Source organism: Staurois parvus, unplaced genomic scaffold (assembly GCF_062004578.1).
Source record: "Staurois parvus isolate SC_StPar_1 unplaced genomic scaffold, SC_StPar_1.0 ptg000147l, whole genome shotgun sequence".
NCBI lineage: Eukaryota > Metazoa > Chordata > Amphibia > Anura > Ranidae > Staurois > Staurois parvus.
The window spans coordinates 22,711,257-22,855,435 of NW_028317943.1; the positions used below are offsets into that span (position 1 = coordinate 22,711,257).

The following is a 144,179-nucleotide window of genomic DNA, read 5'->3' on the forward strand; positions in this document are numbered from 1 at the left end:
TAATGTGCAAGTATGCTGTAAACACTTATTCGATATGATAAACACCCACCCACCAACAAGCAGAGTTAAGATCTGATTTAACTTCAAGCAGTGATGACGTTGTTAAATTTACTGCCACTTCTTGGTTTCTCGGCACTTTAGCTGAGTATTGCCAATCAAAAAGTAAATACATGGATGACTCTTTCAGGTTAATATAGTCTTGTGTCTATGAGCAATCAATTGTTTGAAACTTTGAGCCAGTCAATACATACACTTCATATTAGATGGGAATTTTAATACAAGGAACGAGTCTCAGAGCTTGCTTCTTCCTGCAATATTTTAACCGTCTTTATCTTAAAAGCTTCAATATTTTGTTTTACACAGATCAATATATGTAATAAACATTTCTGACATTTAGGTCTTCGTTCATGCTTTTTGGTGCAGTTAAATTCTCGGGAGTTCTTTTACAGTGTATGGCAGCATTCTCATCAATGCATTTTGTTCCTACTATTCCAACGGCACGGATCTCATCACACATTTGACTCGCCAAAAATGCACAAAATGATTCTGCTTCACACTAAAACCAAACAACTGCTTCTCAGTTTAACACGTGTTTTGCCTATTAATTAAACACATCACATGACATTTTAGTGCTTGGTATGGAAAGAGTACAGCTGTATTATCAAAATTTATTTCAGTGGAGGAAAAAAGAATGAACAAGCATTTACGAATAATAAATAAACCACAATGTGGGTGTAACCCTCAAGTGCCAAGATGTCAACTGTATCTAGCCTTCACTGTGCCTCTGCCCTGCATCTATATGCAGCCTAGTATACAAGCTCAGCCATCCACTGGGAAGTTTAGCAAGGATGATGGTCAGGCACACGTTTCCTATAAGAGAAAAGCATGACAATTATTAGACTGAAAAACAGGCACAATTATGGTAAAAACATTATGGACAAGGAGAAGTATTAAGAGGTCATTCAAGGCTTCACATCTATATTCACAGCTCATCTTTTGAAAAAGTATGACAGGATTATAAATCAGACAAATCCCAGACAAGTCTCTAAACCCATAAGCAGCAGAATTTTTTTGGTTAAAGTGTTTCTAAAGGCTGAAGGTTTTTCATCCTCATGCATTCTATGCATGAAAGTAAAAAAACCTTCAGTGTGCAGCTCCCCCCTCAGCCCCCCAGTATTTACTCAAATCTGATCCTGATCCAGCAATGTGCACAAGAGCAGCAGTTCTCCTGGGTCTCTCCCTCCTCACTGGCTGAGACACAGCAGTGGGAGCCATTGTCTTATAGATACACAGAGATGGTTTGAAAGCAAACAGGCATGAATGGCCCCAGAGCAAGCAGCTTGTTCTGGGGGCACCCAGCAGGAGGGAGTAGCCAGGAGCACCACCAATGCACCCGAGAAGAGGAGGATTGGAGCTGCTCTCTGCAAAACCATTAACATAGGTAAGTTACATAACAGTTACAGTGATATGTTAGGACATTGATACATTTAGTATCAATTTAAACTTGAACAAAAAACAAATAAACCATTATCATATAAAATTATTTTTATCCAGTTATAACCTGTAAGAACTGTATGCAATGTGCCTGTTTGCAGATTCTAGGTGCTTTAAATCTGAACAGTCACCCACCAAGTTCTTTTGGGACTTCCTAGAATCATATTACTAAACGCACATCCACAGATTTTCTTATCCGCAACCTGAGCTCTGCAGTTCCATGTGTAAGGCATATCTACTTAATGTGATAAATGAGTTTGTTCCTGGAACACATGCAAGAATGATGTTTAGACTTCTTCTCTACTCCTGCAATAACATCAGAATAGAAAGAGAAGCAATCACCTAGGCTTAAATTGGTTATGGTTAGCCTTTTCAAATATAAATTAGTCTTTGCTGGAAAGTCAGACTACAAAATTCCAAAAAGATTAAGCCACAGTTGTTAGGCACTATAAAGTAATGGTCACATTACTGCTGAGGGAAGTGTTTTGAGGTATCTGTACATGTTTTATAATGCACGGTTTATTTATATCGACACAATACGTATATAAACTGCCAATGAAATGTCTGCTTAAAGATATACTACTTGTACAAATACCATATTTTGTCATTTGTTTTCTTAATGCTGTATTGAATTTTATGTCAAACAACTTCTTGAAGCCTTTTACCTGGGGATGCTAAAGAGAGCCAAGAAACCACATTTCAAATATATTTTATGAGTATTAGAGATCCAGTGTCCATGTGTGGCCGGTTTCAGCCAACACTCTGTATAATTCCCCATTTGTTACGGTCACACTGTTGCATTGGCTACCAAGATTCTATGATTTAAAAAAACCAAAAAAAAACCCTATTTAAAATGGCTTTTGATGAGTAATAAGTCCTCTTTCACAGTCGGTTATCTGTATTCTGTGGATTCCAGCGGCAATAATGAGAATAGCAGCAGCCGGGACAGCCTATATAAATGTATGACAGGCTGACAGTGAATGCTGCTATTCGCATGTAGTTGCACACCTCGCGTTTACCTGTGGATGTCTGAGCCTGGACAAAGCTAAGTTTATAAAGGCTGCCTGGCCCCTGCTATTCACAGTCCCTGACAAATTCACGAGCAGCAACAAACTCAGCAGATGGTCAATTGCTGCCTTATGTCAATCTCCAAGTGCAGTTTTTAATTTAGTCAGGGTTAAAGCATTTGTTAACATCCTAGCATCCCAGTAACTACAGAAAGGTTGACTCGAATGTCGTGAATATGCCCAAAATGAAGCATTACCGCTTACATCAATTTCCTGAATGATTAAAGGGGACATAAGTGAAAAATCACACTAAAGTAGTCATATATTATATAGCAAGGCCGTAAGTTACATTCCCTATAGTATATCCATTAGGAAAAAATGATGCTTGCTGTAGCATTTTTGGAAAAACCATCAGTAAGGAGGTTTGTTCATAAAAGGAATAGGTAAACCTGTTGCTTTCACATTTGTTTTGTTACCTTGGTGCAGCTTTAATAATATTGTCCACACGCAGGATAACTTCAGCTGCTTCTGCAGCACTCAGCAAAACTTGTCTTTTCACCTGGAAGCTCTCAGTTATTCCCAGCTCCCCCATATCTCCAATGGTGCCATTTTTCATGTCTGAAAAGTAATATAAAAACATATATTTATACCTCTACAGCAATGTTTTAGTTCAGCACCTAAACTTGCAGCCCTGGCATACGAGTCACAGTGGAGCTTTCAGCAAATGTTAACTTGGATTTTTTTGGTTGCATCCACTGGCCGTACAAAAATGAATTTTCACATCTATAAATGTTAAAATGCAGAAAATTAGGAGACTATGATCTTAAATCGAACCTGCAACACCTAAACCTAAATTTAAACCCCTAAAGAGATTCAGTCACAACTGGACTCATGCAAGAATTTTCAGTCTTAGTTATTTCACCTTTATTTAGCTAAAATGTATCTAAAGATTCAAGGTTCTTTTTTACCATCATGGCCCTGGCCAAAAGTTTTGAGAATGACACAAATATTAATTTACCTGCAAGGAAGCACGTGCAGTCATTATTGCTTTGCACAAAAAAGGATTCACAGGCAAGGATATTGCTTCTACTAAGTTGGCACCTAAATCAACCTTTTGTCGGATCATGAAGAACTTCAAGGAGAGTGGTTCAACTGTTGTGAAGAAGGCTTCAGGGCACCCAAGAAAGTCAAGCAAGCGCCAGGACGGTCTCCTAAAATTGATTCAGCTGTGGGATTGGGCACCACCAGTGCAGAGCTTGCTCAGGAATGGCCGCAGGCAGGTGTGAGGGCGACTGCAGGGATTGGACTGCTGAGGACTGAGGGAAAGTAACTTTCCCTGATTGTTTGGGACATCCAGAAAAAACCTTGTCCAGAGAAGAAAAGGCGAGTGTTACCATCAGTCCTGTGTCATGCCAACAGTAAAGCATCCTGAGACCATTCATGTGTGGGGGTGCTTCTCAGACAAGAGAGTGGGCTCACTCACAATTCTGCCTAAGAACACCGCCATGAATAAAGAATGGTACGAAAACATCCTCTGAGCAACTTCTCCCAACTATCCAAGAACAGCTTGACGAATATCTTTTCCAGCATGATGGAGTACATTGCCATAAGGCAAAAGTAATAACTAAATGGCTTGCAGAACAAAACATTAAAATTTTGGATCCATGGCCAAGAAACTGTCAAGACCTTAATCCCATTGAGAACTTGTGGTCAATCCTCAAGAGGCAGGTGAACAAAGAACCCCCACAAATTCTGACAAACTCCAAGCACTGATTATGTAAGAATGGGCTGCCATCAGTCAGGATGTGGCCCAGAAGTTGACAGCATGTCAGGGCAAATTGCAGAGGTCTTGAAAAAGAAGGGTCGACACTGCACATATTGGCTCTTTGCATAAAAACTTAATGTAATTGTCAATAAAAGCCTTTGACACTTATGAAATGCTTGTAATTATACTTCAGTATATCATAGGAACATCTGATAAAAAGATCTAAAAACACTGAAGCAGCAGACTTTGTGAAACTTAAATATTTGTGTCATTCTCAAAACTATTGGCCAGGGGTGTATGGTCAGGCAGTGAGCGAAGAGAGAGTGGGGAAGAGCCACGCTCCGTGTGTGAATAGATGCACAGAGCAGTGGCTCAGGAGCGAGCCTGTTTGGGTGCCCCCCAGCAAGCTGAAAGGAAAAGGATCCGGCCTGGAGCGACAGCAGGGAACCTGAGAAGGGAAGAATCAGGGCTGCTCTGTGCAAAACCACTGCACAAAGCAGGCAAGCATTACATGTCCGTTATTGTTTTTATTTTTTTAAAAGGAACCTTTAATATCACTTTAATGTTGGATTCGAGTGTCTGAGTTTGGGGATGGGATCTATAATATCAATTTGATATCAGCATAAGATGCTTCTGAAATAATTTAGAATTCACTGGCAGGTACATATGCCCTGCAGATATGTTTCAAGTGGTTTGTACAGCTCCACAGACTTGAACAGCAATGCAAAACTCATTTAGAGTGAACAGAAGCCCACTGACACAGGCCCTAACTTTGAGAAGGCCCTCAGGCTTATCCAGATAATAAAGTTCACCTGAAATCTTACAGATTCTACTGTGATAACTGCCTGTCCTAATGTTTAGATTCTTTCACAAGCAACTATTAAAAGTACAGATAAAGTCTGCCAACAGCTTTTTTTAATTGCCCCAGCAGCCTAGAGAGTGACAAAGTTCATGAGTCGCTACAGCTAAAACTAGAGAAGTTGAACTAAGCTATAGTAAGTGTAAGGTGAGCAAAGGAACAATTTTTATGATTTGGCTGGTTAACTATTACAACAGCAAGGGATGATTGAAGGAATTTATTCATTTTCAGGTTACTTTTAAAAACAACCTGAATATAAAAGATTTTAACTTATATTGTTTGAATCCGCACTGCCAGTGCACCAGACATACCGTATGTGAACAGGAACTATAGGAAACAATTTTTAAAGTGGTTGTAAACTTCATACATGAATTATGAACTAAACATATCCCTCTATAATGTGTACTAAATCCAGAACATTATGTGCCATTTCTGTCTGCTGCTTTGTTCCTCTGCTATCAGTATGAGTCACTTCCGACAAGTTTTTCTGACACCAAGAGAAAAAATAAAAAGTTATGGGAGGGAGCTCCAGCACACAGGCTGTGATTGACAGCCTCAGCTCTGTTCCTGTGTGAAGGTGAAAGGTGTTTCTTCCCTCCAATCAACTCTCAGATATCTCCTCACTGAGCTCTGCAGTGTGTAACTTCAGCTCTCTACCCATGTTTTCTAAAAGCTCAGACAAGCTTTATACATTCTGTACTATGAACAGCTGAAGAGAAAAGAATACTGCGTGTCATCTCGGTGTATCACCTGAGACTAGTCACTTCAGTGGTTATATGTAATGGTTTACAACCACTTTAAACCTGAACACTTTCTTTAACCCAAACCCTTAGAGTGACCCCAACTCCTAAATCAATAAAATAGCAATGTTATGAAAATAATCCAAACAAGCCAATAATATCACTCATATTAGAAAAAATCAATTTGTGCCAAAAATAATCTGTAATCCAAATAAATTGGGAATAAGCAATCAAGCACTAATTAACCTAGATTACTAAAAAGAAATGTTATAAAGAATTATTCTCTCTTTCTTTTTAAGCACAGGTCATGTGGCTGGTTATACTTTCCCCTTCAAAGGAAACTTAAACGGCACTTGTGCCTTGAGAAATGCAAAGGCTGCCATTACTGTCCTGAATATGCTAGTATCTGGCCAGTCATGTCTGATCATTTGACTTTAGTCCTTACTAGATCATGCATTCATGCATGGCCTGGATTGTGCATTCAGTCAATGAAGTCTTAACGCCTTATCTGATTAATTGTTCAGATGAATAGAATCAGATGTCTGCAATGAAAGCCCTGTATTTCTCTTGGCACTGATTCTCTTTAAAATAAATCTTTTTTCAGAGGTCTGTGCCTACCGAGTCCATATGTCAACTTTCCTTCACTGTGAGCTGCTCTGAGCTGAGACACCAGGTCAGCACTGTCATAGCCAGCATTATCTGCTATGATAGTTGGAAGCTATAGAAAAATGAAAAAAAAAAAAAAAAACTATAGTGAGATAAACACATTCAATTTTTGTCTTGTACAAAAATAACTACAAGCAATATACTTTACTACACAAATTCTAGAGCTTACCATTCGGAGAGCTTTGGCAAAAGACTCCATAGCCACAGACTCTTTGCCAGGGGTTCTGTTGGCCAATTCTGTTACTGCATGGGCCATCAACATTTCAGAACATCCTAAAAAAAAAAAGAAAAAAAAACAAATCACAAACAGCATGCTTACATAGTAATGAGCATGACTGCATAAGCAATTTGGGAATTAATAAACCTAATTGAAATACCTCCTCCATAAACTGTTCTTGTATCCTTAACAGTCTGGGCCAATACACAGAGAGCATCATGTAAGGATCTCTCTGCTTCATCCAAAATCTGCTGTGTTGCTCCACGAAGAACAATGGTACAAGCTTCCCCTGAAATGTCAAGAGAGCAGAACATTTCCATTAGAAATTCAGATTTAGTAAATTATTGCATATTTAGTACTCTTTCATTAACTTATGGAAAGTGCACCTTCTACTTCACTTTTGCGGAATGAGCCCATTTGCAGATGCAGTATGAGAAGGCATATGAAAACAGGTACTGCAAAAAGTTTTACAGGAAAAAAGTCACATTTAGAAACATATACATACCCATTGCAACCCCTGAGAAATGGATGAGCTTATCCTCGCCAATCATGACTTCTTCAATAAGTTTACAGCTTCCAAGTTTTACAAGCTCAGGATGATCAAAAGTGGAAGCAATCTCTCCACCTGAAACAAAAGATGCAACAGATAGAAAAAGGAAAGCAGACTGTTTACAGTTTAGCATAGACAAAGCACACTGTCCTACTACAGGAAATTTTAAAACTATTAGTTTTCAAACGTCCTGGACAGTTTGACATGTATAAGGCTGGTCATACACAAGTCATTTTCATTTAATCGAACCGCTGGTTGAATGAAAGAAAATGACCTAATGTGGATGGAGGAATACCTCCTGCTGAGTCTTTGTAATTTGATGGTGGGGAGAATTCTCTACCATCAGAATATACTCATCAACTCCAGCTATAGCCTATAGCACTGTCAGACAGACAATTTTCTAACAGGCTGGTTGTACACAAATCGATCGATCCATCCATGCATATGCCCTTATATGGATCAAAATTCAGCTGGTCCCCACTGAACCAGCTGAATTTCAATCCATATATGGCCAGCCCAAGTTAAAAGGATTATTCATAAATAAATAGGGAAACAACAGCTGAAATATCATATGCAGTATATAAAAATGTTTGTATATTCCAACGAAATAGTGCATGCTTTAACTGTGGCCTCATTTCAGCTCTGACTCACTAGTGCTGTTATCTGGTGTAAGTCTAGGCAGAGCTGATGTAGAAGCCACACAGAGTGTGCACTTAGGAAGTAACTCCTTGGGTGCAGAGAAAAGCATTTGAATACAAATATCTGCAAAGTGTATTGTGGTGGTTATGTAGTACTGTTTGATATTGGATTTACAATAACATAACTCATTCTCTTCTCATAATGCACTCACTTCTGAAATCCCAAGTGCAAAGTGGGTCCCTATCTTAAAGTCATTTTACCTGTCACAAGTGCAAGACGCTCCACACCCACAAAATCTGCATGTTCTATAGCCATAACACCAGCTGATGCAAACAACTGTTCAGGGTAGTTGTATATTAGTTGCCTGTGATCAGAAAATAACAAAAAAAATGTTTACATTAAATGCAAAAAGTACAGCAAATGTCTAGTGAACACACATTTTGAGTTGTTATTGCAGTGTTTAACTAAACATTATTTGACTTAACTATATACTCCTTTCACATTTTTATTAGTTTGCTGTACTACATTTTTTTTCTACTGCAGTAAATGTAGAGAATTGTAGTTTAGCCACAGCAAATACTGCCTCTCTTGAAACAAAAGTTGAAATAAGGTAGTAAATACACAGAGGGAATCCAAAATTAAAAAGAAAGAAATGGTCAAATTATAGACTTGCTTTGGGACCCAAGCACATATGCATTTACAAACAATAGAAAAGAAAAAGTTTTTAAAACATGAACACACACAGTTAAACATATTTACTTCAAGCCGATTTACTTTATCAAAAATTCACTGAGAAGGCTGACATGAACCTGTCCAGCAACACTAACTGCCGGTTCACATATAAGTGGATTGGACGCGGTTTAAATCGCATCCAGTCTGCATGACATGTGAAATAATATTGCTTCCTACGGTGCCTGCTCACATATGTCTGGTGCACTGGCAGTGCGGATTGAAAGAGTCCTCTCCGATATCTAAGCAGTGCAGTCCAGTTCAGTTCAGGTGCAGGTTACAGGCTATCGACTTCTATGGGAACCGGTCTTATACCACACATCATCAGTTGTGAACAGGATAAAATCCTGACCCGAACCTGATTTAAACCTGTCCTGAACAGCTGAACTACTGTATCAATTGGCTGTGCAACCTGAGCTTCAATCGCACATGTGTGAATCAGCACTGAAGGTCAGAAAAGAGGGCAAAGTTATGGTCAAACACACCTGTGGGTATTGCCTGTACATCCTCTCCCCTCATCTTTAAGTGGGATATTCACTATCATGTAATCAAGAAGCTTCTAATAATTCTACGGTACTGTAATATAGGATGGTTTTTAGAAGCAAGGTAAAAAAGCTCAGTGGCTAAGCTAGCTGTTCAGTCACTAATAGCAGGACAATTCACACCTCTGTGTGTTAGCGTGGCGGATTAATATAAATCTTGCATGCTACATTTTTGGTGTAGTTTCCAGAAAACAGGCTCTCCCATAGGGATAAACTTAGAGATGTGAAATGGCCATCAACACCTATACCTGCCCAGAAGGTGGCAAGCTCCTTCTGAAAAGGTTAATTACACTACAATCAGTATATAATAGAGTCTCAATTATATTATATAGAACAGACAGGTCCTCATTTTATTATCTAGAACAAAATAAAACAGTAAGGATCTGATGAGGCTATGAATTCGCCACAGTAAAATCGGTTCCATACTTAAATAACACACTAGCTGAAAAAACATCAGACTGAAGTGTTCATACCAACAAATGGAGCTATCATTACCTGTTGATAAAACAGTTGATTCCATGCTTCAGAATTCGATCCACCTTTTCTTTCATCTTCTCTTTCTCTGCTAGCTCAATCTCTGCCACTTTAGCGGTTGAGTCTACACGCACTCTTGAGCCAAACACCTAGTTAAAAGGATTCATTTCATGAGTAATTCATAGGAATCAAAAAAAAGGAACACAATACATTAGTTAAAGCATACAAAAATCACTAACCTTAATCTTGTCAGTATCCATTCCTGTATTAGCAATAAGTATTTTGGCATTCTCAATGTGTTTTGGTTGGTTCACGCCAATCTTTTTGTCCAACAAGAAACCTAAGAGAGAAATCAGCAGTTTGAACTAAGCAAAATAATTAATAGCAAAAATGTCACAAAAAAAAACAAATAATCCATGCATGGCCTGTATATAAATCTACCAATCATCTTTGAAGCTAAGAAATATTTATAGCAGGAGTGTTGAATTAAAATTTATGGGAGGTCCGACCAGTAAGGTACGAACCCCATTTCTTTCAGCCCTTCCCTCCTATATCACAATCCCTTATATCAGTGTTGTTACATAAATTCCCCTCCCCCCAGCACCGCCCCCTCCTCTTACGTTACCCTCCCTCACAGCACTGCCCCCTTTCCTTTACATCATCCTCCCCCACAGCACTGCCCCCTTTCCTTTACATCATCCTCCCCCACAGCACTGCCCCCTTTCCTTTACATCATCCTCCCCCCACAGCACTGCCCCCTTTCCTTTACATCATCCTCCCCCACAGCACTGCCCCCTTTCCTTTACATCACCCTCCCCCACAGCACTGCCCTCTTTCCTTTACATCACCCCCCCCCACAGCAATGCCCCTCCTTTACAGCACTGTCCCCCTTCCTTTACATCACTCCCCCCCGCAGCAATACCCCCCCCCTTTTACATCACACCCCCCCCCCCCAACACTGCCCTTCTCATTTTACCCCCCCCCCTTCCCCCAGAGCACTGCCCCCTTTTACATCATTCCACATAAATGCAGCACACTCAGGAGAAGTGTCCTCTGCCCCCCCTTCACTCTCCTACCTTAGTCAGAGTGGAGAGTTGGAGGCAGAACATACAGTTAGGTTCATATACATTTGGACACAGGCACAATTTTAGTTTTTTCAGGTATTTACCAAACCATGTTCAAGCTAAAGTTATATAATGGATATGGGTTTACAGTGCACACTCTCAGGTTTAATTTGAGGGTATGTACATCCAAATTGGAGGAAGGGTTTAGGAATTATAGCTCTTAACAGTAGCCACCCCCCCTTTTTCAAAGGACCAAAAGCAATTGGACAATTGAATATAATCATAAATAAAATGTTAATTTTAATATTTTGTTGAGAATCCTTTACTGGCAATGACTGCCTGAAGTCTGGAACCCATGGACATTACCAAAGATTGGGTTTCCTCCTTTCTGATGCTTTGCCAGGCTATAACTGCAGCTGTCTTCAGTTCTTCTTTGTTTGTGAGTATTTCTGCCTTTTTAGTTTTGCTTTTAGCAAGTGAAATGCATGCCCAATTGGGTTGAGATCAGGTGATTGACTCTGCCATTGCAGAATATTCCACTTATTTTCCTTCAAAAGCTCCTGGGTTGCTTTTGCAGTGTGTTTTGGATCATTGTCCATCTGTACAGTGAAGCGCTGTCCAATCAACTTTGCTGCATTTGGCTGAATCTGGGCTGACAGTATATCTGTAAACACTGCAGAATTCATCTGGCTGCTTCTGTCACATCATCAACAAACACCAATGACCAAAACCAAAAAAAAACACACACAGTATAGGTCTATGTATTCTGTTTACATATTTAATTCTATTTATATTCATGTATTTTCGCATTTAAATTGACTAAAGGACTATGTTGTTGTGGCAGAGATAACAATAAGCTTGTATGTGCCTTTAGGAATCCGCAGTTTCTCTGTGCCAGGCCCCCTGTCAGGGATAGCCGTTTAAAATTCTAGTCCTCTCCAGTTATCTATTGACTTTGACAAAGCACTACCATGCAAAATGCATCATCATGGCAACCGCTATGTCCCCATCTGGCTCTGTAAACAAAGCCTTGCTCCATTGTGGCTCTGGTTCTGGCTCGTCTGAGGTGCATCTAGACGTCACTTCCGGTGCCCGGTCTTCACCAACACCACTTCAGAAGCAGGCTGCTTTTATGATCTACCTCTGGCATCCGCATCACCTGTCATTTGGAGCAGATCACTACTTTGCAGCAGATCGCTACTTTGCAGCATTTACATAGCAGCATCACAGCTTTACCATGTCCATGCTGTCAGCTTTGGCTTCCCCAATAACCATACAGCGAATCGGTATGTTATTTTACCTCTGCCACCAGCACGGTTCAGAAGTCAAATTGAACAACCCTCTGTGATCTATTAAGCCGTTTAAAGAATTGACTGCTGTTACATTTCTTTTATTATCATGAATGATTAACCTTTTATCTTCATTGGATTACAATTTGTCCTTTTGGCAATATTTTGACTGCACTCAGATAATCTAGTTGGTCTACTATAGCACCATCTTGTGGCCTTTATGCATAGCGCTCTTCTTGCACAGAGCTGCTTGTGACATTGGTCCAAATGTCTTTAGGCCACTTTATTCACAATTAAGGACACCAGTGCCCAGCAGGGAGTCTTTATCTGTACTGCATAGACCAGTTATAGGTTGGGGTGGTTGCCATCTGTTTTTTTTACTGTTGAATACCTAGTTCCCTGCTGCATGTTCAGCAGCGATGTAGGGGTTGGCATAAGGAACCGCAGCATGCGGTGGTGTAACGGGATTTCAACAAACCTAGGGCAGCCAGAGATCTTCAACACATTGACATTTTTGGACACTGCTAGACACCACTAGAAAGATTTTTATTTAGCACAGTTAGATTTTACCTTGATTTTGAAGTAACTGGGTAAATGTAACCACGTAAGCTCTGGAAAATGTTACCCCCTTAATGATTAGGCCATTTTTTGCTATATGGCACTGAGCTATTTTTACTGGTAATTGTGCAGTCATGCAATGCTGTACCCAAACAAAATTTATATCATTTAGAGATTTCTTTTCATGGTATTTGATCACCACTGGAATTTTTAGTTTTTGTGATATAAACGAAAACATTTTTTAATTTCTGCTATAAAACCTATCCAATTTAAAAAAAAAATCTAATTTCTTCATAAATGTTGGCCAAAATGTATTCAGCTACATGTCTTTGATAAAAAAAAAAAATCCCAAGTGTGTATTAATTGGTTTGTGTGAAAGTTATACTCTCTACAAAACTATGGCATATATACAGGATTTTTTTTTTCTAATACTAATAGCGATGATCAGCGACTTAAAAAGGGACTGCGATAGTGTGGCGGGCAATCTGATGATGGGAGGGGAACTAACTGCCATTGACATCACCAGTGACACTAATAGTGATCAGTGATAATATACACTGTCACTGTACTAATGACACTGGCTGGGAAGGTATTAACATTATAATGATCAAGGGGTTAAATGTGTAATGTATGTGTTATGTGCTGCTTTAACTAAGCGCTAATTTAGGTTACTAGTTTGTTGCTATTTCACGAGTATGCAAGTTTAAATCTTTTAGTATCTATTTACTCAACATAATTTTTTCTATTTTACCAAAAAAATGGGTATTGTGCTAAAATTCTAAAATTAATTTAAGGCTATTTTTTTCTTAAAATTTGTGTTTGATAAATGGCTGTGTGAATATCTTGCAACATACAAATTGCAACAACCACCATTTTATTCTCCAGGGTCTTTGCTTTTTAGAGAATATATAATTGAGGGTTCCAAGTAATTTTCTAGCAAACATTGCTGACTTTAATATGTACGTCAAAAATTTCAAAATTGCCCCGAGCATTAAATGGATTTTAACTAAACCCACCCTAATGGTGGCAATACACGCTTCGATAAATAATTATAAATAATTGATTTCTATTTTGAGCTCGCTCTTTTGTCAGGAATAAATCAGTCTATAATTGAAAACCCATTTGATTTATATGCCACACACAGGAAAGTGGATTTCAATCAATAGTTAAAGTATAGCTGAAGGCAAAACTTTGTTTTTGTTTTGGATAGACCAGAGAGAGATTAGATTGCGGTGTGTGCCCCTTATAAAAGAGATTCACCCTCTCTATTCGTACTGTTTACCATTCAAAGTGAAAGTAAAAAAAAAATCTCAAAATATTGGGTTGTCCCCAGAAAAGTAATAAAAAGCGGAAATTTTCCAATGGGAACACTAGCTCTAGTGACCTGGGGGTCCCCAAAGAATTGCCCCTAAATTGCAGGGATTTCCTCACTTTCTGTTTGGCTATGGGACAGGACGTGAAATATCCGTAATGGAAAACAGATGGCGAAAAAAAATCTGACAGGGGTTATAACCATTCCTTGCTCTATCCAAAATGACTAAATGAAGAAGAATTGCCTAAAATCCTACTTTAAGAAATGATCTAAACTTACAACCCCAAGTTATAGATCGCATCTATTTCCACCATGTAATCTCATAATCTGATCAATCAAAACACATTCGGATTCATGAACAAAAGTATCTCAGTGCTGCCAATTAATGCAAAACAATTGATGATATTTCTCTCTGGCTGATCAAGTCAGTTTTATCAAATCTGACTGAAATTGAAAGGGAAGTAATAGCTATGCTATTTGCAGAGTCAATCATTTTGATTACATTGCACATTCATAAATATACCTTCATCCAGGTAAGACTCGGTTAAACTTCCTCCCAGCTTCTTAATGACATGAATTGCTTCCAAATTTCCAGAGCCTTTTAGTCTCAAAACAGCTTCCACAGCCAGTTTTGCAAAGTGGTCCTTGTGGTGAGTGAGCAGCTTAGAAGACAGGGTTGTCCTGGCAATGTTTAAAAGATCGGCCCGAAACTTCTCTTCATCATTACTATGAAAGACAGCCAAACAAGAATGACCTATTAGAAACTAGATATTTGTGGAGAAGGATACTGCAAAAAGTAAAGTATATTGAAAGCCAAAAACTACTAATTAGAAAAAAAAAAGGGAAACATCTCCATTTGCGCCACAAAAGGATTGTCATGAAGCCACCCATCAGCTGCCTTCTCATACAGTGAGTCTGCTGGAATGCAACAAATTCTTCAGTTCAGTTTTTACTAAATGTCACATCAGTGTCATTCTTGGTTAAAAAGAAGAAAGGTACTAATGGCACTGAAAAGTGCAAGGACAGTACCTTGTGTTGGACAGCAGTGATATTTTTTTGCTTTCAAAGACATACAGGCACCTTATCCTATCAACATACAGGCACCTTATCCTATCACTATCCACATACAAATATTGAAATACACAGTACTGTGCAAACATTTTAGGCAGGTGTGAGGAAATGCAGTAAAGTAAGAATGCTTTAAAAAAATATAGATTTTATTTATTTCATTTTACAAAATGCAAAGTGAGCTAAACAGAAGAATCTAAATCAAATTAGTATTTGGTGTAACTACCCTTTGTGCAAGTGTAAGAACAGATGCTGGTTTGAAGCCAAAGTCAGGGATTTTGCAGGATTAGAATCAGCTGTACGATTAACCAATTATACCAAGCAGTTGCTAATGATCATCAATTTCGTATGTAGGTTAAAAGACAGTCATGAACTCAAAACAGAAACAGCTGGGTAGGAAGTTTAAGGCCCCAGTCATACTGGTGCGACTTGTCATGCGATTTGATAGTTTCAAATCGCACCCTATTCTCTGGAAATGAAGCGGTCATGTTGGAGTTGCACCGATTTTGATAGTACATGCACTACTTTATGCAAGTCACACCCAAACTTGCAAAGACATCTGTGCATGAAGTTGCACAGATGTTTTGCAGGTCGCACTGACTTTCAACTTTGAAATCATGCAACTTCAATTTCAAAGTCGGATTCGGTGTGACCGAAGACAAACTGGGTGAGGAACAGTCAAACTTTGCTATTAAGGTGAGGTTGCGGAAGACCGTTTCATATCACAGGTCATCCATCATAGCAAAACTGAGCACAGCAACAAGACACAACGTAGTTATACTGCATCAGCAAGGTCTCGCCCAGGCAAATATATCAAAGCAGACTGGGGTTTCAAGATGTGCTGTTCAAGCTTTTTTGAAGCACAAAAACAGGGAATGTTGAGGTCCATAGATGCAGTGGTTGGCCAAGGAAACTTAATGCAGAAAATCAAAGACACATCATGCTTACTTCCCTTGGATGTTGGAAGATGTTCAACAGTGCCATCAGCATAGAACTCATGGAAACCAGTGGGACCCAAGTATAACCATCTACTGTCCGGAGAAGTCTGGACAGAAGTGGTATTTCCAACATGGAAACAAGGCTAACTGACTCAACTATGCATGGGAACTGGGATGCAGTAAAATGGCAGCAGGTGCTCAGGACTGTTGAGTCAAAATTTGAAATATTTGGCTGTAGCAGGAGGCAGTTTTTGGCTGGAGAGCGGTACAATAATGAGTGTCTGCAGGCAACAGTGAAGCATTGTGGAGGTTCCTTGCAAGTTTGAGGCTGCACTTCTACAAATGGACTTGGAGATTTGGTTAGGATAAATGGTGTCCTCAATGCTGAGAAATACAGACAGATATGTATTCATCATGCCATACTATCAGGGAGGTGTGTGTTTGGCCCAAATTATTCTTCAGCAGGACAGCGACCCAAAACATACAGCCAACATCATTAAAGTGGAGCTTCACCCTAAAGGGGAAGTTCTGCTTTTTGACCCCCCATTCTATTTTTGGCACTGTTTTTTTTTTTGGGGGGGGGTACTCAGTCGAATCGCCAATCCACCAGAAGTTCTACTCCCCCCCCCCCCCCCCCCCCCCCCGAATCCTTCTAAGACAAGTCACAGGTCCCAGAAGGCTGCAGGTCCATTCACAAAGTGCAGCATGGCTCATGCATGCGCATCCATCTGTGAGTTGGCAAGGAACCACAGTCGGCTGTCCAGAGTAAACATGCTGGTGCCTGGAACTCAAAGACCAGCGAAGAATCAGTTCGGGTAAAGATGGAGCTGGACCCCTGGACAGGTGAGTGCCTTTTTTTAATAGTCAGCAGCTACAGTATATGTAACTGCTGAAGTGTTTTTTTTCAAACAGGGCAAAGAAACACTTTAAGAACTATCTTCAGCGTAAAGAAGAACAAGGAATTCTGGAAGTGATGGTTTGCCTCCACAGAGCCCTGATCTCAACATCGTTGAGTCTGTCTGGGATTACATAAAGTGACAGATGGATTTGAGGCAGCCTACATCCACAGATCTGTGGTTAGTTCTCCAAGATGTTCAGAACAACCTACCTGCCGAGTTCCTTCAAAAACTATGTGCAAGTATACCTAGAAAAATTGATGCTGCTTTGAAGGCAAAAAGGTAATCACACCAAATAATGATTTGATTTGGATTTCTCTTCTGTTCATTTACTTTCCACTTATTTTTTTTTCATCAAGTAACAAAACTATTAAACACTTATATTTCTGAAATCATTCTTAATTTACAGCATTTTTTCACACCTGCCTAAAACTTTTGCACAGTAGTGTATATGGTGTTAAGCAAATGCAAACTAACCCATGATCTATTGTTGCTTTCAGAAGGGCTTCTCTGGCAACCTGTGTAGCTTGTCTCCATCCAGATATTATAGTCTGAGGATGAATCTTCTTGGCAATCAACACTTCAGCTTCCTGAAAATAAAAAAAGAATTCTTAGCTGGAAGCCTTATTTTTACCACCTGCAATGTATGAGAAAGCTTGTACAACTAACACAAGAAAGTCTATGACCATTTACAAAATGGTTGCATTCTGCATCAGAAGCTGAAAACTAATGAAGGACAGAAATACAGTCCATAAGTTTCCTAAATATTTTGGACAAGATCTTCCCAGTAAAACATCAGTAGAACTGGTGGGGGGGTGTAAACAGTATATCAACATTTCATGGTTAGCAAAGTTGTCCTGTTATGATTAGCATTAGCTACAATACGACGTACATATTTTTTTTTCTGTCATGTGAAATGAATACATACTGATGGCGCGCCATGACTACAGAAAGCCAGATAGTGAAGCGGTCAGTGCAGTATTTATAGATACACTTTTTTGGAAGTGTAATTTTGTTTTATTTTCAATTTACCTCAAAAAATGTTTTTTTTTATCTCCTACATTTTTATGTGTCATTCCACTTTTTGGGTATCACATAGATTACCAAAACATTCTTTTTTCCACCATTTTTTTTCTGTGCTGCATTAAGCCAAACTTCTTTCTACTCCACCTACAATCGGATTTATTTTATTTATTATAGGTACTTATATAGCGCCGTCAATTTATGCAGTGCTCTTACTTATATATTATACATTTACATCAGCCCCCAACCCTCAAGGGGTGTAAAATCTAAGGTCCCCAACTTACATTCATGCATACATACATACACCAGGGCCAACTTAGACAGGAGCCAAACAACCTGTCAGCATGTCTATGGAATGTGAGAGGAAACCAGAGTACCCGGAGGAAACGCAGACACAGTGAGAACATGCAAACTCAAGGCAGGTGGTGCTGTGGCTGGGATTCGAACCAATGACCCTAGTACTGCCAGGCAGAAGTGCTAACCATTTAACCACTATGATCACCAAAAATAAACTGGAATCTCTTCAAGAATATCTCCTTGCCCTGCATTTCCTAAGACAAGCCATTACTAAGGAAAAAACACAGCAGGAGCTGCAGGGACCTGTCTTGTGTGGGGAGGATCAGGTAAGCATATCTCCCTTCATCTCTCACCTAGACAAAAAAAAGCAATTAATCACTGCTGTGCAGACACAGCCCCACAGAAAAAGAAAACTTTTTTTTACTCAAGAGATCAACTTTAAACAAACATGGAGCTTCACTGTAACCATTAAATTGGTATCATTTAAAAGCATATCCACAAGTGAGTTTGTCACTCACAGTTATTGATTTCATCCCTAGAATTATGGTAGAGCACAAAGGTGTTATAAAACATGCCATATGGGCTAAAAGTATGCAAAACAAACTTAGCATCCACTTACTCTAAGAAGCTCAGCAGCCAATACTGTCACTGATGTTGTTCCATCACCTACTTCATCATCCTGTACTTTAGACATGTCTAAAATAGAAACAGAGTAAAAGTGAGTCAAGGAAGACCATTTCAGTAGGAATTTTCTATAAAACCAATAAATGACATCTTACCAACTAACACCTGGGCTGCAGGATTGTCAATTCCAATAGCCTTCAGAATGGTTGCCCCATCATTGGTTACAGTAACACTGCTGTCTCTACCACTGCTGAGAAGAATCTTATCCTAGAATGACCACAACAATGATCAGCACATGAAAACAATATTGTATCATTTATAGAAATGAGTAATGTTAGACAAAATAATGAAAAAGCATCCAAAAGCAGCATGAAGTATATCAGACATAATTATCCTATCCAAAAAAAAAAAAACAGAAAAACAAACATTTTATACTTACCTGCTGTATGCACTGGTTTTGTACACGGCAGCCCAGATCCTCCTCTTCTCGGGGCCCCTTCCTCCTGTTGGGTGCTCCCACAGCAAGCAGCTTGCTATGGGGGCACCCAAGCATGCACACTCCCCAGCCACTGCTCTGTGTGTCCTTTCACACACGGAGCCACGGCTCAGCTCCACCCCCTCTCTTGTCATTGGCTCACTGGCTGTGACTGATAACAGCGGCAGCAAATGGCTCACGCTGATGTCTCAGCCAGGAGAGGGAGTCCCGGGATAGCCGAGACTCTAGTGCACATCGCTGGATCGAGAGCTTTTTACCACCTTCATGCATAGAAGACAAGAAGGGGGAGGAGGAGAAGCTTTACTATTACTTTAAACAGAAAAGTAGAACCTAAGCTGGTCACCTACCGAAAGATTTCCTTTGCTCGGTCTGCTCTGAACAAAAGAAATCTAACAGATGCCTCCATCCAAGCAATGATTGTCTGACTGCACCTGCATCCACTGTATTTGGATAGCCAGTGCCACCAACTGTCAGAATACCAAAACAGTGACTGCATCTGATTGGATGCAGGGACTGTTTGGTCAACTCCACCTGGCTCCTTTATTTTTTATAATCGAAGGATGTTGGGTCGAGTGGTGCCAACAGGGCCATTGAAATTCACTTAGGGCATGGGCACAATATTTTCCCAGGTTAAAGGAGATAAAGAAATATAAAAATAAGAGCCCGGGCTGGAGGGTTAGTAACTGCACAAAAGATGCAGTTAAACATTATTTAGATTTAGCTTGGTATAACAACATGCTCATACATTTTATTCCTGTTCATAGCGTCTGCTTTCTGCTTAATATTTGGTTCACATGCGTCTAAGAGAACTTGCTTTGTTGCCCCTCACAGTCCAATTCTGCTGCACATTAGCAAAAATGGAAAATGAGTCACTGCTACCTGGCAACGAAAGATTGTTAGGTGCCCTAAAGTGTAAAGCCATATTTCTTAGGGTACTACTAAACCCACAGCTGGGCAACAGTAACAGCAGGTATCCTAGAATGTTTTACCTCTACACTTACCATGCCTTTTGGTCCCAGTGTACTCTTCACCAAGTCTCCAATAGCAATAGCTCCAACAAAAGATGACTAAAAATACAAAACATTCAGTTAACTTCACCATTTAACAACCAAAGAGGAAAAAAAAAATCATACAAATTAAGAAAAATTAACTACTTTTGAATACAGAACATGTAACCATCCAAGTACATGTGTTCTCTCTTTTTTCTTTTTTTTGTAAAGTTTAGGTACATTGATACACGCTGTTCAGTAACAAAATATGTATGGGTTACAGACATGTAACAGTGTATCAGGTAAAAGGACACAATGTTTTTGTTTGCATTAACAAAAAAAAGAGAAAATAGTGTGTGTTATATAACTTAATTTACATGGAAATCCTAATAAAGGAAGTTTACCCTATCCAGTGGTGTTGTGTGTCCTCCTTTAACTTTTCATCCACACATTGAAAAGGGGCAACAAATTATCAAATCCCATTTTTTTTTCTTAAAAGAGAAGTTTAGGAATGAAAAAAAAAAACCATATATGCTCACCTAGCTGAGATGCAGCCCGTTTGGTCTTCAATGAGCAGAGAGCCGGTGACTTTCAGTCACCGCTCTCTGCTCTGCTCCTTTAGCTCTCACTGGAGCACTGGGCAGTGGAGGGGGTGGGAGCAGTCGGCTCCAGCTCTTAGCAGCATGCTGAGAGGCTTTAGCCCACTAATCAGCTGAATACAGGTCACAAGAATGCAGAGCTAAGTGCACTCCTGTGACCTACAAGGCCAACTTCTAGTTTAAGCATTTCCATGCTTAAGGTCTCATTCCCACCAGATATCAATGCAGAGACAAGGCAAAATGTAGTTTCCAATTAGGTCAGTTCACAATACATAATTACAGGAGTCTGCCTGTCACTGGGCATGTACTCCCCTGTATCTTCAGCATGTGTATGTACACCCTCCTTTTCTCCCCAGGAAAGATATAAGAGAGTTATGGGTACATACCTCTATAACCCTCTGCCACCCTGTGCTGTGGTAATTGGTGTGGTACTAATGGTGCAGACTTCATGTCACTTTTACACCAAAAGGGAAGACTTTTCCCCTCAGACTGGCTGTGTGTGGCTGCAAGTATTGTTCTTCAGGTGGGAGCTCTGGCTGCCTCCTTTCTGTAAGGCAGCGCTGACAATCAACACCATACTTGGTGTTGTTCTGACAGTTTGGCCACTCTGGATTGGTGCGTTGAGGGAACATTGCACTTTCAGTCTGCTGCGGCCTCTCTCACCTATCCGTGGCAACACCTTTTGTTGCATTTTTCTGCATTGTACTGAGGAACTCTGTGATTCATGTCCGAGGCGACTAAATAGGGTAGCAGCTCCACATTTAGGGAGCCTCTAGGGACCCACACTTTAAACCAATGGTTCTTCTGTGGTGTGACCCTAGCTAATGCAACCTCAGACACACTGGCAGATGGGTCCTTGGTATGAAATTTGTTTTATATCCCTTTATATTTTAAGAGCTTTTCACTGCCCACACACTAAATACTCCAGCTTTGCCCTGCAGTGAGCTGTGGTAAGGGGGCATGCATCGCACGGATTCCTTTTTTCCTTAACTTTATTTGAAGTGTCATAAAGTGAAGCGTCATTCATGTCTTCCCACCTCTGTGGGGTGACCTGCAATGCCTTCCTGTATGCTACAGTAAAAATGTCTGCATTTTACTGCAGCTCACCACACCTCTAAGCTGCCTTGCAGTGTGAACAAGGCACATAGAAAACAAATGGCTTCTATGTACCCTAGCAGTGACTGGAGTTTATCCAGTGTGGAAAAACGTCAGGGCCTTAAGATGGACTTTGCTAATTTGCATAATTCCCAATTTTTTCAACCAAAGGCAACATGCTATACAATGACATTCCACTTAAAAATACAGCAGTGTCATCTAAAATGAGCCAAAAGGAACACTACACAAGATCATTTTCATTAAAACCCAACAAGGTGTTTGTGTGGTGCATGAAAATACTTACTAAACGGGCTGTTTCTGCCTTTTCTTCATCAGCTCCAGCTTTAAAAATGTTTACAGGTGCTAACGAGAGGGAAGCCTGTATTTACAAAGCATTAAAAGAAATACAATATTTAGCAAAACAAGTCCTCACTTTCAGAAACACATAAAAGAACACATATTTCAATATAAAGTATACCAAAAACTTACACTAATAACATATAGATTTCAAACATTTATGCAAAAAGTGGTCCAAAAACTGAATAAAAAAAAAAAAAAAACTTAACAGTTACTGATTTGACACTTCAATTAAACCTCTGGAGGCCCTAAAAGGAAGATGCTAAGGGGTCAGTTCACCAAGAGATAAATACCGCATGAATATTTGAGTTAAAATAACTCATGTGGTATTTATTTCAAAAGTAGTCAATTCACTAAAAAAAAAAAAACATGCGTTATTTACCGAATGTGTTAAATATTTATATTTTGAGATATTTATCACTTAAATTTTGCGTTATTTTTGGTGGTGTTTTTTCACAATTTTTTTTTTTGCAGGCTAACATTGCACCAGAAAGCACACAGCACTACAGTGACACTATGAAAACATTGTAGTGTGATTTCAATCACAAAATGATCTCCCTCTGATTAAATGTGACAATTTATTTTCATTCCTGAGCTCAGAGGAGAACATTTTTACACTGATACATTGTATACTTTTCACTTTCTGGCCAGTGCAGAGTTCCTCTGAGTGCCCGTTCACATATATGCGGATTGGATGTGATTTGAACCCAATCCAGTCTGCACGACATGTGAAAAAACATTGCTTGGTGCCTGCTCACATATATCTGGTGCACTGGCAGTGTGGATTCAGTGCGGTTTTAAAAAGAGTCATGTCCGATTTCTGAGCAGTGTGGTCCAGTTCAGGTACGGATCACAGGCTATTGACTTCTATGGGAACCATTTCTAAACTGCCTATGTGTGAACAAGGTAAGATCCTGAGCTAATCCTGTCCTGAACCCGATGTAAACCTGACCTGAACCTGTGAACAACTACTGTATCAATTAGCTGTGAAACCTGAGCTTCAATCTGCACCACACGTGTGAATCAGTTCTTATTGTTATTTTGTACATTTTCTAACATACCACCAGCAAACACCTGATGATAAATAACAAATGTGTGTTTTTTTATGAATTGAATGATTTATCTCATGTTTTGTTTGCTGTATTTATCTCACTATTTTAACAAATGTGTGCTATTTACCTCACATTCGATATTTTACTTTGATGAAATTACTTATGTCATATGATATTTCTGAAAAATGAGTTACATGACCTTCATATTGCATGCAGTAACCTTTAGTGAATTGACCCCTAATATAGTGAACACTGTGGCTTCTGTATGTTCATATTTCTATATTCAAAACGGATTAGTGTGTACTGATGGTGCCCCACGTTCCTAAAATTCTAAACGAAATCTGGTAAAGAGGCTCTTTTTCCAAATCACCCCCCTCCTCCCACCACCACATCCTTAGACTTTAACACTCTCAATGACAAACCTAGATGTAGTATGCAGGTCAGTAAAGTAATCTAAGGGTCTAATAATGGCCATTTAAAGGCAAGAGTGGAGCAGTGTATACAGTGAGCTACACTGGGTGACCCCGCCCATTTGTTTCCTTTAGTGGCGAGGAAAATGACAGCTCCTTCTTGGAGCTATAGTGAAGGGAACTTCCGTGCCCTGATTATCAGTGAAGTCCCATCAGTGCCAACTGTCAGTGCCCATCAGTGCACACCAATGCCACATATCAGTGCCCATCAAAGCTGCCTTTCATTGCCAACTATCAGTGCCATATATGAGCTCTGCCTTTTAGTGCTCACGAGTGATGCCTGTCAATGCCCATCAGTGCCACCTTTACAAAATTTTATAACAAAACCTAAGAAAAAAACTTAATTTTCTTTTCAGAATTGAGCCTTTTTTAGTTTGTTTAGCAAAAAAAATAAACTCAGTGGTAATTAAATACCACCAAAAGAAAGCTCTGTGTCAAAAAAATTTTAAATTTTGTTTGCGTACAGTGTTGCATGACCGTGCAATTGTCATTCAAAGTGCAACAGCACTGAAAGCTGGTCTGGGCAGGAAGGGGGTAAAAGTGATCACCAGGCAACTGGTTGAAGTAAAAAATAAATAAAATAATTGAGCCTCCCCACATACGCAGACATTTCAGCATTGTGAATTTTCGGTATCAGTTTTGGCACCAGAATATTCATTTCGGTGCAGCACTAGTGCTTGCAGTTCATTCACAACACCTACAGCTCAGGAACTGTATGACCATACAGAGAACTCTAGGCTGTGTCTGCAGAAGCCCACCATCCACTGGTCATGGGTGCAATGCTCTGCAGGCTCCTAAGAAAAAAATAAATGCACATTTTTTACCCTGCAAAAACACGGATATTTATTATTTTACTTTAAAAGATGAACTTATCCTTTAAGCTGCACAGGCAGAGGACTGGGGCGTTCACGTGCCGCCGTCACAATGCTTTGTGACAATATTTATTCTCTGCATTACCTTCAGCAAGCAGTACCACCAGCAAACACGACCCATTCATGCATACTGGTATTAGTGCGGCATTTAATGGGTTTAAACAGCCAATATTCATAACGCCTCCGAAAAGCAATCAAAATATGGATCACTTTTCAGAGGTGCTATGATTTTGTGAGACATCTAAAGGCCAGAGGTAAAGCATGGCTGCCTCTACACTTGTACTTTGAGATGGCAAGCTCAGCAATGGCACTGATTCCCTCATGACAGGTTTACTTTGTGACAGTGTGGTAAAACGCTGGCCCTGTCCAGCAGTTCGTTTATGGCAGTCTCAGGCCTGGGAAGCTGCATGGCTCAGCAGCCCTGTAATAGAAGGGAAGTGTTGTCTGTCACTATACAGCCTCATGGCCGTCCCTCACACGGTGACCGGGGGAGATCCGAGCCGCTCACACACACAGAGACCACCTCATGACATAAACCAGCCCCACTCACCATGGTGGAACTATGAGACACACAATGGACCAGAACACGCCGCCACTCCACACACCGGCTCGACACGGGAAGTGACGCAGCAAACGGCCAGGAGGAGGTCACAGAAAACGCTAGAGAATGGGCTGTGGCTAGCTTTAGCGTCCATGTTTGATGTGGGAAAACAAATAGACGATAACCGGGCACGCCGGCTGTAAGGCAGAGGGAGTAGAACAAACTAGCTACATTACATTTACAATATATATATAAAAAAGAAAAATATGAGTTTTTTTTAGCTATAAGCGTAAGGAGTGTTCAATTGCCCCATTCAAATATGGCTGACGAAGGCGCTTCAGGCACTACACTGGATGTGCTTATAAGGGAGAGAAATGAGGCTATAAGCAAGGGAGAGGTTATGTTAGAAGTTCATAGAGAGTTGAAAAGAAATAATGATTTAGCTTCGTTTGTTCGCAGGTCAGTTTTGAAAGTTAAAGTTGATTTAACCACTTGCCTTCCGGTGCCCGATTCATTGGTTGTCCTGCCCAGGCCTATTTTCAGCTTTCAGCGCTGTTGCACTTTGAATGACAATTGTTTGGTCATGCAACACTGTACCCATATAAATTTTTTAGAATTTTTTTCATACAATAGAGCTTTCTTTTGCTGGTATTTAATAGCCACTGGGTTTTTTATTTTTTGCGCTATAAAACAAAAAAAGCAGAACATTTGAGAAATTTGCACAGGTGGGTGGCACTGCTGGGCACTGATCATCAGTGCCGATCACTTCTCTGACAATTGCTGGTTATCGCCAGTACTTTCCTCACGCTGTAAAAGGGGCGCGCAGGGGGCATGTTCTGGGAGTATGTCCTCCCAGAACTAGACAACCGCGCTGTAGCTGTCTTTCGGCTATAGCGAGGTAGGGAACTGGTTAAACCCAAACACAAAAATGTAATATATTGGAGCTTACCAATTCTTAGATGTGTTTTTTTCCCCTTTGTTTCCACCTGTTAATCCAGTCAGTAACTCAGATTTCTTTGACAGCCCAAGTTGCCCTGCAGAAGCAGCAGTTAGGGAGTTGAGACAAACCATCTAGGGCCAGTTCACACCATATGCAAACCAGTGCAATTTTTTTTCTGCATCAAAGATGCAGGCACAGTGTTTTTCATGTATTCCAATGGCCCTAGTTCATACCAGTGCAGTCAGTTCTAATGCAAGAAAAAAAGTAGAACATGCTGCACAGGACTGTATCGAAACACTGCAAAACATATCAAAAATGCCCTGGAATGGAGTGTGCAAAATGTATCAAAAAGGCCCTGGAATGGAGTGTGCAAAATGTATCAAAAATGCCCTGGAATGGAGTGTGGTGTGAACTGTGGGCAAAAACGCATCTGGAATGCATTCAGAGTGCATTTTTGTGGTGTGAAACTGACCCTTGAAGCGGAAATAATAGGGATCAATACTTACCTTTCCTCCAATGGTACCTGTCCCTTGCCAGCACAAGGCTCCTCTTCTGTGTGCCGATCTTTGGTTGTCTTCATCGGTTAGCATGGGATGACATCACTCCTGCGTATGTGAAGGAGTCAGTAATCTCGGCACACACAGATTGGGCTGGCACTGTAAGTTGAGATGCAAATGCGCAGCACAGTTTACATGTCAGAGACTGCTGAGAGCAGGCAGGTAAGTGGTTTTTATTGCAGAAGAGACATTGCATGTGTCTTCTGTGATAAAGAACGCGCCTGTTCCTTCTCAGTACCAGCGGGACTTTAGTTCCACTTTAATCCTGGGTTCACATATCCCATGTGATTAGCACAGGAACCACACCGCATTCCTGTACAAATCACATGCGAATTTTGTGCGATGTGATTGGAGCCATACATTTTATATGGCTCAAATCGCACCGCATCCACACCAAAAAAGTGCAGGACCCTTTTTTTGGTCCGGACTAGAATCGGATCACATGGGTATTCACACTTATGTGATCCGATTCTGCATATTGCACTGCGTTTTTGCAGACTGATTTCAGGGTGTTGTTAACTTGACATACACACCCGCAGTGGTTCGCATGAATGGAGTGTGATTCTGATGCTGTGCGGAATTCGCACAGAAACCACTGCGAATTCCGGACTGCATCAGCGCGAACCCAGGCTAAAGGATAAGTTCACCTTTGGGAACATGTTTTTAGGGTGGAACATGTAACATGTTCCCATAGCCACCGCCGCCCCTTCCTCTGACACATAGTAGGGGGGGGAAGTCTCCCCGTACTATCTGTCAAATTTGAAAACCTTGTGGCAGTGTGGGACTCCGTCCACAAAGCCCTGTCATTCATTCATCAATTTCCGTGAATTAATGAACTTCAAGTCCCAGCAGCCTTAGTTGCTGTGGGCTTGTAGTTTTCAATGAACTACCACGGCACTGTGGAGCATTGGCCCTTCTGATCACATGACAGCTGTGTCCAATCACAGCCGTCATGTGGTGTCAACAAAGCTGCCATTCAGCTGAATAGCTCTGCCTCTCCTCACACAGAGCCCGCTAGTGAGGAGAAGCAGAGCAGATCTGTGACTTAAAATCACCATGTCACAGTACCAATGATCCACATCTGTCACAGTACCCGTGATCCACATCTGTGATCCACATCTGTCACAGTGCCAGTGATCCACATCTATCACAGCACCCGTGATCCACATTTGTGATCCACATCTTTCACAGTATCTGTGATTCACATCTGTTACCGTACCCGTGATCCACATCTGTCCACACAGCGTCAAATCCACATCTGTCACAGTTTACCAGTGCTCAGTATCTGTCACACAGTACTAGTGTAAAATCCACATCAGTACCAGTGAATAACATCTGTCACAGTGTACCAAAGTAAAATCCACACCTGTACCAGTGATCAATACCTGTAACAGTGTACCAGTGTCAAATCAACATCTGTACCAGTGAACATCAAAATGTCTAAAAAATTATACACCAGCGAGGAGGCTTTCCAGATACTGATTATGACGGATGAGAGTAGTGGGGAACTCTCTTTGTCAGACTCAGATTCTGAGTATGAGCAAGTTGAAAGCAGTGGGTCAGCAACGGATTCTGAGGAGGAGAGAGTCCAAAGAGATTCAGGAGATAGGAGGAGCAGGCATCCACCAGTAGCACAGTGGCGAGTACAAGCAGTGGCTTTGAAATGACAGAGCTCAATTCTTTAAGGACCTGTGGGTGTATGCCATCTGGTCCAGGTGCTTTATTCACCTTTTCTTCTGTCTAAATATTTTTGGATATCAGTTGTGAGCCAATGTGGATCATCTGGGGCTGTGTCAATACCATACCCATTATGGACAAGAGCTCCCCCATGCTCCTTTGTATACACAGAGTTGAAGAAGGTATTTAATAAATTTGCCTTCTTTGTCTCCAGTCACCCACTCTAGATTATTTTGTAAAGGGCCTACATGCTCAGACCTGACCTTTTTACTATTAAAATATTTGATGAATTTTTGGGGGTTGGTCCTGCTATCTTTTGCAATCTGTCGTTCATTTTCAAAGGATGATAGAATTCCTTCATTTTAATATTTAATAAAAGCTCTTTTCTTATTATCTATAACTTTTTTAACTTTAGCCGTAAGCCACACAGGTTTGATTTTTAGCCTTTTAAACTTGTTGCCCATGGGAATATATTTTGCAGTGTGTTCACAGTCTTTTTGAAGAACTCCCATTTCTGTTAATTTATGCCAATATTCCCTCCCAGTCTAGACCTTGGAGAGCAGCTCTCAGCCTTGGAAAATTATCTCTCTTAAAATTGAGTGTTTTTATTTTTCCCGTATGTGCTCGCTGTTTACAGCCAACAATAAATTAAATCATGTTATGGTCACTAGTACCCAGATGTTCTCTTATATGGGCATTAGTTATAAGCTCTGTATGGTTTGAGATTACCAGGTCCAGCAGAGCATCATTCCTAGTTGGGGCCTCTATGAACTGTACCATAAAAGTGTCCTGTAGTAGGTTTTAAAATTTTTTGCCCTTTAACTGTTCCTGCAGTACCATTACTCCAGTCAATTTCTGAGTAGTTAAAATCCCCCATTATTATCACTGTCCCAGCCCTTGCAGCCCTTTCGATCTGTGCAAGGAGCTGAGTCTCCACCTCCTCATTTACACAACTTACACGTTATATCGCCATACTCAGTAGCAGAATGTATTTTGGGGTGTAATTCTTGGTATGCACATGCTATGTGTTAGAAATATCTTATAATTGGACAACTTTGTGTAAAAAAAAAATACATTTTAATTTTCTTTCCACATTTTCTGAAAACTTGTGGAAAAAAATGACATGTTCAAAAGACTTATTATGCCTCGTACTATATACATTGGGGTGTTTGCATTCCAAAATGGGGTCATTTTGTGGGTAATTCCATAGTCCTGGTGCTCCAGGGCCTTCAAAACTGTGATAGGTAGTCAGGAAATGAGATGTGTAATTTATGCCTCCAGAACACCTGTAGGTCCTACTTGGATGTTGGGCCTCTGTGGAAAAGTCTTACACATGTGGTATCCTCATACTCAGGAGGAGTAGCAGAATGTATTTTGGGATGTAATTCTTGTTATGTACATGCTATGTGTTAGAAATATCTTATAAATAGACAACTTTATGTAAAAAAAAATATATATATATTTTCATTTTCTTTCCACATTTTCTGAAAACTTGTGGAAAAAAATGACATGTTTAAAAGACTCATTATGCCTCATAGAATATACATTGGGGTGTATGCTTTCCAAAATGGGGTCATTTTGTGGGTAATTCCATTGTCCTGGTGCTCCAGGGCCTTCAAAATTGTGATAGGAAGTTAGAAAATGAGATGTGTAATTTATGCATCCACAGATGTTGGGCCTCTGTATGTGGTCAGGCTGTGGAAAAGTCTTACACATGTGGTATCCCCATACTCAGAAGGAGCAGCAGAATGTGTTTTGAGGTGAAGCTGCAAGTATGCCGTGTGAGAGGAATAACCTGTTAATATAACAGTTGTGTGAAAAAAAACATTTTATTTACTTCATTTTCCAAAAAATTGTGGGAAAAAAATTACAGGTTCAAAAAACTCACCATGCATCTTACCAAATACCTTGGAATGTCTACTTTCCAAAAAGGGGTCATTTGGGGGGTATTTGTACTGGCCTGGCTTGTTAGATAGGCCATCAGTACATCAGGTGTGATCAATTTTCAATGATTGGTACCAATGATTGGGATTAATTTTACCAAAGCAATGTAGCAGTATGCATTTTGGCCCAAATTTATAAAGAAAAATTACTTATTTGCAAAATTTTATAACAGAAACATAGAAAAATGCAGGGTTTTTTCTTTATTTTTCATTTTTTTTTTTATTTACAGTGCAAAAAAATAAGACCAGTGATAATTAAATACCACAAACAGAAAGCTCTATTTGTGTGAACAAAAAGGCCAAAAATTTCATTTGGGTACAGTGTTGCATGACTGAGTAATTATCATTCAAAGTGTGAGAGCGCTGAAAGCTGAAAATTTGTCTGGGCAGGAAGGTGGTAAAAGTGCCCGGTATTGAGTTGGTTAAACTCTCTTTTTTTCAGCCAAAGAAGCTACCTTCTTAGCCTCTGTTCGATCTGCAACTGCCATGTGATTAGTTATGACACCAACCATTTGATGGTTTGACAATTTGGTTGATATCACAAGCAAATGTGACAGCATTCCCAGCATGCCAGGAATTTAAAGTGGAACTTTACCTAAAGTAATAAAAATTGGCAGACAGGCAGGAATTTTAATGCAGAAGAGACATGCTTACCTGCCTGTCCGCCATGCATGCGCAATTCACTGTACAAATATGGCAATGCCTATCTGATGGAACTCTCACGCATGCACAGGAGTGATGTCATCCTCACCTGGCCAATGACAGCGGCTGGCAATCGAGACCCAGAAGCCGGCCGCTCAGAGATGTCAGCAGCTGGGTGGGGAGTGGAGGGACGCTGCATTGCTGGAACTGAGGTGATTATAGTTCCGCTTTAACTGTTTTTTGAAAGCATTACATTGATAGGTTTAGTTCAACTTTAACCTGGTACTCAAGTCTAACATAAAGCCAAACTAAGCCCACCAATTTACCAGTTTCCTTCCCAAAACAGGCTGGCCATACACTATACAATTTTCTTGAGATTTTTGGTTTAGATTTACCAAATACCATATAATAGGAGGTCAAACCTAATAACACTTTCAATTGTATCCAGTTAGCAGGCTTTTGCACTACATAGTTAAAGGTAACTCATTCACTCCCTTATCTCCCGACTTGACTACTGTAACTCCCTCTTTGCCGGCTTACCCCAACACAGGCTATCCCCGCTTCAGTCTATCCTGAATTCTGCGGCCAGACTAATCCACCTTACCAACCGCTCCATATCTGCCAATCCCTCCACTGGCTTCCGATTGCCCAACACATAAAATTCAAAATATTAACATTGACTTACAAAGCTGTTCATAACACTGCCCCAAACTACATCACCGACCTGATATCCATCTACCACCCAAAACGCACTCTCCGCTCCTCACAAGACCTCCTATTCTCCAGTTTCTTGGTCTCCTCCTCCCATGCCCATCTCCAGGACTTCTCCAGGGTTTCCCCCATCCTCTGGAACTCACAACCCCAATCCATCAGACTGTTACCTTCCTTCTTCACCTTTAGGCGCACCCTGAAAACCCATGTCTTCAGAGAAGCCTACCCCGCTCTCACCTAACTGCTGATTTCCTCCGCTCTTCCCACCACTCCATCCCCCACAGCTATTTCCTCCTGTACCACTCTCGCTTCCCTCCTAGATTGTAAGCTCCAAGGAGCAGGGCCCTCGAACCCCTCGTGTATTGTATTGTTACTGTATTGTCTTGTGTATGGTCTCCAATTATAATGTACAGCGCTGAGCAAACCGTTGGAGCTATATACTGTATAATAATAATAAAGGAAATTGGGCGGAAAATTGTATAGTGTATGACCAACCTAACATTCAAGGCATGGTGTGATTGATAACTGTTACAATCACAAGTGTGCTTGATGTAGTGCCCTCCTAGTCTAGAGTAGGCTGCTAGGTAAATTTAGAAAGCTCCACAGAGGAGGAATAGGATTGCTTAGTGCTGCTCAGTGTTTCACAGGCTGCTGTTCTGTTACTTCCCTCCTTCTTTTAGAGAATTCTACAACATGGTGGGAGGAAGGACAGAGTCTGCAGCCTAAATATTTATTGAACTCCTGCCAATCCCTGAAGAGGTGTGCCCTGAAGGTGGTGAGAGAGCCCATAAACAGTCTGGAGCAGAAGTCCGAGAGGAAGCCAGCCAGAAGACACCAAGGTCCCAGTTAAGCTTAGCTGGGAAAAGGGGGGAGGGCTATTTGCAAGTCCAGGTCCAAGGATGAAGTTGGGCCAGGAGAAGCTCACAGGAGAGAGACCAAACACATATTAATTACATAGGTTCTGTAGCTTATTAAGGTAATTAACCACTTGCCAACCGCGCTAAAGGGGAACTTAAAGGATAAGTTCACCTTTTGACAAAAAAAAATAATAAATGCACATTTTTCTTTTACAATGGATTTTATTATAAAAAAGACAACAACAGAGAAACAGTCATAAACAAGATCACTGACCAACAAAAATGAGACATACAAGTTTTCTGATGAATAGTATCATGAATGCACTGAAGTATAAACAAGCTGAGTACACAAGCACAGTATATGAGGTAAAATAAAACATGTTAATTTGCACAAATGGCAGGCAATTTGAAACCAATGAATTAGTAAACAAAGAGCCAAGATTATCACAAAGTCCACAAACAGAAGAAAAGAGAAAAAAACCATGAAGCCTCACTGAGTGTACATTAGCACTCCACACCTAGGACTCCCAAGGAAGTCCAACAGGTAGATACAATATTGCTGGTACAGTTTTTAGAGAAAGCAGTCACAATCAGTGCAAATATCATGAAAACTGGCAGAAACGAGAAGAGAAAAGGAGGAACTAAGAAAGACAAGACAAAAGAAAGGGCTCCAGGGGAATCGCGACAGAAAAAAAAAAATCTTATATCAATAAAAGGGACTGGTCAAATCTAGACGGTTGGGCTCTATCAAGCTAGGGGCGCCAGATCTGCAGAAACTTTGTGTGAGTGTCTAACAGCACAGTCGTCTGTTTCTCATTAACCATTATAAAATTCATCTGATTTTTGACTGCGTCGAAGCTGAGGGGGGGGGGGGGGGGGGAGGGGGTCTTCCAAGCCCTCGCGATCGTTAATTTGGTAGCCATGAATAGATGCGATGCCAGCTGCCACTCAGGACGAAGCAGACCCACTAATGCTTTAAATAATAGCACCTCGTATGGGTTGCGCTTAATGTTTGTGTGAAACATAGTATGATGAAGGGCATAGACCCTAATCCATAATCTGCAAATTTTAGGGCAAGTCCACCAAATATGGGCCATGGAGCCTATTTGTTGGCAACCCCAAAAGCAAGTCGGGGTATGCAGGAATAAAACGAGCCAGATGGGCAGGCATGTAATACCATCTATAAAGGACCTTATAGGCATTTTCTAAAATAACATTCCTTGAACATTTAGACAATGCCTGGATCATGATCCGCCAGTCTTGCTGATACAGACTTCCCCCGAGTTCTGACTGCCAATGCTGGTGGTGAGAACGAACCAGGGGGCGTTCTATATGAAATAATAGCGGAGTAAACAAGAGAAATTAAGCCCGGAGCATGGGGTCTATGTCTACAGAGACTTTCAAAAGGGGATCAGCCTATAGGGTCCCGGATGTGCCTGTATCAATGTATTGATAAAGTGTCGGAGTTGTCGGAGCAAATGCAGCAAAGGCAGGTGGGCGGAAATGAGACCAGCGGAGTATTTAATAGAATCCCAAAGTTGAAGCGTGTGCGTCAACATTGGATCAAGAGGAGAAGGGCGATGAATAGGTGGAAGCCACGGCAAAGAAGAGTGGTATCGGGTGGGAATCCATCAGGTCAACAGTAGCCCACAAGGGGATATTGTGAGATGCGTGAAGATGGGCTAAGGGAGCAATATTAGCCGCTAGATATTAAGCCTGAGGATTCGGAACAGCCAGCCTCCCTTGGTCTTGCGGGCAAATAAAATCGGTTTGTTAATTCTGGGTCAAGTGGAGCCCCAGATAAAAGACAGAAGCCTCTGCTGATGGATGCGCAATATATGTGAAGGGACTGGGACCTGTAAAACTCGAAACACATACAGTAATTTGGGGAGATAAGTCATACGAATCACATTGATACTGCTGAACCAAGAAAGCGGAAAGTGAGTCCAGGAGGACAACATCTCTGTCAAATCCTTAAAAACAGCAGAAAAGTTAGCGTGATACAGTTCTTCGTAAGTCAGAGTGAGCTTAATCCACAAATACGGCAAAGAGAAGAACCACTAACCTGCCAACGACGGTTAAAGGGTAACCGACATGGCCTTAGACTTGGCAGGGTTGATACGAAGGCCTGAAAGAGCAGCGAAGGAATCCAGGACCACGAGTAGGTTTGGCAGGGTAACCCTCGGACTCGTAACTGACAATATATTGTCAGCAAACAGGGATAACTTATGCTGAGAACCAGCAACATCCAGGGATTCATACAGATAGCTTCTGCCAGGGGCTCCAAAGTCAAAATAAATATGGGGGAGAGCAGGAAACCCTGTCTAGTACCCCTACCAATTGGGAACATTTGAGACTCAAAACTGGAATATTTGAGTTTTTTTGGGGGCACATATATAGCGCCGAAATCCAACGCAAAAATGAGGGGCCAAAACCAAAATCGTAAAGGACCGACATAAGGTTAGGCCAGGATATAGTGTCAAAAGCCTTGTTGATGTCCAAGGATAAAAGCATCATGTCAATTTTGCGAGTATGAGCCAGATGTTGTAACTGCAGAATTCGTCTGATGACATCCCCCGCTTGTCTATGAGGGACAAAACTCACCTGATCTTTCTTGATCAGACTAGAAAGAAAAAAATTCAAATGAGTGGCTAAGATTTTAGTTAGGATTTTCATGTTGATATTAAGAGAAATTGGCCTGTAATTTGCCCAAGAAGAATGGTCTCAATCAGGTTTCGGGATCATAACCGCATTAGCGGTCAGCGAGTTGGGGGGAAAAGCCGAACCTCCCTTCACCGCATTGAACATAGCGGCGAGGTGAGGAGCAAGCACATCAGCTAATTTCTTGTAATACAAAGCCGTATATCAGTCTGAGCCTGGGCGTTTGCTCGTCTTCAAATCTGCAATGCAAGTCTTCCGCTGTTTGAATATCACAGTCCATCAAGTGAGTCAAAGTAGGAAAGAACAGGAGGGTCAAGAAATCAAAAATAGCCTGGGGATCAGTCTGCGTGGGGTCCGTATAAAGTTTAGCAAGGCGATACTGGAATTCCTCCAGCACCGCTACAGGATTACTAGTTAGAACATTATGTGGAGTGCGTAGAGAGATCGGCTTAGGGTGATGTGTAAAGGAGCGCAATCTATGTGCCAACATAGAATCCGATTTGTTTGCCTTACTGTACCACTTCTGACGCGCCCAATGCAAAGAGTGCTCAGCATCATCTGTCAAACAAAGATCCAATTCCAGGTGGGCCTGATCCAACAACCTATGGTTAGAAGGGGTCGGTGCTTGCTTAAATTGGGCCGATGTAGAAGCTAGCTTTGATTCAAGCTGATGCTGTTTATATTGCCTCTTTCTCTCTTGCGCCTCAAAGCTACTTGAATAATATGGCCCCAAAGGACAGCCTTGTAAGCTTCCCACAGCGTCACCGAAGAACAGAACAGAGACAGAACCGAAGTTAAGCTGAAAATATTCCTGGGATTTGCTCAAGAGTTCCGCCTGAACCTCCTTCAGTGAAAGCAGGGAGTCATTCATAATCCATGAGGAGTAGGAAGGCTTACAGAGGAGAGATCGACAAACCACCAAAATGGGGTCGTGATCAGACCACGGTACCATAAGAATAGAAATGGAACGCACAAGAGGGAGATGTTTATGTAGCACAAAAGCATGGTCAATTCTAGAGTGGGAAGGATGAGAATAATAAGTGTAGTCTTTCCCCCTAAGGTGGAGCTCACGCCATAAGTCTACCAAGTCATGGGTTTGCAAAGTATGGGCGAAAGATTTAGCTGCAGCGGAAGGATTAGAGTCCTCCGGGGTATACTCAGCAAGGGTAGGGGATTTAAGACTAAATTGGAATCCCCCGCCACCAAGAGAGTACCCAGTTGATAGATTGCCAGAAGGGAGCAGATATGTGATAAAAAGGGTCCAGGATTGACATTGGGAGCATAATATGTCAAAACTGTGATGTCAACATCCTGAATCGTGCCTTGTAACAAAAGATATCTACCACTTGGGTCAGCAATACGCTTCATGCAGACAAATTGGGTTTTCTTGTGAAAGGAAATAAGGACTCCCCTTTGTTTACTAGGGCCAGTAGTCTGAAAAACCTGAGGATAGCGGGCATCGAAATATTTTGGGCTAGAGGTGGTTGAGAAATGAGTTTCCTATAGACAAGCAATATCCACTTGGCGAGCCGAGAGAAACTTGAATATCTTCACCCATTTCTGAGGGGAATTCAAAAGGAAGATAGCCTCTGTCACGATCCCCGGGAACCCTGAAAAAAAAAGTTGGTGAAAACACAAAATACACTGGAGAAGAAACCAAGAAAAAAAAAAGGCAAGAACGAAGACAAGGAACCATCTGGTATACAAACAATATACATTTGAAACAGTAAGATTAGTGCACATATCATAGCAACCAACTGTGGGGGATAAACCCACAAAAGGCCTGAGTAGTGGACAGGATAACAATCCAGTCCACACATCAGCTCGGAGGGGGACGCAGTAGTCCACCGGAATCACTCGGCTTAGCTAAAACAAAAAAATAGAAAATAACTTGGGCTAAAACTTCACAATTAGGTGATCAACAAATAGCTAATATGGCTATAGGCGCTACGGTCATCTAGTAACTCAGAGTTGGGGAAACTCCCAGATAACTATAGGTGTGAATTCACTCACGGGCCAGCCCAGTAAACAGTGCCACACCCACAGCAGGAGATCCACATTCAGTTCTGCTCACCATCAGCAGCATGCATAAGAGAATCTAAACAGGACTGACACAGCTACTGAGGCGTGGACCTCAGCAAAGGAGGTGATGCATTACATGACTATGCAAAAGCATCTATGGACAGTGCAGCCCACACCTCACAAAATAGGAAAATGTGAAGACCCAACTGGATACAGAATGTCAGCTTGCAGAGACTTCCTGGAAGCGCTGAGCCTGAAGAGAACGAAGAGCTTGAGAGCTGCTTTGACTTGGAGGAGGTGGCTTGCGTGAAGACTGGGAGCCCCGCAAACATGCAGGGACCGCAGCATCCTCAGTCTGTGAGTGTGGCAATTCCAATTTCAGTTCCTGAAAATGGAGATGAAGATCTGCAGGGGACGAAGCCTGGCACTGACGACCTTGAATGGGAAGCCCCATCTGTATTTGATATCAGTGGACTGTAGAATTTGAAGGCGGTCCTTAGGGTACAAACTGAAGGGAGTTGCCCTGAAATTCCAAAGCTGGGCGATTCCGAGCCACCTGTAGTAGGCGTTCTTTAGTGCGGTAAAAGTGGGACTTAAAGGCCCTGGGAGGGCCCTCTGTGGGTTTAGGGGCTAAAGCTCTGTGGATACGGTCAAATTCCAGTCTTTCCAAGGGAATCTCAGGAGCCAGTTCTAGCAAAAAAAAACAGACCGCCCCACTGAACCTCTGGGCCAGATCTATCTTCCCATTCCCTGGGGAGAGCACCTCCAAACACGGGCCTCAGCAAGGATTTAGGCCCCAGCATAGGGATAGGAGCAACACAGGGCTCTACACTCCTTCAAGCAGCAGCTCACCTGCCAGGGATCCAAGCCACATCTGGGTGCTGTACAGGCCGGGTCCTAAATCAGGCTCACTTCTGCATAGAAACCAATCAGCTTCCAGGTTTTATTTCCAAAGCTTCATTCAACAAGCTGAGGTTAGAAGCGGATAGGTTTCTGTGCAGAAGTGAGCCCAATTGTGCTCTCCCCAGCTTTAGTAAAACTCCACTCTGTTCCTGCAAAATGTGGATTATGACTCATGCCTTGCTACCACTACTGTGTCTCAGCTAATAAGAAGGCAGAGACCAGGGAGAACTTCCACTCTTGTGCACATCCCTGGATCGGGCTCAGGTGGACATAAGGGGGAGGTACACACTGACTACTTAAATTCATACATAGAATGAATAAAAGGTTAAAAAAAAAAACAAAAAAACACCACCTTCAGGCTTTAGAACCACTTTAAAAAGGAGACACCCATGCATGTTTGTGCTCCTGGCCAAGGCTGTGTGTACTTACCCAAATACCCAGTGCCCAGCAAGCCACGCCCCTATTCCCTCTCACTAAAAAGACAGCTGCAGGAGCCTATCACTACCTTACTCTTGCTGACACCTCAAAAAAGGCAGTACTGACCTGGGCTTCACCAGGACCAAGCTCCCATTTGCTCTGGCTGCACTCTTCAATCAGAGGGAATCAGGAGAGTAGGGCAGACTGTACAGAGTGTTGCCCCAGGCTCATGAAGTGCAGCAGACCTGCAGGAACACTGCCCTGAGCCAGCAGGAGGGGTGCACACAGGGCAGGCTCTGCCCACATGGAAGGGACTGCACCGCCATGCCCTGAAACCTGTCACCCCTCCCCTGCACTATAGTCACAGGGGAAAGGGCAATAACCCTGAAGTAATATGGCAGCCGTGACCGCCCTCACAAGGCGTGTGAGAGCACAGCCCCGACCACCAAGAAGAGGACTCTGAGCAAAAAGCAAGAAAGAGCAAACTGCCCCAAACCAAAACAGTGGCACTGTCCACCAGTTCAGAAGTCCACAAAGCCGCAGACTAAAGTTGTAGGGAGAACACCACAAATTGAGACCCCCAGGCAAAAGGGGAGAGCCGGGGACATCCCCATCAACCAGTACCCCAAAACTATGCCAGGGAAATAGACTGAGCAGTTGGCCCCTCAGCCTCAAGGTACACAGACAATAGGGGGAACGGGGTGAGTTACATACAGCATGCTAGCCAGAAAGCTGCAGACCCAGCCACCAGAGGAGACTGCTGTCCATCCGGGGTACAGAGAGGACACATCCAAAGGGAAAACACAAGTACCCACACAGCCCAGTGTCTTCACACCTACACCCTGGGACAGGTTATGGACTGCCAGGCAGACTGGGGGGAAGCCCCTCAAACTGAAGTGTCCCTGAAGACTTCAGAGAGAGACAGGCCTGAAGGGGGAAGAACCCTGTAGAGACCGATCACCCTGGGTAATACCCACACCCCACATCACATCTGGGGGCTTCTATTCACCGATCTAGACGGAGTTACAAGTAACACTCCCAAGACAGATCCTCCTCTCCACCAAAGTGGGGGGGCTGTGGGCCAGGGTAAAACTATGACACAGACTATAGGCACCCAGTCATATGTGGCTCCACGAGAAGTTTAACTCGTTGTCCAGGATCAGGCTGTGTTGGGGCCGACCTTAGCCTAGACTACAAGGATCTTGATTATCCAGCCTATCTCCCAGCTGTTGAAGATCTGCACAGGAAAATCCCAGGAAAGAAGAAAAGAGGAAAAAAAAAAAAAAAAACCTAGGGAACCAGGTTCTTATTCCTACACAGAGCAGAAAAAAACTGGATTGCCTATGGCAGAGAGGGAGTTTCATACCAGATAAAACTGCCCATAGGTGGTGTTTTTTTTTTCGGTCTAGTGTCCTACTCCTGTAGGTGGCAATATAACCCTATGGTCAAGAATAGAAAAGCTGTGTCCATCAATGAACCTAAGAGAAAAAAAAAACAAATTATTTAATTACATACTTACCAAAATTTTCCTTTTGTGGCTCCCCTCAATATATGCTCCCTCCCTATTTTCTATTACTATCGAAGGGATCTGTCTCTATTAAAAACTAAAAGGTGGTCATGCGGGGTTAGAGCCGACGCTGACATAAGGAGCAAGAGATGAAAATATTGTAAAAAAAAAAAAAAATGATATCCTTCAGTGCTATATATTTGCAAATCTGTCTTAGTTGGTTTCCTGGTATTGCAGGAGCAAAAAAACAAAAACAAAACATAAAACATATACAGTAGTGTACTAAATGTGAGAGAGTCTGATTTGTGTCCAACTGTGTTGGTAATTTACTTTCTAAATGCCCCTCATTGAGTTCCTCACCAGTGTATTCACACAAAAATGTTTTACTTCCCTGTAAAATAATTTTCTTGGAATACAGTACAGGACACAAGCTCATTTAACCACTTCACATCCATAAAATTAGTAAAAACGTCCTAAAATGAAATAGTTAAAACAAGCTCATAGCTACAGTTAGCAATTGGTTGTTCAGTAAAAGTGATCTGGGATCCTTATCCATGTGCACACATGCAAATACAAAAACAGCATAGGTCCAAGATGTGTATATAAACAGCGATTGCACCATACGTGAGGTGTCTCTGAACTTAAGAGTGAGAACAATGATTCTAGTTCCAAAATTCTTGGTTGGCTGTAAACTGAACCTGTAAAGCCTTTAAAAAATTTTAGGTACTGTAATTCTTCGCCATTTCATGGGCGAGTGCAGTTTTTAAGTTTGTCGTGTTTGGTATCTATTTACTGGACACAACCCCATATTTTATATTGCGTTGAGTAATTTATTTTAGTGCATTTTTTCTTGAAAATTTGTATTTGATATATGGCAGCAGAAGTATCAAGCAACATACAGGTGTACCACAGTTTACAAATTTAATGCGTCCTCCGGGACATTTCTTTTTGCAAAAAATTTGTAAACCGAAACGTGGATACCCATAGGAATGCACTGAAAACCAATTAGTCCATTCTGGAGGTCAGAAAAAAAAAGTCGCTGTCACTATAGGTCAGTGCCGGTTTTTAAATGTAATCAGCTTTTTTTTTTTCCTTCACTATAGCTCAGAGAATCAGCTGTCACTTTCCCCCCAGCTAAAAGAAAGTTTCCTTTTAGTTTATTTCCACAAGTTAAAAGAAACAATGTTTCCTTTTAAGTTGTTTCCTGAGAGAAAAGAAACAAAGTATCCTTTAGCCCCTGGGAAAGTGACAGCTAATTCTGTGAGCCATAGTGAAGAAAAAAAAAAAAGCCGACAATTGCATTTAAAAATTGGCACCGACATACACTTTGTATTGTAAAAAAAAATTTGTAAACCAAGGCATTATTTTCAATGGATTTTCATTTGTAAACCAAAAATTACGTTAACCAAGGCGTTCGTAAACCGAGATAAAAAAAAAAAATGGCAAAGGCCACCATTTTATTCTCTAAGGCTTTGCTTTTGGAAAATATATGTTTGAGTGTTCTGAATTAATTTTATAATTAAATTTTCGCTTGTTAAAATCAACATTTTTTAACAGGCAAGCAAAAATTGCTTATTATTTAATTGTACTATACAGGACACAGGCTGCTTAAATTATGGACTCTGTGTTGACACCAAGCAACTTAACAGTGGGGAGAACAACACAGTAATAAAGCCAACAGGTCCATAAACTAGGTCCTAAGAGTGACCTGCAGCATCTTTGGCCAAAGCTGCCTATCTACCTGATAGGACTTCACTATCATGTGAACTGAGGATCAGGTGGCAGCCCTGTAAATATGAGAAACAGATACTTGAAGCGGAGAAGAGGTACCAAATGAAAAAGCAGAGGTGTTCTTAACAGGAAAGGGAGGAAAGAACAAGAAATGAAGATAAGAAGCCCTTGGGTCTCAAAACCACCATATCTTTATGGAGAACACGGAAAAGCGCTTTACAAGACAAAGCTGCCAGTTCCAAGTCAGACCAACATCACACCATGATCAAGGCCACCTTATGAGTAAGGTCAGCCAAGGGAATTTTTCTGGGGCTCAATGAGAGGCTGCCGAAGAGCTAACAAGAACAGATTAAGATCCAGTAGTAACACTGGGGATCGAATGGGGGAACTATGTGTCTTCACCAGAGAGTGGCTAAAGGTCTCTGACAGATTAGCGAAGGCCAAAATCCAACCCTTAAGGATACTCAAGGCCAAGTGCTCATACAGGCCAACCTGGAAAAAAGCCAGAAATTTATCCTGCAGAGTAACATCTAAGCTTCCATTCCTCACACCACGTGAAGTAAGCTTTTCAAGTGCGAGTCACAGACCCTGGTCCCTCAGGACCTGGGCTTCAATAGCCAAACCATCAAAGCCAGAGACTGTGAAGCAGGATTACAGTGCAGTCCTTGAGATAGCATGTCTGATCGGTCTGGAAGTACCCGCAGAGGGTCTGCCAGGAGTTGGGAGGATGTCTATCCTAAAAATTTTAAATCTAGAATAGGTGAATGCAAACTGTAAATAGGTTTTGATAAAACCCTTGAACTGTTCCTCACAGAACTGGAACAATCCCTCCTTAAAATTAAACCTTGAAAGTTGGAAGGATGAAAAGTTATCTTCTGAAATCCAGGAATGTCAGTTTTGCCTTAGGCACTTTGACTTTTTTCAGTAGCTCCTCTTTCCTGGCTGCCACCACAGACTAGCTTCACAGCCACAAGATCCTGCACATCAGCACTGACATAACAGCCAGGTGAGAATTTTGGTGTGGGGAGTCTGCCAAATAGTCTACACAATAGTGTGGATATGCCCACTCCTACAAAAAGCCCACTGACTCCTGGACACCACCTGAACTACAGGAGGCGTCAGTCAGTCATGGCAACTGTGTCTTATGTGCTGCACGCAACAGCTATTTATCTGGATGAGTTAATGCAGGGCCTGCCCCATCTGCACATTGAATCCTTGGAAAAGCAACTATCCGTATAATGCAAGTTGCTTTGTTGTTCTCAATGAGTAAATGCAGAGTTTCTCAGTGGGAGGAGCACATTTCTTGTGTTCTTTATTATAATAGGTGATGTGTGCTGTTTTATATATTTATACAGAAGCACTAAGGAATATGGAACAGGAGCACAGACTACTGTGTGTGCACTGTAATCTGAACTGCAAAACACTCAAAACAGAAAGCAGCACATGAAGACAGTGCATCAATTTCTGAACATTTCGTTATAAAAGAACTTTACACAAACTCACATAGCGTAGAGCACAAAGTAGCAGAGCAGCAGCAGTTGGGAAGGATCAGGTATTACGGCAGAAGATCTCTAACCATGGCCACGGGCAGAATTGGCACACCACCATAGTATGTTTCTTCGGCATTAAAAATCCTGCCTTTTGGAATTTTTTTTTATTATTATTTATGTAAAGTTTCACAATAAAGAAAGAGCCAACAAGCTTATGTGTAATCAGTATTTTATTGCCATGCTACAAAATGATGTTGGCACCAATGAAATGAAAAATGTAGTCAATATCAAAAAAATATATATTTTAATGAACATTTGGTAAGCAATATCAGTACCTGATGCACACCAAAATTAAATTAAAAGCAACTATTCAGAATGGAACACAGTTTTCTTCTTAAAAAAGTTGTCTGCATAGTATAATTTGCTTGAACCCTTCAGTGCAAACAGCAGAAGCTACTCTGCAAATTGTGGTAGTCCAAGAAAAGACAACCTTAAGCACCCAGTTGGCTCAGCATAACACATGATGTAGAAACAAAGACTGCCAATTCTTTTGCTGAGCGCTTCCTAGCATTCGAAGGGTCATATATCAAGACAGTATCATGGAATGTTAAGTCCAGATATAAACCCAAGATTTTTTTTTTTTTAAATGTCATGGAACGTTTGGCAATGCACATCTACATATAAAAAAAAAAAAAAAAAAAAAGAAAAAAAAATCAAAAATTGTCTACACTACCTTTATACAAAAGTTACTGTTTATATACTTTTAAGTATGAAAAAAATTTAAATTTATAATGCAAATTAGGAACATACAATAATCTTACAATATCATACAATGTGATAAAAAAGTGGGAATCATTTTTGGCCTTTATACAAAATGTATATGTGTCTGCATTATACAAATGCAACCCTGACATACTGTAACTAAAAACACCAAACCTTCACGCATGGAACTAGATTCCTATACACCCAAAAGCCTGTCATGAAAATTAAGACACCAACAGCCACTTTGGGAGAATAGTTTGAATAGTGCTTCATGTGCAAAAAAAAAAAAAAAAAAAAGTAACACGCTTGAGTGATGTCGCATGTTGGAACAGCACTTTTTAACACTCTGTCAAATGTAAATACACAGTCGTACCAATGGCCTCAATGCAAAATGCTGGTGCGACAAATTTGGCAAAATTCTGGACTCATAAAAAGTTAGTATAAAAATACATACTTGTATATAATTTCACACATTCATACTGTAAATGACATCCCAAAAAATAAAGTTATCTTTAGCTTTAAATGGCAACAGTCTAGATGCAAAAAACATAGGCAAATTCTAGTAGGTTTATAAACTCAAAATTGGCATGTCACTGCAACCTAACTTAATTAAATAGGTAAAAAAAAAGGCAATACAGCTATGCAACTATACAGTACATACTACTACTGTAGAGTGAACCTTATTGAGGAGTACCTGCTCTACATAAATTCCCTTTAGACAAAAGCACATGAAAACAAAAAATAAAACCTAGGAAATAGTGTTAGTGTTTAAGACGTGAAAGGTAGATTTTTCCCATTTCTGTTTATACAAGCATTTGTCTTTTGTAAAAGAAGTACACAAAAAGGTGCAAAAGGTGTAACCTGCTCACATGGGTAGGTCAGTACTGTTGTGTCTAGTCTTTCTAGAAGTACCATCATCACGCGGCAGTGCTTTCTGCAGGTTGGACATAGCAGCAGTTCTTTCAATGTCTATCACAGCATAAAGCTCTGTGCGTCTGGTTGGAGTTTGCGGAAGAGGAGTGGTAGGGGTCTTCGGTGTCTGGGGGTTATCAGAGTCACTGCCACCTTCCAAATCAACCTGTATATAATTAAGCTGCCTATGTTCTAAGCTTGGGCGTCTTATATCAAAATTAAAAACAGTGGGTGTGCAGTCCCGACGCCTAGAAAACTCAACCTTGTGAGCACTTAGTGGGACAGTTACGTTCTCCGTGTTTACATAGTTATGCATGGGGTCTAGACTATTATGAAATCCATTTATAGATGGTGTCTTTGGTCCTAACAGGTCATCTTCTTCCTTACTGGATTTTCGGGCTTCCCAAACCGGAGGAAGAGATGGTAAATTTTCATAGTTTATTAATGCAGTTCTCCTCTGGGCAGAGTTATTAATATTTTGGACATCGGTGGAGAGAGGTGGTGGAATACGTCCCCTCCTAAGCCCAGAAGAAGGCAGAGATAGTCCATTAACATTTTCATACACCATCTTATTGCCAGAAGGGGTATCGCGGCGTTCATCACTGTCATAACCAGTGTCCCACTCTGTGCTATTAGGGCAGCTACTGCTGCTATCCTTTCCGACAGCTTGTTGTTCCTCAAGTTTCTCCAGCTTTTGTTTCTCCATCAACTGTCTTTGAACAGGAGTTGGTCCTAAAACAAACTTCACTCCTTCAGGTTCCAGGATAACTTGGGGGTCTCTCTCTGGGATGGAACTGGGCTCAACTTTGGCTGCACTTCCTTCAGCGTTTGACAGACGTTGCTCAAGTGGTGCCGGTACACTTTGCCTTTGATCTTCTTGCACCCCAGTTGTGTTAACATACGTATGCACCTGGAGAAGACACAAAAAGTCAATACAGGAGCAAAAGTCATAAATGGAAAAAGAGCCTTATCCCATAGGTATATACTGTAGATTTAAGGCTGATGAAAGCAACAAATTCCTGACTCACGTGCCAAATACTAGGTTGAGACACCCAAAGACCTACTGCTAGTTTTGGGACCTGTTGATCCTAGTCATTGTACGGTGTCATTTGAGTTGCAGTTTCTATGAGAAGATAATGACACAGGTTGTTTGTTCTCTGAAGTCAAGCAAGCACCAGAACCACTCTAGAAATACCCCTGTAACATAGGTTATTCATTCCCCTATACTTTCTCCACATTGCCACACAAAACATTTAGCAAGATACATTTACAGTGAGCTGCATTTGTGACAGGATCAGCAGCAAATGCAGTCTGAAAATGTAAGTGAAGATATACTTAGAAGTTCACGCTCATCCATGCCACAGCAATAAGGCAATATATCACCCTGCTCATATACACATTTCTCAGAGATAATGGCATGTTCAGTAATCACTGACCACACATTTCCTCCCTGGTTCAGCTAACATCTATGTCCTCTGTGTGGTGAAGGATTGTTCTCCTTATGCTTATCTGTCAAGAGTTTTATGCATGTTCCCGAGCCCTTATTTGCAAGCAGGCAACAATTCTAAGGCAATCAATACTGATGCCTTTGGCACTGTGAAAGGCAGAACCTACAAGGATAAGTTCAATGGTAGTAACATGTTACACATTACAGTTTACACTCTAAATATGGGTTATTTAGGGTGTAAATTGTAATGTGTTGCTATGCAGCGCCCCACACAATCCAGTAACAGTGGCCAGGTCTTTTCTCCCACTGTCACATTTTAAAATTGTTCTATAAATGAAAAAACAACAAGTCCTGTTTACCACCACAGCAGACGACCTTGTAATTTCAGTGGCTTGCGTGCGTGTTGATCAACGCACTCAGTCTATTCACTCCTGCTACAGCTCTGAAACTGGAAGCCTGTACAGAGATATAGGCACAGAGGTGTATAAAGTCTGCAGGACCCTGACACAGCACCCACAATCCACTGATCATGGATACAATGCTCTTCAGACTCCGGAGTATTCAGTCCCTTCAGAGAGCATGAGCCGGTGATGTCCCAGACTGCATCCCGTATGAATATCTCCTAAACACAGCACATAATCGCTTAGGAGCTGATAGGGCTCTCTTGAAAAAAAAGTAAAGATGTGTGCAGCCACCTGGATAACACTGCTATACAGCTTACAACATTTGAAAAAGCTACAGGCACACACAATACACAGAATATAGACATAATATGGAGCTACTTACATGATCTTCAGGAGCAAGCAATGGGTGCGTAGACTCCTCTCCCACAGAAGGAAGGCGTGTGCTCCCTACTGATGGATGTCTACTAGAGGGATGTGAAGATGCATCACCAAAAGATGGGTAACGTGGATATCCATTAGGTATACTTGAACCACTAAAAGCAGGAGCTGCAGTGGAACAAAAAAAAAAAAAAAAAAAAAAAAAAAAAAGAAGGATTATATAAAAGTACTAAGGCTGTACCTTTAACCTGGAAAAAGCCATTAGAAGGTTTGCATACAAAATGGCCTAAAGACCTTAAATGAATAAACTGCGTTCAAGGTAGTGGTGCACAGAAATTACAATTCTGGCACCGAAACCCGATACCGAAGATTCAGAATGCACATGGCCGAAAAACTGAACCGAAATCAAAACGTCTGTGTATGTGGGGGTGGGGAGGCTCCACTTTTTTGTATTTTTTTTCTACTTTAAATTTAAATTTTTAATTATTTTTTTAACTTCTGATTTTATTGCCATCACTTAGGGGGCCAATTGTAAGGGGGTGGGGGGGGGGGGCAGTGTGTGCAAGGAGGGGACAGGAGAGGAGCAGTGTATACAGAGAGGCTCCCTCACGGGCTGTCACTATATGTCAGTGCTGGGTTTTTTTTTTCTTCAATATAGCTCAGAGAATGAGCTGTCCGTTTCCCCAGAGCTAAAGGAAACTAAGGGGTGGGGTCACTGGGTAATCCAGCCCCTTTGTTTCTTTTAGCCATCTGAGAATGACAGCTCCTTCTCTGAGCTATAGTAAAAAGGAAGAAAAGCCAGTAATCACATTTAAAAAACGGCCCTATGCAAGTTTTCAGTAGTTTTAGAAAATCTACATTTTATGATTTGACAATATAGGTTGCCCTTTTATGCTATTCCTATGTTGCCTTATTGAGCTATTCCAAGCACCACATACATACAAGGCATTAGGCAATTCTATCCTGTAAACACAGCAACTGTTTAAAAAGTCAAAAGCTTCTCTACTTTATTGAAAAATAAAACATTTTTTTAGATACACTTCATAAGGCGTATCTAAACCTTAGAACAAGAAAGGTTTATGGCAACATACAGTCCTTAGATAAGGCAGCTGCAATTGTTTTCTATATTCAGGCTTGGTTTTCCTATATTTTCACCTAGAAAGCCTGTAAACTGTATGTATGGTGGGAGCAATGGAAGTCACACACGCTGGACCTTAAACATGTTTGCCTTTGTTGATCTTCAATACATGGTTGACCCAATAGAATAGATTACAAAAGAGATAAAAATTGTTATTTTCAGCTCAGAGGGAATGACAAGGACACCACATTATAAGAACAATGAGTATTTTTACACTTGCTGAAAATGTTCCTAGTCTGAAAGATGAGAACCTAAGGCTCCATGTACACGAGCCTACCCTGACCGCAGGAAAAAGCAAATTGCCGCAAAATCACAACAGCGGTACCACTGTTGCATGTTTGCAGTTTCTCACAGTCGGCGGTCAACACTTTCTCCTGAACACAGAAGAATCGTGTTCAGGATAGGAGGGAGGTTTAACCTCACCTAAATGGACATATAGGCTTTTATGGAGTTGAGTTTAGGAGGTTTGGCAAAAAAAAAATGGCAAAAGCTCCTAAACTCGAGTTTAGGAGCTGCCCGTGTACATGAAGCCTAATGCAGTCACCACATCAAAGAACTGGTGGTCAACATACACTATATTGCCAAAAGTATTGGGACACCTGCCTTTACACGCACATGAACTTTAATGGCATCCCAGTCTTAGTCCGTAGGGTTTAATATTAAGTTGGCCCACCCTTTGAAGCTATAAACAGCTTCAACTCTCCTGGGAAGGCTGTCCACAAGGTTTAGGAGTGTGTCTATAGGAATGTTTGACCATTCTTCCAGAAGCGCATTTGTGAAGTCAGGCACTGATTTCGGACAAGAAGGCCTGGCTCACAGTCTACACTCTAATTCATCCTAAAGGTGTTCAACTGAGTTGAGGTCAGAACTCATGTTGGAACAGGAAGGGGCCATTCCCAAGCTGTTCCCACAAAGTGAGCATAAAATTGTCCAAAATGTCTTGGTATATTGACGCTTTAAGAGTTCCCTTCACTGGAACTGAGGGGCCAAGCTCAATCCCTGAAAAGCAACCCCACACCACAATCCCCCATCCACCTAACTTTACACTTGGCACAATGCAGTCAGGCAAGTACCGTTCTGGCAACCACCAAAGCCAGATACGTCCTTCAAATTGCCAGACAGAGAAGTGTAATTGGTCACGCCAGAGAACACGTCTCCACTGCTCTAGGGTCCAGTGGCGGCATGCTTTATACCACTGCATCCAACACTTTGCATTGCACTTGGTGATGTGAGGCTTGGATGCAGCTGCTCAGCCATGGAAACCCATTCCATGAAGTTCTCACTGTTGTGCTAATCTGAAGGACACATGAAGTTTAGAAGTCTTTAGCTACTGACTCTGCAGACAGTTGGCAACTTCTGCGCACTGTGCGCTTCAGCATGCGTTGACCCTGCTCTGTCATTTTAGGTGGCCTACCACTTTTTGCTGCTGTTCTCAGTTGCTTCTACTATGTTATAGAACCACTAACAGTTGACCATGGAATATTTAGTAGCAAGGAAATTTCATGGATGGACTTATTGCACAGGCGACTCCTGAGAGTTACCCATTCTTTCACAAATGTTTGTAGAAGCAGTCTGCATGCTTAGGTGCTTGATTTTATACACCTGTGGCCATGGAGGAGCTGAATCCAATTATTTGAAGATTTGTCCTAATACGTTTGGCAATATAGTGTATTTAACATTTATGTTCTGTGTTTAGATACACTGAGTTCCGTAATCTCTTGCAACGTAAGCACCCATAGCTCTGCGGAGGGTGAGTAGCACTGTACTTCTTGATACCTATGCATTTTTTTTTTCTTTTGTGCTTCACCTGCATCACCAATCCAATTTTGCCCAAGGCAGGTTTTACTCTGGTGATCATGAAAAAGTTCTGGTAATTGCGTGTATGAGGAACAGAAAGGAGGATGTTCCAGCACCATTCCTGGATCATCAGACTACAGCTAAAAATTAGCAGGGCCGTCAGGTATAATTCAATACAACTCAGCAAGTAAGCCATGCTCACTGTGAGCATCTGAAAGGTTAATATTCAATGCTATTCAGTGTATATTAACAAAGGAAGTCGAACTCTAGGACATTCACAGAGGTGTCCCCAGCCACTCCTGTGTTGTCGTGGCTGTTTTCTTAGGATCCTTGTCATGTTGGACGGTTAACCTTTGGCCCAGAGGTCCTGTGCACTGTGGAACAGGTTATCATGGAGGAGATCTCTGTACTTTGCTCCATCCAGCCTTCCTTTAACCCTGACCAGTATCCCAATCGCTTCTGCTGAAAAACACCCCCATGACATGATGCTACCACCATGCTTCACTGTTGGGATGGTATTGGGCAGGTTATGAGCGGTGCCTGGTTTCCTCCGGACATAACATTTAGAACTGAGGCCAAACAGTTCAATCTTGGTTTCATCAGACAAGAGAATCTTGTACCTCACAGTCCTTCAGGTGCTTTTTTGCAAACTCCAAGAGGGCTTTCATGTGTTTTTCACTGAGAAGGTTCCAATCTCCACACAGGATCTCTGGAGCTCAGTCAGAGTGACTAGAAGGTTCTTGGTCACCTCTCTTACTAAGGCCCTTCTCCCCTGATTGCTCAGTTTGGCATGGTGACCAGCTCTTGGAAGAGTCCTGGTTGTGCCAAACTTCTTCCATTTGAAAATTATGGAGGCCACTGTGCTCATGGGGACCTTCAGTACAACAGACATTTTTTGTAGCCTTCCCAAGATCTGTGCCTTGCAATAATCCTGTCACCGAGCTCTGCAGGCAGTTCCTTTGACCTCATGGATTTTGCTCTGATAAGTATGCATTGTCAGCTGTGAGGCCTTTTATACAGAGGTGTGTGCCTTTCCAAATCATGTCCAATCAATCTAATTTACCACAGGTGGACTCTAATCAAGGTGTATAAAAATTTCAGCAATGATCAAGAGAAACGGGAGGCACCTAAGCTAATTTTCAAGTGTTGTTGCAAAGGGTCTGAATACTTAGGCCGGCCATACATGGGTCGATTTCCGAACGACCTTTCGTTCAAAAATCGGACCTAAGAATATACACCGATTTTTGCTCTGTTAGAGGGGCAATGGCACCGGCCGATTTTCGTGGTTCCTCCCCATTTCGTTTATCAGGCATGTTGGAAAACTCATTAAAAAAGGACCAATTTTCTAAATCATTGCTGGCAACATCGGATTACATAATGAACAACGTTTTCAATTGAAAAATCGTTCGGAATTCAACCCATGTATCGCCTGCTTTATGCCAATGTGATATTTCAGTTTTCACTTTTTCATACATTTGCAAATATTTTTTAAAATTCTGTTTTCAATTTGTCATTATGGGGTACTGAGTGTAGATTAATGAGCAAAAAAATGCATCAAGCTTCAACATAACAAAATTGAAAAAAGTGAAGGGGTCTGAATATTTTATGAATGCACTGTATATATGGTATGGATAAATGCATATATTTATGTGAACATTTTTTGTGGGTTCATCATCAACAGAGAACAAGGTCAAAGAAAACTAGTACCTTAGCATTTTAGTATATGATTAGTGCTTACTTGTGGGGGTGCGTGGAGTTCTTGGGACATCAAGCTCTGTTTGAGGACTTCTTTCCACCACTGGTTCTTCTACAACACTTATACTATTATTTTGCATGATTTCTTGCAACATATTAAAAAGCTCTTCTGCACGAGCACATTTAAAGGCAAAAATTCCTGGAAATTAAAAAAAAAAAATGAATGAGATCTTCCATCATAAAACTAGGAGATAAAAGGAAAAATACACACAATCTGGGATATTCACAACACTACTGACCATTCACTGTGACAAGAAGAAAACACAACATACCAAGATATCCTGCATAAGGAAAGCAATAACATGAGGTATAGGTTGTATGCTTGGTACATGAGGATGCAAATACTAGGAAACATTAGGGCCTCTAAAAGGACTAAAGAGAAGTGGCAATTATGTAGCTATGCAGTCATGATATGCAATGCAATATTTGTTTTAGTCCGTAGTGCAGTGAAAAAGAAAGCAACTGCCCCTTTCATGTAGGCCTCTGGGAGAGATGGGAGAGGGAAAGAAGACAGACAGTACAAAGGAGGCATTGATATTCATGTACCGTGCGTCTTTGGACAGCAGAGGGAGCCCAACTTACCAGTACCAGCAAAGACAACCAGTGAGGTTCCAGCTTTGGATTGCACTTCCTTTTGCAAGCATTAAGTTAAAATTAATATTCTTGTTACAAAAGGAACTTTACTGTATGATGTGATTTGCGGTCCTTGAGTGCTTATTCAAAACATGCAACATCTTATTTATGAGATCATCTGGTCTAACTGATGCTCACTAGATATTAGGACAACTGTACATTAACACTAAAACTCACCCTCCTACCCCTCTTGAGTTAACCTAGAGTACCTCCCTGGATGTTAAAGTGGTTATAAAGGATTAAGGATTTATTTCTTAATACATTTTATGCATTAAGAAAAAAACCTTCCATGGTCAGCACTGACAATGGTCAGCTTTTGTCTAAAACCTTTATCAGGAAAGATAATAAAACGGATTTTTGTTATGCACTGTAAAAAATTTTTGTCTGAACTCATTTATAGGCACAGCTCTTCATTATTATTGACTGGGTTATAATGTCACCTTCAGGTGTAGGACACCAGGTAGAAAAAAAAAAACAAAACAAAAAAAAAAACAGCACCACATGTGGGCAGTTTTAACTGGTAGTCAATTCCGTCTCTGCTATAGGCAGCTTATTTTGTCACAAAGCACTGCAAGGAAAAAAAATAAAAATAATCAGAGGAGGGGTGGGTGCTGTGTCTGACAACTAACTCAGAGAAAGGGGTTTTACGGTAACAAAAAAAAATCCTGTTTTCTCATATGCTCATTGACGGACATTGGTGAAAAATAGAGCAAAGAGATATTACGAAGCAGTACCACAGTGAGGGGTGGATAACCAAAGAAAAAAAGAATATGTAATTGCACCTGAGAACCCCCCCCAGAAGAGAAACAAGAATCATCCAATGGCCGCCTGCAAAACATCACAGCTGAAACATGCATCCGAAGATACCCAAACATCCACATTGTAAAAACATGGAAAAAGGTGTACACAAACAACCAGGTAGTCGCCTTGAAACGAGACACAAGACGCCTGATGTCCGAGTGCCCAGGAGGCACGAAGCGCCCGGCCACGTCACTCATCCACAGTATTCTGTGAATGCGAAAACTACAAGTTCCGACAGCCTTTGCGGCTGTCAGCTTGTAGTTCTCAATGAACTACCACGGCGCCCTGTCAGAGTGTATCTGCTTGCTTGTATGATGTACAGGTACAAAGATGCACTGACAGGTCTGCAGGAGTCCTGCATGGCACCAGTGATCTGCTGATTGCTGCTGCAATGCTTTACAGCAGTGGTCACCAAACTGTAGCCCTTTGCTTGCTCTTATCTGGCCCTTGGGGCATTATTCCCCCCACCTTCAGCAATAGTGGAGCATAATTCCCACCACTGACACCAACAATGGGGCATTATTCCTTCCACTGACAAAAATAATGGGGCATTATTCTTCCCACTGACACCAATGATGGGGCACTATTCATCCCACTGACACCAACAATGGGAAACTATTTCTCCCATTGACAGCAGTGATGTAGCACTATATCTCCCGTTAATACCAATGAGGTATTGTTTACTCCCACTGATGCCATGACATTTTCTTCTCCCAATGGCCACAGTCCGGCCCCCCCTAAAGTCTAAAGGACAGTAAACTGGCCCCTTGCGAATAAAGTTTGGAGACCCCTGCTTTACAGGCTCCTAAACAAAACAAAAAGAAAAAAAAAAGTGCATTTATTATTTTAAGGTAAAGGTGAACTTATTCTTTAAGATCGCGTGTTGGAAAGTAGCACCAAGCAACAGCACACATGAATTGGTTTTGCACAGTTGCACTTTAGCACACTGTAGCACTTTTCAATGGAATAGGTTTCACATTTTAGGTATGCGCAGCGCCTTTTCTTGTCTATCGGTGTATATTATACACGCAGATGAGAGCAGGAGCTACCTATAGCAACGTTTATCATTCACGATTTAAATTTTTTAAACATTTTTTGGCATGGTTTTTTTTTGGTTGTTCAATGAGAAATAGTGGCAGAGGAGGCTGCCAGGCAAAAAAAGATCCCGATCTCAAGAGAGGCAGTAGCAGACAGGTACACATGAATTGCCCGGACTACATCCAAGGAGTACAGTGCAACCCCCTTAGGATGTGAAGAGCATGAACAAGGCTGCCAGCTCTGACACACAGCGTGCAGGAGTAATAGCAACCAAAAGGTGACCTTCTGAGAGAGTAAGCAAGGGAAGATCCCCATTCTCAAAAGGAGGTTTACGAAAACAAAAACAAAAAAAAATGTCCCAGGGTGGCAATGGAGATCAGAATGGTGGAGCTACATGCCGAACCCCTTGAACTAAAGTAGAACTCAGGGAATTGCCTGGTCAAAGGGCGTTGGGGAAAAAAAAACAAATTGCAAAAGCAGAAACCCGGCTATTAATGGTCAAGGCCAGTTACTGATCACTGTCCTGCTGGAGAAAGGCCAACATTTCAGACACATGGGTCAAATCCGCAGCCTCACACTACAACATGTACGCCTTCCAAGTACAATCAAAAATCTTCTGAGATGTGGCTTTGAGCCTTCAACATGGTGGGAATCACAGAACCCCAAAAAAACCCTGTCTCTTAGAACCTAAATTTAAAAGCCAAGCCACCAATGCCAGTGATGGTAAAACAGAGTGGAAGATCATTCCTTGGGACAGAAGACCTTACCGCAAAAGAGCGGCACCATGTCAGCACATCAGGATCACCAACACCGATCCACAGCCATCAGAAAGCCTGGGATCCCTGTGGCCTCTATACTGTGCAGCAGATGAGGGAGAAGCTAGAGAGGAGGAAGAGTAAATGAGATGGTAATGGCTCCATGACACCACAGGAGCATCCATCACATCCACCAGGAACCAACCATGGCCAAAACACGAGCTTGAGCCAGTGACCCTAAACCTAAGATGGGTGACTAGCTTCTTCATGTCCTCAAACCTGAAGCAAAATACTCGAGAGAGGCCTCCACCATTGGAATCATGGTTGTGTTTAAACCTAGAGAGACAGGAATAATGGGCAATGACGGGACGCAGAGCTGCTCCTGTTGCCTACATTGCCCTCTCTCCAGGACATCCAGAGGAAAAAGTCGAGCCTCCTACACCCAAGGTTGGGAGCTGCCTGCTTGATGGGGAAACTACCGCAAACAAGCTTCTACTGCCTGGTACACAAGTCCCCACCACTGAGGGAGTACACAGAAACTTACAGAAGGGAGCAGAGGGAAACATAAGGTAATCGACAAACCGGTCACCCAGGGAAGGAAATGAGAAGGAATGGTGTACCATGCTCCTTACCAACTGATGCAGGAGGGTACCTACGCCCGACAGGACACCTCTCTGCTGTAACCAGGGGTGCTGTCTGCCCTGGGAAGGGGGGGGTGATGGTGTGGGACACTGACAGAGCAACAAGGTCACTCAATCATAGGCACCCCCGTGAGGAACCCTTAGACTGCCCTAGTATCGACGATAGGGAAGTTGCAGTTGACCCCTCACATAGCAAGAGGTCTGCATGCGCTCAATGGCCAGGCTGGGGCAACTACTGGATCTAGGTTATCCAGCTCAGCTCAGCTGTTGATTCAAGATCTCCACAGGAAAAAAACAGAAAAAGAAAAAAAAAAAAAAACTATGGAACTACAGATCCCAGTAGGGAACTATGGCCTTTCTCCTTACACTAGGCAGAAAAAAAAAACTGAACTGCCTATATCAGATAGGGGGTTGACTACCAGTTAAGAATGCCCATAGGCAGTGCTATGTTCATTTTTGTGTCTGGTGTTCAACTCCTGAAGGTAGCGCTACAACCCTACAGTCAAGAATAAGCTAGCTAGTTTGGCTTCAATTAGTGTATCTAAATCTGCTAGTATATCTAACAATCCCCTCCCCCAAGATTAACAATACTGCTGTTCAAAGGTGCCCATGTGCCTCTTCACCCATCACACAACTCCTTTTATTTTTTTGGAATAAACGTACACTTCATTCACTGCTATATAGGGCAGTGTGTGACGCACAGTCTTACATTGCCGTGTGATCGGCACAGTGTGCTGTGATAAAATGCATAATCTTTATTTATAATTTTCCATGTACAAAGCAAATATTGGGGAAAAAAAAAAGGGCATATAAAAACGGGAGTTGACATTCCCACAACATCTGTTACAATATGTAGTTCCAAACCAAAGAAATTCACATCCCAAAAAATATAAAAGTTAAGTGCATCATATGTGATATACTTGAGTTACACAAGAGGGAACGAATGTCTGCATTTTACCGCAGCACAGTAGTAGGTTGCATTGCAATGTGATCGGGACACAGGAAAAAATAGTTTCCTGTGTGTCCCTGCTGTGACAGTCATTTTACACTGCAGTAAAACATCTGTTACCGCAAACTGTGTGAATTAGTCCTCAAAAAAATGGCTCCAGGTAACCTACAATGCCAACTTTTGAGCAAAAGCAAAGATATCTGCGAAGGTGACCTTTGCTAAAAAATGAAGATCAGAGTTCAAAATTGGCTAATCCTCTCCTTTCAGTATGGAACACTTAGGCTTTTGCTTATGTCATGCAGGGTTTTCTTCAGAAAAGTAAGTTTTGTTTTGGTTTTTTTTAGGCGTTTAGACATTCAATTTATTCTACTCAGCAAGGATATTAAAATAGCTTTAAGATAAGAATACAAGTGTGATTTAATCAAGACTGAGGCGCTCAATAACTGACTGATGGTGGAAGAAGAAAAGACAGGTTAGCATGGCCTTTGCTACCAACAGGTGGCAGATGTTCTAATGTCCTGGCTTTTGGGGTTCTAGGGATCCGTAGATACCTTTTCTTTAGTTTTACTGACAAACAAATGAGATAAACAAGGATAGCTAATAAAAAAAGGGAAAAATTGGAAGTGGCCAGAGGTACAAACCAATTTTTTTTATATATATCCATTTTCACAGATACAGTCTTCCTGTCTCTTGTTGCACTCACTCTGTGTGTCTACACGAACACCGCAACAAATGCTGTTTTACAATTTGTGTACAAAACTTTATATTGTCAGACTGCGACACCAAGATACTAGCCATTGTGCTGCATTAAAAATGTCTTACCATTAAGACTACCAAATAAACCAATACAATGCTAATTACAGTATCTTACAGAAGTGAGTACACCCCTCACACTTTTGTAAATATTTTATTATATCTTTTCATGTGACAACACTGAAGAAATTACACTTTGCTACAATGTAAAGTAGTGAGTGTACAGCTTGTATAACAGTGTAAATTTGCTGTCCCCTCAAAATAACTCAACACAGAGCCATTAATGTCTAAACTGCTGGCAACAAAAGTGAGTACACCCCTAAGTGACAATGTCCAAATTGGACCCAATTAGCTATTTTCCCTCACCGGTGTCATGTGACTTGTTAGTGTTACAAGGTCTCAGGTGTGTTAAATTTGGTGTTATCGCTCTCACTCTCTCATACTGGTCACTGGCACCTCATGGCAAAGAACTCTCTGAGGACCTGAAAAAAGAATTGTTGCTCTACATAAAGATTGGCAAGACCCTGAAACTGAGCTGCAGCACGGTGGCTAAGACCATACATTGGTTTAACAGGACAGGTTCCACTCAGAACAGGCCTCGCCATGGTCGACCAAAGAGGTCGAGTGCACATGCTCAGCGTCATATCCAGAGGTTGTCTTTGGGAAATAGACATAGGAGCACTGCCAGCATTGCTGCAGAGGTTGAAGGGGTTGTGGGGGGGGGGTTCAGCATGTCAGTGCTCAGACCATACGCCGCACACTGCATCAAATTGGTCTGCATGGCGGTCGTCCCAGAACGAAGCCTCTTCTAAAGATGATGCACATGAAAGCCCACAAACAGTTAGCTGAAGACAAGCAGACTAAGGACATGGATTACTGGAACCATATCCTGTGGTCTGATGAGACCAAGATAAACTTATTTGGTTCAGATGATGTCAAACGTGTGTGGTGGCAACCAGGTGAGAAGTACAAAGACAAGTGTGTCTTGCCTACAGTCAAGCATGGTGGTGGCAGTGTCATGGTCTGGGACTGCATGAGTGCTGCCGGCACTGGGGAGGTACAGTTCATTGAGGGAACCATGAATGCCAACATGTACTGTGACATACTGAAGCAGAGCATGACCCCTTCCCTGCGAAGACTGGGCCGCAGGGCAGTATTCCAACATAACCTCAAACACACCTCCAAGACTACCACTGCCTTGCTAAAGAAGCTGAGGGTAAAGGTGATGGACTGGCCAACCATGTCACCAGACCTTAGCCCTATTGAGCATCTGTGGGGCATCCTCAAACGGAAGGTGGAGGAGCGCAAGGTCTCTAACATCCTCTAGCTCCATGATGTCGTCATGGAGGAGTGGAAGACTCCAGTGGCAACCTGTGAAGCTCTGGTGAACTCTATGCCCAAGAGGGTTAACGCAGTGCTGGAAAATAATGGTGGCCACACAAAATATTGACACTTTGGGCCCAGTTTGGACATTTTCACTTAGCGGTGTACTCACTTTTGTTGCCAGTGGTTTAGACATTAATGGCTGTGTGTGGAGTTATTTTGAGGGGACAGCAAATTTACACTGTTATACAAGCTGTACACTCACTACGTCACATTGTAGCAAAGTGTCATTTCTTCAGTGTTGTAGCATGAAAAGATAGAATAAAATATTTACAAAAATGTGAGAGGTGTACTCACTTCTGTGAGATACTGTATATATATATATATATATATATATATATATATATATATATATATATATATATATATATATATATATATATGTCACATGCACATTTCATGAGAAATGTCAAAATTAAAGCTTACATTTAGTATAAGGGAAAAAAAAAAAGAAAATATTATGAACAAGGGCCATTACTTACTATCAATATGAGTCCCTTGTGCTGCTGGCTCCTGCATTAGTTGAAGTTTTCCTCCTGTGATCACCAAATCTAGCACAGACTACTATATCACCGATATTTCTTAAAAGGTGAAGATTTCTTACACATACCATTCTTTTGTTCTTTAAATGATTGCTCCCAGGCACTCCCTGACATAACCTTTTTCCCCTGAATTTCTGATTATTGGTAGCAAGCAATGCACATTTACCATGGTCACATGCACCACTCTGCTCAAACTACATTACACAACTATCAATGCACTTAGAGATGCTACTGCACATGCACCTCCATTGTTGTTCATTTAGGCTGCATGGGCGGAGATTTTATCTCTGAACATTTTTCTTGTTTTGATGTGACGGTGCTGGATGTGTTGGCAAGTTATTACTTTCAGGAGCAAGCAGAGGAGGGTAGCCAAGTTCCCAAACACAGTAGGACCATGTATAGCCAATGTAGTCACTCTCAAGGAAGTTGCACTTAGATATTTTTGTGGACATGCTGTCTGATGCAAAAATTAGAAGGGATACAGGTGGTAACCATTAAAAGGCAATGTATATGCCTGTAATATTTTTCCTTGGGTTTAGTGTCACTTTAAATGTTTTCATTTGGAGAATGCTAGGTGTTGTGTCAGAATCAAGGTATATGCCACTACTTCTATTATATTATTTTCTGTCATCATTAAGGAAAAGTCTATAACTCACCTTGCCCAGTCTGGCACCGCCGCCCACTTTCAAAAGAGAAAAGGTTTGAATCATATCCATAGCGGCGTAAACAGAGGTAAGGCCATTTGACAGAGTCGCGCTTGCGTGTGTACAAGATGAGTTCATTTTCTGTCAGCTCCATCACGCCAGAGCCCAACTCATTACCATCATCATCCACATTAATAACCTTTCAGAATGACAGGAGAAAAAACATATCAATCATAAAACTGCTAACATTTACAGTGAAACTCCACTTTCTTGAACAAGCTCTCGGAAATTAGCGTAGACGAACATTTAAAATACAAATGAAAGGCTAAATATTTGCGTGTGCATAAACAAACATTGTAAATACTTTTTTTCCCCCTTTATAATAGGTGATCACATTCCCTCTGTTCTCAACTGCGCAAGGAGCTCAGGGAGAAACTGCAGGACACCGATTTTCTCAGTGAACGGCTGTGCAAGGGGGGAGAGGGGGCTGTCGGGCACAAGCCTGATCATTGCATTAGCTTCCAGCACAACTAGAGAACTGACCACGCTCATGCCTACTGTGGTCCATTTTTATTGGGAAAACAGAGAGACTGGTAGGAACACAAAGGAAGCAAGTACATAGCACAGCTGGCAAATATCAAGAATAAGAATATAAAAGCCATCCACAGTGTGCCAGAGCTGACAGGGAGGAAATTGGGCGCCGGTGAGTAATTACTGGCCCGGACCCAGTGGTTGACATCCGCGGCCACGAATGGCGGCTCGCGCGCACCCCCTACCCGGAAATGCAAAATCATGTATATATGTGATTTTGTGCACCGCTGCCGCCTTGTAGCAGTATTTCTGCTATAGGGCGGTCGGCAAGTGATTAACGATGTGCTGTATCTAGTGCACCATTGCTTAGCTCAATGTTTTAAACACTTCAGTAAAAGCATGCTTCTTTATTTTATAAAAAAAAAAAAAAAAAAAAAAAAGAAGGTAAAAAAGGAGGAGATGACCTTGGAGTATTAAAAAAAAAAAAAAAAAAAAAAAAGTCATTTGGAGGGTGTTCATACTGTCCTCACATTTTTTTTTTTTTTTTTTTTTTTTTAAATGTTGTTATAGTAAAAATTTTCCAGCAAAACATAGCTTCCTGTGAAGGAAGAGTGTATATACTTAGCACTGCTTCACCCCCCCTGGTCACCTGCAGCTCCTGCTGGTTCCAATTGGTGACCTCCAGGTCTCTGCAGGATACCTTAATAACAAGGAGATCAGCAGGGAGAACACCAAAGTTTTAAGTTTTAGTTTCCCACCAGACTTTGGGTGCCAAGTTCTCATGAACATAGTAGGAAGAAATAAGTACATACATTCTTGTTTTACAGGCTAGGCTTTGCTGACAGAGTCACTTTATACCATAACAAATGAAAAATTAAAAACTTACCTTAAACCTATTTTGCTGGTTATCTGCAAAAGCTTCTTTATCTGGACAGCTACAACAGCTACCCATTGCTTCTTTAGAAGACCATGTGATCACTAGAACATAAAATATTCAGAAACTGTGTTAGAAGATGTTACACAAGGTCAATGCATCTTGAGAAACTACAACAAAATATCTGTGAACACAAAAAACATTTAAATAAATCACAGTATTGCAATTTACACTTCAGACAAAGCTTGCCCTTGAGGCTGCATTCACACCTGTGCAATTCGTAAACACGCGACAAAACGCACAAACATGTGCATTTTTGCCATATGTTTTTGGAAAAAGGCTGAAATTGTGGTTCATGTTTGCTGTGCCATTAAATAACTGCATCCCCCAAGCGCGGGTAGCAGATGCGCATTTTGCCATGCGTTTGTGGCAGTACAAACACACCAAAACATGCACTGAATAACACTCGACATTTTGAAACTGATAAGGTTCTGTAGCTACTTTGTGGCATTTGTTTCATGTTAGGCAGCCCATTCAAGTGTACAAGCTGCCCTAGGTGCGAAGGGAGGTAATACATTAAAAATGTGCGAGAGCGCGCATTTTTCATATATATTCAGTTGTGAATGGAGCCTGCAAGTGCCTGGCAGTTTAAATAAAATGATTTAGAAGAGCCCATTCATGAACATCTGATATTTCAGTTTTTGAATGATGCTGGAGAGTTGATCCACTTAACCTTTTAGGTCTATAGCTTTCGGGTGTTTGAGTGATGAGAACTCTTACATTTACAAGCAAGAATAAGGTTTGGATAGAATGACCTAGACCGGGTGTCGGCAACCCGCGGCTCTTTTTCACCTTTCCTGCGGCTCCAGAGCACACTGCCCACCAGGTGACAGGCAATAGGGTCGGCAAGCCGCGGCTCTTTTAATGCAGCTCTTCTATGTGCCGGGCGCCCGCTCCCCTCCCTCCTCCAAACATTGGCTGTCAGGATGTAGGCGGGGCAGCGTGACGAACTCCTCTCCTCTCACAGTCCGCCCTGAAGACCAGAACGGCGCGGGAACACAGCTAGAGGAACGCGCGGAGCAAAGGTAAGTGAATTGACACAGGGGGAATGAATTACTATAGGGGGGATGAATTACTATATGGGGGATGAATTACTATATGGGGGATGAATTACTATATGGGGGATGAATTACTATAGGGGGGATGAATTACTATATGGGGGATGAATTACTATATGGGGGATGAATTACTATATGGGGGATGAATTACTATATGGGGGATGAATTACTATATGGGGGATGAATTACTATATGGGGGATGAATTACTATGGGGGATGAATTACTATGGGGGATGAATTAATTACTATATGGGGGATGAATTACTATGGGGGATGAATTACTATATGGGGGATGAATTACTATATGGGGGATGAATTACTATATGGGGGATGTATTTTCAGTTTTAAAAATGTTTCTCTCAAAATAAATTTCAATCGTGGTTTTGGCGAGATTTGGCTCAGTTGAAAAAAAAGGTTGCCCACCACTGACCTAAGGCTATGATTGTGATTATGACGATACACTGTGGCCCTGGTTAACCCTTTGCTTACTGGGCCCTTAAAGCCCCTTCATGACCAGAGTGCTTTTCGCAATATATGCAGTGTCGGATTTGTTTTAAATGTTGCAATGGTTTTGCGGCTCCCAGTCTTTTTTTCCCTCTCGGAAACGGGTCCAAGTGGCTCTTTATGTCTTAAAGGTTGCAGACCCCTGACCTAGACCATCATGTGGCAAACCAAAAAAGGGATTTAACCCAACTCCAGACATTTTTATTTTCATTTTAGATGTGGAAAAGTGTTAAAACTTATTGACATTTTTGTAATTCTGCAGTGACTTCATTAGGGACACTTGTCACTAGGACACAACGGCATGTACAGAAAAAAAACCCAAAAAACTAACTGCTCCTGACCACGCTATAGCAGAACTACTGCTACAGGGTGGCAGGGCTGTGCAAAATCATGTATATATACACGTGATTTTGTATGTACGGGTGGGTGGCGCGCGCCACCCTTCCCGCGCTGCCATTGGCGGCTACAGGTGTCGATCACCAGGTCCCGGCGATCGCCGAAGAACACGGACAGGGGAGAGATTTGTATGTAAATACAGATCTCTTCCCTGTCAGCAACAGCATGCTACTTTGTATTGCTCTGCACATACACACACACACACACACACACACACACACACACACACTTGTGCTCAAAGGTTTGCATAAACCTGGCTGAAATTGTGAAATTTTGGCATTGATATTGAGAATATGACTGATCATGCCAAAAAGTGCTCTTTTATTGAAGGATGATGATATGATCAGATGAAGCCATTTATTATCAAATAGTTGTTTGGCTCCTTTTTAAATCATAACAGAAGTCACCCAAATGGCCCGGATCAAAAGTTTACATACCCTGGAATGTTTGGTCTTGGTACAGACACAAGGTGACACACACGGGTTAAAATGCCAATTAGAGGTTAAAGTCCCACATCTGCGGCTTTTTAAATTGCAATTAGTGTCAGTGTATAAATAGTCAATGAGTTTGTTTAGCTCTTATGTGGAAGCACTGACTAGGCTACATACTCAGCCAAGGGGATCGGAAAAGGACTGTCAAAAGTCCTGCGTAACAAGGTAATGGAACTTTATAAAGATGGAAAAGGACATAAAAAGATGTCCAAAGCCTTGAACATGCCAATCAGTACTGTTAAATCACCTATTAAGAAGTGGAAAGTTCCGGGATCTCTTGATACCAAGCCAAGGTCAGGTAGACCAAGAAAGATTGCAGCCACAACTAACAGAAGAATTGTTCAGGATACAAAGAGAAACCCATAGGTAACCAAAAAAAAGATGGCTTGGTATCAAGAGATCGCAAAAAATGGCCTAGTCAGGAAGGTGGGTAAATCTTCTGGGAGGGCAAGTTAAGTATATTTTTACTTTTGCAGCCAAACTGGGATAACACCTGCTTTATATTTGTTACATGTCCTTTCACATAATTTAAAAGCGGTAGTATAGTGTGGAGGAAAAAACAAACAAAAACAAAAAAACATACACAAGAAAAACAAAACAAAAAACACTATTCAAGAGAATGTCATAATGTGCTAGTATGCATCACATACAAGCACATTATGAGAGCCGCTGACACGGTTTCTTCATCCTTCTCTGATCTTCCTTCCAGGTTCGTGAGCTCCAGCTGTTTGAATGGCTGAGCTACGGCATTACTCTTGCACATGTACAAGGGTGCCACGATCACGGCACAGCACTCTGAAAGGTCAGCATATGCAGTATGCCCTTCATTCACAGCGCATGCGTCTGTGATGTCACTGGCTGCAGAAACAGTGAATATCTCCTAGAAGGTGCTCATTTAGGGGATATTCCTTGGTAACTACAGGAAAGCTATATTATAAAAGTTAGCAAGCGGTGTTTACTACTGCTTTATAGCAAAATATTTAAAATTTGCGGCCTACCTTTTTAAGATGCTCCTGTTTCTACTGTGTTGCCAGATCTCCTCTCATCAGTTGAAAACTAGATTTGAACATGGTTTGTCCTAACAAAGGGTTAATAGTTTAGAAGCTGGGCTTCTCCACTGTATGTTAAAAGAGGTTTTAGGTATGGTGTGAGAATGGAAACACAAACGTATAGTGGGGCTTTCTCGAATTTGACTGCAAAAGCGTACATTTATATGAGCTGTGGAAAATGATCGGCACGGCAAATAAGTGCAGCAATGACCAAAGAAAGGGTGCTGGTAATTCATAGTTACACTTTGAATGTAAAGGTGGAATTGCCCTATAAGCAAAATATAGTCTAACTCTCAGATACTTTATGCTACAAGGACAACAGATAATATTATTTATTCCTGCACTCTAAGATGAAGTAATACTACAAACTTTGTAAAAAACTGTAACAAAGCTTGTAAAGTTATATTTAAAGGGGGGTGCACTCATTTCAAAAGGAAAAAGTGAGACTGGAGTCTAAGGGACTAGTTTTAAGGTTTACACTTTATACTTATGGTATTTTATGGGTCGGTTTACCTTAAAATCAAACTTCAGAAAAAGGAAAACTTCCTTCCCTATAGTGGGACTGCTTGGTCATGTCTAGGGATGGAAAAGCAGTTTTCCTTACCTAATGCTTTGCTTTCCCACGTTCTGGCAATATACCATCCCTTGACATCCTCATATCCAATGCAGACCGGCATTGATGTCTTGATGAGGTCAGTGGACCTTTAGCCGCTGAAGCATAGGGGAGAAGAGGCTCTAGCAGCATGAAGGTGCTAGCCGGAGCTGAGGATTAGGGTAAGTGCTCCCCCGCCCCACCCCCGGAGTTCAACTTTAACTTCATCTTGCCCCAGACAAAACTGGAAAAGACTGAAGAACTTGAATTTTGAATAAAGGTTTGCATGTGCTGCAAAAACAAAAATGAGATCTAAAAAGGAAAATCTATAAAATTTTGATAATGTGATTAACACAGCGCTCTCCATACTTTCACCTAGATCACTCCTTTATCAGATAACTATAAGTAAATAGAGTTCCTGACAGCAGCTGACCAAAAATGTAGATCCTAGAACAGGAGAAAACCCTCCCATTCAGCTGTTGCTAGACTTAGGGTGTCCTGGAGAGACAACCCTCCCATTTAGCTGTTGCTAGACTTAGGGAGTCCTGGATCTCCAAAACTATTAACAGGAACTTCGTATGTTCCAGTTAACTGAACCACTCTGCTGGAGGCTCTTGTCTAAAAGAAAAATTGTGTATGACAGACTATAGTGCTCTAGGATTCAATGACTTTAATAGAGCTTTATTATTAAAAGCACTTCAAATTAATACATATTAAACTGCTACACAAATTTATACGAAATGAGACTTCTCTTTTGCCTCCCCTCTTCTTTCAGACACCTGGACATGGCCTGGTCAGACTACAGGAGGTATTCAGTAGTTGAAGAAGCTGGATCAATTGATCTGAGTGTGAAAGCTTCACAATGCCTGGAGAAAGTTTAGGGGCTTAAAAAATACTAGATCTGAATACTGTCGGTAAGATCAACTTCTGGTAAAAGTGTATTGGCTGTTGGTGTACTGGGAAGGAGTGGTGTAAGCATTCAGGGAAAGGTGCGACTCAATATGGAAAGGAAAGTATGCATCTTACTGCAGCCTTCTGATGTTAAAGTGTTGACGAGCACCCTTCTTGTTAATCAGACAATGTGGTTTATCTGCTTAGAAGTTCTGCTGGTCGTGTATGCGACAGACACATCTGTTGCAAGAAGGCTGATCAGGCTTCCTAATTGGTAATCACTCAAAAATTTTGGTGTGGGGGCAGAGGCAGCATAACTATATGGTCTCATGTACGTTGCAGCTGCTAAACTAACATTTAGGCCTCATGCACCCTGGACGTTAAAAAAAGTCAGTAGCATTAGCTGTAGAATGCTGCATTAAAAAAAGTGCATTTTTGAATTAACTTTTTTTTTGTGTTTTTTAGCGTTTGCGCCTTTAGCAAAGTTATACTACCACAAAATCCTCAGGCTCAAAACCCTCGTGAATACTGGATATCCGCATTTTTTAGCGTTAAGCTTTTATCAGGCCTCATGTACACTGAACGTTATAAAACCGCCAGTAGCGTTAGCTGTAGAATGCTGCATTAAAAACATGAGTTTTGTTGTGTTTTTGCATTAGCATTTTTTCAGCGTTTGTGTTATTTAGCAAAATTATACTCCTACAAAATCTTCAGGCTCAAAAATGCTCATAAAGGCCGGACACATTTTTTTTTTTAGCGTTTTTCAGCTTTTTATCAGCATTAGAGCATTTTTACAGCTAAACTCTTCTTAAAACCCACTAATTCTGGGTTTTTTTCCCAGCCCGAAACCGTCCCGACCAAAAACGCTGATTAAAGCCTGTGTGTGCATGGACACATAGGAGAACATGCTGGGGAGTTTACTGGCTGTAGGAAAAACAAACCGCCAGAAGCCAAAGACAGCAGCTGTAAAAACATCCAGTGTGCATGAGGACTTAGGATAACATTGAGAGTTCAGGGGTTTCAGAAAAAAATGCCCAACTGCTCCTATGTGGCCATGTACACAGTCATTTAAAAAAGTTTACAGGCATTTCTCTGAAAGCACAAAAACTGTATATAGGACAAGAGTTTACCAGCATTTAACATGCGATCGCATGAAAAAAATCAGGCTGGCTGTACTGAAGTTGATCAGTGGTGACCATCCGAGATTCAATGCATCTATGGCCGGATTTAGACACTTAGATTTTAGTAATGAACTTTAGACAAAGAAAATTCAGACAAATCACAGCAATGAGAACTTACGTAGATCTGGCCTTTAATCTCCATAACCTCTGCTGCAGCATTAGGGCGTCAGTCATGTACCATGATAGCATACCGTACCAAATTCTTAAAAAGCTTTCAACCTTTACAGAAAAGGGAAAAAAAAAAAAAAATCAGTAACTTATGGACTTCTTACTCAATGATTCATATTGAGGCACTACAGTCACATATCCTAAGTAATCTATGCAGGCTCCTTCCTCGTCATTTCACTGCCATCCTACACTCACATTTCCAGGATCTTTTGTTCTTGTAATAGTGGCAGCACAAACCTTCCAAATAGTTTTGACAGATCTTTTTTTAAACCTATGTATGTTTTTACTTTCAGCTATTAGGCAGGTGTTGAACTTCCAATGAAAAGAAAGGAATCAAAACTATCTGAAAGACGCATCTGACAAAAGTAATGAATACTGTATCAACTAAATGTTAAGCAACAACTTATCAGTCTTAGATTAATGTAGCATATGCATCCAGCAAGAAAGCATTTACCTGAGAAAATACTCATCCACCTATACAGTAAACACTACCTGGGACACAGCCTGGAGACATACACTGATCTGGCAGTTCAAGAAAACTATTTAAAGTGTACTTCCACTTTTTCAGTCAAATTGGGATGATACCCACTTGATACATGTTGCAAGTTCCCATTCACATTAAATAAATTTGATGCAGTGTGTGGCGTATGGTCTGAGCATTGACAGGCTGACCCCCCACCCCTTCAACCTCTGCAGCAGTGCTGGCAGCACTAATACTTCTATTTCCCAAAGACAATCTCTGGATATGATGCTGAGCATGTGCACTCAACTTCTTTGGTTGACCATGGCAAGGCCTGTTCTGAGTGGAACCTGTCCTGTTAAACAACTGTATGGTCTTGGCCACCATGCTGAAGCTAAGTTTCAGGGTCTTGACGATTTTCTTATAGCCTAGGATTTATGTAGAGCAACAATTCTTTTTTCCAGATCCTCAGAGAGTTCTTTGCCATGAGGTACCATGTTGAACTTCCAGTGACCAGTATGAGGGAGTGAGAGCGATAACACCAAATTTAACACACCTGAGACCTTGTAACACTAACGAGTTACATGACACCGGTGAGGGAAAATGGCTAATTGGGCCCAATTTGGACATTTTCACTTAGGGGTGTACTCACTTTTGTTGCCAGCGGTTTAGACATTAATGGCTGTGTGTTGAGTTATTTTGAGGGGACAGCAAATTTACACTGTTATACAAGCTGTACACTCACTACTTTACATTGTAGCAAAGTGTCATTTTCTCAGTGTTGTCACATGAAAGGATATAATAAAATATTTACAAAAATGTGAGGGGTGTACTCACTTCTGTGAGATACTGTATATATTTCAAAGTGATTTTACATCAGGTTTAATGATTTCTTATTTAGTAATGCAGATATACATGATGACTGGAAGCATATAGGTTTTTGTAACATTGGTCAGAAATATTACTTATACTTATTTTTCTAAAAATCAACAACTTCTATTCCAGAGAGGCAATGTGAAAAGTAGTCCGCTTATCTGCATAATTGATCTAATGAATCCAGTCTTCACACAGGGGTATGAAATGAAGATCCTCTCAACAGATAGCACAGACTACTGTATTCTGTGCGAGGCTAAAGCCCGAGACCTTGGCACCTACAATTTGGGGGCTGAGGCCTCAGCTGTATTCAAAGTATATTATTCCTATGCTGAGAAAAAGTGTCAGAGGTTTTTTTGCATTCATTCCAGTGATGGACACAAAGGTACTTATGGCTGCAGGTCTAAATAGAAAAAAAAAAAAGTAGAAGGTGCTTAGAACTGCTGCGACTGATAGTTCAGTATGGACTGTGTGCTATTTTTTGAACACAAACTGCTGTGTCTTGTAGCTCCATTCTGTCTGTGTTGCTTTCCAGACACTGGAACTCCCCCTTTTCTCCACTTTGTAGACCTTTTTCTGCAGGAGCCACTTTCTGCCAGAACCTGTGGGGGGCCTGGAGGCCACCATGGATTTACTTGCTTGCCCTCTCTGCTGTGTGCCCGGAGTTTTCCTTGGATTGCCCAACCCTGCCCTCTCTGCTTCGTGTCGAAAGTGAGAGTCCTCCACAGATTGCTTTGCCTGCCCTCTCGGATATGTGCCAAGAGACCTTCACAGAGTGCCCTGCCTGCCCCCCCAATGCAAAGACCAACTCTGAACAGTCGTATTTCCACAGCGTTGAGTATTTGAACTCTTCCACCCCTCATTTTTTCTTTGCTGTGCCACATTACTACCCTATGGTCTATTTCTCCTTGCAGTGCCATATTGCTGCCCTGTGAACCATTTGTCCTTGCTGTAACATATTGCTGCCCTGTGGACTATTTGTCCTTGCTGTAACATATTGCTGCCCTGTGAACCATTTGTCCTTGCTGTGCCATATAGCTCCCTTGAGGACTATTTCTCCTTGCTGTGCCATAAAAGCTCCCTTGAGGACTATTTCTATTTGCTGTGCCCTAATGCCGCCCTGAAGCCTATCCCCTCCTTGCTGTACCCTATTGCCTCCCCCCCCCAAATTCCCCAGTAAATGCCGGTATGTTGGGTACTATGCAATTTGTCTTTGTGTGCCTTCTCTCTGCACTCCTGGTACACAACAGTTTTTATTAATGGGGAAGTAGTTTGAATGCTTCATCAGTTTTGATTTATTTATGACTTGGTGTTACCTGTTGCAAACTGGGAGTTGGGCAAGTTACAAGATGATTTAGATATGCAAACTGTATCCTAACAAAAGGTTTAACGATATCAAGGGCTGAGTGGTATACTGAATGCTATGTATGTATGCACTATAAAAAAAATGAATATTTTTTTCGGTATGCCATGAGAATGGGATTACAAACAGTGAGGGTTTCTCAAGCTGGACAGTGTAGGTGGATATACATTTTCAAATAGATATGGTAAATGTAAGTGAATATACTGACAAATTACAAGATAAAGTAGAAAAAAAGTGTCCCTGTATTCCTGTACCATCCCATGAAATGATTTGAAATACAGGCTATGATTAAGTATTTTTTAAATGCCATGGACTCTGCCCACCTAAACACGTGCATGAAGGGTGAGGCTAGTCAACAACACTTTGTATAGGGATTGCTGCTAGCATGCACCTTTGTACGTTAGGAAAAAATTAATGATGAGCCTGCCACACCTAAATTAAAGCCATTACTGAAGGTTTAAAATATGAAACACTGATAATCTGGTTGAATGCTGCCTAATTACAAAAAAAAAAAAAAACCCAAAAAAACCACAAAAAAAAAAAAAAAAACACACTCATACTCCGTACTACTGTGCAGAAAGAAGCTGTCAGAAAAGAGAAGATTTTGATAATCATTTGTTACTAAACCAAGGAAAACTTTAATTTCGTGATGCATAAAAAAGTCCTGACTACCTTCTCTGTATTAACTTTTTTATCAAAACACTTTTACAGAAGCACTTAGGCTGGACTTCAAAAATGTCTGCCTTTGTTCATCTCCATTACATGGGAGATGGAAAGATTAGTTGTTTACAGAAAGGCAACACTTTAGTCAGCTTGCAAAAAGTATTAAGAAACTGCATTTCTGGCAAGATCAACAATTATTTTCTGTACCTACAGAAAATGTTCTTGGCCTGAAATAAAAACAAAACAAATGCAGCCACATTCAATGTCTGGTAAGCTGCAATATATCAAATCTTTGTACTGGAATTTAGTTATCACCTAAAAGGAGGTGAATAGGGTTACTCAAAAATAAAACATTCATACTCACCTCTATGCTGCAGCATCACTGTAATGCTTCAACTGTCTCCCACCTACTCTAAGCCTGAGAACTGAGCGATCACATGACTGCTCTCCGTCAGCTCTGACAAGAGAGCAGTGACTGTCAGTCACCAATCTCAGCTTTGCCCCTCCAGCACTCACTGGAGTGCCAGGCTGGAGAGGCTGCAGATGCAGCTGGCTCCAGTTTCAGCCGTGCGCTGAGAGGCACAGCCAGCTGGCAATCAGGCAGTGGATCCCCAAATTATGGTCAGGATTATTCCACAGCCTGGAGTGGCTCTATGACAGCAGATTTTAGCCTGTCAGCGGATTCTGGCTCACACAAAAAAATTTGCCATACTTCTCCATTAGTCCTTATGACCACTGGACATTTTTACAGCTGCTGTTTTTGGTTGACGTTTTTTTCTACAGCCAGTAAACTCCCCAGCATGTTATCCTATGTGTCCATGCACACAGACTGTAATCAGTGTTTTTTGGCAGGGGCGTTTTTTGGCTGGAAAAAAAACCCCCAGAACTAGTGGGTTTATAGAGGAGGAGTTTTTGAGCTATAAAAACATTCTAATGCTGAAAAACGCAGCAAAATGCGGTAAATTGGTGCTAAAAATTAAGAAAAAAAAAAAAAAAAAGCAGGAACAAGCCGCTAAATGCTAATGCAAAAACGCTAAAAACCACTCACGCTTTAACGTAACTTTGCACAGCTAACGTTAACAGCGTTATTAAAATGTCCAGTGTGCATGAGGACTAAAGGATAAATTGAGAGAATTTTAGAAGTCAGAACTGCATATTCGATAGATCAGCCAACAATCTTCTATAACACCTAGTCTACAACTGTTTAAGCAGCTACCTCACTGATCACCTTCATGATTTCTGGCAATGCCGGTGACAGTGTGTGTGTGGATAGGACAGTGGACAGAAGGTGTTGACCAATGCGGCAGGGGGAGGTTTTATGTAGATTTCACACAGCGTCCCAACTTTTTTAGAATTGGGGTTGTACGCTTTAATGGCATTTTGGGGTTGTATGCTAATGTCATTTTAATTGTAATCTGTCCAATATGAAGTCAGAATAAAAAGGTTTTAAGGTACATGTAAACTGAAATGACAACCCCTGGATCAAACTTACATTTAAAAATTCCTTCCTCTTTTCACCTCATGGCCCTGCATGGCTTTTATCACAAATCACTGTTTATATACATTCATTTACTTTTATACATGTGATCGTGTAACCGCAAAGTTCCAAGTTTGCTCTGTAACAGGGAGGGCTGACAACGGGGATGAGCTGAATAGAGCAGTGACATCAGCCACCAGAGTTTACTACTATCTGCTGTCGAGGGGGGAAACGAATGTCCTGGGGATTGGGGGTCACCTGTAGCTTAGTAGTCATGATTGCATGTATAAAATATTGAGAGTTCTGATAAAGAGCAGGCAGGGCCATGGGAAGGAAAAAAAAAGGGGGGGGGGGGCGGGTGTTGGGGTGGTCGAATATCAGTTTATTGCCTTTTCTTCTGCTTACATTTCTGCAACAAAAAGTAACTAAGTCAGTTCTTCTACAATTATCACAGCAGGCTGGTCAAGGAATGTGAACATAGTGTTATTTTTTTCCCTTCAGAATAGGGATGCTTAGAGAGCGCTAGTAATTTCAAGACAGATCAGAACTGTAAGCTCTGTAAACATTCTGAAATGTTTCACAAGAATAAAACATAATACAAATGCTAAAAATATTAAAACAAATAAAAATCCCAAGAATCATGTGCTCGCTCCCTTGGAAAAAAACAAAACAAAGCAGAACACACAACTATCACCAACTCTCCAAATACAGCACATTCCTTCTCTCCTCCATATACTGAGCGCTCACCCAGCATTCTTCCCCTAACAGCACAAGTTACCTTAGCAACCCTTTGTATGCAATATGAACAGCAAGTCAGTTTAAGAGGTTCCTTGGCAACAGAAATTTCTGTTCCTGTTTTAAAAGTGGGAAAGGTCTCTCTTTTTCACTCTCACACTACTTATATCAAACTGGAGGTAACATTAGTGCAGGGTGGTAAGAGGCAGACAGAGGATTCACATCAAAAGGCAGAAAGACATTTACAATGGATGAAGTGGCCAGCCTTCATCTACAAGAAAAAAAAAAAAAGACAGAAAGAAAAAAGAAAGAAAGGACAACAAAGCTTCAAAGACTATGACCAACAGAACTAGTCCAGTAAAGCAAGAACAAATCAATCCCACAGAAGTGAGGCTGGAGTTAAACTAGCTGAGTAAGATCTTTCTGGCTATAGTACTTTCAGAACCACAAACCTACAAGTGTGCAGAAAAATCAGCATGACAGCCAGGCAACTGGCATTTTCAGGAAAGACCAGCAATAGCAGCTTCAATTGTTTTTCCCTCATGTCAGGATTCCATTAAAGCAGTGTTTCTCAACTCCAGTCCTCATGGACCCCCAACAGGTCATGTTTTCAGGATTTCCCTCAGATGAAACAGCTGTGGTAATTACTAAGGCAGTGAAACTGATCAAATCACCTGTGCAAAATAATGGAAATCCTGAAAACATGACCAGTTGGGGGTCCATGAGGACTGGAATTGAGAAACACTGCATTAAAGTGTTTTACAGTAACTGGATAATAAATCTCCGAACTGTGCATTTTTTTTTTTGAGAGGCCGATTGCTTGTGCATAGATTATCTTGTTGCTGTCAACAAAAGACACATATGAACAACATCATTGTCAGTTTGGGAAGAGGGCAGTATTAGATGTACTTAATAACAAATTACAGCAGAACTGCATGGCATCTGAGCACCACACCAAAAAAGCCATGTGATCCATTTAGACTATTCAAAGCAAAACTCACCCATCTATCCATGTCTCCATGCCCAAATTTGTTGAGAAACCACCTTATAAACCCCCCCACCCCCACCTTTTCTGAATGTTGCCATCTTGAGTAAGGGCAGATGATTCATGCAGCATTTTACTTTCTGAAACCCATCTGCCCTTAGCTCAGGCATGCAGGCAGGCAGGAGGGTGTGCTTAGCTGAGAAAAACCCTCCTCCCCTCCTTTAGACCCCTGGGATCCATGACATCATTTTCCCAAGTCTAGAAACCAGGGAACAACTTAAAAAAAAAACAAAAAAAAACAAAAAAAACAAAAAACAACACTGTTAAAGTTTAAAGGATTAAAAATAGTTAATGTGAATGTTGATTGAAAGCGTGAAGCACTGCTTTAAACTCCTGCTGCACATTTTAAGCAGTTTCGACAACCGTTTTCTCCTTTTGGAATAAAGGTTTTACAAAAATTATTAAAGGCTGACCATTGTAGGCACACCTGTCAGTATTAAAAGGTTTGACAAAACATTTTGCAGGCAGGGTTTTTAGAACAGAAGAGACCCCCAATGGTCTCTTGTCATAGATTTTTTCCCCCTGCCTATCAGCAAGTCATGTGATGCCGCACGTGTGCAGGTTAGATCACATCTATGGCCCGCTGTGTGCCACTGTGATGCAACTCCCATACACATATGCGGGAGTGACATCACTACATCCTAGCCATTTAAGCAGCTGAAGATACAAAACCTGGAAGGGATAATGGGCGAAGATGGAAGCGTCAAGGGAGCTGTGACAGCGCTGCACTGGAAGGCTCCATTTGCAGGCAAGTCTGTCATAATGTGCGTATATGCATTGCATGCTAGTACATTGTGATTTAACCCTGTGGGGGGGGGGACAAGCATTTTTGTTCTAAATTGGGGATTTTACTACCGCTTTAAAAAGGACAAATGTACCCATCACTGAACTTTTGGCAATTCCCCAACTCTCTGATGCAAACTGCAATCAATTGCTCCGCAGTGTCTGCAGCATTCCTCAGGTGATAAAGTATTTACATGTTGTTGGGAAAATCTAACTGTCCATAGCCCTCCCACAGATTCACTCTAAACCTTTAGGCATCATTAGGAGATCCCTGAAAAGCTGGATCATCTAATACAGGGCTTTCCAAACTTTTCTAGCAAAGAGCCAGTTTACTGTCCTTCAGACTTTAGGAAGGCCGGGTTGTAGCCAGCGGGGGGTAAAAATGTCCTGGGGCCCAGCATCAGTGAAAATAAACATGGCCTCAGGGTTGTTGGGGGTCAGTGGGAGGACTAGTGCCCCAGCATCAGTGAAAATAAACATGGCCTCAGGGTTGTTGGGGGTCAGTGGGAGGACTAGTGCCCCACCGTTGGGGTCAGTGGGAGGACTAGTGCCCCACCGTTGGGGTCAGTGGGAGGACTAGTGCCCCACCGTTGGGGTCAGTGGGAGGACTAGTGCCCCACCGTTGGGGTCAGTGGGAGGACTAGTGCCCCACCGTTGGGGTCAGTGGGAGGACTAGTGCCCCACCGTTGGGGTCAGTGGGAGGACTAGTGCCCCACCGTTGGGGTCAGTGGGAGGACTAGTGCCCCACCGTTGGGGTCAGTGGGAGGACTAGTGCCCCACCGTTGGGGTCAGTGGGAGGACTAGTGCCCCACCGTTGGGGTCAGTGGGAGGACTAGTGCCCCACCGTTGGGGTCAGTGGGAGGACTAGTGCCCCACCGTTGGGGTCAGTGGGAGGACTAGTGCCCCAAGGGCCAGATAAAGGCTAGGAAAGGGCCGCATCAGGCCCTTGGGCAGCAGTTTGGAGAACCCTGATCTAATGTTTGCAAAAACATCACCTTTAAAATAAAATGTAGTCTCCGTTTACACTTGCACAACTCCAAAGTCACACGATTTCCAGTGCAACTTTTTAATGCAACGTTGATACCACTTTGAGGTGACTTTACACTCTCTGGCGCTGAAGTCACATCAAAGTAGGACAGCAACCTTTTTTAAGTCGCATAGATCCAAACAAGAGCCTTTGAAATCAATGGGCTGTAACTTGTCATACGACAAGTGTGTCCAAAGTTGCAAACAAGTTTGAACTGAGACTTCCCCACAGTGGAGTTTCCCTATGGAACAAAGCCTTTTAGCACACAGATATTTTTATCAACTTGCTGGAAAATCTCACTCAGCTGTGTTTGCCTTTTCATGTGAGAAATGGAAGTAGTTGATAAGCCGTGCCTGCACTGCAAACCACATTGCCAAACTGCAAATGTTCGTGGTGGATCTAACCAGATATCCCACTGCCATTGTTTTTGATGAGATATCTGCACATCCTGACGTCTATGTATGGCTAAGCTAAGAACTGGATCAAATAAGCTTTAAAAGTGTTAGTAAATGCCGAAGGTTTTTTACCTTCATGCATTCTGTGTGCTGCTTCTCCCACAGCCCAATACTTACCCGAGCCCGATCCAACACTGTGCATGGGAGCCTTGGCTCTCCTGGGTCTCTCCCTTTGCAATGGCTGAGACACAGCAGCAGGGGACACTGTTGTCAATCAATGCCAATGAGTAAGGGGGGGTCCTCAGGGCTGAGCCGTTATCGGTGTGTCTTATAGAGGCTTGTTCTGGGGGAACTTTGCAGAAAGGTGGGACCAGAAGCGCCAGCGAGGGGACCCAGGAGAATGAGTGCAAAACCACTGCACAGAGCAGGTTTGACATGTTTCGTTTTTTTTTTTATTTAAAACATTTTTAACTCTAAAATTATTCAGCAGTTGTCAGATATCGGTTTCTAAATTTGCCTACACACATTAGGAGTAACCTAACAAAATATCTTACTAAAAACATCCAAGTTTGCTTCAGGGATGACCAACTAGTAATCATCAAATGATTTTACCATGTAAAGACAACTGCCTCAGTTGAAATCTGTACATTGCAAATAAAGCAATTTTCATTAAGAAGTTGCATCTTCTACCTTAATTGACATATAAGCATAATACAACTCTGGTGCTTTTGTGCATTTTAATGGATGATGTGATGCTTGTTTTTAAGGCACTTTAAAACACATGCACATAAAAACAAGGAATATGTATCAATGCACCCTGTGTACAAAAAGCATCAAACAGCAAGTTTGCCTTTTTTTTCTATTAAAGAGAACATTTGGGCAACAGGAAATAGCTAAATCTAGAATTTACACCTCGGGTATATTGAAGTTATTTATGCCATATACAACACATTACTTTTATTCAGAGCATACTTTCACAGTGATCGCACCAATTCATCAAATCACAAACCATGTTTTTGACCACCCAGTGCACAAAGACCAGACCACACAACTCTTGTGCAAAGGAAAGGCAGCAGCTACAGAGCACACAAGAAAAGAAATGTGACCCATTCAGAAGCCATATGTTGAAGACATAGCTGTAATAAGACTTTAAAGCATTCCCCTACAATACTTTGCAAGTAGTTACAATCCTACAGTGTAAAGGCATCAAAATTATATAATTTTTTTAAACAAACATTTACCTTCCCTCGAAAAAAAAAATCAGGTCTAATGTACTCATTTTGGTATTGGGTATTAATGCAGCTTTAGAACTAAGCTAATTATTTTTACTGTGCCAAAACTACCTTGCCTGCCAAGAAATACACAATGTGATGTATAAAGTAGACATAAGAAAACTGCAGCATTCATTTTAAAGCTAAACTGAAAGCCATAAACTGATCAAATTCCTACCAGACTATATTTTTCTATTCCACCAATTTTATATTTGTGTGTCTTGCTGTTGGAGAGTTCCACTCATTTCCTGTCTGGTAAAAGGTCAGCAGGACAATAAGTGAGGGTATATTTCTTTAACCACTTGCCCTCCAGAGGATTTACCCCCTTCCTGACCAGAACATTTTTGCAATCCAATGCTGTGTTACATTAATTGACAATTGCGCGGTCATGCAATGCTGCACCCAAATGAAATGTACTTTTTCCTCCCACAAAGAGCTTTCTTTCTCTGGTATTTGATCGCCTGTGTTTTTAATTTTTTGCGTTATAAACAAAAAAAGACTGAATTAAAAAAAAAAAAAAAAAACACAGTATTTTTTTTTTATAAAACCATATCCAGTAAAAAAAAAAAAAAAAAAAATTTGCCATAAATGTAGGCCAAAATGTAATCTGCTACATGGCTGCTAAGAAAATTCCAATACACAAAAAATTCATTGGTTTATGTGAAAGTTAAAGTGTTTACAAATGGTGGTATATATACACACAGGAATTTTTATTTTTATTTTTTTTTTAGACTAGTAATGGTGGCGATAAGTGATTTATAGCAGGACTGCAGCGGGTATTCAGACACTGGTGTAGGGAACTGACTAACTGCCACTGACATCCCAATTGCACTAATACAGTGATCAGTGCTAATAAAAAGCACTGACACTGTACTAATGATACTGGTCAGGAAGGGGTTAACATGTGGGCCGATCAAAGGGTTAACTGTATGCGGTTTTACAACATGTGCTGTGGGTTTTAGCTGGGAAATATGCTGCTGTGTATTTCTCTGCTGTGTAGAGAAATACACAGCAGCATGTTACTGCTGGCAGGAGAGAGACCTGTGTTTACACACAGGTCTCTACCCTGTGAGCAGCCCTGCCCCCTGCAACAGTATTTATGCTATAGGGTAGCAGGCAACTGGTTACCGGAACACAAAAAAGGTTGTAAAGACTGAAGGTTTTCTGCATTAAGATGAAAACACCTATTTTCTGCTCCCCCCAGCACCCCCTAAATACGTACCTGAGCCCAATCGTGATAAGGCAAAGCTCTCTCCCACCTCACTGGACATCGAGACAGCAGCAGGAGCCATTGGTTCTTACTGATGTAATTTAAATCCTGTAGGAGTGAGCAAGGGCAGGGACAAGCCATGCTACTGACCCATACAGCCTGGCTCAGGATCAAATCTGCAAGTGTGACATGCCAGGAGGTGGCTTCAAATGGTGGTATGCGGAGAAAAGAAGGAGCCGAGAGCCCTGGTGGGGGACCTAAAAAGATGAGGATCAGGGTCACGCTGTGCAAAGCCACTGCACAGACCAGGCAAGTATGACATTTTTTATTTTAAAACTTTTTTTTACATTACAATCACAATGGCAGGAGCACCAGTGGGGGACACGAGAAGAGAAGGCTTAGGGCTGCTCTGTGCAAAACCATTGCACAGAGCAGGTAAATATGACATGTTTTTTTATTTAAAAAAAAAAAAATTAAAACGAAGCCTTTACAATGAGTTTGGGCAATTGAGTCCCCAATGTCATTTTTAAAGTGGCACTGGGAAAGCAGCTATTCATCCCAACACCATTTTAAAACAGCACTTGGAATCAAGGAGCCCCTGGGTGTCCTGGTGGGGGTTTCACCTGGAACAGCTGCCTGTCTGTGACAGCTGGCATCAAGGACCAAGTCAAGGAGCTGAAATGATCAGATCCTGAGCTTCTAATACTTTAACAGACCCCTCCATAGCAGCACACTGTAGAAGTGAACGAATAAATGTTCACGTTGAAAGAATAAATAATATACTTCTGTATGGTGTTTAACATCAGCAGTGTTTCAGCTCTGTCCAGCCTCTCTCTACAGCAGTAGATCAGTACTATAGTGATCTATTACCAGTATATTAGAAGTGGTCTGTTGCTAAACTGCTGTATGGAGGAAACAAAACCAGAAAACTATACAGTATATATATTAGGGAGAAAAAGGGCCAGGGACTTAGGTATGTGTTTTTTTTTTTTTTTTTACTATGCATTCAATTGTACAAATACATGCAATACATGCAGTTTAGCTAAAAACACAGCACAGCAGTGGCTTAATGCATGCCTGGAGGTTCCATTTGTCCAACATACCTAGCACAAGATGAGTCACTGAAGAAGAATTATTCACTCCTGTACACAAAAGCTATTGGAATCTCTAAACTTACTTTCAGCACAGGGGCTAAAGATAACCTGTAAATATTTTAAAGTAGCCCAAAGCTAAAGCTGCTGACTCAATGAAGAATGCAATATCTCATTAATTCAGCTGATAAAAATATATTCCTTTTAAAATGTAAATAAAAGATTAAAAACCACAATTATTATTATTATACAGGATTTATATAGCGCCAACAGTTTGCTCAGCGCTTTACAATATAACGGGAGACAATACAGCAACAATACAGTTCAATACAAGAGGGATAGGAGGGCCCTGCTCCTTGGAGCTTACAATCTAGGAGGGAGGGGCTAGTGGTACAAAAAGGTAGTAACTGTGGGGGATGGACTGGTTGGAAGAGTAGAAGATTCCATTATTAGCTGAGGGCAGGATAGGCTTCCCTGAAGAGATAGGTTTTCAGAGATCGCCTAAAAGTGAGCAGAGTAGGCGATAGTCTGATAAATTGGGGTAGAGTGTTCCAGAGGATGGGGGAAGCTCTGGAGAAGTCCTGGAGACAAGCATGGGAGGAGGAGACAAGGGAGCTAGAGAGCAGGAGGTCTTGCGAGGAGCGGAGAGTACGGTTTGGATGATATTTGGACACAAGATTGGTGATGTAATTTGGGGCAGACTTATAAATGGCTTCATACGTTATTGTTAATGTTTTGAATTTTATCTGTTGGGCAATGGGAAGCCAGTGGAGGGATTGGTAGAGAGGGGTGGCAGATACAGAATGGTTAGTAAGGTGGATGAGTCTGGCAGCAGCATTTATGATAGACTGAAGAGGGGATAGCCTGCGATGAGGTAGGCCAATGAGAAGGGAGTTACAATAGTCAAGACGAGATATAACAAGGGAGTGAATAAGTTGCTTAGTGGTTTCCGAGGTCAAGAATGGGCGTATCTTGGAGACAGTGCGGAGGTGAAGTCTACAAGATTTTGTCAGCGATTGGATCTGGGGCTGGAAGGACAGATGGGAGTCTAATATTACACCTAGTACCCTGGCATGAGGGGAAGGACTGATGGTTGTGTTACTGATCTTGATGGAGAAGTCAGGGGAGGGGGCACAGGCTGGGGGGGAATACTAAGAGCACAGTTTTGGAAAGATTGAGTTTGAGGAAGTGGAGTGACATCCATGCCGATATGTCACTTATAATCCACACTGCTAATTAACCTTTTTGAATAGGCTCATTATTAGTGAAATGCTCTACAGGGTGTAGTTTAGGGGCTCGCTGTTGGATTTTGGAGAACAAATCTCTTGGTGAACTGACACCAGGGCTGGAAGAGTACAGGCAGGATATCTGTAGAACAGCAGTGGATTTTTCACACCAATTATCTCTAGTCTGCTTCATATTGATGTCAACTTTTGCATGCGGTCTCTGTAACAACAGCATGCAAGCCCCACAATGTGGCACCAAGACCCAGAAGCCAAGATAATATGATTTGTCCTTCCTGGTAGCTAGAAAACACATTAGGTACAGTACTATGGGTGCTGGAAGAAAGGACAACAGTCTTTTAAAACCTGAATGTAAAAAACAGAAAAAAAAAAAATCTTAAATGCAATGGTCACTTGCATAAAACAGAAATTCACAAACTCAATCTCTGGTCACACCAGCAATATAAAATGGTGTTAAAAGGCAGAGTCTGTACAGGAATTAGTGCTTGAAGGCAGCAAAGTACCATGGGATATGTAGTCCTTGGAAATGAAAAGTAAAAAGCAGCAAAGCATGCAGGGAATCCAGGAAGCTGTACAAAGAGGGCCAGCAGACAGGCAGAACTCACAACATCAAAGGGAAGCAGGTTTATACTGGCTTGTGAGAAGAAAAAAAATATTGTTTGTATTGCTATTTGCAATGCTGTTACAAAAAAAAAAAAAAAAAAAACATATGCTGTGACCATAGAAGCCCTTGAATATCTGTTTACCAAAAAGGTGCATTGCCTCCGATTGAATGCGAGAACCCCAACAGGGGTTCACATGATTAGCTGTGAGAGGCATTTCCGCTGAAAGCAATACGAGACTGCCGGATCTTGCAGCTAACTGCAGCAATCTCATGCAAGTGACTGGCCCTGAACACTGGCAGGCAGTCTGTGTCCAGGGCCAATCACTTGCATGTGATCGCTGCATAAGTGAATGGCCACATGGGCTCTCACATCTAAATCGCAGTGTGGGTGCATTTGCAAGTGTGAATGCACCCTAACAGTCATCAAAACACTGAAGAGGTCCAATAAAATATTCCCATTGAGAAGAGTGGTCTGCATTTATTCTCACTATGCTCCCAATCAATTTATTTTATCTGAAACAGTAAATTGCTATTTTACCCCCAAGGCTTGTTTAACCAGCGTTTATGTTTATTCCTAGAACTCACTGCAAAAAGGTCAAGAGATCTAGCAGCTTCTGGCAGTTACAATTTGTGAATTGTTCCAACTCCAAGGCACTTGAGAAACACATTTGGCATACAGCGAGTCTAAGGCTCAAGTGTTTAAATAAGCCCAGAAAGCACAGAGTCTCACTTATCCCTGGCCGTTGGGAAGGTTTCACATCTCAAAGCACATGAAAAGCATGCATTCTTCACAGCTCCTGGGATATGTCCAAACCTTGACATTTTGAAGGAGCCGAGTGTGTTACAGATGGAAAGGGTAGGTATGAGGTACATTTTTACCTATCAGCCTCCTGAGATAAACGTTGACCTGCATAGCTGTTTGAAAGATAAATATACAGCTGACAGAGCTGAGAATCTATGAGGTAATGTGAATAAATAAGGGCTCAACAAAACAGATTTCCTCTGTTTAATGTAATACAAGGCATCCAACAGAGCGGTTAAAATGAGACACTTGTGTTGTCTCTCCTTTTGTATAAAATAAAAAAAATACACTTTGTGATTGAGACAAAACGTAAAAAGTATCTGTTTATGAACAAAAATGTTCATGCAAGAATATTACACATGCAGGCAGAGAAGGGTGAAAAAAACCAAGCGACATACATTTCAAAATGAAACATGCAGTTATGTTTGAATTCTCCCTCCAAGAATTTATCCCGCCACACACTGTCACCAGAACCAAAATAACCCTCTGTTGGAAATGGAGGCTTTAAGAAAGAAAGAAAGGTAACTGAGCACATTCTCTGGCCCAACAACCTAACTTTGTAGAAGTGCATTGAGAAAAAAAAAAATGGCTTGCCATTTTTACCCCCTCCTGCTGACATAACCGATCACACCCTTCCTTTCCAGGGATGTATACTTACAGTGATCTGACAGCCACCAGGAACTGTTTACAGGGGCAGCACAGTGGCTAAATGGTTAGCATTTCCGCCTGGCAGGAATAGGGTAGTCTGTTCGAATCCCAACCACGGCACCACCTGCCTGGAGTTTGCATGTTCTCCCTGTGCCTGCGTGGGTTTCCTCCGGGTACTCCAGTTTCCTCCCACACCCCAAAGACATGCTGGTAGGTGAATTGGCTTTGTAAATTGGCTCCAGTGTGTGTATGTATGAATGTAAGTTATGGACCTTCGATTGTACGCCCCTTTGGGGTTAGGGACGGATGTGAATATACAATATACAGTGGACATAAAAATAACCCAAAAAAAGGGATAACGCCCTGGAGGAGCGGTAAAACGCATCGACATATTTCCAGCTCCGGGGGTGACGTCACATCCGATGAGTGGAGCGCACGCCGGATAGCGGCGCTCTGGAGTGACTTCCTGCTTTTCTTGAGGGGAATTTATATTATTCACTGCCAGTCCACTTCTGCAAAAAAAATGGAGCCGTGTCATGTAATATGAGCCTTTGGGCCTATTATGAAAGCGTGAACATATTTTATCATGTGCGTGCATAAAGGGCAGCTTTTTTTTAGATTAAAAGTTTTTTTTACAGTATTGCACTATTTGTGTATTTTTATTTGTTTTTCATGGTCATCTATTTGTGGGAATCATTTTTGGAGGATATCAAGTACAGAGTTATCTGGGGAGGATATGCCCAGTCTATAAAGCTTGTTTCACTCTTTAGCCATATCAGCAGAGTCCATTCCACCTGGCACGGTTTATGGGATTGAGCACAATTTATATATTTTTAATATATCTTTGGGACTTAATTTGGACTTTTTTTCACATTAATAATTTTTTTTGCGCTGTGGAATGTTTATATTCATATAGTGGATATAAAAAGTCTACACACCCCTGGTAAAAATGTCAGGTTTCTGGGATATAAAAAAATTAGACAAATAATTTCAGAACTTTTTCCACCTTTATTGTGACCTATAAACTGCACAACAAGCTGAAATCTTTTAAGTGGAGGGAAGTAAAAATAAACTAAAATATGGTTGCATAAGTGTGCACACCCTTAAACTAATCCTTTGTTGAAGTACCTTTTGATGTGATTCCAGCACTCACTCTTTTTGGGTATGAGTCTATGAGCATGGTACATCTTGACTTGGCAATATTTGCCCACTCTTCCTTGCAAAAACACATAAAATCTGTCAGATCGCGAGGGCATCGCCTGTACACAGCCCTCTTCAGATCACCAGATTTTCCATCGGATTCAAGTCTGGATTCTGGCTGGGCCATTCCAAAACTTTCATCTTCTTCTGGTGGAGCCATTCCTTTGTTGATTTGGATGTATGCTTTGGGTTGTTGTCATGCTGAAAGATGTAGTTCCTCTTCATGTTCAGCTTTCTAGCAGAAGCCTGAAGGTTTTGTGCCAATATTGACTGGTATTTGGAACTGTTCATAATTCCCTCTACCTTGACTAAGGCCCCAGTTCCAGCTGAAGAAAAACAGCCCCAAAGCATGATGCTGCCACCACCATGCTTCACTGTGGGTATCGTGTTCCTTTTGGTGATGTGTAGTGTTTTTGTGCCAAACATATCTTTTGGAATTGTGGGCAAAAGTTTAACCTTGGTTTCATCACACCAGAACACATTTTCCCACATGCTTTTGGGAGACTTCAGATGTGTTTTTGCAAAAATTAGTCGGGCTTGGGTGTTTTGCTTCATAAGAAAAGGCTTCCATCTTGCCACTCTACCCCATAGCCCAGACATATGAACAATACGAAAGATAGTTGTCACATGTACCACACAGTCAGTACTTGCCAGATATTCCTGCAGCTCCTTTCATGTTGCTGTAGGCCTACTGGTAGCCTCCCAGGCCACTTTTCTTATCTTTTCATCCATTTTGAAGGGAAGGGAGGCACTTTGAATGATGGCAGGTGTGTACTGACTCCTATTTAACATGATTTTGAATGTGATTGCTTAATTCTGAACACAGCTACATCCCTAGTTATAAGAGGGCGTGCACACTTATGCAACTACATTATTTTAGTTTTTTATGTTTACTTCCCTCCACCTAAAAGATTTCAGTTTGTTGTTCAATTGAGTTGTATAGTGTATAGGCCACATTAAAGGTGGAAAAAGTTTGGAAATGATTTATCTTTGTCTCATTTTTTTACATCACAGAACCCTGACCTTTTAACAGGGCTGCGTAGACTTTTTATATTAACTGTATATGTAAAGCGCTGCGTAAATTGACAGCGCTATACAAGTACCTATAATAAACATCTAGTACCGCAAGTCGCACTACCTGCTCTATTTAATCTTTGTTCTCACTCATTGAAATGAAGAGGAATCCAGGGTCACTAATCACCATTCTGTTATAAGGTTCATACAAATTCATTTGTTGATCATATTGATTTTAGACTTAAGTGTAAGAATAAAGTTGTACATTTTTATGGGATCTGTAGAAGGGTTATTAGATCAAGATAAAAATATATATCTATATTTGAGTATGTGTGCAGATATAGTAATCATGTCAGTGACTAAGAAATTCACTTGAAACTTTAGGCCTAACATATATGTACCCATCTCCCTCTACTCTCCTAGACTTTATGATTAGGACCCCTGAAAGGGACAAAATGAGTCAGTGTACAGGACAGTGGAAGGAGAGGTCTGTCCATCCCGGCTTGACACCAGCAATAAATGGCCACATGATGCCAGATTTTTATGGATGATGCAGCTCTCATTCTTTGTATATTTTGATGAGAAGAAGGTGCGGTTTCCATAAGGGAACCAGCAGCCAGAGACATTCATGGCAAGGGAAAGCTGCCAGTTGTGGGTACGCCTAAGCAGTGCCGTATTTTGGTGTGTCATAAATTTTGGTGTGTCTGTTGTCCACATATTGTCACAATTGCCAGTGCGTTGCCTCCATATAGTCAAGACTGGTTTATAATGGATTTCCTATTTTCCACCTGTATATTGTTAATATTGTGTACAATAGCCCAATTGGGACCCATGTATTTGCAGAATAGCAATTTTTTGCTGTATTGTCAAGTCAATGCTCTTTAGAGGACATTACTACTTAAAGAGGAACTTCAGTCCAATTACACCATTTCAAATAAAAACATTATCCTTAGAAACCGAACTGTATAAAGTAGACATTTGAATTACAATAGTGTGCAGCACAATGTATATTTGTGATCTACAGAGCTCATACCTTGCTTATGCCGGTATCCATACCAATGTAAGGGCAGCCAAAGCCAGCGCTGCTTACTTCCTGGAACTGTCATCTGGCTACTGTGCATGCGCATCCAATTCAGTAAGCACGCAACGCAGTAACCCAGTTAATTACAAGTTGCCATGGCACCTCTCCCTTCCTCCCATGTCATCATATCCGGCAATGAACTTATGCGAGATCACAAAATGAGGATGTCAGAAGACTCCTGGGATTGCTGATGCCAATATCCCAGGAGTCAGTGGGAACAGGCAAATGATGCCATTTCACCCAAGCAATTCCAGCCAGAAGCTGATAAGGCTATAGAAAAAAAAAAACCCCCACCAATAATTTAATATCCAAAGAGTAAAATGATGTGCATGAGAATTTAAATGGGCTCATTTATAAAAAGGCTGATGTTTTGCTATAAAATTTAGTCCCCTGTAGGCCTGTTCTATCACACCATCATTACCCTTTTGTACATGTGCACAAGCTTAGTTCTAAAACGTGAAATATTATATGCACAAAGGATTACATAAAACACATTCCAATTACAATATCTTCAATGTCTCTATTTTCCCTGCCCATTGTTCGCGTTCATTTTTATGTTACTATTACTGAAATAATTTTGATTTATAGTAGCATGGGGTGAAAGGGGGTGTTAAAATAATCCATGCCAGGTGTCACGTAATAATTCAAAAAGTCCCTTCTGTTTGACTTTATTAAAGGGTGGCTACTCCTACATGGACTAGGGACTAAACACTGTGCACTATTGGATTTGTAGTGTACATAGAGCAATACACATAACTACAACTAACATGCATGATCATTCCAAACATACGGAAGTGAAGGGGAGGAGAGGCTCAGGGGCTTGCAAAGAACATTACAAGGCTGCAGAAAAAAATATTAAGAAAATTATGTCTGGTTAAACAAAGGCAAGACCACAGGGATACGCTGTATTACTTAAAGTGGTATTAAGGGTTCAGTTTAAAAAAAAAAAAAAAAGTAGTCATTTACTTGCTCTGTGCAATGAATTTGCACAGAGCAGCACTGATGCTCTTCTTTTCAGTTTCACCACTGGCGCTCTTGACTCCTCTGCCTTGACCAGTGAGGGTACTGATGCATGCTCTCTCCTGAGTTTGGCTCTATGTGTCCATAAGACACAGAGCAACAGCTTGGTTTGGCCCTGCCCCCCCGCTTTCTCCTCATTGGCAATGGCTCCCGCTGCTGTCTCAGCCAATGAAGAGAGGGAGTCTTAGGACAGCCGAGGCTCTTGTGCACATCGCTGGATTGAGAGACTCAGGTGAGTATTAGGGGGGCTGTGGGGAGAGCAGCACACGGAAGGTTTTCAATCTTCATGCATAGAAAGCATGAAGGTAAGTAACCTTCTGCCTATAGAACCACTTTAACTTAACTAACTTATTCCTGGCTCTGGCCCTGTCCTCAATCTGCAGGAGAGCTCTGGATGTTCTCTCTGCATCTTTTCCTGCAGTGCAAGGCTAATAAGCATTGTACTTGCGAAGCTAAACCTGCAACCGCGACCCAAAACGCTTTAGAGATGACTCTGTGGTGGACCAGGTAGGTGGACAGAGGGACCCTGCAGTAAGCACGAAGGCCAATAATACACCTCACCTCGTCCCTGCAACCCTAGAATAAGAGAGACCTTTAACCTTTGCTATGCAGCAGTGGTGGGAGGAGGGTACCTGCAAGAGTACATTTTGTCTCCAAGTTCAGGTTAAATGACTGTTGCTGTAAGGTAAATCTCAAGCAAATAAATAAGTTACTTTGCTTCCTCAAAGATCAAGTTTAAAGTGGGAACAGGTTCAGGCAAATTATGTTTGTCTCCAACCAAATACTATGTTTACTTTACCAATGTAGAATAACAGCAGAGGCATTTTAAATATGCATTCGGCATTATTGTAAAGCAAATTACACAGTTACACATTCCAGAGATAGATTTTACTTTTCGGATTTCACCAACGATTGCTTCAAGTAATCTTGCAGCATGCAAAACCATACATGACCCAAAGCCACAACTTTGTTTTTTTTAATCAAAGTTAGTTCCACAACCAGTATGTCTCCAAACCCCACTTTATACTTACCTGAGCCCGATCCGATCCAGAGATGTGCACGAGAGCAGCAGGTCTAGCTGATGTCTCCCTCCTCCCTGGGCAGACTGATAGCAGCGGAAACCATTAGCTTCCACTGCTGTCAATCAAATGCTGTGCCAAGCCGGCGGGGCTGAGCCGCCTGCTGTGTGTCAAGGGACGCAGACAGGGTGGCTTGGGAGGGAGCCCGCAGGAGTGCTCCCATGGAAAGTGGTCCTCCACTGGGGCACCCACCGAAGAGGAGGAGCTTGCAGAGCCAGCAGGGGACCCCAGAGGAGGATCTGGACTGCTCTGTGCAACACCATTGCACAGAGCAGGTAAGTATAAAATATCTTATTTTAGTAAAAAAAAGAAAAAAGTTTAATGGTGCTTTAACTCCATCTTCATAATAACTATGTATATTTTTTTTTCTCCAATATGTAGAATTGTTGGCAGTTAGTATTTAACCATTGCAGGGGGCCAAGCAAAGTAGTAATCATTAAAAGGTCTTCCACACAGACCTACTTTTCAGACAGGCAATCAGCCACACTGTTGAGGCAAAGTTCAGAGAAATATGGGTCCTCATATCCAGTGGTGCCTACATAGTGCAGTAGGTCAACTGTAACAAGTACAGCCAAGTATGTGAGTTTACGCACACAATCTAAAAGTTTTACAAGCTATGATCTGCACCTGCACAGAACATGAAGTGTAAAAGCTCACTCATACAGGAGCAGAGAGCCATACAGCATGAGGGAGTCTTGGAGTGACAGATGTTTACAGACAGGCTTCTGTACAATTCAATGACAGACTGAGGCTATACACCGAACAGCCAAGAATTTGCGTATGTGTGGCCCTTTATGCAGCTTGCATCTGCATGTTGAAACCAACTATATTAAAACTGCTGTGTAGAAGCTTCAAGTGTTACTAAACGTAGGAACCTGCGTTCACTCTATTTGGTCTACCACAGTACACACTACAAAAAATGCTATTTTAGTAAATATAAACTGCCTAATACTTTTTTTTGTTAGCAGTTAGAGCAGTCTTGTGACTTCTATCAGTGTCCAGCAGAGCACTGGTTAAAGCTTGTAGGAGTTTTCTTTCCACTCTAGGAAGATGCAGAACCCCTGATCACATGCACTCTCCAAAAGAAAAAAAAAATCTCTAGCAACACACACCAATCTGAGCATGTGCAGAGTGTCTCCACACAATAGATCTTAACAGGAGATGAGAGGGGTGCACTAGAAGGGAAGAAGACAGATCAAACAACATTTTTACACAATGCAGAGGATTAACCCCTTAAGTTCCACAGTGAGTATAACCAGCATGCTTCATATACAGACTGATGTTATTGTTGTGGGTTTACTAAAACTTTCAGGGCCCATGCACACTGGCTTAAAAAAAAAAACGCACATTTTGAGCTTTTATTGTACTAGTGTTTATTAGCATTTAGTGTTTTCCCCCGACAGAAAACTGTTCTAAAAATGCAAAACAGTGTTTTTTCTATCTCTAAACACTGAGCTTAAAATATGCCTCTAAATGATCTATTGTGCATGGACACTTAGGATAACATTAGGGATGCACCGAAATTTCAGCCACCGAAACAGATCAGCTGAAAATAGCCCTATTGTCATTCAGCCGCTAGGAAAACTTTAGCCGATACAGGTGCCTATGTGTACTGCAGTTGTGAGGGGGGAGGAGGGGGGCTGCGAAAGGCAGAAGAGCAGTGTATACAGTGACTGGCTGTCACGATATGTCAGTGCTGGCTTTTTTTTTTTCTTCACTATAGCTCAGAGAATTAGCTGTCACTTTCCCCCAGCTGTAAGAAACGTTTCCTTTTAGTTTCTTTCCCGATATAAAAGAAACAAAAAGTTTTTTAATTCTGGAGAAAGTGACAGCTAATTCGGTGAGCTATAATGAAGAAAGAAAAAAAAAAAAAAATCGGCACCAACATATAGTGACAGCCAGTGAGGCCACTCTGTATACACTGCAAAAAAATCATAAGTTAAAAAAAAATAAAAATATACATGAAAGTAGAAAAAAAAAAAATGGAGCCTCCCCACATATAGGCACACATTTCGGTTTCGGTTCGGTTCTCGGCTACATGCATTCTGAATTTTCGGTATCTGTTTTGCCACCAGAATTTTCAATTCGGAGCACCATTAGATAACATTAGTTGCTTCTAAATGCAATACACTAAACTCCTCCAGGAGCAGCATTTTTTTTTCCTAAGAGAATGTGTATGGAGCCTCAAAGATATAATAGTATGCATTTATACTGTAAAAAAGTAAGCTTGATTTAAATCTGTGTGTTAAATATGAATTCCACATATGGATATAGTTACACAGTTAGATTGGTACAGTTTAGACCAAAGCAAATACCATACCTGTGGGATCCCCTCTAGAAGCTGGAAATTAGTGCCGCAGACACAGCTATTAACCACTTGCCGACCGCATAACCTACTTATACGGCGGCAGAGTGGCACTCTTACACCAGATCACATACCTAGTACATGAACCGGCACTTCAGGGTGCAGGTGCACCACCGGCGACCTGGCTGTGTTGTGATTAGACACAGCACAAACCGAGCAGCGGGTGCCAGCCAATGGATGACTGGTGGCACCCACAGATTAGAGAGTAAAAGACAAGGCAGAGCTCTGTCCTGTCAGTGGGAATGTGCTGGATACATATTGGCCTAAATTTATGAAGAAATTTGATTTAAATGTTTTTTTTATTGGATATGTTTTATAGCAGAAAGTAAAAAATATTGTTTTTAAAATTTTTCCCATAGGTGATCAAATAACACCAAAAGAAAGCTTTCTTTGTGGGGAAAATAATTATAAAAATGTAATTTGTGTACACCGTTGCATGACCACGCAATTTTCAGTTAAAGAAAAAAAAAAAAAAAAAAAAAAAAAAAAAAAGGAGTGGCAAAAAGCAAAAAATGGCCTGGTCATGAAGGTGGGTAAATCATCTGCAGATCAAGTGGTTAAAGTGATCTTCACTTGCTTCCGGTGCCAACAGCCGCTAGCATGGACACCATTCAGAGATTACTTTGCATTTTCTCAATGAATGCAAAGAGTTCTCTGACTGGACAAAGTGGACAGGTGGGGTAGAGACATCAGCCTCTCCACCCCATCCAATCAGAGAATGCTTTTCATTTACTGAGAAAATGCAAAGCATTTTCTGAATGTTGCCCATGCCAAGCAGCTGACCTCTTATGTTCAGAATACAGCAGAGCTGCAGCTCGGCATAGGAGGAAGTGAAGAAAAATTGAGTATGTTTGCCTACTACAGCGATTTCCAGCTTATAAATGGATTCCACAGGTATGGAATATGCATTGGTCCAAATTTACTGGGTATATTCATAACTGGTATTCTTCATTAACACACACCGAAACAAGATTTACAGCAAGCAAAATAAACACTATTATCCCCTTGAAGCTTCCACACAACAGTTTTCAATATAGTTGGTTTCGACATGCAATTTTTTGGCTACTAAGGTATTAAACAAAGTTTATTTGCACAGGAGTTGTAAATCTGTCAGCTATTGTCAATCTTGTCAAAAACGCCTCATGTGAACATTTTAGGGCTGAAACTAATCGATTATAAATTGATTATAAATTGATAAATTGATTACAAAAATAGTTGTCAACTATATTCATTATCAATTCGTTAGCAGATTAGTTAGCCTGCATTATTTCAGGAAACATATCAAGAAATACAGCACAGCACACATACAGCTCAGTATACCATCCATACATGTCAATAAGTGCCTGAGAAAGGAAAAGGAAGTGATTTGAATTTTTTTAAGGCAGAATTTTTTTTTACCTTGCTAGAATAGAACCACTCTCCTATACTTTTCAGCTTGCTATAGGGGCACTTTGAGGGCAGGAAGAACCAGAAGCACCAGCAGGGAACCCCAGAAGAGGAGGATTGGGGCTGCTATGTGCAAAATCATTGTACAGAGCTGGCAAGTTTGACATTTGCTGAAAAATCTAAGGTTTATAAATCACTTTAAGGGCTTTGCACAGGGAAGATGAGCTTCTAAACACAGAGAAGCTAGAGGCTGATAGACTGGAGGTATTATAAGGCATTACAATTATAAAGGAAAAATGTACCACTATTGTGCATTATATTTAAAATGATTATATTCATGAAAAAAAGTCTTTAGTACTACTTTAATATAAAAGATTTATATCCACCCCTCACATCTTCATGTCCAACTCCCAGTTAAAATACCCTGTGTATCCCATCTCTGGGTATAATATTTTTTATATATCCATCAATATCTGTCACTGTTACACAGCATACATTAACCCCTTATAGTAGTGACTGTCTGCTGGTTTTGTACTATATTTTTGTTTAACCCCATTATGACAGGTGATAAAACATGGTGCTGCTACTAAATGTTTTATACCGGCCATAAACATGTGGATTTTTGTACATTTGATGAATGTAGCTCGAAAATTTCACTTGCTTTTAACATTCAGTTTTAAAATGAATGCAATATCTGAAAGAAAACCACATTCACTGTCCAAAAATTAGTTAGATCGAGAAACATTCTCTATTCCTTCAAATTTTTCTGTCTTTGTGGTTCTCTTGATTTGACCCCACTAATGATTTAAAAATGAAAACCAAATCAAACGTTCTTACAATGAAAATCTTGCAAAGAAAAAATGTGTTTGTGTATGGCCAGAAGTGACAGGAGGCGCAGGGAGCTTGTATCAAGCTACCTGCCCATGACAAGGGAGTCTGTAATGCAGAAAATTACAGTATATCACAACCCTGGATGAAAATCTGCAAAACAATGTTTTAGGCCTTTTAAAAAAAATTCTTTAAATAAAAATTTTGATCTGAGTCTGATATATACAAGATTCAACCTCTAATAGTATATACAGTATATCTCTTCTGTCTGTTATTCTCAAAGTGGATTAGATATTTTGTTCCCTAACCTTATAGCTGGTTATTTATATTTACCACTGCATATAGATAATCAAGAAAATATTGGGTTTTACACAAAAAAAAAAAAAACAAAAAAAAAAAACAACTTTGCTTAAGGTTTATATCAGATTAATCGAAACAATAAATCAGCCAACTAATTGATTATGAAAGAATCGTTAGCTGCAGCCCTACACACAATTAGGCTTGGATTGCATTATTGCAGATAGTTGCAGTTATCACACAAGCAACCACCCGCAGCCAAATTGCGCTGCTCTTTAGAGACATGTGGTGCTGCCATTCATTGTTAATGGCACCCCAACGCATATAAAACCACAGGTGCGGGAACCGCTGGGAAATTTCCAGCCGCTGTGGTCTATAAATGGTGTAGGAAACTTTTTCCTGCATAAAATGCAGGCACAGCAGCCCATTCTCTTAGTGTGAAGCTAGTCAGACTGAGCTTTAGGCTAGGTTAACACCTATGCAGTTTGCGTTTAATCCATTTCTGCAGTGCTTTTTATGGTGGTTTTGCACATGTGTTTGACATGTTTTGTGTTTTTTCCCAACTTGTTGCTGGGCAGATTAAAATGCAAAATGCATTAAAAATAACGCAATACATGCTTTTCTGCAGTGTCTCCACTGATGTCTATAGAAACAAACGCAACGTTTTGCATTTTAAAAAGTCCCTGACCCTTTCCAAAAAAACACATCAGGTGAATACGATGAACCTGTCCCATAGGAAATCATGTTAAATGGACTGCTGTGCATTTCTGTAAAACGCAAGGAAAACACATAGGTGTGAACCTAGACTTACTATCCCTTCTCACAATGTAAGCCTATATACTAGGTGGCAGGTATGTTAAACAGTTATTAACAGAACTGCAAGTCAGTGGCAGCTCCTTCTGGCTAATTAACATATCTGTATACATCATAAATTAAAAAGAAAATAAAAACAGCAAGGTTGTAAAATTGTGAAAGCCAAATAAACTACCTTAAGAGAAATTTTGCAAATCTCTAAGTATGTGCTCACTGAAAACACACCAGAATATTGAACAAATTGTACAGTTGGAAAATGGCTAAAATATGGAGATTTATGGATATTTAAAGAGCATCTGTCATAGGATAAGTTCACCGTTCAGAACATGTTACATGTTCCTCCTGTTTTTAGTGGCTGCCACTGCCCACCACTGTCCCTCCTCCTCCTCGCTGTGACAGCAGTACGGGGAGACATTTCCCATACCAGCTGTCACTTTTTGAAAACCGCGCAGCCATGTGGGGCACCACCCACACAGCCACGTCATTCATTCACAGAGTTCTGTGAATGAACAAACTGCAAGGCTCCACAGACTTTGCAGCTGTTAGCGTGTAGTTCTCAATGAGCTACCACAGCACTGTTGAGCGCTTTGGTAGTTCATTGAGTCTTCCTGTCATACCGTATCTGCTTTCCTGTATGGGATGTACAGGCAAACAGATACACTAACAGTAAGGTTGCAGGAGTCCTGCATGGCACCATGGTGCTATGCTTTCCAAAAAAAAAGTAAATGCACATTTTTGCACCTACAAAAAAAATGGGCTTTTTTTTTTTTTAATGTAAACTTATCCTTTAAAGAGTAGGTTTAGTAAATCATGCATGGCTGATTTTCCAAGTTACTGATGAAAAGTTGCAAGTCTTTTTGACACGACTATGAAACACTCAGTTCTCAAGCTTCTTTGATAAACTTCTTGAAGCTGATGCTCAATGGTGCATTCCACATCTTTATACAAAAGTACTATGGCACTCTGCAGGGGAGCTTTTGTGAGAGGGCCACCTGGCTAGCTTTCATTCACCATTTCATGGAAAATGCAAAGCCAGAGTGGCAAAGTACAAGCCTTGCTCTGTCTGCTTTCCAAGACAGCTAAAGTGGATACTAACAGATCTCAGCTGAGGAGTAGCCATCAAGGTTCAAATCAGATTCTCTACTTGACCTTAGTGACATTACAAACTAAATAGTCAATACTAGAAAACGTATGGATGGTATTTTTCTTTAGAGCAACTTAACTACACATATTTGTCAAATATATTTTAGCCAGAAATGTTAAAGATTACAAGAATAAAAGGACATATGAGCTTTCGGGAGGCACCACAGCATGTGGCTGAGTGTAACTGATAATCAATCCAGCCAAAGAGCTGAAAAGCTGCTGCAGTGGGCACCAGCGAAATGGCACAGTTTCAACATACATGGGCCACTAGAAAGGTAAGTATGGAGGCTGTTCATTGACTACACGATAGCAGAATAACTTTAAAGGATAAGTTCACCTTTTGACAAAAATTAATAAATGCACTTTTGAGGGTAAAAAAATGTGCATTTATTATTTTTTGTAAAGCATTGCACCAGCAATCAGCAGATCACTGGTGCCATGCAGGTCTCCTGCAGACCTGTCACGGGATGTACAGGCAAGCAGATATACTGACAGGAAGAAACAAGGAACTACCACAGCACTCACAGCACCATGGTAGTTCATTAAGAACTACAAGCCAACAGTCGCTGAGGCTGTCGGGACTTGTAGTTTTCTCATTCACAGAGGACTGTGAATGAGTGACATGACCAGATGGGTGGAGCCCCGCACGGGCAGGTTTTTTGAAAACTTTTACAGCTAGCAGGGAGAGAAGATCCCCCATTAGCTGTCAAAGCAAGGGAGCAGGGGCCGGTCCATAACATGTTACACACTAAATATGGGTGTAACATGTTATGAAAGGTGAACTTATCCTTTACAGTGGTCCTACGCAGAGAGAAAAAAAAGACCAAGCCATGTTGAATTTCTGACTAACACACTAAGGCTTCATGCACACTAGCGGTTTTTTAAGCTCCTAGAAGCTATTACGAGCAATTTTTTTTTCTGCTCTTAGAAGCCAATAGTGTTATCCTATGTGTTCATACACACTATTTTATGCTAAAAATGGTTTTCAAGCTTAAGTGTTTAGGAACAGCAGAGTAGCGTTTTCCATGCAGAACACACAAAAAAAAAAAAAAAAAAAAAAACGCTTAATACTCCAAAACACTACTAAAACACTCCTAACAGCTTTTTGGGTGTTTTTTTTTCCTTCATGTACCATAAAAATGCTAAAAAAAAAAAAAAAAAAAAACGAATTCTTCTAAACGCACCTAAATGCTTCCAAAATGCTATCATTAGCATTTTCCATCCGGCGTTTTTTTTCTAGCGGTTTTTGAGCTTATAAAAAAAAAACGCTAGGGTGCATGCAGTCTTAAAAGGGAACTATGGTTAGTTTAATAGTTAAAAAGTCACCAGCTACAAAAACTGTAGCTGTTGACTTTTGATAAACTACTCACCAGTCCAGGAGTCCACCACTTAACATGTGCCTGTTCTTTGCCATTCTTCCGAACCCAGGTGTTACCATCTTACCTGTGGGGACCGCCTCGCCACTACACAGGCGCCAAATCGCACTGTGATTTCAAAGTGATCCCGCAGAGGAGACATGTGACGTGCCCCAGGAGATTGTGTGAGCGTGTGTGTAGGGTGGGGCATAATGGGGGAAATAGGCGCAGGTACCTGTCAGAAAAGGAAACTGCTAAAAAAAAAAAAAAAATATGAGTGGAACTTTCACTTTGGAGGACAGTTCCACTATAAAGTCATTGACCACAAAACGAGCTTGCAGACCAGAAAGCATTTACTTCACTGGCTGAATACCAGCTTCAAGTCAGTAACTGGAAAAGTGCTGAAGTCAGAGGGTCAGTGTAAAAATAAATAAATAAAATAAATGCCAGCCAACCATTTAACCAAATTATCTTAATAACTTAACATTTCTCCTGTCACAAAGAGCTACAACTAATATAGAGAAATTAGTCATCATGACTCTTCATTATCTAAACCAAAGAACCCAGCATAAGTATATGTTGGAATGTGGTTAGATTAACAGAAACAAATCTAAAGCAGAAGGAAAAGAACTTCAATATATTTCACAACAACTGTAATGTAAATTGAGGGATTAATGCAAGCTTCAGTTAAACTAAATTCAGAGAACCCTTGTAACAAAAGACATTCTCCTGAGTACAATAGGCCAAAAGAAACCTTTTCAATGTGTCATGAAACCACAAGTCACCATGATTGGTATTTAGATACAGGTTCACATTTAGAGTGAAAAAAACATGCATATACAAACTATGAATAGTGAAAGGGATAACACTGTGCACAGTTAATCAAAATTAAAAAGACTAATATAAAGGTAACTACACATTATACAATCTGATTGTACAATTTGATCTAAAACAAAACAAAGTAGTAGTTTTGATTAAAAAAACCTGAATATTTAAGTTTATCTCCATTTTATATAGTTATAGTAAAACGAAAAGATCATAACACCAATTTGACTGTGATGTTAATGGAAACATCACCAATGTGCTGGAGGGTGCACAGGACAATTTGTGATAGACCAAAACAGAGGCAACATAGTATCCAAGTCACTATCATGTCTTTGTATGCAGAAAGCATTAAAGCTCTTTTGGCCCTTTTTCTTCTGTGGGTCACAGGAGTGCACTTAGTTCTGCACAGCTCTGACCCAGATTCAGCTAACAGCACACTAAAGTCAGCAGATGTAACTCAGACACTCCAGACTTTGTCGGGATCCCCCCAGATTCCTGATCGCCAACTGGCTCAGCTTTTCAGCATGCCTTTGAGAGCTTAAGCTGCCCCCTCCACAGCCTGACACTCCAGTGGGAACTGGAGAGGTAGAGCAGAGAGCCAGTGAATGACAGTCACTGGCTCTCTGCACACTGAAGACCGAGAACTGAGCGTTTAGCGGCCTTTGAGCGCTCAGTTCTCAGTCTAAGAGGTGGTGGGGGACAGATGAAGCAGCACTGGACCGATGCTGCATCCACCTAATGTAATTTATTCTTCCCTTTTAAATGTACACACAGTCCAAATTGAAAACGTGACCATTAGAAGCATACATGGAGCAGCATTTTCAGTTACTGATTCAGGCCACATTTGAGCAGTCCACTCTGGACCCTTCTGTCAGTAATTTCATGTTGCTGCTTGGGATGCAGAACACAAACTGCAGGTCTCTTGCTATCACCCACATAGAGAAAGCCAGGTTTAAAAAAAAAAAGCAGTACAAATCAGTTTCTCTCGACCAGAATCAGATCTACCTAAGTAACAGCTGTGAATTTTGTGTAAAAATTTACTTTGCCTTCTTAAGATCAAGATGTCCATTGGTGGAGAGTAAAGTCTGCCTGGATAGATCTCGTGTTTTTTCCGGATTAGCTCAATTTTTTTTCTTATTTTTACTTTGCTGCCATCAATAGAATATACACAGACCTACACAATCTTTGTTTTACAAATAAAACATTAAGATCCCAGTCGCCCTGGAGGTGACTTGGCATGCGATTTGCAAATTGCATGTCAAGTCATACCCTATTGTCAGCAATTACAGCAGTCATATCAGTGGGGTTCTGACTTGGTCAGAGCCACACCAATTTCTAAAGTAGTGTATGCACTACTTTTGGTGCGATTTGCATAGACATCTGTGTTAGAGGTCTTGCAAATTGCACCTCAAATCGCAATGACATCCTGACTTTGAAATCATGCGACTTACAGTGAAGTCGCACAATTTCAGTCAGGATCGACGTGACCGGGGTGCAACTATCAAGGGATTCCCAGAATGTCCTTGGTTTTCTAAAAGACAACACAGCAAAGGCTATTTTCTTGCAGATACACTGTAGTCTCTGATTGATAAACTCTGTAAACATTCATCATTTACTAAGATGAGAACTGAAAAAAGTGCAAAGAGGCATAAATTTCAACCTGCTGGCTGGATGACAATACAAAATTATTCTTATGTCACACACTATATTTATCTGACAAAAAAAAAATATTTTCCTATTTTGGGTTTTAGCCCTGAGCATTAAAAACCAAAAAATAAATAAAAAAAAAAAAGATTTACTTTAATGTAAACAATAACATGTAAAGCTAGAGAACTGATCACTCTGTGTTCTCATGCCTACTGTGGTCAGTTTTTAATAGGAAAGCACAGGGACTTGCAGGAACACCAGGGATTTTACACAAGACGAAGCAATACATATAGACACTTTTCATAAAAGTACACGGTAAAGCAGGTATATGTCAAGAACAGCTGTTACATACTCTAACCATAACATGAAAAGAAAATCCTACATAAATTCTAGCTTTTCCAGCACTTAAATACATTAGTACTAGAGAATTAAAAAGGCTACTAATGATGCCCTCCCTTCTAAAAATTTTAGAAACTTGGCTAACATGCTGATTGTCGGCATATGTAAACATAAATACTTATAGTACACTGGTCCACGCTGGACTAACGCAACTATGTAAAAACTGCCACAGCTAAACTTCAGCTTTAAAGTGGCTCTAAAGACTTCGGGGCTGGCTCCTACATTTTGGAAACATTTATCCAAGCTTAAAATAAGTGACAGAGTGCATAAAGTATAGTAACTGGATATAAGCAGCATTTAAATAGAAAACATCAAACAATAGAACTAAAACACAGTTCGCCATAAACTCTCCTTGTGCCAAAAACGACAACTACTTAATATTGCCATTTTTCCAAACTAGGTATATATATATATATATATATATATATATATATATATATATATATACACAGTTGCAAGAAAAAGTATGTGAACCCCTTGGGATTACGTGGAGTTTTGCATGAATTGGGCATAAAACGTGCTCTGAACGTCATCTAAGTCACAACAATAGAAGAACACAGTCTGCTGAACATAATACTACACAAACATTAGATGTTGCCATGGTTTAATTGCACATAACATATAAACATTCACAGTGCAGGAAGGAAAAAGTATGTGAACCTTTGGACTTAATAACTGGTTGACCCTCCTTTGGCAGCAATAACCTCAACCAAACGTTTCCTGTAGTTGCAGATCAGACCTGCACAACGATCTGGAGTAATTTTGGACCACTCCTCTTCACAAAACTGTTTCAGTGTAGCAATATTCTTGGGATGTCTGGTGTGAATCGCTCTCTTAAGGTCATGCCACAGCATTTCAATCGGGTTGAGGTCAGGACTCTGACTGGGCCACTCCAGAAGGCGTATTCTGTGCTGTTGCAGCCACTGTTTTGTTGAATTACTTGTATGCTTTGGGTCATTGTCCTGTTGCATCACCCATCCTCTGCGGAGCTTCAGTTGGCGGACAGATGGTCGTACGTTTTCCTGCAAAATGTCTTGATAAACTCTGGAATTCATTTTCCCATCAATGACAACAATCCGTCCAGGCCCTGAGGCAGCAAAGCAGCCCCAAACCATGATGCTCCCTCCACCATGTTTTACAGTGGGGATGAGGTTTTGATGTTGGTGTGCTGTGCCTTTTTTTCTCCACACATAGTGTTGTATGTTCTTCCCAAACAACTCAATCTTGGTTTCATCTGTCCACAGTATATTTTGCCAGTAGTGCTGTGGAACATCCAGGTGCTCTTTTGCAAACTTCAAACGTGCTGCAATATTCTTTTTGTACAGCAATGGCTTCCTCCGTGGTGTCCTCCCATGTACTCCATTCTTGTTAAATGTTTTCCTTATTGTAGATGTGTCAACAAAAATGTTAGCATGTGCCAGAGATTTCTGTAGGTCTTTAGCTGACACTCTGGGAATCTTCTTTACCTCATGCAGCATTCTGCGCTGTGCTCTTGCAGTCATTTTACAGGACGACCATGCCTAGGGAGAGTAGCAACAGTGCTAAACTTTCTCCATTTATAGACAGTCTGTCTTCCCGTGGACACATGAACATCAAGGCTTTTGGAGATACTTTTGTAACCCTTTCCAGCTTCATGCAAGTCAACAATTCTTGATCGTAGGTCTTCTGAGAGCTCTTTTCTGCGAGGCATGGTTCACATCAGACAGTGCTTCTTGAAACCAGTAAACCCAAAACAGGTGTGTGTTTTTTAAGGGCAGGACAGCTGTCAGCAACACATCCAATATCATCACACCGATTGGAGTCAAGGTTGGCTCACTCCTGGCTCCAATTAGCTCTGGGAGAAGTCATTAAGCTAGGGCCTCACATACTTTTTCCTCCCTGCACTGTGAATGTTTACATGTTATGTGCAATTAAACCATGGCAACATCTAATGTTTGTGTAGTAATATGTTCAGCAGACTGTGTTCTTCTATTGTTGTGACTTAGATGACGTTCAGAGCACATTTTATGCCCAATTCATGCAAAACTCCACGTAATCCCAAGGGGTTCACATACTTTTTCTTGCAACTGTATATATATATATATGCACAACATCTGTGCTTTGAGGGCAACTAAAATATTGCTCTAGAAAAAGTGAAAGCATTGCATAAGCAAACTTGCATAAAAAAAATTGACAGGCAAAGGGAATCAAGACAACAAATGCAATTTTACCAGCAAAGCTGACTCGTCAACAACAGGAGATAGCCAGGACCTTATGTAACCATATATGTGAGTCTATCAACTGTTTTGAGATAGCTATGTACACCTGAACGTTAGAAAGCGGAATCTGAAGAAACAGGAGGTGATTTCTTTCCACAAATTAAAAGTATCATTGTATTTATTTATTTTTTTTAAATCATACTTACCTAGGTGGATGCGGCATTAGTTTGATGCTGCATATGTTTTCCGCCAGCTCAAAGTGCAAGAACTCAGAGCGATCACATGACCGCTGAACACGGAGTTTGCCCAGCCACTCTGCCTCCCTTTCCCCCCACACTCACTGGAGCACTGGGATGTGGAAGGGCAGGGAGTGGCTGGCTCAGGCTCTCAGTAGTTTGCTAAGAGGTTGAGCCAGGTGCCGCTCCAGACTCTGGGGTGGATCCCAACTTTGAAGTCGAGATCTTTTCCCAGCCTGGACCGGCTGAGTGGCTTTGGTGCGCTGTAGGCTGAAAACGGGTTCATTCTGCACTCCTGTGATTTACAGAAGTACAGCTAAGAGAGCTTTGGCTGTATTTCTCCTTTAATGGATTCTCTGCATACTTTGCAGCTTCTCCTCAACTAATTCCTTTGATTTACTTTCGATTTAGAAGGACTACATATCCCATTATAACTTACTGTCCACAAGCAGTCACTCCATTTCTTACCATGCCTGTGAAATGTGTGACACAGCAGCGCCTACTCAAAGGGTATACTGAATGTGTCACAGAATTCAAAATGACAAATGTTTGGTGATCTTGACAAAGTAAGTTAAACTTCAGAATCATTCATATTTAAAGGCTAGAAAGGCAAGTATACCAATTTGGATCTAAAAACCTAAGGCATGAAAACAACTGCAAGAGACCTAAGCATGGGGTCAGATCCTTTTTTACCATTAGATTGGTTTCCAATTCAAGTCCGACCAATTGCTCTCGGTTTGTAAATTTCCACACAAGGAGCTAAACTGCACTGACTTGACAAAACATTTTCATACATAAAGTTATCTGGAAACTTGACTGTGGGACTGCGTAAAACAATTGATTTCAAGGTATAGGTAACATTGCAAAGAATGTGAGAAAGAAACTTCAGTCAAATGATTTGTAGATTGAGGTGAGGCATGTAAAACATGGTTAGTTTACAAAATTCACCAAGACCTTCAGTACTTGTTTGCACCATATGTTTGCAAGTGTTTTTTTTTTTTTTTTTGCCTGAACACATGCACAGTAAAATCCATGTTTTCTACTTCACACCTCTGTGTTCAGTTACAGTGCTTTACAAAGAGCTACAGTAGCAAGCATTTTTTTGGCACCAGAATGCACAAGCACAAAGGGGATCCTTAGCACTCTGCTTTTTAACTACCCCCGTTGTATATAAACGGCCGGACGGTGGCAGTGCAGGAGCGGGTGGCCGTTTATAAACAGCCTCCCCGCCCCCTGCTTGCGCGCGCTCCCTGGGAGCAATCCGGTGCCCGCTGTGTCCTCCGGACACAGTGGAACACCGATCGTCATACGGGACCTCTGTTCGAGGTCCCGATCATGTGATCACTGACTGGCCAATCAGTGATCACATGCCGAGTAGTAAGCAAGATGTCACTTGTGACATCATTGCTTACTATGTGTGAAATCTGTGAATGATCACAGAGGTCACATGGTATAAGGCTATTCACAACAGCCTTGTACCATGTGACAAGCTGTGACCAATGACAGCTCACACAGTATTTCTCAATGGCTGCAAGAATGCAGCCAGAGAGAAGGAGAAATTGCTCTTCCAGCCTTTATGGGTGTAAAAGCAATCAGTGGAAAAAAAAAAAAAAAAAAATCTTCATTACCCCCCAAGTAGTACAGTGTCACCATGGTGACACTGTACTGCTGGGGTGACAGTATATAAAAAAAAAATATATAAAATAAAATAAAAATGTAAAAAAAAAAATTAATTATAATTTTTAGTTATAAACTAATTTGGGTTATTTTTTTTACTAAAAAGATAACTGAATACATTTTGGGCAAGATTTATGATAAAATACTATTTATTTGCAAAATTTTATAAGAAAAACACTTTTTTCAAAATATTTGGACTTTTCATTTATATAGTAAAAAAAATAAAAATCCCAGTGGTGAATAAATACCACCAAAATAAAGCTTTATATGTCTCAAAAATATGCTAAAAAATTCATATGGGTACAGTGTTGCATGACCGCGCAATTGTCATTCAAAGTGTGATAGCGCTGAAAGCTGAAAATTGGCCAGAACAGGAAGGGGGTAAAAGTGTCCGGGCTTGAAGTGGTTAAAGTTTGAAAAAAATACACTTGAACACATTAAAGGATAACCATTTTTGTGGGGAAAAAAAAACAAATAAATAAAACATCGCATATACAATTGTGACAAAGGGGTCGATTCACTAAAGGTTACAGCATGTGATAACATGGTCACGTGACTCATTTGCATAAATTATCACATGGGATAATAAGAGTCAATTCCTCAAAGTAAAATACCAAATTTTTTGCTGAACATTTGTTAAAATAGATAAATACCACAAAAAAAAAAAAGAAAAAAAAGATAAATCATTAAAATCAATTCATTAAAAAACACACTAATGCGTTATTTATCACCAGGTGTTTGCTGGTGGTATTTTAGAAATGTACAAAACAAATAAAAAGACCTCTGCACTGGCCAAAAAGTGAAAAGTATACAATATATCAGTGCAAAAATGTTTTCTTCTGAGCTCAGGAAAGAAAATTGTAACATTTCATCAGAGGGAGATCATTTTCTGAATGAAAGCACACTACGTTTTCATAGTTTCACGGTATTGTTGTAAGCATTCGGGAACAATGTTAGCCTGCAAAAAAAAAAACATTGTGAAAAAACACCACCCAAAATAACAAAATTGAAGTGCTAAATATCGCAAAACAAATATTTAACACATTCGGTAAATAACGCATGTTTTTTAGTGAATTGACTACTTTTGAAATAAATACTGCATGAGTTATTTTAATTCAAAAATGTATCTCTTCGTGAATTGACCCCAAAAAGTCTAAAATTACCTTTTCTTTCAAGTCTGCTGTGCTGTCATGTCTGCAAAATGCTATGCAATATGGCAACCTGGAGGCGTTCCGTACACAGATGGTGTATGAGAAATGTCATTTGCACCATGTGAGATTGGCTTACTGATTTTATCAGGAGTACTGCACCAAGATAAAAGTCAGATTTTGGGCATCCGCTGCAACACAAGTGCACCTCCCCGTGACCGTACATCACTGCTCCCAATTTGACATCAGTGTGGGTGCAGGTCCCCAAACCCACACTGGTTGCGTTTGGGCACCTGAATGATCCCACACGAATGTCAAACTAGAAGCAACAACCATGTTTATGCAACTGCTGCATCCAAATGGATATGAATTAGACTGCCTGCACGTGTATGCACAAAACACTTGTGCAGGCAAACATGGCCCACCCAATGCTTTGGTGCTGTTACATGCTCTTGAAACTGGATTCATGCATGATGAGATGCATATCTCCTTCCAAAAGATGAAATTAGCATCAATTAAGATTATAGCAGATTCCATTAAAGCTATTTGCATGCACTTTCACATGAATTTAACAGTGTCCTGAATGCACAACCATTAACCTTTTAACTGACAGTATTCAGACCTCCTTCACTTCAATTTTTGTTATGTTGCAGTTATTTAAATTCTTTTTTTCTCTATACACCCCGGTCACATCAGGTGCGACTTGGCATGCCATGTGACTTGCAAATCGTATGCCAAGTCGCACCCTATTGTCCGCTATTAGAGCGGTCATATCGGTGCGGTTCCGACTTGGTGGGAGCCACAGCGATTTCTAAAGTAGTGCATGCAATACTTTAACTGTGATTTGCATAGACATCTCTGTCAAATGTCTTGCAAATCGCAACTGAAATCGGCAGGTCACCAGATTTTGAAATCATGCGACTTCCCTGTAGGTCGCACGATTTCAAAATCGGCTTTGATGTGACCGGGGGCTTAATCTACACTCAGTAACCCATAATGACAAAGTGAACGGAGAAGTTTAGAAATGTCTGTGAATGTATTAAAAAACAAAATCAAAAATATCACATTGAAATAAATAATCAGACCCTTTTCAACAACACAATTTAGCTCGGGTGCCTCCCATTTCTTTAGATTTTTGCAGAGATGTTTCTACACCTTGAATGGAGTCTGTGGTAAAAATAAATTGATTGGACATGATTTGGAAAGGCACACCCCTCTCTATAAAAGGCCGCACAGCTGAAATTACATACTGTACCAGAACAAATCCATGAGGTCAAAGGAACTGACCGTAGAGCTCAGATACGGGATTATTGCAAGGTGTAGAACTTGGGAAGGCTACATAGATCATTTCTGCTGCACTGACGGCTCCCAAGAACACAGAGTCCTCCATAATTCTCAAATGGAAGAAGGTTGGCACAACTAGGACTCTTCGAAGAGCTGGTCACCATGCCAAACTGAGCAATCGGGGGAGAAGGAGCTTAGTAAGAGGTGACCAAGAAACCGATAGGTCACTCTGACTGAGCTCCAGAGATCCTGTGTGGAGATGGGGCAAATTTCCATAAGGACAACCATCACTGCAGCCCTCCACCAATCTGGACTTTATAGCAGAGTAGCTAGGCAGAAGCCTCTCCTGAAAAACTGCTTGGAGTTTGCAGGTCCTGTGCACAGAATACCAGTGTTGTGGTGTGAACAGGACACAGAATATTTTTTTTTGTGCCCTTGAAAAACGCGTGTAGAAAATCTTTCATCTCTGCACATGGTGTGAACAAGGTCTTATTCGCATGCCCTTTAACATGTGACACAATGCACAAGGAGGACAAAGTGTGAATGGGTCCTAAAAGGAAAGTTTAAGGCTTCTTTCACACCATACTCGCATAAAAACTGATGGAAAAAACATGCAGATTTCACTTGTATAGGCTTGTTCACATGTGCAGTGACCATGCATATGTATTATATACATCTCTGCAAGGACACAAAGAAAACAACTGTGTTCCATGTGTCCTGTTCTCACCATAACACTGGTATCATGGAAGGATTTTGTTTCTGCACAGCGATATGCAACATAGATTCTCTGCAAGGGCACAAAAAAAAAAAAAAAAAAAAAATTTTCTCTATGTGCCCTGTTCACACCACAATGTTGACGGCACGTCAGTTTTCTTTCCGTTCAGAAAACTGCATACACATTGCATATTCCTGCACAGAAAAAATCCACACAGGACACCAGTGTTGCGGGGTGAACAGAGTACATAGAGGACAATTGTTTTCACTGTGTCCTTGCAGAAAAACTCATGTCTCTGCACATGGTATTAACAAGGCCTTAAAGCGGAACTAAACCCATCGATTTAAGAGTTTAAAAAAAATCAAGTTACATTCCCGAATGCCAGGAATCCTGTCACATTGGCAATGGCTGGTGTCAAATGATGGCATGTACAGCATCATGGTAGTTACAGATCACACAGATGCTAAAATGGCAGCTTTCTTGACTGAAAAGGAGAGAAGGGTTTAGTTCCACTTTAAGTATGAAGCTTGCTATTGCTGACTTCATACCTGCCAATGCTAATTTCCTGACTGTCATCCCTACCCTCTAGCTTCAACACTTTGTCAGTATTCCAGAACGTGCATGCAGACAAGGGCTTCTAACTAGTTTTTTGCACATACTTAGGAGTGAATGACCTAAAAGTAACGAAGCCAGGGAGGCAGCATAATAGCCAGGCAACTATAATTATAAGAAGGAGTTCAGCAAAAGTTAAAGACTGTCACTTTGCCGTGAATGGACAACCCCAAGCGAGTGCCGAGTCCTAATGTTGTGCAAGTTCTGATTTGGAGTTTACAAAAGGATCAACCTCTTCTTTCTAAGCCAACAGTATTCAGGCTTAGGGATTAGCTGCTCAGGCCCAACTACTGTATCTGAGGAGAAGGTCGTATGCTTCTCCATATCCTCAAGGACCAAGTATTTACCTACAGAGATAAGAGAGAGTTCAGCAAAGATCTTCTCAGGGAAGAACCTGTTTGCTTTGTTCGTTCTCAAGGTGCAAAGTCAGATTCTTTTTTTAAAGGATAGGTTCACCTTTTTTCTTAAGTTATACCCATATTTGGGGTGTAACATGTTACTGTAGGGCCGGCCCCTGCACCTCCGTTGTGACAGCAGGGGATTTTCTCCCACCACTAGCGGTCACAAGTTTAAAAAAAATACAGCCATGTCATTTATTTACAGAGTTCCGTGAAAGGGAAACTACAAGTCCGGACAGCCTTTGTGGCTGTCGGTTTGTAGTTCTCAATGAAACTACCAGAGCGCTGTTGAGTGTTGTAGTAGCTCATTGATTCTTCCTGTCAGTGTGAAACTGCCTGCGCATATGAGGTACAAGCAGACAGATTACAATGAGTCTGCAGGAGTTGTGCATGGCACCAGCCATCTGATCGCTGGTGCAATGCTTTCCAGGCTCCTAAACCAAAAAATAGTAAATGCACTTTTTATACCTGCAAAAAAAATGTGCAGTTATTTTTTGTTATAAGGTGAATTTATCCTTTAACAGGACTTGTACTGAGAGAAATAGGCTACCATTGCTGCCTTTCATTTGAAAATACTAGTTGCCTCTGACTTTATTCCTTTTATTCACTGATGTGGAACAAGCATGTAGATCAGAGTAAGATCAGAACTCCTGATTTGCCAACTTGTTTCAGGTCAGGAAATATTAAGAAACACTGTCAGAATTTTCAACTCTTTCCCTGTACTAGAACCTTGTTTTTGTCTGTGTTAAAGACACAGACAGCAATAAAATCTAGTAACAGAAGATGGCAAGTGCTCTACACAATATGAGATCAAAGTTTATTGAAGATGTGTTGGACACAACATGTATCACCACTCATTCAGAAGACAAATAGACATGTCTGACAGTGATCTTCAGTAAACTTTAAGAACGTAGCTCCCGGGAAGCTGGCCATCTTCTGCCCATTTGTTTGTGGCAGCTCCTCCATCAATCCCTGTATCCCATACTCTTTCCACACATTCATACCCCTCCATCCCCACCCCAACTAGAACGAACATCATCTAATTTTATTATCACAGCTCCTACACAAACACACAGAAAGATGTTATACCACAGCTGATCACTCATTTTCTACTAACTAGTAATATCTACAATAAACAAGGTATGCATCTGAACACATTACTGCTTATTGCAGAAAACAAGTAATTGGGTAGCCTCTATATGCAGTTGAAAAAATATACATTGGGGAAGATTTACTAAAACTGGTGCCCTCAGAATGTGGTGCAGCTGTGCATGGTAGTCAATCAGCTTCTAACTTCAACTTGTTCAATTAAGCTTTGCAAAAAAAAAACAAAAAAAAAAAAAACACCTTAAAGTCAATTGGTTTCTATGCAGAGATTGCCCCCTTCAGCTTTAGTAAATCAACCCCAATGTTTCAATAAATGTATGTTATCAAACTTTTCACTATGAATACGAGCTCTGTACTATGTACCCATTTTTAATTAAACATTCTCAATAAACATTTATGGAAATTAAAATCCTGACCTACCAACCCTTTCCTGCTCTATCCAAAATAAAATATTTTTGAGGCAGTTGGGATTTAGTCTAGGTTCACACCTAAGTGTTTTCCGCAGCGTTTTGCAGAAACGCACTACAGTCCATTTAACATGACATGTGGGACACGTTCACATCCCTGCGTTTTCACCTGGTACTTTTTTTTGGAAAGGGTAAGCTTGGGTTCACACTGATGTGGTGTGAAATTCGCACTGGTTTCCTGTGTGAATTCTGCACCGCATCATAACAGCACCCTGTTCATACGAAGCACTGCAGGTGTGTATTTTAAATTAACGACACCCTGAAATCAGTTAGCAAATCTGGTGCGATGTGCAGAAACATATCACATGGGCAGACTAAAAAAGGGTCCTGCACTATTTTGGTGCGGATGCGATTTGAGACATACAAAATGAATGGCATACTTTCATCACTGGTGACCTTGGTGATCAGAAAGACTCCTCAAATTGAGAGTCAAACATTGTTGCTATTCAAAAACAGAAACAAGGTTGCAACAGCTTCCAACATCCTCTGGCAGTTTAATCCTTCATGAGGGCTGCCTGCTTAAATCATGGTGGGGACACTGGGGAGTGAGCTGTGCGTGAGAAAAATGCACACACTGGCTGTCTCTGTCCAACACAGATGCAACTTCTCACTGCAGCCAATCTTATAAATTAGGGATGAGCGGATTAGCCAGACTTCAGTTCATGAATAGTTAAATGAATTGTGCCTGAGGTTTGCAAATTTTGCAGCAAACCCTAATAAGGTCTATTGAAGGGGGGGGGGGGGGGGTCTTGCTAATTCTTACCACTTTTATGGCTAATAAGCAAGTTGTCGCAAAAAGGGTATGGGAAGCCAGGCACTGCCATGGAGGGCATATACCAATGCCAAATTAAAAGCACAGTACAGCATTCCTCCCTATACAGTATTGTCGACATTCCGCAGCAACATCACACACTGACAATATGGCTGCTGTGAGCTCACCTTTTAGGACTCATTCACATGGACATGTGTGTTTTTTCTGCACAGAACACAGATTCATGCTGGCAGAGCTAGCAGAAGACCCTGCATAAAACAGGCACCTAAAGTATCCCCGTTTAGATGTATACAATTCTTTCATTCCAATGAATGATTACACATGTACACTATTATGAATGCATATGCAGCTGTGTATGAGCTCATTGATTAGTGATATGTTTGCACACAAAATTATACGCTGTGCGCATATGTAGTAGGTTTTTTGCCGGTGTGAATGTTCCCTTATAGCAGTGTTTCTCAACTCCAGTCCTCATGGACCCCCAACAGGTCATGTTTTCAGGATTTCCATTATTTTGCACAGGTGATTTGATCAGTTTCACTGCCTTAGTAATTACCACAGCTGTTTCATCTGAGGGAAATCCTGATAACATGACCTGTTGGGGGTCCATGAGGACTGGAGTTGAGAAACACTGCCTTATAGCAAGGAGGCTCGGTTATCCATTGCTTCAGATTATTGGCTATTGTGATCCAGCAGACCAGGAGCAAAGGATTTGCACTAAATTATGGGATGTTTCTTATTTATGGCAGCAACTCTGAAAAGTTTGCAGCCAAAAGTTCACGATTCATAAATGCAGTGACCACTGGGGATTTGCCGCAAATTCAAACCTCATGCAGCTGCCACATTGAAGGACTAATAAACTGTAATATATCACATTATTTTTTATATATACCTTTTAACTGTAGAATGCACCAAATTATGGAACAGCCACACAGATTTATGTGTTTATTGTAGAAAGAAAAAAAAACACCCCACAACCAGACAAAGCTCCCCCATTCTACATGGGAGTTGGGCTACCTTCCACACTGTGCACACAGCTAGAAATCAGGACCACACTTCCCCTAAACCCTGTATCATATCCTTAGGAAAGTCATGTGCAACACTGCACTCCAAAGCACAGAAAAAGCCGAGTCCCACAGGGTGACTGTCTGACAAGTAGATCAGAATTATATGCAGGACATCCCAGATGCTAGGTGACTTAGCAGCTCTGCCACCAAATACACAAAACCAGTGTCATTAACATAATCACATGAATTATGTCACAAGTTAAATTATATGGAGAGACTTGTGTCAACCTTCATTTACAAACCCACAACTTTCAGGTCACTGTCTTGCAATGACTCCTGTTGGCCACAAATGAGACAATTTCATCCAATTGTTCTTAAGCTGGATCTGTCACCTAAGAAAGCAGAGCGCTGCATTATTCCGCAATGCACTAGAAGGCACTGCAGGCTACCGCAGAGCAGGGCACGTTGCTGCTGTGTAGAGACCTAAATGGAATACACATTTTGTACACTTCCAATAAAGTTACACAAAAAAAAGTGCCTTGTGATGTAAAATGCATGACAAAACACAACCTTGCTGTACAGCGGACCTCTGCCGCCTGCTAAAATAGATCATTTTAGTTTGCAGCTGGTGTGAACATTTCAGGGATGCCATGACTGCCATCCTTGCAAGACTACTTGATGAATCCCAGAAGTATAAAAAGACAATATTACGTTAAACTTAGCCCAATAACCTCCCTAGAAAAATAAACTAATCAATGTAGAAACACCAACCTAAATGCTTATCTATCTTTCCCAATGTTTACCCTCCTTAGCACAAAATCTTTTTCTGGCAGTGCCTTGCTGTGTATCCCAATATATTTGGAGATACTAAAGGTACAGTCCTATCCAAGATCATAGGAAGTCCCTGTGTAGGCACAGCCAGTGTTGGAAATGTGATGGGGAGCATCTATTTGTGGGAGTTGTACATTAGGTTAGAGGGCTCGAGACAGAGGCAGGGGTGGACTTGTGGGTTTTTGTTTAAAAGTGAACAAGTGCTCCAATTCAGCCATGTGACTGCCAGTGTTCACATGAATGAATTTCTTAACTATCTTATGTCAGGTTTGCACCAAGCAAGTTAACCTGGCAATACTCTATGCAATCTGGTTGTACAAGCTTCTTCAGGGCCCTTTCACATGGGCCTTCCATTTCAATCAGCAGGGGACCTGTGAGCAGGTCGGAGCAGTGTAGAGCAGGCGGACAACACACCTGTGTCCACTCAGTTTCTCCAGAGGGGGACACAGACAGACCCCACTCTGCTCTATGGGCGGCAGGAGTAAACAGACTCTGCTGTCTATATACACCTGGCTATCTACGATCCGGTCCACCCAAATGGAAGAGGACGCAGTCTTCCTCCCATTTTTTTCTTTTTTTTTTTTATTAGCCTGACTAGACCTGGAGGTAGGTGCATGTACACAGACACATATCTGTTTACACCCACTGGTCCATTAATCTTCCAATCAGGTCTGCCTTGAAAAACTGTCCAGCAAACCTGCTCGGATCACCCATGGGAAAAGGACCTTAGATGTACCAAAACTGTGTTGTTTAAGATCCACAAGATAGAAAGGAATAGCTGCTTAACCGTGTAAACCAACCTAATTAGGAAAAATTCAAACACTGGCTGAAGTGACTCCAAACTCTAGAGATGGTTCATGTAGCAAAATGGAGCCATCAAATACAAATTATTTGACTACATGGCATATACAGCACAGAAGGCTAATGCATTTCAGCTACAAATCCCTACTTGCTGTACGGTGTATGTAGTTTGAGCACAAACCCAAACAAGCCATTTAAATATTATTGATCAGAGTCCTGTGCTACATAGTTTACGGTAGATCTAAAGGAAATTGTACAATCAGACTGTATAGTGCAGGGGTCTCCAAACAAAGGGTCAGTTTACTGTCCTCATACTTTAGGGGTGCTGTATTGTGACCATCAGGAGTAGAAAATGTCCTAATGTTAGTGGGAGTAAACAATGCTCCATCTGTGCCCCATCATTGGACAGAACTGTACCTCATCATTGGTGTCACTCTAGCAGCACAGTGGAGCCAGCAATCAAGTAGCATCCACAAAGATAAATGAACTTGACTACAAGGTGAGTATATAACATACAAGGCTAACGTGTTTCAACTACACAGCCCTACTCGTAGAGAATGTCATCTGAGGACACAGCCAAACAAGCCATTTAAATATTATTGATCAGACAGGGCCCTGTGCGACATAGTTGACAGCAAAGCTAAAGGAGATTGCGCAATCAGACTGTATAGGGCAGGGGTTTCCAAATCTTCTACAGAAAGGGCCAGTTTACTGTCCTTTAGACTTTAGGCTGCATTCACACTCGAGTGTTTTGTAGCTTTAAACTCGAAGCTCCAAAAAAGCTCAAACTTAAAAATCTATTATTCCCTATGGTGCCTGCTCACATGATTTTTTTTTTTTTTTTTTTTTAAGTTTGAGCTTTTTTTAGAGCTTCAGCCTGGGTTCACACTTCTGTGGTGCGGCATATCGCATGTGATTAGCACAGGAACCGCACTACAATCCCGTGCAAATCACAAGCGAATTCTGTCCGATGTGATTTGAGTCATGCGCACAAATTAGCTCAAATCGCACAGCATCAAAAAGGTGCAGGACCCTTTTTTTGGTCTTCACATCCATGCAATCCGATTCTGCACATTGCACTGCGTTTTGTGAACCGATTTCAGGGTGTTAACATACACACCTGCAGCGGTTCCCATGAATGGGATGTGATTGTGATGCGGAATTCGCACAAAAACCAGTGCGAATTCCGCATCGCATCACTGTGAACCAAGGCTCAAGCTACAAAAAACACTCAAGTTTGAATGCAGCCTAATGCAGGCCATAGACGGTTCGTTTATCGGACGAATTTTTGGCCGAAAAATCGGTCGTTCTGTTGCCACCAATGCTTACGAAAATCGGCCATTTTTTGTAAATTTTCCAGCATGACCGATAAAAGAAAATGTATTATTTATTTCAGATACTTATATAGCGCCGTCAATTTACACAGCGCTTTACATATATTGTAAATTCGCATCAGTCCCTAACCCTCAAAGGGCGTACAATCTATGGTCCCTAACTCACATTCATACACACACATACTAGGGCCAATTTAGACAGGATCCAATTAACCTACCAGCATGTCTTTGGAGTGTGGGAGGAAACCGGAGTACCCAGAGGAAACCCACGCAGGCACAGGGAGAACATGCAAACTGCAGGCAGGAGGTGCCGTGGCTGGGATTCGAACCAATGACCCTAGTACTGCCAGGCAGAAGTGCTAACCATTTAGCCACTGTTGAGGAGGAACCGTGAAAATCGGCTGACGACATTGCCCCACTAGCGGTGCAAATATCGGCAGATTATTCTTTTGGACAAAAATTCAGCCACTAAACGAAACGTCTATAGCCTGCATTGGGGGGGCGAACTATGATCATCGAGAGTAGAAAACGTCCAGACATCAGTAGGGAGTAAACAATACCTCATCTTTGGTGTCAGCGAGAACTGTGCACCAGAGTTGGTGTCATTGGGAGGAACTGTACCCCATCACTGGTGTCATTTGCAGGAATTGTACCCCTTCACTGGCGTCAGTGGATGAAACAGTGCCCCAAAGGCAGGCTTATAGCAAGTAAAAGGCTGCATCTGAGCCCCAGGCCACAGTTTGGAGACCACTGGTATAGTGTATGGACAGCCTTAGATGGAAGGCTCAGTGTTCTCTAATCATTCTTACATGAGGTTTTCTGTTCATTGAGGGGGGAAAGATGCAGGTTTTAAAAAGGAGAGAAGGCCTGTACCAATCTTGGAACTGTTGGGGGGGGGGGGTGACTGAGAAACAAAAAGGACAGCCTGATGCATAAGAGATCTGCACAAAGTGCTAACGTGTGGTGGAGTGACAGGGCCTCTTTACCAAGGAGGCAGGTGCCCTGTGATTCTAGAATGTATACAGTAGTGTCAGTCTTCGTACTCCTAGGCAGATCAGCATCCCTTCCACTGAGGTAGATGGCCCTTGTATGGGGGTCACATCATCCGCAGGCCCTGACCTAGCCATGATATCATAGACAAGGAGCCGCTCCATTATTGGTCTTAGGTACAGCACAGGTGGACATGAAATCTAAACACCTCCGACGAGCACTGGAACTTCACAAACACAACAAAAACTTCAAAACAACAAGCTGGAGGCGATGAACCAGGCTCCACACACAGCCGGGCCCCACAGCCTGCCGGGGGGCCACTTCACAGGCCTCACATCTCTGCCCATCCAGGAAACTGACCGGAGCGCTACACAACGGGGCAGCCATGTTCCCCGCCAGAGCTCAGCCCGAGGCTGCTATAGACGAGCTGGAAGTAGCCGCATACACCGAGAAACCGAAAACCTCACCCTCGTCCGGTTACTTAGGACTCTCCATAGGGAACCCGGGAGGCTCCACTCCCGGACACAACTTTCTCCCCGGGCTCCAGGCCGCCAGCTGGGCCGACGCTGCTCGCTCTGCGCAGATTCCACAGACTACTACTTCCGGGTCACAAGAGAACCGGCGCGGGAGCGCGCTCTATCCAGCTGAGGGTGGGCGGTGCGCGAGCGCTTCGCCTCATTCCTTCTTGACGTCAGCGGCTGGAAGGAGCAGAGGCTTCCATGTAGACAAACCAGTATGGCTGCGCTTAGTCAGGAGCCAGAACCCTGATCATCTCAGACCTATAAATAAATGTACTTAAAAAATCAATACAAAGTTGCTACTCGTACAGATGTGTTTCTGGAGCTCTTTATGAGTTTTGTTTATGCAACAATAAGCAGATTGATTTTGTGTACTGGCAGCTGGAGCTGAGCTGACATACTTTATTAAAGTGTTACTAAACCCACAACAGTAAAATCAGTCTGTATATGCAGTAAAGCATACTTGTTATACTCACTGTGGAACCTAAGGGGTTAATCCTCTGCATTGTGTAAAAAGGCCGTTTGATCCTGTTTTCTCTGATCCTCCCCTTCTTTTACAGTCCCCAATCTAGGGGCTCCTGATAGTACAGAGCTCTAGGAGTCACTCTGCACATGCTCAGTTTAGTGTGTATTGCTAGAGAGTTTTTCTTCCTTTGGTGTGTGATCAGCACAGGGCCAATCAGCACTGTTCACACAGAGGGTCGGGATCATACAGTCTCAGGACAGTCAGAGGAGAACGAAAACTCCTCCTACAATTTTTAACCAGTGCTCAGCCGAACACTGATAGAAGTCACAAGACTGTTATATACTGCTGATGAGAAAAGGTATTTAGCAGTTTATGTTTATTAAAATAATTGCATTTCCATGTTCTGTGTACTGTGGGAGATCAGATATAATGAATGCAGGGTCCTGGGTTTAGTAACACTTTAACTATCTTACATGCATTAGTGAGATATGTTTATGGAACATACTGTTTTGTCTTTTTTTTATCTTTTCTTTGTTATTTTGTATATTACAGTGTAAATAAAGGCAAAACTTTTTTTTTACTTTAGGATAGAGTAGAGATGGATTAGAACGCTTGTCAGTATTTATTGCTGTCTGTTCCTCCATTAACCTCTTGGCGCCGGCCGAACGCAAATGTGCGACATCCCGGCATCTGGGCCTAGATGCCGAGCAGCCGCACATTTGCATTCTATTTAAAAAAAGACATATGTGCTAAGAGCGTGCGCCCTGCGCGCTCCCAGTACATATGTCCGGTACTCACGGAAAGGTCCCGATCTCTTTCGATCGGGACCTTTCCTGATCATGTGACCGTTGTGTCATGGCAGTCACATGACTCTAAACCCCCCTCTGCCTCCCGGCTTCTGAAACCCTTAAAGGGCCGGGAGGCACTGGCCCCAAGGGGTTAAGGAGATCCACCTTCTCATTTTGCCCTGTTTATCATTATCATTGAAAGTAAAAGAAAATACCACATTTGGGTTGTCCCCAAAAAAGTAATAGAAGGGAAATCCTCCAGTGGGGACACTAGTTCTGGTGACCTGGGGGTCCCCAAGGAATTCCCTTAATTTGAAGGGATTTAATCTCACTTCCTGTTTGTCTATGGGACAGGAAGTGAAGGGAAATCTCTGCATTGGGACACAGATGGAGAAAAAAAAATCTGACAGGAGTTGTAACCCTCCCTTGCTCTTTCCAAAATGAAATAAAAAGTTTTGGCTATACAGTGGATATAAAAAGTCTACACACCCCTGTTAAAATGTTAAGTTTCTGTGATGTAAAAGAATGAGATAAATATAAATAATTTTAGAACCTTTTCCACCTTTAATGTGACCTATAAACTGTACAACTCAATTGAAAAACGAACTGAAATAGTTTGGGGGGGGGAATCTGGTAAGGACTGGCTGTGCGGTACATGTGAAAACAATCTCCCGTATTCTTCATATGTCTGTGCTATGAGGTAGAGCAGCAAGACGGAAGCCGTTTCTTACGAAGAAAAACATCCAAGCCTGGCTAAATATTGCAAAAACACATCTGAAGTCTCTCAAAAGCATGTGGGAAAATGTGTTATGGTCTGATGAAACCAAGGTTAAACTTTTTGGCCATAATTCCAAAAGATATGTTTGGCGCAAAAACAACACTGCACATTACCAAAAGAACACCATACCCACAGTGAAGCATGGTGGAGGCAGCATCATGCTTTGGGGCTGTTTTTCTTCAGCTGGGGTTGTGGCCTTAATCAAGGTAGAGGGAATTATGAACATATCCAAATACCAGTCAATATTGGCACAAAACCTTCAGACTTCTGCTAGAAAGCTGACCATGAAGAGGGACTTCATCTTTCAGCATGACAACCCAAAGCATACATCTAAATCAACAAAGGAATGGCTTCAGCAGAAGAAGATGAAAGTTTTGGAATGGCCCAGCCATCTGGATGGGTGTACCCCTGAGGACGCGTTATTACACGAAACGCGTTGGGTGGAGCCCTATTGCTGACCTCTAGCCGCCACTACTGATGAGCGGGGGCCATTTTGGTACTTAAGTGGTAATAAACTCTTTTTTTTATACTTTTACCTACAGGTAGGCTTATAAATAAAGCTTACCTGTAAGTAAAATGAATGTACCTGAAGGCTAGGTTCACATCTGTGCGGGTGGTACCGCTGTGAATCCGCACGAAAATCTGTGCAGCCGCACCACCTGCACAGAGAAATGCGGACCCATGGGGGGTGCCATTACTTCTAATGGCACGCTGCCCTCACTGGAAAACGCAACCGTACTGGGAACCGAGGTTCCTGTGCGGGCTGCGTTTTGAGAAGAAGTGCAGGGACTTCTTCTCTGCGTGTCATGGAGCACAGGAGTCCATTCAAATGAATGGGCTCTCGTGTCTGCGCAAAACGTGGCCTGCATGGCCTCATATATGTGAACCGGGGCTAAACATGCACTGTTTACGAGATATTCGCTGTTTTTGAGAGCTCGTGCATGCGCTCTGAAGGAACAGCATAGCCATGCTGTTCCTTCAGAGCACTGTGCAGTGACCCAGAGAACAGGAGTGACATCATCACAGCTTGGTCAGACGGCCAGAACTTGCAAGCCCAGAAGGAAGACCAGGTGAAGATGGAAGCCTCTGCAGCGGTGACAGCGTGCTGCAGCAGGGCTTCGTTCTAAGATAAGTATTTCATAATGTGCTAGTATGAGATGCATACTAGTACATTATGAGATTACCTTGCAGGGGATTTTTTTTTGTTTTTTAAGCTGCGGTTTACTACTTTTTTTTTTTTACGTCCACAAACGTGCGAATAACGAAAAAACCCGTAAGTGAATCACAAAATAAATGCAAGTGCAAAGCACCACACGAAAAAGTGCACTTAGGGGTGTGCTTTGTCCTTCCCCCGAAGGGGATGGACCTCTACCCTGATCCCCTGGGGCACGAAGCTCCTGACAGGGACAAGGTTCTCATTTGGTCCACCTAGCCAAAAGGCCTGGCGGACCACTGTTCCTTGTGGCCAGCCGAAGCCAGCCACTCAGTACTTGGCCAGGGGGTTCTCCCGAAGAGAAAACCCCCTAGGGACAGGGGAGGAAGGAACCAAAAGGCCACACATCCTCTCCCTAGACTTCAGGGCAGGCCCGAGGACCCATACCCTCCATCCTGTGAGGAAATAAAACACACACATAAGGGTGAAAGTGACAAAACGTGGGAGAGTATAAATTAAATAAATAAAAAAATAAAAAAGTGGTAGTGCCAAATTGTGCACAGACCAGGCCCTGAGCTGAGGTTTACTACTGCTTTACAGCAGAACTAAAGGCAAAACTTTTTTCCCTGTTTTGAATGGAGTAAGGGAAAATTATAACCCTTTTCAGGCTTATTTTTGCCATCTGTGTCCCAGTGGGGGAGATTTCCCTTTACATCTTGTCCCATAGCCAAAACAGGAAGTGAGAGGAAATCCTTCGAAATAGATTTGTCTCCAGGATCGCCAGCACTAGTGCACCTATTGGAAGATTTCCCCTCTAATCCTCTTCTGGGAAGAACCCAAAATTTGGGATTTTTTTACTTTCACTGTCAGCCCTGGTTCACATTAATGCGGTGCAGCACACCGCATGTAATTCACACAGGAACTGCACCGCATTCCTGTGCAAATCACATGCCATGTCTGTGCGGTGTGATTTGAGCCATACATTTTGTATGGCTCAAATCGCATCGCAACTGCACCAAAAAGGTGCAGGGACTTTTTTTTCCTGCACCTAATTTGCATCACATGGGTGTTCACACCCATGTGATGCGAATCCTGGTAATTGCACTACATTTTGTGATCTGTTTCGGGGTGTCATTAATGTAACATTGACACTCGCACCAGATCGCATGGACGCCGTGTGATTGCAATGCGGTGTGGAAAACGCACAGGATTCGCGGGGTTTCCCGCACCGCATTAGTGTGAACCAGGGCTCAATGATAGTAGTAAACAGGACAAATAAAGAAGGGGAATCTCTCTGACAGCCATAGACAGCAATAAAAACCTGACAGGTGTTCTTATCCCTCTCTGCTCTGTTCAAAATGTAAAAAAAAGTTTTGCCTTTGGTTGTATGTTAAAGGAAAACAAGGTGGAAAGCCCATCACTGTATTCTTCATGCATACCTCCCAACCTTGGAACTTGGCAAAGAAGGATACTTTGGGACGGAGCAAACATGTGGCACAAGCAGCACTTCAGAAATGGTGAACTTGGCTGTGTCATACAGAATACATAGCGTAAGGTAGAACTATAGGCAATACTTTTTTTTTTAATTCTGGATAGAGCAAGAGAGGGTTTTAACCCCTGTCAGATTGTTTTTTTTTTTCTGTGTCCCATTGGGGAGGTTTCCCTTCACTTCCTATCCCATAGCCAAAACAGGAAGTGAGAGGAAATCCCTGCAAATTAAGAAAAACTAGTGTCCCTATTGAAACATTTCCCTCTATTAAATTTTTGGAGACAACCCAAAAGTTGGGATTTTCCTTTACTTTCACTTTCAATGATAATGGCAAACAGGACAAAGAGAGAGGATGAATGTCCCCAATGTGGGCACAGACAGCAATAAAAACTGACAGGGGTTCCAATCCCTCTCCACTCTATCTAAAAACTAATTAAAAATGTTTGCCTTTAGTTATACTTTAAATCACAGATTAACTACCTGCCGACCGCTCACAGTAAATGTACTGTGAGTGGGCAGCAGGTACAGGCACAGTCACGTGTGTGACTGGCCTTCTTACGGGTTTGGGGAGCGCATTCGAGTGCCCCCTGCCGACCGCTGTTGTGATTGGACACAGCATAAGTTTGGCAGAAGATTTCAGCAAATGATCTCAGCTGAAACCTGCTGATCAGTTGTGTCCAATCACACACATAGTTCTGTGTTTACAAACACACAGAACTGTGTACATAGGAACAGCGATCTGGCTGTTTCTTATCCCTGAATAGCAGAAAAAACAGCCAGATTAGTACGTAAAAGTAAACCTCAGCTTAAAAAAAAAAAAAAAAATCCCCTGCAAGGTAACCTCAAGTAAAACATTACACATTAATCTTGTTAGACACATGGTTAACCCCTTAATTGTCTCTAGATGTTAACCCATTCCCAGCCAGTACAGGTTCAATGTACAATATTATCACTGATCACTGTCACTAGCGATGTCATTGTCAGTTAGTGACCCTCCCCAGCCAGTGTCTGTTAGCACCAGATTGCCTGTTACAATATCACAGTCCCACTATAGGTCACTGATCACTGCCATTATAGTATAGTATCTATAGCTGTGTAAATTCCAATATTATTTTATTATGGTACTTATATAGTGCTGTCAATTTACGCAGCACTTTACATATATATTGTACATTCACATCAGTCCCTAACCCTCAAGGGGCATACAATCTAAGGTCCCTAACTCACATTCATATACAAGGGCCAATTTAGACAGGATCCAATTAACCTACCAGCATATCTTTGGAGTGTGGGAGGAAACCGGAGTACCCAGAGGAAACCCACGCAGGCACAGGGAGAACATGCAAACTCCAGGCAGGAGGTGCCATGGCTGGGATTCGAACCAACAACCCTAGTACTGCCAGGCGGAAGTGCTAACCATTTAGCCACTGTGCTGCCCATATATAATATAAATATAATACTAGAGTTTGTAGAAGCTATAACTTTCACACAAACCAATTATAGTTACATAGTTAATCTGGCTCAAAAAAGAAAAAAGTCCACCCAGTTTAACCATTAAAAAAAAAGAAAGTTGATCCAGAGGAAGGCAAAAAAACAGGGGGAAAAAAATTCCTTCCTAATCCATCGAGAGGCAATCGGATATTCCCTGGATCAACTTTACCTATAAATGTTAGTAACCAGTTATATTCTGTGTATCCAAGAAATAATCTAGGTCTTTTTTCAAAGCAATCCACAGAGCTGGCAGAACCAACTCTTGAGGGAGTCTTCCACATTTTCACAGTTTTTACTGTGAAGAAACCTTACAGTGTTTGGAGATTACATTTTTTAAACTTTTCCTCCAGGCGTAAAGAGTGCCCCCTTGTCCTCTGTGTTGACCTCAGGGTGAATAGCTCTACACCAAGTTCACTATATGAACCACGGATGTATTTATACATGTTGATCATATCCCCCCCTAATCTCCTCTTGTCAAGAGAGAATAAATTCAGTTCCTCTAATCTTTCCTCATAGCTGATCTCCTCCATGCCTCTTATCAGTTTAGTTGCCCTTCTCTGTACTTTCTCCAGTTCCCCAATGTTCTTTTTGTGAATTGGTGTCCAAAACTGAGCTGCATATTCCAGATGAGGTCTTACTAATGATTTTTACAGGGGTAAAATTATCTCTCTCTCTCTCTCTCTCTCTCTCTCTCTCTCTCTCTCTCTCTCTGGAGTCTATACCTCTTTTAATACAAGAATACAAGAGAGGATTTTGTTCGCTTTAGAAACCGCAGCTTGGCATTGCATGCCATTATTAAGCTTGTGATCTACCAGAACTCCCAGATCCTTCACCACCATTGATTCCCCCAGTTGTACCCCCCCAGTATGTATGATGCATGCATATTCTTAGCCCCCAAGTGCATCACCTTACATTTATCAACATTAAACCTCATTTGCCACATAGTCGCCCAATTAAACAGTGCATTGAGGTCGGCTTGTAAATTGGAGACATCCTGTAAGGATGTTACTCCACTGCACAGCGTGGTGTCATCTGCAAAGACTGAAATGGGACTTTTAATCCCAGACCCTATATCGTTTATAAATATATTAAAAAGTAAGGGTCCCAACACTGAACCCTGGGGTACACCACTGACAACCCTAGACCATTCAGAGTATGAATCATTAACCACTACTCTTTGAATACGATCTTTTAGCCAGTTTTCTATTCATTTACATACACATTTTTCCAAGCCCGTAGACTTTACCTTACACATTAGCCATGTGTGGGGAACGGTGTCAAACGTTTTTGCAAAATCCAAGTATATCACGTCCACCGCCGCCCCTCTGTCCAAGGTTTTGTTCCCCGCCTTATAAAAAGAACTCAGATTTGTTTGACAACTTCTGTCTTTCATGAATCCATGCTGTCTGTTGCTTAAAATATTTTTTAATTATATACACTTACTGGAATTTTTTTTTTACTGAAGACATGGAGCAGAATACTTTTTGGCCTAAATTTATGAGGAAATTTGATTTTTGTTTCTTTTTTTATTGGATATTTGTTATAACAGAAAGTAAAAAAAATATATATATTTTCGTTGATATTTTACTTATTCTAAGAATAAGTGGTGATCAAATACAACCAAAAGAAAGCTCTATTTGTGTGAAAAAATTATATATTTTCATTTGTGTACAGTGTTGCATGATTGTGCAATTTCCAGTTAAAGTAGCACAATGCTGAATAGCAAAAAAATGCCCTTGTCATGAAGGGGGTAAAACTTTCCAGAGGTCAAGTAGTTAAACCCTCAGCATTTCAAATTTAGAATAAAATGAACATTTCACAATAAATTGGTAAAATTCTTATCCAGCACTTTCAGTTTACAACTTTTGGTTCTGCTGGTTCTTGCTTTCTCAATGCTACTTCTAGTCTTCAAAGAAAAGAGTAAGGGCCTCATGCAAACTGTAGCTATAAAACACTCATTTTACAGGCGGTTTACTTTTTTTTTTCTGCCTCTGAACACACCTTATATCTTAGCACACATAGGCATTTAGAGGCAGGAGCGTTTAGGTGCAGCAATCTGAATGCAACAAAATTGTGTTCGTGACAGGAGCGTTGGGGCAGAACAAATGCCTGATGCTGCTATATGAGTGTAAATGCCCTTACATGCTAGGTCAGTGATGGCGAACCCGTGGCACGCGTGCCACAGCCGGCACGCCGAGCCTTATCTGTGGGCACGCCAGGAGAATCCAGCGGCGCGCTGTCTTCCCGGCTGTAGTGTGCGTGACAGCCGGGTCCCAAGTGCGCATGCACAAGAAGCAGTGCTCTTTGTGAATGGTAAGGCGGTACCTGGGACACATGACAGATCCCAGAAGCCGCAGGACCAATCACAAAGCGCAGCGCTTCTCGCGCATGCGCACTGGGCATCCGGCTGTCCGCCCACACTACAGAAGCCGGGAAGACAACGCGCGGCTGGATAAAGGAACAGGTAAGATAAAAAAAAAAACTCTGCGGAAGTAAGAGCGGGTACCTGTCAAATTCAGGTACCCGCTCCCCCTCCCTCCCCAAAGGTCAGCAGTCATCCCTGTACTGTCCGCAGTCTCTGGTCATCCCTGTGCTGTCCGCAGTCTCTGGTCATCCCTGTGCTGTCCGCAGTCTCTGGTCATCCCTGTGCTGTCCGCAGTCTCTGGTCATCCCTGTGCTGTCCGCAGTCTCTGGTCATCCCTGTGCTGTCCGCAGTCTCTGGTCATCCCTGTGCTGTCCGCAGTCTCTGGTCATCCCTGTGCTGTCCGCAGTCTCTGGTCATCCCTGTGCTGTCCGCAGTCTCTGGTCATCCCTGTGCTGTCCGCAGTCTCTGGTCATCTCCTGTGCTGTCCGCAGTCTCTGGTCATCTCCTGTACTGTCCGCAGTCTCTGGTCATCTCCTGTACTGTGTCCGCAGTCTCTGGTCATCCCTGTACTGTGTCCGCAGTCTCTGGTCATCCCTGTACTGTGTCCGCAGTCTCTGGTAATCCCTGTACTGTCCGCAGTCTCTGGTCATCCCTGTACTGTGTCCGCAGTCTCTGGTCATCCCTGTACTGTCCGCAGTCACTGGTCATCCCTGTACTGTGTCCGCAGTCTCTGGTCATCCCTGTACTGTCCGCAGTCTCTGGTCATCTCCTGTACTTTCCGCAGTCACTGGTCATCCCTGTACTGTCCGCAGTCACTGGTCATCCCTGTACTGTGTCCGCAGTCTCTGGTCATCTCCTGTACTGTGTCCGCAGTCTCTGGTCATCCCTGTACTGTGTCCGCAGTCTCTGGTCATCCCTGTACTGTGTCCGCAGTCTCTGGTCATCCCTGTACTGTGTCCGCAGTCTCTGGTCATCCCTGTACTGTGTCCGCAGTCTCTGGTCATCCCTGTACTGTGTCCGCAGTCTCTGGTCATCCCTGTACTTTCCGCAGTCTCTGGTCATCCCTGTACTGTCCGCAGTCTCTGGTCATCTCCTGTACTGTCCGCAGTCTCTGGTCATCTCCTGTACTGTGTCCGCAGTCTCTGGTCATCTCCTGTACTGTGTCCGCAGTCTCTGGTCATCTCCTGTACTGTGTCCGCAGTCTCTGGTCATCTCCTGTACTGTGTCTGCAGTCTCTGGTCATCTCCTGTACTGTGTCCGCAGTCTCTGGTCATCTCCTGTACTGTCCGCAGTCTCTGGTCATCTCCTGTACTGTCCGCAGTCTCTGGTCATCTCCTGTACTTTCCGCAGTCTCTGGTCATCCCTGTACTGTGTCCGCAGTCTCTGGTCATCCCTGTACTGTCCGCAGTCTCTGGTCATTTCCTGTACTGTTCGCAGTCTCTGGTCATCTCTTGTACTGTGTCCGCAGTCTCTGGTCATCTCCTGTACTGTGTCCGCAGTCTCTGGTCATCTCCTGTACTGTGTCCGCAGTCTCTGGTCATCTCCTGTACTGTGTCCGCAGTCTCTGGTCATCTCCTGTACTGTCCGCAGTCTCTGGTCATCTCCTGTACTTTCCGCAGTCTCTGGTCATCCCTGTACTGTCCGCAGTCACTGGTCATCCCTGTACTGTGTCCGCAGTCTCTGGTCATCTCCTGTACTGTGTCCGCAGTCTCTGGTCATCCCTGTACTGTCCGCAGTCTCTGGTCATCTCCTGTACTTTCCGCAGTCTCTGGTCATCCCTGTACTGTGTCCGCAGTCTCTGGTCATCCCTGTACTGTGTCCGCAGTCTCTGGTCATCCCTGTACTGTCCGCAGTCTCTGGTCATCCCTGTACTGTCCGCAGTCTCTGGTCATCCCTGTACTGTGTCCGCAGTCTCTGGTCATCCCTGTACTGTCCGCAGTCTCTGGTCATCTCCTGTACTGTCCGCAGTCTCTGGTCATCTCCTGTACTGTGTCCGCAGTCTCTGGTCATCTCCTGTACTGTGTCCGCAGTCTCTGGTCATCTCCTGTACTGTGTCCGCAGTCTCTGGTCATCTCCTGTACTGTGTCCGCAGTCTCTGGTCATCCCTGTACTGTGTCTGCAGTCTCTGGTCATCCCTGTACTGTGTCCGCAGTCTCTGGTCATCTCCTGTACTGTGTCCGCAGTCTCTGGTCATCCCTGTACTGTCCGCAGTCTCTGGTCATCTCCTGTACTTTCCGCAGTCTCTGGTCATCCCTGTACTGTGTCCGCAGTCTCTGGTCATCCCTGTACTGTGTCCGCAGTCTCTGGTCATCCCTGTACTGTCCGCAGTCTCTGGTCATCCCTGTACTGTCCGCAGTCTCTGGTCATCCCTGTACTGTGTCCGCAGTCTCTGGTCATCCCTGTACTGTCCGCAGTCTCTGGTCATCTCCTGTACTGTCCGCAGTCTCTGGTCATCTCCTGTACTGTGTCCGCAGTCTCTGGTCATCTCCTGTACTGTGTCCGCAGTCTCTGGTCATCTCCTGTACTGTGTCCGCAGTCTCTGGTCATCTCCTGTACTGTGTCCGCAGTCTCTGGTCATCCCTGTACTGTGTCTGCAGTCTCTGGTCATCCCTGTACTGTGTCTGCAGTCTCTGGTCATCTCCTGTACTTTCCGCAGTCTCTGGTCATCCCTGTACTGTCCGCAGTCACTGGTCATCCCTGTACTGTGTCCGCAGTCTCTGGTCATCTCCTGTACTGTGTCCGCAGTCTCTGGTCATCCCTGTACTGTCCGCAGTCTCTGGTCATCCCTGTACTGTGTCCGCAGTCTCTGGTCATCCCCTGTACTGTCCGCAGTCTCTGGTCATCCTCTGTACTGTCCGCAGTCTCTGGTCATCTCCTGTACTGTTCGCAGTCTCTGGTCATCTCCTGTACTGTGTCCGCAGTCTCTGGTCATCTCCTGTACTGTGTCCGCAGTCTCTGGTCATCTCCTGTACTGTCCGCAGTCTCTGGTCATCTCCTGTACTGTGTCCACAGTCTCTGGTCATCCCTGTACTGTGTCCGCAGTCTCTGGTCATCCCTGTACTGTGTCCGCAGTCTCTGGTCATCTCCTGTACTGTGTCCGCAGTCTCTGGTCATCCCTGTACTGTGTCCGCAGTCTCTGGTCATCCCTGTACTGTGTCCGCAGTCTCTGGTCATCCCTGTACTGTCCGCAGTCTCTGGTCATCCCTGTACTGTCCGCAGTCTCTGGTCATCCCTGTACTGTGTCCGCAGTCTCTGGTCATCCCTGTACTGTGTCCGCAGTCTCTGGTCATCCCTGTACTGTGTCCGCAGTCTCTGGTCATCCCTGTACTGTGTCCGCAGTCTCTGGTCATCCCTGTACTGTTAATTAGTTTGCACTACTGTACGAGTTGTTTTTTCTAAACCAAAAGCTCGATATTCAGGTTTCATTGCAGTGTTGGCACTTTGAAAGAAATAAGTTGGTTTTGGGTTGCAGTTTGGGCACTCGGGCTCAAAAAGGTTCGCCATCACTGTGCTAGGTGCTGATAAAGCTTTATCAGTTATTCCTATCAGTGGTCAGAATAAATTAATATTCTGCCCACTGAAATGAATGAGCTCCCAAATACTTGACATTTCTAAATGTTAAATGGGCACAGCTAAAGTGTTAGCTCATCTTTTTAACCAAATACACCGGGACCCCATACAAAGGACCCCACTGTGTTCAAAAGCCTTATACAGCTCATATCAAATTACTCATATCTGTAGGCCATTTGCATTCCCCTTGAAGCCTGGCCAAAAAATGTTTACAGGTAGTTGTGCCCCATCCTGTCCTGTTGAAAGTATGCGCTAACCGTTGGATGCTCGCCGCCAGCATCACAGGAGCAAGCTCTCCCCTCATTTAAACTCCCAAGCTTGCACAGTGTGCTCTGTTTCCACCCCTTTCGTAGCATTGCTGAGCTCCCTAAAGCCCCTGCTGCGAGCGCATTACACGGGCTTGAGGCTAGATCACACCATAGAAACTCAGTTACGGATGTGTTTCTGATCTTTCCCCTCTTTTTTTCTTAAATAAGGACATGTGCATTTAAGTGCTTTCTGGTACGTTTTCCGGAACTTTGCAACAGGTAGGAAGTCACTCCGACAAACAGGTTGTGCAAACCATTGGAGCTAGGTGCTAGAACGAGTTTTCTGACACTCGATCAAAGAACACAGCCTGGATCCATGGGATGCTGGGACGATGCTATGATTCTAGGACAATCCTGAGAAATCAGGGATGCTTGCTTGTTTGTTTATGGTCCAAATAAATGGGGGACATGGCAGGTGTGTGTCTTTTGTTTATATATTTTGCACTAAAGCATTTTCATATTGTAATGTGGCGCACTGTACGAAATCCTGCTTGCTTCATCTTTGGTGTGGTTTCCAGCAAGGCTAATGTCCATATGGATGAATGGTAATGTACAGGGTAAAGGTCATCTAAAACTCATCCTTCCTGCCGCCCACACTGCTGATCTTTGCTCTTTTCCAGTGCTACAGAGGCTGAAGAATCCTCTGCTGACACCCTTCCTGGTGTATAACAGATGCCTGGTCTCTTGCTGTGATTCCTCTCTTTGGCCATTATAATGAGCGTCATAATGCACATCAATGTATGCAATAACCATGCCTGGGAGCTTTCCAATTGTCAATGAGCCTAAGGTTGGGGTAAGAGTAGAGGCTAAAAGTAGAGCATGCCACGCTGAAATGGAAGCAGTGTTTTAATAGTGGTGCACATGGACAAATGTAGGGCTAACAGTACTGTGGTTTGATCTTCACAGGCCTGCAGTGGATTAAATTATAGTGATATGGTCTTCAAAACAAACAGATAACAATAAAGAGGCAAAAATGGGAAATCCTGACAATGCCTGAATGTGAGAGCAATAGGTAGAAAGTGGTGACAATCAGGGGCGGACTGACCATTTGGAAACTCGGGCACTGCCCGAGGGCCCGGGGTCAGTAGGGGGCCCCATGAAATGCCCCTGGTACCTTTTTCATAGGCTTTTTGGAGTTTGGGCAAGGACACAGGGGCCTCATGATCCCCTATTGCCGGGGGCCCCATGAGTTGTCAGTCCGCCCCTGGTGACAATATGAGAGAAACAAGCAGGTAATCGTAACAATACGCAGCAACAAATAAGCAGTTATGTCCATACACAGGGGACAAACAGGCAATATGTGATAATGGAAATGACAGCCACAATAATGGTGACAATAACAGTGAGAATATCTTAAACTCACTCTGCCTCCCCTTCCCTCGTTTATTTACCTCGTACTTCAAACCTCCATGTGTTCAGGCATGCTTGTCCCATGCTTGGGTGCTGCACGGAAACACAGGCTGCCTATACTTGCCTGGCCAGTGTAAATGACCACTAAGGATGTATGGGGCCATGTTCTCTATTCTTCTCTCCAGCCCACCACTCCAGCTGATGTAATGCCATCACAATTTCTTTCAGACTATTATGCCCTGTGTACATGAGCATGTACACTGCAGCTGCTAAACTGACATTCAGGAGCTGTTGAGCGTTTTTTTTCATCAGCCCCTGAACTCTCCTTTATGTATTCCTATGTATCCATATACACATAGTCGTTTACAGTGGTTTACAGGCAGTTGAGTTTACAGTCGTTTTCAGTAGTTTACAATCAGTTGCGTTCACAGTCGTTTTCTTGAACACACCAAAACGCCAAACATTTGTAAATGCTTGTAAACTGGTTTACCGCGTTTACAAGCGTTTGCGTTTAGACACGTTCTTTGACAGGTCCATATCCAGATGCTGTCCAGAGCCTTTTTTCTTCACCAAAAAGGCATGCAAAGTGTTTTCCATGTATTAAAAAAGACCTAGTACACCAGTGCAGTCAGTTTCAGGTTTTGCGTGAAGGAAAAAATGGTAGAAAGTGCTTCATTATGCTCATGATTGGATCCATAATGAAGACAACCAGAAAAGACAGGTAATCTCAACACATACTGCGCTCTCTGCTTCTGCTCTCTCTCCTTCTGCTCTCTCTATTCCTCTCAAAATGTCTGAAATAGTTAATTATTTACTATTTTTCAGGGCATTTGGAAGGGTCTCCTGAGGTTATCTTTTATGAATGCTTCCAAACGCAAATGCGGCTAAACTGACGCAGTCAGTTTTCAGCGGTCAGAAGAGTTTTCCAAACACTCTGTGTACATGAGCCCTTAGCTGTTGAGCTGAAGGGAACTCCCAGATGTCCAGAGACCTGGCAAGCAATCAAGTGTTCTTGAGTCACTGAAAGTCAACCATGCATTGTCTACTTTCTTCCCAAACCATCTTTCTCAAGCCAACAGATAATGTGGAGATGATTCTAGTAGTATAATCAAGCTTTTCAAACATAACAATGTAGCTTAAAGGATAACTTCACAATTGTGGAAAAATATAGCAAATAAAAATTATATATATAGCATATACAATTGCTGCACAAGCCAAATTATAATTTAATGTTATGAAAAATTACCTTTCTTTTTCAAACTGCAGTTTTTGTAATTTTCTAAAAACATTCATTGCAATATGGCAACCTTGAAGTGTTCTGTACACAGTTGGTGTACAGAATGCTTAAAAAAAAATAAATCTGCACTAAGATACAGGTCATGTTTATGGCATTCTCTGCAGCAAAGATGTAATTTTGGTAAAATACTCCCTAAGGGTTTATCACTTCTAAAGGAATGCATACACTGCAACTTTTTTCATCAGACCCCTGAAAGCAGATCAGTTAATTATAACTAATTAGTCACTCCCATTCAGAATCACTCTAACCAGGACATGGTAAAAGTTATTTCTTCAGAGCAGAAACTGGTAGGACTCTGAAACAATGTTTGTTAAAATCTCTGCAATGTACATTGATGAACCAGATGGAACTGGAACTCAACATGGTAGAGTTACTCTTTAAGCTTCAGGGCTATGTCATCTTGGAGATCATGTAGCTGGCTTACTCACCATTGACAGGATTGCTAAAAAAGTAGAACACTCACCTGCTTTTATGGCATGACTCCTTTGTTCACTAAACCACTGGCATGTCTCTTCATTGTTGCACCTCACTGCCAAGTAAGATTCTGCAGCTTTTTAGCCAGTGAGTGAGACATGCCATAGCAGTAGGTAGGTGCTCTCTTACACAGAGTTGAAATATAGTTTAAAAGATGTACCATGTGAATGAGAAGCATAACATTTTAGATGTTCAAAGAAAGTGCAGAAAGCTATTTATTACTTTCTTTCATGTCACAGTTGTCAAGTAATCTCTGTGGAGAAGCTGTGAAAACTCTACCTTCACTTTCACAGCTATTTAGACGATAAACATCTTGGTCAGGAGTATGTGTAGGGTACATAGGTGGCCTGTTGTAACTCCCCTTTAAGCTATTAGAGGTCCCTATAAGTGGAAATCAAGGGAGTTGTTATTGCCAAATGTCAGCTTGCCCCTGCCAGCAGAGGGCACCATGGTACATCAGGCCTGCATATAGTGTTTGTGGGGTCTTTGTGGTTAGATTGTACCATTTCAACATGTAGGTAGTTGGATCTCATTTGTTTAGCTTCCCTTAGAGGTGAAGTCAGGAACAATGTGAGGAATGTATGCCATTTCTGGGACTACTTGGGGATTCTAGATTCTGGCCACCTTTCCTGTAGATACTGGCTGCTCCTCTCTGTTCTACTTTCTCTGAACTTTGCTATGGAATGTTTCCAACCTTGAAACTGTGTGCCATTGCTCCTTGCAGGAGATTTATCTTCACTTCATGTTACTGATTCAGTAAACTACTGAAAGACACTTTCTGGTATAGACTGCTTCATCCTCTAACTAGCAGCCCTCAATCCCATCATCAATGTCAGCATGATTGTCACCAGTGGAGGGAAGAATTACGTCCCCCTCCCTTCCCCCAGGGATTGCTAGTCAGTGGAATTCCCCTGGCCCCCTTCCCAGGCGAATTGGTGAACTGGGAAAGGCCCCCCCTTCTTCCCAGGCATTGGTGGTCAGTGGAAGGCAATGGGTACCTGTCTTACAGTGATATCATTGCTGGAACTATGCAGCCACTGTTGGGCAGAAGTATGATTTCCAGACTGAAATTTATTGGCTGCTATCTGGACATTAACAGAGTAAGCATGCAAGAAATCATAAAAACATAAACGGGATCCACTGCAAGAAAAATATAAACAAAATATACAGCTGACTTACCCAAAGATAAGGGTGGTGTTCTCAGGACCAAAAAGACACAGAACAAAGAACTCAATATGTGAGCAAGAGACCCACATTAAGAAGTCTTAACAGAGAACGAATCTGCGGCTTAAAAAATATTTTATTTGAAAAATATCAAAATGTCAATAGTAACTAATATCCCTCTACCCTACACAATTAAAACCAAATGACAACGTTGTCATACACAGAAAAACCACCGCCCGGGTTTACAGACATACCCACCACACACACTGGGACATGCACTAAACAAGGGCCGAATTGACAACTCATGGGGCCGCCGAGCAATAGGGGATCATGGGGCCCCTGTGTCCTTGCCCAAGCTCAAAAAAGCCTATGAAAAAGGTACCAGGGGCATCTCATGGGGCCCCCTATTGACCCCGGGCCCTCGGGCAGTGCCTGAGTTTCCAAATGGTCAGTCCGCCCCTGGCACTAAATGCAAAATAGAAACATGAGTAAGACAAAAGACAATACAATTATGACCAATTGTGTTAGACCGATGGATCAACTATGTCATATATGACAGTATTGTAGTGGAAATATAGTTGTGCTGGCCCCTTAAAGAGCTTGGGCAAGAGGTACGGACAAAATTGGCATCAATGGACATATATATTAATGGCAGTCCATAATGTCCAGCAGTAAAGGTAAATATCTTCAATCAATGCTGGAAACGCAAGCTAGTATTAAATTGTCCATACATGCAATCAAATCATTCTGCATAGATAATAAGTATAGCAATATCTCCAGGGGAGATAGCAGCAGAAACCATCACAGTTAGCAGAATTAGCAGATAGGATCAAGCTTGAGCAGCAAGCTGGAGTTCAATGTCAAGATTGCAGATATACGATATAGGTAGCCACAACCATTCACTTCATACAGGCAAATGGAGGACACCAGGTGTGTAAGGCTCCAAAGAGCAATCATAGTCCCGGGACCAACCCCCAATGTGGTCACAACCTGGTCCTGATGTAGTTTGGCTCACCACTCCGGATACGGTCACTCACATCAGTTGGTCCTGACTCTCTGTGTGATGCTACTGTTATCAATTTCCACATATAAGGATTCAATGCATGTAGCTACAAAGTGAATGCCTAGTGTGACATGGCAGGTTGGAAAAGCCGCATGGTGGCTCCTGGAGCGTGGGCGTCACGACGTTGTGACGTCAACGTGTTTTGCCCACTGAGTCACATGAGCTTCTTCAGGATGCCACGGCCATAGTGTCAGGGGCTTATATAGAGACCAGCATATCACTTCCGGATTAACCCACAAAGAGCCGCAGCCTTGTTGTCACTTAAAACATCTCATACTGCTATAATATCAATTACACATAACCAGTAAGTGGTCCAATTTAAATTATATCAAGTTATACAACCCGCACAAGATCAGGCATTCAATAGCTTCCTTATTGTACCAGTGAACCATATTGTCATAAAGAATGGCCAATGTTAGATATGGCCTATACATACTAGGAGATAAACAATAAATTACATAATCAATCATGGAATCTAAGAAATTCTTCAAGAGTAAGCATGCAGCAAATTAAATCAAATCAAATTCCAGCAAGTAAATTTAAAATGATATTGACGTGCTCAATGTCCTTGTAGGGCTCATGAACACTGACTCTTACCTGTGCTGCTTTTCTTCTCCGCAGAAGTCAAGGTGAATAGGAAGGCAACTCAGAAGCAGCTCGTTTTAACTCAGAAGCACTTTATAGGATAAGTTCACCTTTTTGACAAAAATGATAAATGAACATTTTTGTGCAGGTAAAAAAATGTGCATTTATTATTTTTGTCTGCAGGAGCCTGGAAAGCATTGCACCTGCGTTCAGTAGAGTGCTGATGCCATGCAGGTCTCCTGCAGACCTGTCAGAATATGTGCTTGCCATATGGGATGTACAGCCAAGCAGATATTCTCACAGGAAGCTTCAATGAACTACCACAGTGCTCCACAGCGCCGTGGTAGTTCATTGAAAACTACAAGCACACAGCCGCCCACAGGTCAACTCTATGAATGAGTGACACGGCAGTGTGGGCTGAGCCCTTCATGACTGTGCTGTTCTCAGATCTGACAGATAGTACGGGGAAACTCCCCCCCCCATACTATCTGTCAGATTTGATAACAGCAGGGCCATGCAGGTCTGAGCCCACACGGCCGTGTCACTCATTCACAGATTTGTGGCGGGTGCAGCTGCGGCTATGGGAACATGTTATCAGGGGTATCAAACTGGTGTCCCTCCAGCTGTTGGAAAACTACAAGTCCCATCATGCCTCTCCTTCGGGAGTCATGCTTGTAACTGTCAGTCTTGCAATGCCTCATGGGACTTGTAGTTTGGCAACAGCTGGAGGGCCACCATTTTGACACCTGTGTGTTACAAGTTCCACCCTAAAAACAAGTGCAACGTGTAACATGTTCCTAAAGGTGAACTTATCCTTTAACGCAACTTGAAATCAGATCAAAGTATCTGAGAACCAACTTTATTTAACATGGAAGCTGCTTGATGAAACTCAAAAGCAACTTGAAGCAGCGAAGGCAAATAAAAGCAACTCAGACACATTAGAACTGGTTCCACACATATGCGGTTTGAACCACATCCAATTCTCATGACATGTTTGTATTTTGCCTGTTCACATACGTATGTCTGGTGCACCCGGAGTGTGGATTCAGTGCAAATTGAAAAAGAGTCCACATAACAAATCATCTGAAAAGCACCTGAAAAATATTGCATTTGATTGTACCTGCGTACACAAGTCTTTAGAGCCTCATGTTCCAGGCTCCATTATATTTATACAGTATAACTCTTGGGGCTCCGTGTCCTAATGGCTGGATCCCATTTTTTTCATAATAGCAGTGGGGCAAGGGTATGTATTTTAATAACATGGAGTATGTACATTTAGATGTAAGAGCAAAAATGGCAGGGCATTTTTGAACTGTTATAATAATAAGATATTTTTTGGCATTTTAAAATACTTAGTTTTAGTACTGCATGAAACAGTGTATTACTTGAATCTGCATAGACTGGCAAAACCTCCCAGCTGTGCGAGGATGATTATTAAAGGGGTGTTCCTATTCTGCAGACAGTCTGCGTGGTATAATTAATTTGCAAAATTACACCGTCTCTGTCTGGAACTGTTGGGGCAGTCTTTGTGTTCTCTGTGCAATAGGATGCGCCTTTTATGGTCTGATCCCATCAGGAATATGTGTGTCTTGGCAGGTTTTTACCACTCTGTCCTCTCTGAGTTTTGTTTACACTTGTTGGCAAATAGTATTTGTTAAGTAGCCTGCGGGCGTGAAATGATGAAATGCACGGCGTGATTGATCACTGCGTTGTAAAGTACATTCGATCTCTGGCATTTACTTATTGCATTACAGTCTTCAGGTTCTAAATAATTGTTGCATTGAGTAATTGCTGCGTATGGCAGTTTTCCTAAGCCAGTGTGAATAATATTAGTACATTCACATACACAAAAGAACTGGTAATACAGGTTGGTAAGCAAAGTTTCTGTAATCCCATTGCCCTGTGTGACACTGCTGTGAAACATTTTACATTTCATTTTAGGCACATAATAGAAGTTCTGATTGTTAAAAGCCATCGCATTTATGTAGAATTAGCATACAGCAGATATTGAGGCGATGCACAAAGAAAACTGACACATTGCAGAGCATCATTTGCCACCAGGGCCTAGTTATAAAGAGATATTTATTAACATTCCCATGCCTTTTTATTGTATTTATTTATTTCATCCCTTGTTCTAAAATTCCAGATTATAAAAAAGTAATTAGTTTATTCCATCACATGATGATTTTTATTACCACATTATTATGAATGTAGAATCTCTGTTTATCTACAAATATTCTTTCTGCAGTACTACTGCATGTACCTAATTATACACCCTGTTCCAAATTATTATGCAAATGATATTTTTCTCATTTACCTAAATAATTGATGTAAATAACAGCATAATTCTCATGTTATCAACTATTAAGAGTACAATTCACATTTTATTGAACAAACCTCCTAATGATAACAGTATTTTTTTTAAACATAAAAAACTTACAATGCACTGTTCCAAATTATTACACACAGTAAATTTCAAAACACTTTATAGGTTGTAAAGAACTGAAAATTGTCATTTGTTGTGTTTGCAGCATATTTACTGAAATCAAAAGCTATTTCAATCAAACTTTTAACAACCTTTTAACTTTTTAAACATTTTAACAGGTCATGTTACATTGTAACATAGGACCCCTTATTTGATAGCAGCTTCACAAGTCTTGCATCCTTTGAACTTGTGAGTTTTTGGACAGTTTCTGCTTGAATTTGTTTGCAAGATGTCAGAATAGCCTCCCAGAGCAGCTGTTTGAATGTAAACTGCCTCCCACCCTCATAGATCTTTTGCTTGAGGATGCTCCAAAGGTTCTCAATAGGATTGAGGTCAGGGCAGGATGGAGGCCACACCATGACTTTCTCTCCTTTTATCCCCATAGCAGCCATTGATGCAGAGGTATTCTTTGCAGCATGAGATGGTGCATTGTCATGCATGAAGATGATTTTATCACGGAAAGCATAGTTATTCCTTCTGTACCAGGGAAGAAAGTGGTCAGTCATAAACTCCACATACTTTGCAGAGGTCATCTTTACACCTTCGGGGACCCTAAAGGGGCCGACCAGCTCTGTTCCCATGATTTTGGCCGAAAACATGACTCCACCACCGCCTTGCTGACATCGCAGCCTTGTTGGAACAGGGTGGCCGTCCACCAACCATCCACTACTACATCCATCTGGACCATCCAGGGTTGCACGGCACTCATCAGTGAACAGGACTGTTTGAAAATTAGTCTTCATGTATTTTTCTGCCCAATGCAGCCGTTTCTGCTTGTGAGCATTGGTTAGTGGTGGCTGAATAGAAGGTTTATGCACAGTTGCAAGACTCTGGAGGACTCTACACCTTGATGTCTGTGGGACTCCAGAGGCACCAGCAGCTTCAAATATCTGTTTACTGCTATGTAATGGTATTTTAGCAGCTGCTCTCTTGATCCGATGCATGGATCTGGCAGAAATCTTCCTCAATGTGCCTTTATCCGCACAAACCCGTCTGTGCTCTGAATCAGCCACAAATCTAATAGTGCGATGATCACGCTTAAGTATTCGTGAAATATCTAATGTTTCCATACCTCGTCCAAGGCATTGAACTATTTCAGTCTTTTCGGCAGCAGAGAGATCCTTTTTCTTCCCCATATTGCTTGAAAATGGTGCTCTGCTTAATAATGTGGAACACCCTCCTTTAGTAGTTTTTCCTTAAATTGGGCTCTCCTGCCAATCTAATTATCACAGGTGTCCGAGATTGTTTTCAGTGATCAAAAGAGCCCTGAGACACAATGCCATCCATGAGTTAAACTGAAAAACAAAATATTTAATCTTTGTGACACTTAAATAGAATTTGCATAATAATTTGGAACAGGGTGTAATTGTTAGCATGATTTTCACATTTTCATTGGTTGCTGTACCTGGTTATGTTATTGCTTATATCAAGTTAGAGCTTTGGTTGAATGTCCCATTACATCATGCAATATGGTGCTGCTGAGATTCCGGTACACACTCTTGGCAGCACCAGATAATAAAAAATATTATTTTCTTCTTTCCCTTCTCCTGACCTAAATGTGTTATATATTATTTATTTATTTCTCTTTCTTTGCCATGTAATTGTGTTGGTTAATCGATAAAGCATAGCACCCTCTTCTAGTTAGCCCTGGTTCACATATATGCGGCTGTGCGGGCTGCGTTTTGCACGGACACGAGAGCCCATTCATGTGAATGGACTCCCGCGCCCTGGGACACGCAGAGAAGAAGTCCCTCCACTTCTTTGGAAACTGCAGGCCGCATGGGAACCTTGGTTCACAGTGCGGTTGTGATATCCAATGCGGGCGGCGTGCCATTAGAATTAATGGCACCTGCCCGCGGATCCGCATTCTTTATGTGTGGGTGGTGCGGCTGCACAGATTTTTGTGCGGATCCGCAGCGGCACCACCTGCACACACGTGAACCAAGCCTTTGGCTGCCAGGTTAATTTAGTTTTTGGCTCCATTGTAGTGAGTGGAGTAGTGATTGATCGTGTTGATCTGTTCAGTGTTTCCTGAGCTGAGATTTTGATTACTCCCACCTGCCTCTGAAAAAAGTTTCCAGAGTATAGGACAGGGAGATTCAAATGATCAGCGGAATATTTAGCATGCCACAGTCAATCTCTGGAAGGAAGGATCCAAAAGGTGGCTGGGGAGGATATAAATGTGCAGGAGACCTGGACAGAGTGTCCTTTTTCCCGCTTGTGAGAGTTCTGGTTCTCTTGGGGCTGCTGCCCCTGGAGACAGCTTTGCAGTCTGGTTCTCAGCAACTGCTGGGCTGGGGGCCTGGAGAAGGTTGCCAATTAATGTTTGCTGGAGGGAGGACACTACATTGAAATCGTGGTCTGGAGAAGGATCTTGTAATTTCCCTCATTGAGGATCTACAGTACCTGTGAATGCTGGGTAGTAGACAGCTCATGTGACACTGTAGGTAAGACCTTTGTGGATATGTTTAGTTGTGCAAGTGCCAGAAGGGAACTAAGTGTCAGAAGTGGCTATTTGGACTGCTGCTGTAGGGTCCTTGATATACTGGACATTCCCTGTTACCTCCAGGTAGAGCTACTGTTTGAAGATTAGTGAGAAGTTTGTCCCCCCATTATTGTATTGATCACTTTGGAATATCCTATGACCCCAAACTCCTCTCCTGTTAAAGTTCTTCAGCAATAAATAATAAAAAGACATGCCCTAGACTAAGGGAAGGGGATAAAGGTCCCAAGCAGCCGCTGGTGCAGTATAGATTTTATTGAATGAGTAAAACAAATACACAATGAATATTGCACTCACAAACGTCCATCAGGTAATGTCACAGCAGAGCCATGTCCAGGGTCAAGGAGGCAATGGATGTGCCTAGTATGGATCACGGTAGCCACCAAGGCACTGGCCACAACTGTTGTGATGATCTGTCACAAAGCTGATCCTAGTTAGCATCACAATAATTAATTAAAACAATCCATACCTCCGGAATTTTTGTTTTTAGGTAACTGTATCTTTTAATACACTTGTTTCCCTTTCTTTCTTTCTTTGCATTGACACATTAGGGGGGATTTACTAAAACTGGTGGACCTAGAATCTGGTGCAGCTGTGCATGGTAGACATTCAGCTTCTAACTTTAGCTTTTTCAATGAAGCTTTGACAATGAGGCTTGGTTCACACCCACTTTTGCGTGGGTACAGTAGCCCATTCATTGGAATGGGCTGCTTTGGCCGTGTTTTCCCCAAAAAAAAGTGCAGGCACTTTTTTAAAACCGCAGCTTCAGGTAAATTGCATGGTCTTTTTGACGATGTGATTTCCCAGCAGTTTCTACATCTGAAAACACACTGCAGGCTGAAATGCATACTCAGTGGGTCTCGTAAGAGCAGCGTGATTTGGCTGTGGGTGGTTGTAGGTTTGGGAACAGATGCAATTTCCGTACTCGCAACCAGCCCACACAGTGTGAACCAGGGCTAAAAAATTGCACCAGATTTTGCACCATGCAGCTTTAGTAAATAACCCCACTGAGTTTTAGCATTAGTCAAATACAGCCTGCTTTTGTAATTTATCCACTGCCTGAGCAGTGGTTTGATTGCAGAGCCTCATAAACTTAATAATCACATCATTTTATTTTAATCCCATAGCAGGAAGAGCGCTAAGTTTAAATATGATTTTTTTTATTGATCCCCTAGACTGAGCTTGAATTGTCAGTGTGTGTGGGACTCTTCTTGCAGTTGACTGGCATCCTCTATGCTATTGTGGGAGATCTGGGTATATTCTCAGTGGCCCTCTGAGGATAAGCACTAAAAAAAGGAAAAAGAAAAAAATGCTGAAAATAAATGTCATCCTGCAACATTTTAATTAATAAAAACAAATGTTCTTATTTCCTGTACACAGCACTGCCACGTATATTGATTCTAATCAATTTATATTCATTGTTGGAGGGTCTGTCCACCCAAAAACAATCCATTAGATGTTGGAGGAGTCTGGTGAGCTGGTTTTGTACATCTCCCCAAGATTTGATTGGAGGGAGCTTTCTGCCATGATTCCTGCCATTTTCCCACCAATCTTGTAGCTTGGATATTCCTGCCCGCTTTGGGGTTTGCAATGATTCTCGTTGCATTACCAACTGCATCCACCAAAACCTGAAATATAATATGAGTTCTGGGTGAAGTGACACTATAATAACATTTCTTTTTATTTGTAAAGATATATTGTATTGGTCTCTGTAAACTTTCTTACAGTATGAGAACATTTCTGCTTTTGGAGGGTGGGAAGAAAATGTTTTTCATTACAACATATTAATCCTTCTTTTCTAGGTCTGTCTGCCAGTTTCTTTACACCTACACCTTTCTGGGATCCAGGCAACAGCAAGCATTTAATCTATGCCTGAGGCCACACAATAGATTACAGTTGCCGCCTCTGCATACATTCTCTCATTCAGTGTAAAAGATCTTGGCTTCAAGGAGATCTCAGTGGAAACCAGACTTACTGAATAACAGGAAGATACAAATAGCCACAAGAGTTTCAGTGGAAAATGGTACAGTGTGCAGACAATAGTTAACTCTTTAGTTGCCAAAAAAACTTTCAGGACTTTATCAAATACTGTATTGTGATTCTGCTTCTTTTTTTTGGGTGATCAACACGGAACTCCAGCTATTATAGCGCTTTGGATTGGATAGTGAAGGGTTAGATCCCCTAGTGACCTTCATGGCATTGCTGAACTTTGTTTCCAGTCTCTAGAGTGCATATAGATACTGTAACTAATGCCCACATAAATCCTAGACAAAGCTCTAAAAAATTCTTTAAGCCCCGGCCCTAACTGAACTATGATATTTCCCCCTAGCAGAACCTGATTTACCATTAGGAGCAGTAGATTTGTGCTTACAAGTGTCAGAGGGGATGAGACGTTTACCTGTATAGTTTTTGGCCACACATTTTTCTCATCATCGACAGACTACATCGACTACAATCACCAGGAAAACAAGCAAACATTCCTAGTAATAATGGTGATCCTAGTGTAGCACCCTCCTAGGTAGCTAGACAGCTAGAGAGAGCTATATTTTAAGTTAGAGGCAGAGTAGCAGCATGGTGAACTAGTCAAAGGGGAGTCAATTTTCAGTCAGGGCTGAGAGGCTCTGCAGCCCAGATGTCTGGAACGTCCCTCTGATCTAGAGACTTGGAAGAGTCTCTAGAATTAGGTGGGGGGGGAGGGAGTAGCTGGTCTGCACTCTCAAGGGATCCTGGCCAATCCCCAAGCTGGAGGCTTGACATGGGTTCAGGACAGCCCTTAAGAGTGATCAAGCTTGTCAGCAGCTGGAGAGTTCGGGTGGAAGATGGACTGAGCAGAATGGAGTGTGGAGCCAGGGAGGGGGTCCAGGAGAAGGGCCTGCCAACAGGTGGAGGAACTGGAAGGGAGGATCTTTCAGCCTCACTGTTCCCTGAGAGAGGACAGCCTGGGAAGTCGGGAAGGAGCCACCGCAGTGTAAGGCCTGAAGGCAGCCACCAACCCACAAGCTTGCAGGAGAGACTGAGGAGTGAAATTATGGGGTTCGCTCCTTTAATGGATTCTGCTTAACCCCTTCACGCCTAAGGGTAAAACAAATCTAAATGCCTAAGCACAATTCTGCAACGTTGACGTGTTAGTAAAACCGTACATATCGTCACAACTACTTTGTACATCCAGGTGGATTATACCTTGTTTTTTTCAGGACAAATTGGGCTTTCATTTGGTGGTAAATGGTCATGCATAGCTCCTAATTTTTTTTTTTATTATTAAAGGAAAACTGGGCCAAAATAGTAAAAAAAATCATTTTTTTTTAATTTAACTGTGTGTTTCTTGTTACGACCATAACCTACCACCAAAGAACAACCCAAAATACATTCTCCAGTTCTTGACGATCGCAGCGATACCATATATGTGTATGTTATTTGTTGTTTGTACCCGTAGTACAGTCCAGAAACAACAGTGCGCATTTTGTTTTTGTCTTTTTTTTTTTTTTTTTTTTTACATAAAACACACTGTCACTGACATTGACATTAACACTAATGCAGGCCATAGATGGGTCGAAAATCGGCCGATTTTTCGGCCGAAAATAAAATCGGCCGATTTTCGGATCGTTAGTGGGCTATTTGGTCGGCCGTTTTTCGGTATTTTGGCCATTTTTTTTTCTGTAAAGTTGGAAAAAAATCGGCCGATTTTGCCGATCGGCCGATTTTCGCGGCAATTAGTGGGCAAATCGGCCGATTTTTTGCCGATAAAAAATCTGCGCATGAGCAGTGACCTGCAAGAGGAAGACAAAAAGAAGAAAAAGAAGAAGAGGAAGAGGATGAAGAAGAGGATGAAGAAGAAGAAGAAGAGGACGAGGAAGAGGAAGAAGAAGTAGAAGAAGAGGATGAGGATGAAGAAGAAGAGGATAAGGATGAAGAAGAAGAAGAAGAAGAGGATGAGGAAAAAGAAGAAGAAGAAGAGGATGAGGATGAAGAAGAAGAAGAAGAGGATGAGGGTGAGGAAGAAGAAGAAGAGGATGAGGATGAAGAAGAAGAGGATGAGGATGAAGAAGAAGAAGAAGAAGAGGATGAAGAAGAAGAAGAAAAAGAGGATGAGGATGAGGAAGAAGAAGAAGAAGAGGATGAGGATGTAGAAGAAGAAGAAGAGGATGAAGAAGAAGAGGATGAGGATGAAGAAGAAGAAGCAGAAGAAGAAGAGGATGAGGATGAGGAAGAAGAGGATGAGGAGGAGGATGAGGATGAAGAAGAAGAAGTGGATGAGGAAGAAGAACAGGAGGATAAGGATGATGAAGAAGAAGAGGATGAGGATGAAGAAGAAGAAGAGGATGAGGATGAAGAAGTAGAAGAGGACGAGGATGAGGAAGAAGAAGAAGAAGAAGAAGAGGATGAGGATGTAGAAGAAGAGGATGAGGATGAAGAAGAGGATGAGGATGAAGAAGAAGAGGATGAGGAAGAAGAAGAAGAGGAGGAGGATGAGGATGATGAAGAAGAGGATGAGGATGAAGAAGAAGAAGAGGATGAGGATGAAGAAGAGGATGAGGATGAAGATGAAGAAGAAGAAGAGGATGAGGATGATGATGAAGAAGAAGAAGAGGATGAGGATGAAGAAGAAGAAGAGGATGAGGATGAAGAAGAAGAAGAAGAAGTAGGATGAAAATAAGAAGAATTCCAGTCCAGCAAAAAGTGTCTCTGCAGAGAGCTCCGCTATTTCTGACAGTTCTCTGACAGTTCTTTGACATTTACAGCGGTTGCAACAATGTATCTATTTGTTTCCGAATAAAAACATCTGTATCCTAAATGGAAACAAATAG

General features: G+C 41.8%; 2 protein-coding genes across 2 annotated transcripts; both read right to left on the minus strand.

Annotated features, from left to right (window-relative positions):
* Window positions 1-654: 654 nt before the first annotated feature.
* On the minus strand, window positions 655-25,369 carry CCT2 (chaperonin containing TCP1 subunit 2). Its single transcript, XM_089674118.1, has 16 exons — window positions 25,232-25,369; window positions 22,235-22,309; window positions 20,249-20,314; window positions 18,907-19,018; window positions 18,747-18,823; window positions 17,285-17,397; window positions 14,429-14,631; window positions 9,922-10,022; window positions 9,704-9,831; window positions 8,198-8,301; window positions 7,254-7,373; window positions 6,909-7,037; window positions 6,701-6,804; window positions 6,484-6,583; window positions 2,978-3,119; window positions 655-870 (listed from the first exon to the last, which is right to left on the minus strand). The coding sequence occupies exons 1-16, from the start codon at window positions 25,232-25,234 to the stop codon at window positions 840-842; spliced, it is 1,608 nt and encodes a 535-aa protein (XP_089530244.1). The 5' UTR covers window positions 25,235-25,369; the 3' UTR covers window positions 655-839.
* An 18,123-nt stretch (window positions 25,370-43,492) lies between these two features.
* On the minus strand, window positions 43,493-116,142 carry FRS2 (fibroblast growth factor receptor substrate 2). The gene is made up of 7 exons (XM_089674119.1): window positions 115,995-116,142; window positions 67,758-67,858; window positions 61,430-61,521; window positions 60,025-60,211; window positions 51,857-52,012; window positions 47,188-47,351; window positions 43,493-45,864 (listed from the first exon to the last, which is right to left on the minus strand). The coding sequence occupies exons 3-7, from the start codon at window positions 61,493-61,495 to the stop codon at window positions 44,908-44,910; spliced, it is 1,530 nt and encodes a 509-aa protein (XP_089530245.1). The 5' UTR covers window positions 61,496-61,521; window positions 67,758-67,858; window positions 115,995-116,142; the 3' UTR covers window positions 43,493-44,907.
* Between the last annotated feature and the right edge of the window lie 28,037 nt (window positions 116,143-144,179).

Bases quoted from the DNA above. Each gene is read 5' to 3' on its own strand.
- CCT2 (XM_089674118.1), bottom strand. The intron at 6,805-6,908 runs GTATTTCAATTA...TTTTTTTTTTAG, and splicing joins AAGAACAGTTTATGGAGGAG to GATGTTCTGAAATGTTGATG. The intron at 6,584-6,700 runs GTAAGCTCTAGA...ATTTTTCTATAG, and splicing joins TTGCCAAAGCTCTCCGAATG to CTTCCAACTATCATAGCAGA.
- FRS2 (XM_089674119.1), bottom strand. From the start codon at position 61,495: ATGGGTAGCTGTTGTAGCTGTCCAGATAAAGAAGCTTTTGCAGATAAC. The intron at 52,013-60,024 runs GTGAGTTATAGA...TTTAATTTCCAG, and splicing joins GCGGTGCCAGACTGGGCAAG to GAATTTTTGCCTTTAAATGT. The intron at 45,865-47,187 runs GTAAGTAGCTCC...TGTCTTCTCCAG, and splicing joins TGCTTGCTCCTGAAGATCAT to GTGCATACGTATGTTAACAC.